The 144,179-nt window shown below is 45.3% G+C and overlaps 1 protein-coding gene, 1 non-coding gene and 1 pseudogene across 2 annotated transcripts; 2 read left to right on the forward strand and 1 right to left on the reverse strand.

Moving 5' to 3' along the window:
• The first annotated feature begins 40,363 nt into the window (after positions 1 to 40,363).
• LOC126214930 (homeotic protein proboscipedia-like) lies at positions 40,364 to 100,253 on the forward strand. Its single transcript, XM_049941569.1, has 8 exons — positions 40,364 to 40,512; positions 56,924 to 56,997; positions 72,005 to 72,223; positions 80,519 to 80,624; positions 80,828 to 80,939; positions 90,764 to 91,021; positions 91,082 to 91,134; positions 99,034 to 100,253. The coding sequence occupies exons 1-8, from the start codon at positions 40,364 to 40,366 to the stop codon at positions 100,220 to 100,222; spliced, it is 2,160 nt and encodes a 719-aa protein (XP_049797526.1). The 3' UTR covers positions 100,223 to 100,253.
• On the forward strand, positions 74,865 to 74,982 carry LOC126215395 (5S ribosomal RNA; annotated as a pseudogene).
• Positions 100,254 to 109,216: 8,963 nt separating the features above from the next.
• Positions 109,217 to 109,290, reverse strand: Trnap-ugg (transfer RNA proline (anticodon UGG)). Its single transcript has one exon. It is a non-coding gene; the product is annotated as a tRNA-Pro (tRNA).
• Positions 109,291 to 144,179: the final 34,889 nt, after the last annotated feature.

Consider the following 144,179-nt stretch of genomic DNA (forward strand, 5'->3'; position numbering starts at 1 on the left):
TGACGTACACTGTGCGACAATTCACATTAATTGACATTCTCGACAGCAAAGGAAAATCAGTTGAGACGGAGTCTAAACGGGAGCCAATTTCTGTTTCGTAGAATGCGATTGGCTGCTGACGCATCAACAACCATGCGTACTCTTGCATTTTCTTGTCTGAGTCCGATGTAAACCCACCTTTCTACAGGCTGCCAAAGACGTGAAAATTACACTATGAAAGACCCGGGCTGTATGGAGGATGTTGTAGTGTTTCCCAACCAAATCGCCGTCGTCTAATGCACATGTGGTGCTAAATCAGGATAGAGAAATGTAGTTGGACTGATAAGATAAGGCCGGCCGGTGTGGCCGTGCGGTTCTAGGCGCTTCAATCTGGAACCGCGTGATCGCTACGGTCGCAGGTTCGAATCCTGCCTCGGGCATGGATGTCCTTAGGTTAGTTAGGTTTAAGTAGTTCTAAGTTCTAGGGGACTGATGACCACAGATGTTAAGTCCCATAGTGCTCAGAGCCATTTGAACCATTTTGATAAGATAAGGAATGACAACACTCCCCGCGATACCGGCAATAAAAGGAACATACACTGACAGGGAGAAGAGGACATAGGACATGTGCTGGGACAATGGTACTAGAGGGAGCCGCAGAGGATAAAAAATGTAGAGGAAGACATTGTCTCGACTTCATATTGTAGATGTATGAGGATGCTCGTCTTTTTTTTCTTTTTAAGGTGTATAGTGTACAGACACCGGTTCCCGTGAGATCACCTACGTTAAGCGCTGTCGGGCGTGGTTGGCACTTGGATGGGTGACCATCCAGGCCGCCATGCGCTGTTGCCATTTTTCGGGGTGCACTCAGCCTCGTGATGCCAATTGAGGAGCTACTCGACCGAATAGTAGCGGCTTCAGTCAAGAATACCATCATAATGACCGGGAGAGCGGTGTGTTGACCCCACGCCCCTCCTATCCGCATCCTCCACTGAGGATGACACGGCGGTCGGATGTTCCCGGTAGGCCACTCGTGGCCTGAATACGGAGTGCTTTTATTTTTTGTGTAGTGTACAGAAGTACTACAATCCTTGTAGCAGGACTTTCTTGTAGATGGGTTGTGAAAGGGCACCTTTCTCTTTATTGGACTTGAGGAGTGTTGTGGGCTCTGTGGGTCGTTACACTTTTCTAGGGTGTTGGTTAATGCTTGGGGTTGGCCTTACCCCGCTTCAATTATTAGTCGGGGAACTTTGACACCGTTCTGCCTTGCTGGAGCGACAGTCCCTTGTGTGGTCGAGGTGCCTTGTAGCCGGTTTGAGGGCGTCGACATGGTCGAATATTTTTCTCGTTCTCTCAACAATCTGGTAGTGGATGGTTGGCATGTCGAGTTCCAGGTGAGGACCGAGGACCCATCGCGGTGGTTTCAAGATGATACTTGGAAAAGTTTGGCACTTGATATACTCGCCGTTCTCCATGTGGAACATCCGTAGAGGAGAGCCGGGACAATGGTTGCCTGGTAGAGGCGGAGATGCCATCAGCGGATCAAGCTGGTGGGTGAGGCCCAGGATGTGTAAGATCTCGTCGAGACTGTTTTTATTCGATTTTCAGCATTTGGTGAGTGAGTTTGAAAATGGCTCAAATGGCTCTGAGGACTATGGGACTTAACATCTGATCAGTCCCCTAGAAATTTGAACTACTTAAACCTGACTAACCTAAGGACATCACACACATCCATGTCCGAGGGAGGATTCGGATCTGCGACCCTACCAGTCACGTGGTTCCGGGCTGAAACGCCTAGAACCACTCGGCCACCGCCGCCGATGAATGAGTTTGAGAGTATCAAAACATGCGACATAAATGGCACTATCTTTTGATAGCGCTGAGCTTAACATTTTTTCACCGCCAAGGGACCGTACACCTTAGTATGTGACATAAATTTTAACTCGATATGTCTACTTGTTCCTGAGGAAAAGAGATTTTAACAGTCAGACAGAGAGGCAGAAAGATAAACAACAAAGTGATCTTATAAGCGATCTGTTTTTACCGATTGAGGCATGAAACCCTAAAAACAGTCAAATATGCATCGAACCAGTCATATATCGGCAATGACGCTCTGTACAGTCGTGTCTTCGTCAGCACGTAACGTCCCCTTACAAAAATTATTCATGACTGTGCTTAAACTGACACACAATATTTTAGCGCAATGCAATCTAACTTTCAATAATCCCTACAAAAGAATGGCCCTGATTAACAATAACCTATACCTTTCATCAATCACTTACCTCACAAAAATCGTTACTCAAACTACTGCAATACAGCGAGCGCCACTACTGCCAGCTAAATAAAAGATTCAAACTACTGAAGGCACTAACTACTGATAGGCATAGCAAATGAAAGATTTTGATAGAGAACAAGCCATGTATTTACCTTAATAGTGTTCAAAAGTCGTAATATATATATATGTCAGTCCATGATATCCAATATTACAAATTCAGTCTTCCTGATGGACACAAGTCCAGATAGTCCGCTCTCAAAACTCCGCCATCTCTCTCCCCACATCCACCACTGCTGCCAGCTCACCTCCAACTGCGCAACGCTACGCGCTGTTTAACAGCCAACTGCCCAACACTACAATAGCAAATTCCAACAATGCCACCCAGCCACAGACTGCACGCAGCACAGCCAGTGATTTTCATACAGAGCGCTACGTGGCGGTGGCGTTACCAATATAAAAACCTAAACAGCCTACTTACAAGCAGTCGTGTTCGTCTGTATCCACAATGTGCAAGACGCCGTGTGTGAATGGAGCAAGCTGTGCGCCTACGCGAGTGGTATTTCCTGGGATGTGGGACGAGACGGTGGGCCGACCGCGTGGGAGCTGACAGATCGGCTGTGGCGAGAGACGTCCGGCTGTCAGGACGCAACCGGAGCGCCCGAAAGTCGCCGCTAAATATTGGGCTTGGCAACTCGACCACAAACTTCCCAGGACAGAGCCGCTGGCACCTGTCACAAAGCGAGATAGTGAAGGGGAGAGAGTGACACGCCAGACAAGACACATCGCCGGCTTCGCACTCCCAACGTTGTTATCCATGAGTAACGTGGCTCCGGATTAAACCTCACGAGGAAATAGGAAGTGCGACAATAAAGTGATGTGGCTGATTTTCTTTGCAAGATGTGGGAACCCTGCAGGCTTTTGCGTAGGCACGATATATTTGACCTTGGTCTACAAGCTGCTTGTGTGATGTCCTTAGGTTAGTTAGGTTTAAGTAGTTCTAAGTTCTAGGGGCCTGATAACCTCAGCAGTTAAGTCCCATAGTGCTCAGAGCCATTTGAACCATTTATAAGCTGCTTCTAGTCTAAGCGGCACATTGATGCAACTGCTCAGTCAGGAGTTATGCTGTAATAAGTTAACACGTGTTTGTGTCTCTCGTCACGGAAATGGAACCGCATAATGTTGCGCAGCGGTATGCCATTTCTTTTTGCGTTAAATTAGCTGAAAACACGATGACAACTTACGATAAGATTCAGAAGGCTTTTGGAGAGAAGGTTATGTCAAGAGTTCAAGTATTTCGTTGGCATCAAATGAATGAATGGTTTGAATGGCTCTGAGCACTATGGGACTTATCATCTGAGGGTATCAGTCCCCTAGACTTATAACAACTTAAACCTCACTAACCTGAGGACATCACACACATCCATGCCCGAGGCAGGATTCGAACCTGCGACCGTAGCAGCAGCACGGTTCCGGACTGAAGTGCCTAGAACCGCTCGGCCACAGCTGCCGGCATCAAAGGAATATTGAAGATGAAGACCGCAGTGGATGAACAGCAACCTCATGGACGGATGTCAACTTGGCCAGGATGCGTGAACTCGTACGATCTGATCGAAGATTATCTGTGAAAATAATGTGGGATAATTATTTATTTCTAATTTCTGCTACCAGTCACTCTTTTATTTTATGTTTAATCTAACATAATACAACGCGTTTCGACCATTTTCTGTTCATCTTCAGCCGTTTATACGTACGAGGGCAGTTCAATAAGTAATGCAACACATTTTTTTTCTCGGCCAATTTTGGTTGAAAAAACCGGAAATTTCTTGTGGAATATTTTCAAACATTCCCGCTTCGTCTCGTATAGTTTCATTGACTTCCGACAGGTGGCAGCGCTGTACGGAGCTGTTAAAATGGCGCCTGTAACGGATGTGCGTTTCAAACAATGGGCAGTGATCGAGTTTCTTTTGGCGGAAAACCAGGGCATCTCAGATATTCATAGGCGCTTGCATAATGTCTACGGTGATCTGGCAGTGGACAAAAGCACGGTGAGTCGTTGGGCAAAGCGTGTGTCATCATCGCAATGGCGGAGCGTGCGAACACACTCGTTCGAGATGATCGACGGATCACCATCAAACAACTCAGTGCTCAACTTGACATCTCTGTTGGTAGTGCTGTCACAATTGTTCACCAGTTGGGATATTCAAAGGTTTGTTCCCGCTGGGTCCCTCGTTGTCTAACCGAATACCATAAAGAGCAAAGGAGAACCATCTGTGCGGAATTGCTTGCTCGTCATGTGGCTGAGGGTGACAATTTCTTGTCAAAGATTGTTACAGGCGATGAAACATGGGTTCATCACTTCGAACCTGAAACAAAACGGCAATCAATGGAGTGGCGCCACACCCACTCCCCTACCAACAAATAGTTTAAAGCCATACCCTCAGCCGGTAAAGTCATGGTTACAGTCTTCTGGGACGCTGAAGGGGTTATTCTGTTCGATGTCCTTCCCCATGGTCAAACGATCAACTCTGAAGTGTATTGTGCTACTCTTCAGAAATTGAAGCAACGACTTCAGCGTGTTTGTAGGCACAAAAATCAGAACGAACTTCTCCTTCTTCATGACAACGCAAGACCTCACACAAGTCTTCGCACCCGAGAGGAGCTCACAAAACTTCAGTGGACTGTTCTTCCTCATGCACCCTACAGCCCCGATCTCGCACCGTCGGATTTCCATATGTTTGGCCCAATGAAGAACGCAATCCGTGGGACGCACTACGCGGATGATGAAGAAGTTATTGATGCAGTACGACGTTGGCTCCGACATCGACCAGTGGAATGGTACCGTGCAGGCGTACAGGCCCTGATTTCAAGGTGGCGTAAGGCCGTAGCATTGAATGGAGATTACGTTGAAAAATAGTGTTGTGTAGCTAAAAGATTGGGGAATAACCTGGTGTATTTCAATGCTGAATAAAACAACCCCTGTTTCAGAAAAAAATGTGTTGCATTACTTATTGAACTGCCCTCGTACATACATACAGAGAAATGTTACTTAAAAATAAACAATCTTTAACTAGATTAATCTAGAACTCTTTGCCCGAGAGTCCACCGGCGCGTATCGTCGTCATGTTTAGTTAGTAGCATCTTTGGAAAGAACGCACACCAAGTTTCAGCCATATTGGTCTATTTCATTGTGTTTGGCATTCGGGTGAATCAAGGAAGTCGAGTGATTGTCAAAAAATGGACGAAGAAGAATTTCATATGGTGATTAAACATTACTTTATAAAAAGCAAAACGCCTCTGGAGACTGAAGAGAAGCTTGATATAAACATTACCGTACCTGTGCACCTAAGATTAGAACAGTTTATCAGTGGTTTCAAAATTTTCGGAGTGTCCATATGTGCACAAGTGATGCTGAACGTTCTGGACGCCCTGTGGAGGTGACGACTCCAGAAATCATTGACAATATCCATGATATGGTGATGGGTGACAGAGGAGTTAAGGTGCGTGAGATTGCTAGTGCTATGGGAATCTCGAATGAACGGGTATATAATATTTTGCATAAACATTTGGACATGAGAAAGCTATCCGCAAGATGCGTTCCACGATTGCTCACTCACGCTTGACCAGAAACAGAATCGTATGAAGTTGCAGCCGTTCAGGAAGATTCCGCAGGACTTTAAGCGTCGTTTCGTCACTGTGGATGAAACATGGATACATTACTATACTCCTGAGACCAAACAACAATCGAAACAATGGGAGAATCTGCACCAAAAAAGGGGAAGACCAGTCCTTCGGCCGGAAAGGTTATTGCGACTGTCTTTTGGGATTCGCAACGGATAATCCTCATCGACTATCTAGAACAGGGTAAAACTATTACAGATGCATATTATTCATCGTTTGAAAATCGAGCTGCCAGGAAAACGCCGGCGATTGGATCGCAAAAAAGTCCTTTTCCATCACGACAATGCACCAGCACACACCTCAGCAGTTGTGGTCGCAAAATTTGTGGAAATAGGATTTCAACTCGTTTCACATCCCCCCTATTCTCCAGACTTGGCTCCCTCGGACTACTATTTGTTCCCCAATTTGAAGAAATGGCTGGCGGGACAAAGATGTTATTCAAACGAGGAGGTGATTGCAGCAACTAATAGCTATTTTGCAGACTTAGAGAATTCCTATTATTCGGAAGGCATCAACAAATTAGAACAGCGTTGGACGAAGTGTATAAGTCTAAAAGTTGACTATGTAGAAAAATAAAAAAGGTTTACCCCAAACACGCAAGTAGCTTTTATTTTTGCACCGACGTTTCAAGAGCCCCTCGTATATGACATCCGATGCATATGCTGCCACCTTCCGTCTGTGAGTGGTCATTGCACGTTGACGTAGAACATAGGCGGTGGTCACATTAACGTGACTGGACAGTGTATAATGATTCCTGAGTGGAGCTCGTGCAAAGTGCAGTAACGCCCAAGAAGTATCGTACTATGGTTGCAGACCATGTACGCTTTTTCATGACGATCACGTTTCCCTACGTCAGTGGCATTTTTCAGCAAGATAATGCGCCGTGTCAGAAGGCCAAGAGTGTGATGGAGTTGGTCAAGGAACACAGCGGCCAGTTGCAGTTGAAGTACTGGTCCACCATCTAACAACCCTACCACAACAAAAGTAAAAATTTAATAATGATTGTGGTGTCGCTCACGCTGCTAAATACTTCATTTTCGGGCAACAACAAAGTTATTATGTGGCAGGTGTCATTAGAGCACAGTTAATAAAGTCATTTAATGTAATAATGAATAAACTAGGCACTCATCTTTTCGTGTTTCCCACGCTGGTCTCGTTGTAAAATCATGGCTCAATCGTTGAAAATCTAGGTGGTGACGATTCCAAGCTCGGATGCAAAGAGGCCTAGGTTTTATTCTGCTATATTCAAAAGTTTTGTAGATGTACTTCACAAACCATTCTTGAAGATTAAACCTTTCAAAGTTAGCACAATAGTGATGTAAAAAAAATGATCAGCACTCTGAATTTAAGTTACACTTCCTTTTAATTGCTTTTATTGCAATACCACGGAACACACAAAACATCACTTCACAATACAAAACATACTTGAAAACATCTTCCTCACTGTTAAAGTTCACATTTTATAAGCTGACTACAATATGCGTCTTTCCAACATGACGTCCAACACTTGATTTTTTCAAGGTCCGACTCTAACAACTAATAATCGCTTACGCACCCAAAAATCAGAGTTACAAGTACGTCAAAGATCATAGTGACAAAAGAAAGAATACACATCAGAATAATATTATTGCAGTATAAACATATCGATGTATCAAAGTACCTCTACATTAATCAAATCAGATCAGAATGTTGTCTCAGAAATATGTTAACTACTGTACAGAAACACAGTAGAATATTTCTGGTATCGAGAGGTTGAGTTGAGGTGCCGTAATGGTTGTGTAATTGAAGTACCATTACAACCAACTCACTAGATCTGAATCCGGTCGAACACACCTGGGATGTTGCTTTATTACAGTATTTTTTTTAAAGTAGGAAACAACATTTTGGTGCACAAGTTTCGTAAGGTTAAGTATTTGGCTCTGCTTACCGTTATGTGACTTTACTAACGCAAATGCTTCCCACGCCCGGATTTCCGGGTTCGATTCGCGGCGGGGTCAGTGATTTTCTCTGCCTCGTGATGACTGGGTGTTGTGTGATGTCCTTAGGTTAGTTAGGTTTAGTTCTAAGTTCTAGGGGACTGATGACCATAGATGTTAAGTCCCATAGTGCTCAGAGCCATTTTTGTACTAACGCAAATGTGTCATCTTACAGATCGATCTACTTGGAATGTGTACACCAGGATGTCCGATGTTCGACGTTTTCGAGCACAAGTCAACTGAAGACTTCACTTCCGCTGTGTGTTGGTTGTGTCTGTTTACTGTATACAGTGTTGCCATCCCTTGTTGTCTGTGTCTCTTGTTTGCGATGTGGTATCTGTATGTAGTTTGATCTTTGTTTGTGATGTGTGTACGTATGATATTATGTGTCCGCTTATGTATGTGTGTGTGTGTGTGTGCGTGTGTTCCTGTAGATTGTCACGCTCTGGTGGTCGTAGCAGAGCCACATCCGTGGCGGGCCTGGAGTTTTTTCGTGTTTCGACCTTCCCGGCGGACGACAAAAATCCCTCCCCCCCCCTCCCCCCACCGCCATCACCGCCAGGCGTGGGAGAAGCCAACTCGTCCGGAAGAGAGATACACACGACACACGAGGTCCCGACCGCCGGCAGTATTACGCGCAACGCAAACATGGGAAAGGGGGGGGGGGGGAGAGGGGCAAATAAAGAAATTATTTCGTATGTACTGTGACGCTGACTGATGGCCTTGAAAAACGCTAGTATTGTCGAATGTATCCACATGATGCATTTAAATAATAGTTACCAGCTGCTAGCAGTCAGTCTGAAAGTACGTGCATGGATGAAAGCTCGGAACTCCAGCGTTCCAATCTGCCATGTAGCGCGATTGCGAAAAAGACATACGGCACTGGACTGGTACGTTTCTACGAAATACTGGAATTAGATGGAGAATTAATGGAAGAAGTTACATTTCAGATACATTTCCACTAATAAGGACTGTATTTCATACTGCAATTAGGAGCGCTTCGTTAAAACACAGTCGCAATTATCTCGCAAAACAGCTCGGTTTCGAACTCATGTTTACCGGAGCGGTTTTGCTCCTGTTAGCGCATACTTTATCCGCCTCCGTAGCCCAAAGGTGAGCGTATGCAGCGGATACGCGAAGGACGCTGGTTCGATTCCCGGTACTGCCAGGAATTTTTCCTTGAGATGTGCGGACTGGAATGGGGTGATGACAGCTAAGGAGCTATTTGGGTTAGGTGTAGCAGGTCCAAGGCCAAGGTCTTACTCGTCTACGGCACCGGATCAGTTCTCGATTTCTTTTTGAGTTACTGTAAATACGAGGGCTGGAACTTTAATAGTGGCAACTATTTATTTACGGCTCGTACAAAAAATGTTCGTGTTTCAAAGTTTTACGGGCCTCCAAAGTAGTCACCAGCATTGTGTATAACCCGCTGACAGCGATGTGGAAGTCGTAGGATACTCTTAGCAGTGCCAGTTGTGTTGACTGTTCGAGCGGCGCGGTCTATTGCCCGACGCATTTGTAGCAGTTCTGAAGCGAATGGCGTGAAGTGTCTCCTTCAGTTTAGATGGTTCAAATGGTTCAAATGGCTCTGAGCACTATGGGACTTAACATCTGTGGTCATCAGTCCCCTAGAACTTAGAACTACTTAAACCTAACTAACCTAATGGCATCACAAACATCCATGCCCGAGGCAGGATTCGAACCTGCGGCCGTAGCAGTCGCGCGGTTCCGGACTGCGCGCCTAGATTCAGTTTAGAAACAGAGTTGAACTCACGAGGGCGTAAGTCAGGGGACTGCAGTAGGTGGTATAACACATAGCAGCCCCATCAGTCAAACAAATCAGTAACAACTTGCACTGTACGTGCTTGAGCATTGTCCTGCAAAATGATGGTCAGGTCCCGCAGAAAGTGTCATCACTTCTGTCTCTGTGCTGTTTATTTTTGGAACACAACCTACGACCAGCTTAGAGACAGAAATGGTGACACTTTCTGCCGGACCTGACCATCATTTTGCACCACTATGCTCAAGCACGTACAGTGCGAGCTGTTACTGATTTGTTTGCCTGATGGGGCTGCTAAGTGCTATACCACCTACTGCACTCCACTGACTTAAGCCCTCGTGAATTCAACTCGATTTCTACACTGAACTAAACACTTAACGGCATTCGCTTCAGAACTGATACAAATTCGTCGGGCAATTAGACGGCGCCGCTCTAACTGTCAACACAACTGGCGCTGCTAAGAGTATCCTATGACTTCCACATCGCTGGCTACCGGTTATACACAATGCTGGTTACTACTGTGGACGTCAGTAAATCTTTGAAACACGTACCTACAGGGTGTTTCAAAAATGACCGGTATATTTGAAACGGCAATAAAAACTAAACGAGCAGCGATAGAAATACACCGTTTGTTGCAATATGCTTGGGACAACAGTACATTTTCAGGCGGACAAACTTTCGAAATTACAGAAATTACAATTTTCAACAACAGATGGCGCTGCAAGTGATGTGAAAGATATAGAAGACAACGCAGTCTGTGGGTGCGCCATTCTGTACGTCGTCTTTCTGCTGTAAGCGTGTGCTGTTCACAACGTGCAAGTGTGCTGTAGACAACATGGTTTATTCCTTACAACAGAGGATTTTTCTGGTGTTGGAATTCCACCGCCTATAACACAGTGTTGTTGCAACAAGACAAAGTTTTCAACGGAGGTTTAATGTAACCAAAGGAGCGAAAAGCGATACAATAAAGGATCTGTTTGAAAAATTTCAACGGACTGGGAACGTGACGGATGAACGTGCTGGAAAGGTAGGGCGACCGTGTACGGCAACCACAGAGGGCAACGCGCAGCTAGTGCAGCAGGTGATCCAACAGCGGCCTCGGGTTTCCGTTCGCCGTGTTGCAGCTGCGGTCCAAATGACGCCAACGTCCACGTATCGTCTCATGCGCCAGAGTTTACACCTCTATCCATACAAAATTCAAACGCGGCAACCCCTCAGGGCCGCTACCATTGCTGCACGAGAGACATTCGCTAACGATATAGTGCACAGGATTGATGACGGCGATATGCATGTGGATTGGCCTCCCTATTCGCCAGACATGAACCCCTGTGACTTCTTTCTGTGGGGACACTTGAAAGACCAGGTGTACCGCCAGAATCCAGAAACAATTGAACAGCGGAAGCAGTACATCTCATCTGCATGTGAAGCCATTCCGCCAGACACGTTGTCAAAGGTTTCGGGTAATTTCATTCAGAGACTACGCCATATTATTGCTACGCATGGTGGATATGTGGAAAATATCGTACTATAGAGTTTCCCAGACAGCAGCGCCATCTGTTGTTGACAATTGTAACTACTGTAATTTCGAAAGTTTGTCTGCCTGAAAATGTACTGTTGTCCCAAGCATATTGAAACAAACGGTGTATTTCTATCGCTGCTCGTTTAGTTTTTATTGCCGTTTCAAATATACCGGTCATTTTTGAAACACCCTGTACTTTGTACGAGCAGTAAATAAGTAGTTGCCACTATTAAAGTTCTAACCCTCGTACAGAGGGAATGTCCATCTTCATCACGTTCCAGCAGGTTATCAGAAAAAGGAGAAAGAGCTGGATGGGACATTCTTGCAGACGGGACTGCTTGCTAAGAATGGCTTTGGAAGGGGTAGTTTGTAGGACGAAACTGAGAGAGAGAGAGAGAGAGAGAGAGAAAACGAGAGAGAAAGACATATGAAGTGATAGACGACATAAAGGGAAGCGAAAATTATGAGTATCTGAAGAGTACGGTAGGAGATAGGAGAGCATGTGGAAACCTCTCTTTTGAGCAGAGAATTAATGATAACATCAGAAGAAGACTTATCCGAATTCTTCCTCGTTCTTACTTTTAGCGGTTTCTTACCCTTATTAGTCCAAGTTCTCTCAGAATTCCTCTGAGGTGAAGAAGTCATGGGATAGCGATATGCGCGCGCGCACACACACACACACACACACACACACACACACACACATACACACGCACACACACACACACACACACACACACATATATATATATATATATATATATATATATATATATATATATATATATATATACAGGGTGAGTCACCTAACGTTACCGCTGGATATATTTCGTAAACCACATCAAATACTGACGAACCGATTCCACAGACCGAACGTGAGGAGAGGGGCTAGTGTAATTGGTTAATACAAACCATACAAAAATGCACGGAAGTATGTTTTTAACACAAACCTACGTTTTTTAAAATGGAACCACGTTAGTTTTGTTAGCACATCTGAACATATAAACAAATACGTAATCAGTGCTGTTTGTTGCATTGTAAAATGTTAATTACATCCGGAGATATTGTAACCTGAAGTTGACGCTTGAAACCTCCGACGTTCAGTTGCGTGTTGTAACAAACACGGGCCACGGTCGGCGAGCAGCATCTGCAGGGACATGTTTACGATGACGACTGTGTTTACGAGTGTGGGTGTAGTGCACTGTTGTGGTTTGGTCTAGCTGTCGCAGTGTCCGCATGTAGCGCTTGCTGCTATTGGTATTCTGCTTTCGTCTCCGCACGCAGACCAGCTGTAGTACACCGTGTTACCAGACGTCTATGATAGTGTAGTGTTGTAGGAACTGTGACCGTGGTGTATTCGAACTCTGAAAAGGCGGAGATGATACTCATCTATGGCGAGTGTCGACGAAATGCAGCTGAAGCCTGCAGGGTGTATGCAGAACGGTACCCGGACAGAGAGCATCCAACGTGCCGCAGATTGCAAAACATCTACCGCCAACTGTATGCAACAGGTATAGTCGTAGCACGCAAACGGGTCCGTAACAGGCCCGTCACAGGAGAAGCGGATGCAGTTGGTGTGTTAGCTGCTGTTGCCATGAACCCACACATGAGTACACGGGACATTGCGAGAGCCGGTGGACTGAGTCAAAGTAGTGTCATGCGCATACTGCATCGTCACCGCTTTCACCCGTTTCATGTGTCGCTACAACAGCAATTATATGGTGATGACAATTCTGTCAATGGGCATTAACAGAGAATGCGTTGCAGTTCTACCTGTTTATCGATGAAGCGGGTTTCACAAACCACGGGGCAGTGAATCCACGGAACATGCATTACTGGTCCGTGGACAATCCTCGCTGGCTCAAGACAGGTAGAGCGACAGCGACCGTGGACTGTAAATGTATGGTGCGGAATCATTGGCGACCATCTCATTGGTCCCCACTTCATTGCAGGGGCCCAAACAGCTGCAACATACATCGCGTTCCTACAGAATGATCTGCCAACGTTGCTCGAAAATGTCTCACTGGAAACGCGTCGACGTATGTGGTATCAGCATGATGGTGCACCTGCACATTCCGCAATTAACACTAGGCTGACCCTTGACAGGATGTTCGACGGGCATTTCATAGGACGTGGAGGACGCATAAATTGGCCAGCCCGTTCTCCTGATCTTACACCTCTGGACTTCTTTCTGTGGGGTACGTTAAAGGAGAATGTGTACCGTGATGTGCCTACAACCCCAGAGGATATGAAACAACGTATTGTGGCAGCCTGCGGCGACATTACACCAGATGTACTGCGGCGTGTACGACATTCATTACCCAAGAGATTGCAATTGTGTGCAGCAAATGATGGCCACCACATTGAACATCTATTGGCCTGACATGTCGGGACACACTCTATTCCACTCCGTAATTGAAAACGGAAACCACGTGTGTACGTGTACCTCACCCCTCATGGTAATGTACTTGTGCGTCAGTGAAAAAGACCAATAAAAAGGTGTTAGCATGTGGACGTGATGTGCTGTTCCAGTCTCTTCTGTACCTAAGGTCCATCACCGTTCCCTTTGGATCCCTACGTAATTCGGTGCTCTCCGATACACACGATCGAACAGCGGAGTGGTACTCAAGCGTCAACTTTAGGTTACAATATCTCCGGATGTAATTAACATTTTATAATGCAACAAACGGCACTGATTACGTATTTGTTTATATGTTCAGATGTGCTAAGAAAACTAACGGGGTTCCATTTAAAAAAACGTAGGTTTGTGTTAAAAACATACTTCCGTGCATTTTTGTTTGGTTTGTATTAACCAATTACACTAGCCCCTCTCCTCACGTTCGGTCTGTGGAATCGATTCGTCAGTATTTGATGTGGCTTACGAAATATATCCAGCGGTAATGTTACGTGACTCACTATACATATATATATATATATATATATATATATATATACGAGGTGCGGCTAGAAAAAAACCGGACTGATGCTGGAAAAAACATTTATTTACAATTATTTACAATTTCATGTTATCTTCTTCAATGTACTCTCCTCCTCGGTCTCTACACCGCTCCATACGAATTTTCCACTGTTCATAGCAATGCTGCAGATCATTTTCGGTAAGTCCATACATTACTTCTGTCGCTTTTTCTTTTACTGCTTCAACGGTCTCAAATCTAGTTCCTTTCAAAGCTGACTTGACTTTAGGGAAAAGAAAAAAGTCACAGGAGGCCAAATCAGGTGAGTAGGGTGGATGATCTAAGATGGGAATGTTGTGTTTTGCCAAAAACGTCTTCACTGACAACGCACTGTGAGCTGGGGCATTGTCTTGGTGAAGGATCCATGACTTTTTTCTCCACAAATCGTTCCGTTTTCTCCGTACTCGCTCACGTAGGGTAGCCAGGACGATAATGTAGTAATGCTGATTCACTGTTTGTCCCTCTGGTACCCAATCAATGTGCACAATCCCTTTGATGGACCTTGGACGACTGTAAAACCGTGGTCAGATGAGTCCCTATTTTAGTTGGGAAGAGCTGATTATAAGTTCTAGTGTGGCTCAGGCCCGACGAAGCTATGGAGACGTCAACAGGGCACTGTCCAAGCTGGTGGTGGCTCCACAATGGTGGGGCTGTGTCCAGCTGGACCGATCATTGACTGGTAATGGTTACGTTCCTCAACTTGGGGGGCCACTGGCAGCCATTCATACGTTTCATGCTCCCAAATATCAACCGAATTTTTATAGATGACAGTGCGCCATGTCAGCGGACCACAGTTGTTGTGCGACTGGTTTGAAGAACATTCCAGGCAGTTCGAGAGACTGATTTTCCCACCCAGATCGTTCGACATGGATCCCGTCGAAGATTTACGGGACCCAATCGAGCACAAAATCTTGCACTGGCAATGCTTTCGCATTTATGGACGGCTATAGAGGCATAATGTTTCTGCAGGGGACTTCCAACGACGTGTTGTTGAGTCCGATCCACGTCTAGTTCATGCACTGTGCCAGGCAAAGGGATGTCCGACCCGATGTTAGGAAGTATCCCGTGAATTTTTTTCATCTCGATGAAGTTCTTTCTGCTTGTGTTTCATTAATTCAAATATTTCATCCACATCCGGCGCTCAGGTCGCCCAATGTGGCGTCGAATATAATGAGAATTGCACCAAGGCGGCCGGACCTGTTCCGTAAGAGGCCCGCCGGCCAATAACGCCAAAGGCTCATTTCCATTTTCCATTACTTCAAATAACTTTTTTAGAGACTTCTGCCTTATACTCACCTGTACCTTCATTTTTTTAGATTGCTTTTCAAAATGCTGTTGTCTTAAAGTTTCCTTGACTGGCGTATCAATTATAATGGCAATGCAAAATAGTGAGAAACGTGCACCAACAGATCTGCGAGAACGTGTTCAACGTCATGTCTGAGTTAGTTTCGAAAGTACATAAATAACTTTCAGGTTTTAAAATTGTACATACAGGGTGTTTCAAAAATGGCCGCTATATTTGAAACGGCAATAAAAACTAAACGAGCAGCGATAGAAATACACCGTTTGTTGCAATATGCTTGGGACAACAGTACATTTTCAGGCGGACAAACTTTCGAAATTACAGTAGTTACAATTTTCAACAACAGATGGCGCTGCAAGTGATGTGAAAGATATAGAAGACAACGCAGTCTGTGGGTGCGCCATTCTGTACGTCGTCTTTCTGCTGTAAGCGTGTGCTGTTCACAACGTGCACGTGTGCTGCAGACAACATGGTCTATTCCTTAGAACAGAGGATTTGTCTGGTGTTGGAATTCCACCGCCTAGAACACAGTGTTGTTGCAACAAGACGAAGTTTTCAACGGAGGTTTAATGTAACCAAAGGACCGAAAAGCGATACAATAAAGGATGTTTGAAAAATTTCAACGGACTGGGAACGTGACGGATGAACGTGCTGGAAAGGTAGGGCGACCGCGTACGGCAACCACAGAGGGCAACGCGCAGCTAGTGCAGCAGGTGATCCGACAGCGGCCTCGGGTTTCCGTTCGCCGTGTTGCAGCTGCGGTCCAAATGACGCCAACGTCCACGTATCGTCTCGTGCGCCAGAGTTTACACCTCTATCCATACAAAATTCAAACGCGGCAACCCCTCAGCGCCGCTACCATTGCTGCACGAGAGACATTCGCTAACGATATAGTGCACAGGATTGATGACGGCGATATGCATGTGGGCAGCATTTGGTTTACTGACGAAGCTTATTTTTACCTGGACGGCTTCGTCAATAAACAGAACTGGCGCATATGGGGAACCGAAAAGCCCCATTTTGCAGTTCCATCGTCCCTGCATCCTCAAAAAGTACTGGTTTGAGCTGCCATGTCTTCCAAAGGAATCATTGGCCCATTTTTCAGATCCGAAACGATTACTGCATCACGCTATCTGGACATTCTTTGTGAATTTGTGGCGGTACAAACTGCCTTAGACGACACTGCGAACACCTCGTGGCTTATGCAAGATGGTGCCCGGCCACATCGCACGGCCGACGTCTTTAATTTCCTGAATGAATATTTCGATGATCGTGTGATTGCTTTGGGCTATCCGAAACATACAGGAGGCGGCGTGGATTGGCCTCCCTATTCGCCAGACATGAACCCCTGTGACTTCTTTCTGTGGGGACACTTGAAAGACCAGGTGTACCGCCAGAATCCAGAAACAATTGAACAGCTGAAGCAGTACATCTCATCTGCATGTGAAGCCATTCCGCCAGACACGTTGTCAAAGGTTTCGGGTAATTTCATTCAGAGACTACGCCATATTATTGCTACGCATGGTGGATATGTGGAAAATATCGTACTATAGAGTTTCCCAGACCGCAGCGCCATCTGTTGTTGAAAATTGTAACTACTGTAATTTCGAAAGTTTGTCTGCCTGAAAATGTACCGTTGTCCCAAGCATATTGCAACAAACGGTGTATTTCTATCGCTGCTCGTTTAGTTTTTATTGCCGTTTCAAATATACCCGTCATTTTTGAAACACCCTGTATGTTCCCTATACAGTAGATAAATCATCCGTAAACCTTTTATCTAGTCTCGACCCTAAAAGATATGCTCCCTATAGGCTTCGATATTTCAGTAAAATAATTTGCGAAAATATAAATACGTTGTGACTAGGGCGTCCCGTCGGGTAGACCGTTCGCCGGGTGTAAGTCTTTCTGTTTGACGCCACTTCGGCGACTTGCTCGTCGATGGGGAAGAAATGGTGATGATTAGAACAACACAACACCCAGTCCCAGAGCGGAGAAAATCTCCGACGCAGCCGGGAATGGAACCAGGTCTCTTAGGATTGACATTCTGTCGCGCTGACCACTCTGCTACTGGGGGCGAACAATAATTTACTCACCTTGCTCAAAAACAGAAATACATTCTTCTTGCTAAAGCTGCTGCGAAGTTTGTGAGAACTCTCAGTAGATGGCGTGACTAATCTTTCGCTGTCGGTAGCGCTATAGCAAGAATGGATCTCAAAAAATGGCTCGTGTAAATGCGCCTTGGTCTCCCCTACGAAATTCACCACTGATCCTGTAATCAGACTCATACACTATACTGATCTTCCTGTTTTTAATAGGCATTGTCTTATTGATTTTGTTAGGGTTGGAAGCTCGTGTTCAAGTGTTCTCAGTATTTACGAATTAAATTCATGCTTTTAAACTTCCCTTTCTGCAAAACGCGTTTCGATGCATGTGTATCTTTTGCTGATCTCGATTTATTTAGGCCTATGTTAAAGCAAAGTTCATAGTGTTTCTCTTTTATTTTGAGCCTGAAAACTGTAACATGTGCATTTTTATTTCGGTTGCTCACGTGGAATTACGTTGATTACGACAAAGGATTTGTACAGTTCGTCTTACATTTACGCCCATTATAGGTTTTATAGCATGCCATCAGGAAAAGAGTGTGAAGAATTTGCTTAAAGAGGTGTTAATTTTCGAAATACTTTTCCGAGAGTTGTAGTAGTGCATCTTCTGTGCTTATGGATTTTCCATTCTGTTGTGCATCGTTGATGTGTCTCTTCTCTCATTCTATTTACATACACTTTTTTTCACGTCTTTTACGCTTTACTTTCACCTGTAGCCCTCTCACAAGTTTTCATACAGAAAACTAAATCTGAGCTTAAACTCGTGTCAGCATAATCATCGAGAGACGCATGCACGCACGCACGCATACACACACACACACACACACACACACACACACACACACACACGCACACACGGATGAAGTAAGTTTCTCCCCTAGCGGACGAACCATGAAAAACAAAGAATCGAAAAATAAGTGCAGGACGCACAAAACTACTACTCTCCGAGCTGTCAAAATTAATAACCTTCTAAGCTAATTCTTTCGATTACTGGGCGGTTGAGAGGCTGCAAAATTATGAAAAAAAAACATATATATGCAAGACAATCTGTACAAATAGATTTTCACGATTAATGCAATTTCACGTGAGCAATTAAAAGAAAAGAAAATCACCTATGTTACAGTTTTTAGGAGTAAAATAGAAACGCAACCATGAATTTTGCGTAATATTTTTACAGATATGAATCGAGAGCCACAGAAGATCACTCCTAGGTGTCGTAGCACGTCTGGAGTACAGAAAACTTAAATACGTCGTGCTTTACAGAAGGCGGAGTTTAGAAACCCAAATGTAGCCCTTGCCCACATTTAAAGAGAACAATCATTAATTGTAGTATATCTGTAACTTTTTCTGATCGTGTAACGACGCTGCTTTCCTGTAGCCATCATGATCTGCTGCGAACAATGTTACAGCGCTGATGATCCTGTCTGATAAATGGTTTAGGTAGGCCATGCTTGAGTACATTAGTAACGCTTCCCTATCCCTATCAGACCTGAATTTTTTCGGGGAGAAGAAAATTTTTTCTTTGTGCTGTAATGGTCTTAGGAGATTTTTTTAATGATTTTAAACGCAAGATTTATACAAAAATATGCACCCGTTTTCAAATTTATCATTTTTACCCTTGGCTTCTTTTTACGAACCAAAATAGCTAATTTACAAACGTTCACTGTTGTAATAAATTAACTCATCATTCACTGTCACGCAAAACAACAATAATAATAATATTCAACTGTACAGTGGATGATAACTAACCAACCACTTCGATATATTCTGGCAGTCAAAAGATGCTGCGCGCTGCTACATTGACTTGTTGATATATTTGTATTGTGATTTCCCACAGTTGGCAGCACTTGTCCATGAGGAAAAGATTCAACATTTACAGATGTGTATATGAGGTTTCCATTGGGAAAAAATACTTCTGCTGCAGCTAACACACAGTAAATGTTAATGCACACAACTGTAGCCAGAGAGTCTTAAAGGGTTAAGACACACCCGGTGTTCTTTCTTTTCTGTGGAAGCTTCGCCGTCAGTTATAAAGTATGGGTGTTTATTACCGAAATATCTTCGGTCGAGTCACATACGGGGTTGGTCAAAAGTCACAAACCACCGTAATCCACTGAAAACATTGAGGTATCCTTATTTGTTTGTTACAATAATAGATGCAAAGACTAGGGCGCACTGCTACGGTTTTTTTTTTTTTCAGATGGTCGTTGATACAAACACCAGAGAGCACTGATGTAAACCAAACATCTCTGACTTGGTTCACTGTTGATTCCAGCCTATTCTGAGATTGTTTTCTAACGAAGAAAGAGTTTTTGCTTTTAAAAACGTGGTACAAAGGTGGTATAATTTAATAATTAAGAGTGGAATAATAATTTCAACTCTGTTCCACCGATAAAAAAGGGTGTTTACAATTTACGGGAACATTCTGAGAAAAGACAATCTGTGGTGAATCGCCACAAGTCAGGTAGACCGTCAGTAAGTGATGAAACTAACAAGGGAACCTCCCCGTCGCACCCCCCTCAGATTTAGTTATAAGTTGGCACAGTGGATAGACCTTGAAAAACTGAACACATATGAATTGAGAAAACAGGAAGAAGTTGTGTGGAACTATGACAAAAATTAATAAAATATACAAACTGAGTAGTCCATGCGAACATCGGCAACATCAAGCAAAAAGCGAGATCAGGGACGTCGTGGTCCCGGGGTTAGCGTGAGTAGCTGCGGAACGAGAGGTCCTTGGTTCAAGTCCTCCCATGACTGAAAATTTTACTTTCTTTATTTTTGCAAAGTTATGATCCGTCCGGTCGTTCATTGAGGTCTCTGTTCACTGTAATAAGTTTAGTATCTGTGTTTTGCGACCGCACCGCAAAACCGTGCGATTAGTAGATGAAAGGACGTTCCCCTCCAATGGGAAACGAAAACATTTGATCGCAAGGTCATAGGTCAACCGATTCCTCCACAGGAAAACACGTCTGATATATTCTATACGACACTCGTGACGGCATGTGCGTCACATGACAGGAATATGTTGTCGGCCCACCTAACTTGTACACTTAGCGAATGGGTAAAAAGATTCTTCTACCTTTCCCGATTTATGTTTTCTTGTGGATGTGATAATCACTCCCAAAAAAGTGATGAAAACAAGAGTTTGTCACATAAACTTAAAATAAAAAGTTAAACTTTTCACTCGAGGGAAGACGTGAACCTCTCGTTCCGTAGCTGATCTCGCTAACCACGGGACCACGACGCTCCTTGACTCCCAGTCTCCTTGATGTTGCCTATCTTCCACATGGACTACTCAGTTTGTATATTTTACTAATTTTTTCATAGTTCCACACAACTTCTTCCTCTTTTCTCGATTTACCTGTGTTGTTTTTCAAGGCCTATCCACTGTGCCAACTTATAACTAAATCTGAGGGGGGTGCGATGGGGAGGTTCCCTCGTAAGCATAAGGTTGCAAGATGTTATCCAGGGATCTAAAAAAGCTCCTCCTAGGCTATCGCACGAACAAGATATTTCCGGAATTTCTGTGCTGTTAAGTTTATATAAGGCCAAATTTAAAGGTTACTTACCTCGTCTAACACGTGTACTATTGCAAAACGATCCTGATTGTAGGTTCCAATATTGTCCGACAATGTTAAATGAATTACGAAAAGGTGATAATGACTTGTTTTCTAATTCGGAGTGATGAGGCACTTCCAAGTTATCAGGTCACGTCGACAGACACTAATGTACCAATTGGTGTACAAAGAACCATAGAACTGTTTTTGACTGGCAGTTAAATCAAGCTAGTGTTAGCGTTTGAGGAAGTATCTCATGATGGGCCTTCCTTGTTTGTTGAAACATAATTGGGGAGAACAACATGAAAATGTTGACAACCTCTGCCAATGCTGGACAGCAAATAACCTACGGCGACTTTCAACATATTGGAGTCCCACTCCATTACGCAACAACTGTGTGAAACTACGTTGTATAGTGCAAATTCCTTCTACTTCAATGTCCATACATCATGAAGAACAATTATTATGTTATAATAACTATCCCATAGTTTAAACAAAGTTAAAATATACAGTAAGAGCCAACGCATTATATCTGCAAATAAATAGTACTTACACTGCAAAATTATTCTCAATGTTAGGGTTGGTTCCTTTATTTCTATATAACTAAATGAAAATATTTGGTCCAGGATAGTTTAAATGACAAGTCGCTGAAACATTACGCTGCTTTTGGCAATGTTCTTCTATTATTTGCACGTTCTTGAATCCCAGTTTACCCCATTACACATTTTGTGCTTTTCAGATATACACATTGTAAAACTGCTTAAGCCATACAAAGAACACAAGCGATGAGAGAACAACATGTAACAAACTCGGTAGATGCTAAAACCAATCTCTTGCCATCTTAGTGCAGTCCGTCTGAAACTACTCTGACGTTCTTGGCTCCAAAAACGCATTATATTTTCCGAGTCCAGCTCCCAGCAGTTCCTAGAACAGCATGTAGTCCAAGTTAGTATTAATATGACTGTCTTAAATGAAATAGTTTTTCACGTTTAATTTATAGTATAATGTTCTCTGAAAGCAATTATTTATGTGAAGATTTATAAGCCTAATGGTTAATAATACAGGTTGCGAATTTTGACAATATGAAACACACTAGCTTCTTGCTATTTTATAAATTCGATTTCACTATCGATAGCAAAATCAGGAAAATTGGAAATGAAGGTAGAAAATTTGTTTAAATGAAAACTGAAGCGTAACAATATTACTTTTACAGTAAGTTTGTTTGTAGATAATTTAAGTTGACGATTGTGGTTTTTAATTTTCGATATTACGAAATGGATCAACATGAATAAAAAATATATTAACAGAAAAATAGTTTTTTTTTTCAGTCAAACGCGTTCCGAGATATCTTCAGATCAGACACGTATAATTTAAGTAAGAAAATTAACCCAGGATTGGCCACTATATACACAGAATGGAACATTTCTGTTAACATGCGCCGGCCAAGGTGGCTAAGCGGTTCTAGGCGTTTCAGCCCGGAACCGCGCGACTGCTACGGTCGCAGGTCCTAATCCTGCCTCGGGCATGGATGTGTGTGATGTCCTTAGGTTAGTTAGGTTTAAGTAGTTCTAAGTTCTAGGGGACTGATGACCTCAGATGTTAAGTCCCATAGTGCTCAGAGCCATTTTGAACCTTTTTTTTTTTTTTTTGAGAGTTTTCGCGGAAGCTGTATCACAGAAAAAAGTACGAGGAGATGTGTGATATTTGTGTTTGTTGAGTTGTTAACATGCGAAAGTTCCGAGAGACTAGGCTCATTGCAGTTGACAAGTTATTTGGTGGAAAAATTATTAGATGGCGAGGGGCAATGGAAATGCCACACAGATCTCATGATATTAATCTCATGATCTTACACCGAAGAATTTCTTATTTTGAGGCTCTGTCAAAGCTATGGCGTACGCTACAAAACCGCAAACAATTGAGGACTTGAAAGAAGGAATCTACAGCGCTTTTTTAGACAGTGGTTCTGTATGTATGCTTAAGCGTCCCAAGTCCTCTGAAGAAATTTATGGACAAAGATGGAAAACAATTCGAGAAATAATGTTGTAAATAATCCTGTAGCTTCAATAAAGTGGTCATTTAAGTCCGCAGCTCGTGGTCTTGCGGTAGCGTTCTCGCTTCCCGCGCACGGGGTCCCGGGTTCGTTTCCCGGCGGGTCAGGGATTTTCTCTACCTCGTGGTGACTGGATGAGGTGTGTATTTCATCATCATTGACTCGCAAGTCGCCGAAGTGCCGTCAACTAAAAAGGACTTGCAATACGGCGACCGAACTTCCCCGCATGGGGCCTCCCGGCTAACAATGTCATACGTTCATTTCAGTGTTCATTTAAGTCAGAATTCCGATTTTTTTTCCGATCAAGTTACCATTGGTAGTGACTTTTGACCCACCCTGTATTTGCGAAGAGACACCGTACGAGCATGGGCGACGTGTGGTGGAGTGTCGAACGCTTTTTTTTGAAATTTAGGAAGACGCATTCTACCTGTTCACCGGCATCTACTGTTTGCGAGATGTGTGTGACCAATGCGAGCTGTCTGTCACGCGAGAGACTCTTCCCGAATCTGCGACTCTCCTGCGCTAAGCACGGGCGCTGCAGGATTCCCTCGTAGCTTCGAGGCGTACGTTGTCTCGGGCACCGGTGAGTAAGCTGGCTGCCACGGTGCGTAGCGACGGCAACCTAGGTTGAGCGGCGAAGGGAAAGGAGGAGGAGGACGGAGAGAGAGAGAGAGAGAGAGAGAGAGAGAGAGACAGGACAGGATAGGGGGAGGCGGGTTCATCAGCATGCGGCGCACGTCATTGGTCGCCGCAGCTGTCAATCACCCCACTCCCCTCTACTGCGGCCGGCACACAACCACCCCTCCCTCCCCCCGTGCCAGCCTAACCGCCTGTCAGTCAACTGCGTCTCTCCTCCTACCGCCCCCCCCCCTCGCCCTTCCAAGCCAAACGAACACGCCACTAACTAGCGGCAGCTGTTCCTCGCTCCACACGCGTTTCCGTGCGTTACGGAAACACTGTGCAATTTCGCCAGCACAGAGAAAACAGTGCCCGCATAGCCACACTGATCCTCGTTGTTGTTGTTGTTGTTATGGTCTTAAGACTGGTCTGATGCGGCTCATCTCGCTATTCTATCCTGCGCAAGGCTCTTCATTCCTACCGAGCGAGGTGGCGCAGTGGTTAGCACATTGGACTCGCATTCGGGAGGACGACGGTTCAATCCCGTCTCCGGCCATCCTGATTTAGGTTTTCCGTTCAAAAATGGTTCAAATGGCTGTGAGCACTATGGGACTCAACTGCTGTGGTCATAAGTCCCCTAGAACTTAGAACTACTTAAACCTAACTAACCTAAGGACAGCACACAACACCCAGCCATCACGAGGCAGAGAAAATCCCTGACCCCGCCGGGAATCGAACCCGGGAACCCGGGCGTGGGAAGCGAGAACGCTACCGCACGACCACGAGATGCGGGCTAGGTTTTCCGTGATTTCCCTAAATCGTTTCAGGTAAATGCCGGGATGGTTCCTCTGAAAGTGCACGGCCGATGTCCTTCCACATCCTTCCCTAACCCGACCTTGTGCTCCGTCTCTAATGACCTCGTTGTCGACGGGACGTTAAACACTAATCTCCTCCTCCTCCACCTCTTCATTCCTGCAACCTACTTCCATTTCAACCTGTTCACTGTAGTAAGTCCTTGGTATACCTCCACAAACTTCCCATCTCCAACCCCTCTCTCACTCAATTCCAACAGAGAATCTACATCTACAGCTACATGGATAGTCTGCAAATCACACCGAAATGCGTGGCAGAGGGTTCATCGAACAACCCTCACAATAATTCTCCGTTGTTTCACTTTCGAACAGCGTGCGGAAAAACCGAACATGCATCTCTTTCCGTGCGAACTCTGATTTCCCTTATTTCATTACGATTATCGTTTCGCAGGTCCGCATCAACAAAATATTTCCGCATTCGGAGGAGAAATTTGATGATTGAAATTTCTTCAGAAGATCCCGCCGCAACGAGGAACACCTTTGTTTTAAAGATACCCACCCAAATCGTGTATCACGTCAGTGACACTTTCTCCCCTATTTTGCGATGGTGCAAAACGTGCTGCACTTCTTTGAACTTTCTCGATGTACTCCGGTAATCCTATTTGGTAAGGATCCCATACCGTTCAGCAGTACTCTAAAAGAGGACGGACAAACGTAGTGTAGGCAGTCTCTATAGCAGATCTGTTGCATCTTGTAAGTCTTCTGCCAAAATAGCGCAATCTTTGTGTCGCCTACGCCACAACATTTTCTCTGTGTTCGTTCCAACTTATGTTGTTCGTTATTGCAATTCCCAGGCATTAACTTGATTTTACGGCCTTTAGGCTTGATTGATTGATCATTTAATCTAACAAGGGGAGGCCGCCAATTGTGAAATTCAGATTCGATTCATACTGCGCATAGTAAAAGCTCATGGCCAGAGGTGTAATGTGGCAAAGCACCAAGATGCACTTCTCAGCCGTTGTCGAGAAAAATCGACAGTTAAAAGAAATCATTGCGGTGAAATACCCTCTACGACTTATAATTTTCGACAGCGTCGTGGCGCAGCGGTAAGCGCTGGGGTTTGTAATCCGAAGGTCGCCGGATCGAATCTCGCACCATGTAATTTTTTTTGTATTTGTTTTTTGTAATTCATATATATATATATATATATATATATATATATATATATATATACATACTTATCGCGAATGGACCCAGAAGGATCACGCAAAGCTTTCTGACGTCGTTTCTTCCATACTTCTTTCATTCGTTCTCCATGTTTTCTTTTTCTTTCTTCTGTCCGTTTTGTTCCTGGTCTCTTTAGTGCTTCCTTCTCCGACAATACATTCCACTTTTCCACCTTATTTCTAAAAGTTTTTCTATCTTTGACATCTTTAAGTTCAATATTTGCTTTTTGTAAATCTAATTTTACTTGGCTAATCCATGGTGTTGTTGATTTGACTTTTTCTATGTAAGTGAGAATTCTGTTGGTGAGTCGTGTGGGGGGAAGTCTAGTGACATGTCCATAAAATTTTAATCTTCGCCTTCTTATGTCTGCTGCCAGGTTTGATATAGTTTCTGTGGTTCTCCTTGATTGTATCCGGTATCCTTCTTCTGTTAATTTTGGACCTAAAATCTTTCTCATAATTTTTCGTTCTTCTTTTAGTATTTTTTCTAAATCACATTTTGTGTGGAGTGTGAGCGTTTCACTAGCATATAGTGCTGCTGGCTTAATTACTGCGCAGTAGTGTCTGATTTTTGTGTTCGAGGAGATGCATTTTTTATTGTATATTTCATGTGTCATACCATATGCTCCCTTCATTTTCTGTTGTCTGATCTTCTGTGCAACTTTCTCTCCTCCGGTTGGCTCCAAAATTTCACCTAGGTATTTAAAATGTTTTACTCTATTTATTTTTCCATATTTTGTGTTCAAACTGTGTATATGGAATTTTGTACAGAAAAATTCTGTCTTTTGAAACGAAATTTGTAAACCTACTTTATCCGCGCATTCCTTAAGGATCTCTATTTGTTTGGTGGCGATTTCTTCATCATCTGCAAGTATGGCCAAGTCGTCCGCGAATGCTAAACAAGATATCTCCACGTTGTCTTTGGTTCTACCAAGATGGATTGGTTTCCAGTAGGATTGATTTTTTAATTCTTTTTCCCATTCCTTAATGACTTTATCCAGGACTATATTAAACAAAAGTGGAGATAGCCCGTCACCTTGACGTACTCCATATATATATATATATATATATATATATATATATATATATATATATATATATATATATATATATATAATTCCCGGCAATCAGTTGCAACAATTATGCATATAATAAGTTGTTGAAAATCGTTTGTCGTGGAAAAACTGGCGACTTCGAACATCATTATGTTTTCCGCAAACAAAGTTGTATTTCACAAATGTTATTAATAGTCTTCATAATGTTAACCACGTATAGTTAACGGAAGACGTAGAAACGATATTCCGAAACGAATACGTATAGCGTAAGTCAAACGTTCGAATTAGAATAGAGACCCCACGAACACAAATTCGCTGTGGCAGGTATGAAATATAAACTCCGTTACTCGCTCGTTACACTTGAAGGACAGTTGAATGGGCCGAAACGAGCCGCCGCATAACAGAGTAGTTGCCTGCTAACTTCGAAAGAAGGTAGATGCGGTCGCTAGCACTACTTATAACATCGTCGAAAATCAGTGTGGACGGGAGAGCTTTGGTGCAACCTGTTAAACAAACGGAAAAATGGAGGCGGTACAATTGGAGAGCGATCCGCCATCACCAACATGCATAAGCAATTCATTAATAGTTTATATATATATATATATATATATATATATATATATATATATATATATATATATATTTGAATTACAAAAAACTAATAATAAAAAAATTGCATGGCGCGAGATTCGATCCGGCGACCTTCGGATAACGAACCCGAGCGCTTACCGCTGCGCCACGACGCTGTAGAAAACTATTAATCGTAGAGAGTATTTCACCGCAACGGTTTCTTTTAACTGTCGATTTTCTCGACAACGGCTGAGAAGTGCATCTTGGTGCTTTGCCACATTACACCTTTGGTCATGAGCTTTTATTATGCGCAGTATGAATCGAATCTGAATTTCACAATTGGCGGCCTCCCCTTGTAAGTTTAACAGATTTCTTTTAGCACTCATGTGGATGACCTCACACTTCTCATTACATAGGGCCACTTGCCAATTTTCACAACATACAGATATCTTTTCTAAATCGTTTTGCTGTTTGTTTTGATCTTCTGATGACTTTACCAGACTATAAGCGACAGTATCATCTACAAACACGAGCGGTTCTAGGCGCTACAGTCTGGAACCAAGCGACCGCTACGGTCGCAGATTCGAATCCTACCTCGGGCATGGATGTGTGTGATGTCCTTAGGTTGGTCAGGTTTAGGTAGTTCTAAGTTCTAGGGGACTGATGACCTCAGAAGTTGTCCCATAGTGCTCAGAGCCCATCTGCAAACAACCTAAGACCGCTGCTCAGATTGTCTCCTAAATCGTATGTATACATTACGAACAGCAAATGGCCTATAACACTACCGTGGGGAACGTCGGAAATCACTTCTGTTTTACTCGATGGCTTTCCGTCAGTTACTACGAACTGTGACCTCTCTGACAGTAAATCACGAATCGAGTCACATAACTGAGACGATACTCCGTAAGCACACAATTTCACTACAAGACGCTTGTGTGGCATGTGTCAAAAGCATTCTGGAATCGAAAGAGATTGTGATCGTATGTAAAGCACACCAGCGATAATACACACTCAGTACCTTCTCTGCGCGGTATCAGCGGTAATATAACCAATAACAGTTTAGTTATTAATCACATTTCCGAAATTCCTTCACCAAAGAAGACGAAGTAATACTCCGGTATTCGAATCAAGAATGGTTGCTAACATGAGGAACTTAGAAGAAGATTTCCTCAGTCTAGCGAAGCAGCTTAAGGCACTTAATAACGGTAAGTCTTGCGGTCCAGATAACACTCCAATGAGGTTCCTTTCAATGTATGCTGATACAATAGTCCCATAGTCAGCAGACATACGCACCCACCACCTGACGCAAGATCCATACCATACAACTGCAAAGTTGCACGGGTCACATCAATAATCCGCCAAATTACAGACCCATATCACCTTACGTGAATTTGCAGCAGGATATTGGATCATATACTGTGGTCGAACATTATGAATTACCTCGAAGAAAACGATTTATTGACAAGTAGCGAAACGGATTCAGAAAATATCGTTTTTGTGAAACACAAATAGCTCTTGATTCGCACGAATTAATGAATGCTGTCGATATGGGAACTCAGATTCATTCCATATTTCAAAATTCCGGAAGGCTTTGGACACCGTTCCTCAAGCTGCATGCCTTTGCAGTATCGCTCCAGCTGAACGACTGGATTCGTGATCTACTCTCAGAAAGGTCACAGTTCGTTGTAATCGACGAAAAATCATCGAGTAAAGCATATATGGTGACCGGCGTTCCCCAAGGAAGTGTTATTGGCCCTCTACTAATCGTGATAGTACATAAACGATTTAAAAGATAATGTGAGCGGTCATCTTATATTATTTGCAGATGATGCTGTCATTTACCGTCCAGCAAAAGTCATCAGAAGACAGAAACCAACTGCAAAATGATTTAGACAACGTATCTCTGTGGTGGAAAAGTGGAAATTGTCTCTCAATAAGGAACAGTACGAGGTCATCCACAAGAGTACAAAAAGAAATCCGTTAATTTTCGACTAAGTACGTATTGCAATTACGAACAAGTTGGAACCATGAGGTAGATAACGTTGTGGGGAAGCCAAACCAAAGACCACGTTTTATTGTCAGAGCACTTATAAGATGCAACAGGAATACTAAAGAGACTGCCTACACTACGCTTGTTCGCTCTCTGGTAGAATGAGCTCTGTTACTGTGCTGTATGGGATCCTTACCAGATAGCACTGACGGAGGACATGGAAAAAGTTCAAAGAAGGGCTGGTCGTTTTGTATTATCGCAAAATAATGGAGAGACTGTCACGGACATAAGAGATTCCGGATTGCAAGCGTTGAAACAAAGGTATTTTTCGTTGCGGTGAGATGTTTTTACGAAATTTCAATCACCAACTTTCTCTTCCGGATGTAAAAATATTTCATTATTATCAACCTACATAGGGATAAATGATCACCATATCCCACGTGTTTGAACGCAGAGTAATAGTCTGAAGGCGGTTCGAAGAACCCTGTTCCAGGCACGTAACTGTAAATTTCAGAGTACATGTAGACGTACATGTAATAAGATGATTATTTCTCCTTTTGTAGCTGGCAGTCAACAAAATACTTTCGCATTTTGAGGAGAAAGCTGATGATTGAATTTTCGTGAAAAGATCTCGCCTCAACGAAAAACGGCTTTGTCTTAATGGCTGCCATCCTAACTCGTGTACTATACCCATGACACTCCCTTCCCTATTCCACGATTATACAAAACTAGCTGCCCTTCTCTGAACTTTTTCGATGTCCTCCTTGAATCCCATTCAAAGTCTTTAGATTTGTGTCAGTTGACGCGTAACCTAAATTTAGCCCACGAAATACGAAGGGGGCGGTGGATGCTTTTTGCTCACCCTTTCAAAGTTTAGCCATGTACTTTATATTTTAGAATTTTGAAAAAAAATTATTGTTTTCAATGAAGTCTTCTACCAGATTCCACAAAGGTCTTAAATTTTTCTGTTAAACTTAACCCAAAAGGTCTTGAGTAGACGCGACTTCTCACAATGCATGTCATACTCAATATTTTGACTCTTAGGACCCTAGACCATATCTCTTTAAAAATTATGTTGTGAGTAAAAGTCAATAATTAACGAAATTTGCCAATTTTTAATTTCTTTAGGGTGCGCATAAAGTACCCCCTCCCCTTCCCCTTTGGCAATACAAGTAATGGAAAATGGGAATGGAGTCATTTGAGTATTCATGTGGATGAGGTCCCGTGTTTCATTACTTACTATTAACAGGGGTTTCGAGACAAATTTTCGCATTTTTTATAGTTTTAATTAACGAGATACCAGTATTGCTCATAATTTTTAAAAAATTTGGGCAATTGAGTCTGATCCTTATATATATATATATATATATATATATAGGATCAGCCTCAATTGACCAAATTTTCTGGTCTTTACCAGGTTTCGGCTAAATTAATCTAGCCCTCTTCAGAAGCATAAAATTACTATAACATGCCAAAGTAAGGCACAGTCAACATTAAAATTAAAACCTAAAGTACCCTGATACCATGTCGAATGAAAACTACTTAACTGAACTCCAGTCTCCATCTCTTCACTACGCGGTCGGTTGGCAGCGGGAACTACGTTGCTATGCTAAAAATTCTTATATTTACATTTACCCGTGATTAAAGAGAAATTTAACGAGAAACACAAAGACGTAATTAAATACGAAACGTATAGGTTAGAATGTAGTGTTCACTTGCTACCTGTTATCACTAAGGCCATCATAAAATCTATCTTCGTTTTGAGATTTTAATTGTACTCCGTACTTCATGTAAGCACGTTAGGCAGTAGTAGCAATAGGTATATCACAATTGAAGGCGTCAGTAATAAATATGTTTGTCGTTTCAGAAAGTATATATTTTTACGTCGGGCAGAGAGAATTGACTAACGCAATGGTCGCGTTTATCATCTCTGACAATGATGTACAAAAATTAAACAGTTAATAAGTACTTTAAAAAATAAAGTGTTGTTTGTCATCAGATAATACGAGAAGATAGCTTCAAAAAATATAGGTATCAAGCTTGGCATTCATGATGCGCTTTCACGTATCTCAGTTAAAGGTCTCTTTTAAGTTAACATTTTCCACAAATAGTAACTTCTAGTCTTCTAGTCCAACATAGGAATGCAGTGTAAGATGCCTCATCCATCGCTGTAGGAGTAACATGTGAAAAATTGTCAGAATAGATGAAAGTGATCGTACGCAGATAATCAAATAGAAAATTATAAAAATTTTACAAGCATACTCTAAGATTTTTTTAAATGTTCAAAAATTTTCTATGTATTGTCACAAACGCATTTAACATTAGATATTTTTACAAAGTGATCATCAGTTTCGGTAGCTTAAGTACCATCCTCAGATAACATGTAGTGTTATAAATGTCCTCATAGTGTACAGTACGGTACCATTGCATCGTCCATAACATCCATATTTTAAATCCTCAGATAAAACCTGCTTTAAAATAAGAATGTGTTGCATTTTACCTGAAGATTTAAAATAAGAACGTTTTGGACGATGCAAAGATGTTGCACACCGCAAGTACATTCATAATACTACATCTCATCTGGAAATGATAGCTAAGCTACCTAAACTGGTCATCACTTTGCAAAAGAAATTTTTTATGTTAAATGCGAATGAGGCAATATAAAGAAAATTTTTGAACGTTTTGAAAACTGTTACAGAAAGATTTATAAATTATTTATAATTTTAAATCCTATTAGTATGTGTCGAGAGAAAGTGCTGTTGACTTGAGGAATAATTTACGTGATTGTCACTGTCTGCATCAGACAGATATCTCGTCCAAATCGTTTTTCAGTTGTTTTTCCAGTGTCTTTCTAGACGGTAAACGACGGCATCTGCTACCAGAGAGGTGCTCCGATTTTTTTCCCAAATCGTGTATATACACTCCTGGAAATGGAAAAAAGAACACATTGATACCGGTGTGTCAGACCCACCATACTTGCTCCGAACACTGCGAGAGGGCTGTACAAGCAATGATCACACGCACGGCACAGCGGACACACCAGGAACCGCGGTGTTGGCCGTCGAATGGCGCTAGCTGCGCAGCATTTGTGCACCGCCGCCGTCAGTGTCAGCCAGTTTGCCGTGGCATACGGAGCTCCATCGCAGTCTTTAACACTGGTAGCATGCCGCGACAGCGTGGACGTGAACCGTATGTGCAGTTGACGGACTTTGAGCGAGGGCGTATAGTGGGCATGCGGGAGGCCGGGTGGACGTACCGCCGAATTGCTCAACACGTGGGGCGTGAGGTCTCGACAGTACATCGATGTTGTCGCCAGTGGTCGGCGGAAGGTGCACGTGCCCGTCGACCTGGGACCGGACCGCAGCGACGCACGGATGCACGCCAAGACCGTAGGATCCTACGCAGTGCCGTAGGGGACCGCACCGCCACTTCCCAGCAAATTAGGGACACTGTACTCCCGGGGTATCGGCGAGGACCATTCGCAACCGTCTCCATGAAGCTGGGCTACGGTCACGCACACCGTTAGGCCGTCTTCCGCTCACGCCCCAACATCGTGCAGCCCGCCTCCAGTGGTGTCGCGACAGGCGTGAATGGAGGGACGAATGGAGACGTGTCGTCTTCAGCGATGAGAGTCGCTTCTGCCTTGGTGCCAATGATGGTCGTATGCGTGTTTGGCGCCGTGCAGGTGAGCGCCACAATCAGGACTGCATACGACCGAGGCACACAGGGCCAACACCCGGCATCATGGTGTGGGGAGCGATCTCCTACACTGGCCGTACACCACTGGTGATCGTCGAGGGGACACTGAATAGTGCACGGTACATCCAAACCGTCATCGAACCCATCGTTCTACCATTCCTAGACCGGCAAGGGAACTTGCTGTTCCAACAGGACAATGCACGTCCGCATGTATCCCGTGCCACCCAACGTGCTCTAGAAGGTGTAAGTCAACTACCCTGGCCAGCAAGATCTCCGGATCTGTCCCCCATTGAGCATGTTTGGGACTGGATGAAGCGTCGTCTCACGCGGTCTTCACGTCCAGCACGAACGCTGGTCCAACTGAGGCGCCAGGAGGAAATGGCATGGCACGCCGTTCCACAGGACTATATCCAGCATCTCTACGATCGTCTCCATGGGAGAATAGCAGCCTGCATTGCTGCGAAAGGTGGATATACACTGTATTAGTGCCGACATTGTGCATGCTCTGTTGCCTGTGTCTATGTGCCTGTGGTTCTGTCAGTGTGATCATGTGATGTATCTGACCCCAGGAATGTGTCAATAAAGTTTCCCCTTCCTGGGACAATGAATTCACGGTGTTCTTATTTCAATTTCCAGGAGTGTATAATGACTTTTGAACACTATTAGGGTAAATACTAGTGTCACTATCCTACGGCACGGGCGCTGGGGTGATCCTCAGTCCGCTTAATACTTTTGTTACCGCATCAGGAAAATATTTGTATGGAGTGTAGCCATGTATGGATGTGAAACATGGACGATAAATAGTTTGGACATGAAGAGAATAGCAGCTTTCGAAGAATGCTGAAGAATGCTGAAGATTTGATGGGTATAGATCACGTAACTAATGAGGAGGCACTGAATAGAATCGGGGAGAAGAGGAATTTGTGGCATAACTTGACTAGAAGAAGGGATCGGTTGGTAGGACATGTTCTGCAGCATCAAGGCATCACCAGTTTAGTGATGGAGGGAAGCATGGAGGATAAGAATCGTAGAGGGAGACCAAGAGATGAATACACTAAGCAGATTCAGAAGGATGTAGGCTGCAGTAGGTACTGGGAGATGAACAAACTTGCACAGGATAGAGTAGCATGGAGAGCTGCAACAAACCAGTCTCTGGACTGAAGACCACAACAACAACAACAACAGCAACACGAGCCCACAACGCTACCAGGCAGCACCTAACATCGCTTTGGACAGTGGTCATAATGTTTTGGCTGATCAGGACATATTTCTGGTGGCAGTCACTGCAGGGAGTCTCACAGAATCCGAATTCCCGCTTATCACGAGCGGCCACCTTGATGGCGGGGCGACAGCTCCCGATAAGCGGGATATCCGGGTTCGATTCCCAGTCCGACACCAGTTGTCACTGTCGTCAATCCATTACACAGCTGACGGTAGTACATATTCGCAACTGCGAATACATTCCGTGTATTATGAAATACCTCGAAGAAATGGTGTATTGATAGGTAATAACCACATATTCAGAAAATATCGATCTTGTGGAACACAACTAGCTCTCTATTCACAGAAATAAGTGTTGTCGACAGAGTATGTCATATTGACCCCATATTTCTAAATGTCTACAAGACTTTCGGCGCATCGTCACAAGCGGCTTCTAATTACATTGCGTGCCTATTCAGTTTTGTCGTAGTTGTGCGACTGGATTCGTGATTTCCTGTCAGAAACGTCACAGTTCGCGAAGTCATCGAGTAAAACAGAAGTGATACCTGGCGTTCCACAAGGTGGTGTTGCAAGCCCTCTGCTGTTCGTAATGTACACTCCTGGAAATTGAAATAAGAACACCGCGAATTCATTGTCGTAGGAAGGGGAAACTTTATTGACACATTCCTGGGGTCAGATACATCACATGATTACACTGACAGAACCACAGGCACATAGACACAGGCAACAGAGCATGCACAATGTCGGCACTAATACAGTGTATATCCACCTTTCGCAGCAATGCAGGCTGCTATTCTCCCATGGAGACGATCGTAGAGATGCTGGATGTAGTCCTGTGGAACGGCTTGCCATGCCATTTCCACCTGGCGCCTCAGTTGGACCAGCGTTCGTGCTGGACGTGAAGACCGCGTGAGACGACGCTTCATCCAGTCCCAAACATGCTCAATGGGGGACAGATCCGGAGATCTTACTGGCCAGGGTAGTTGACTTACACCTTCTAGAGCACGTTGGGTGGCACGGGATACATGCGGACGTGCATTGTCCTGTTGGAACAGCAAGTTCCCTTGCCGGTCTAGGAATGGTAGAACGATGGGTTCGATGACGGTTTGGAAGTACCGTGCACTATTCAGTGTCCCCTCGACGATCACCAGTGGTGTACGGCCAGTGTAGGAGATCGCTCCCCACACCATGATGCCGGGTGTTGGCCCTGTGTGCCTCGGTCGTATGCAGTCCTGATTGTGGCGCTCACCTGCACGGCGCCAAACACGCATACGACCATCATTGGCACCAAGGCAGAAGCGACTCTCATCGCTGAAGACGACACGTCTCCATTCGTCCCTCCATTCACGCCTGTCGCGACACCACTGGAGGCGGGCTGCACGATGTTGGGGCGTGAGCGGAAGACGGCCTAACGGTGTGCGGGACCGTAGCCCAGCTTCATGGAGACGGTTGCGAATGGTCCTCGCCGATACCCCAGGAGCAACAGTGTCCCTAATTTGCTGGGAAGTGGCGGTGCGGTCCCCTACGGCACTGCGTAGGATCCTACGGTCTTGGCGTGCATCCGTGCGTCGCTGCGGTCCGGTCCCAGGTCGACGGGCACGTGCACCTTCCGCCGACCACTGGCGACAACATCGATGTACTGTGGAGACCTCACGCCCCACGTGTTGAGCAATTCGGCGGTACGTCCACCCGGCCTCCCGCATGCCCACTATACGCCCTCGCTCAAAGTCCGTCAACTGCACATACGGTTCACGTCCACGCTGTCGCGGCATGCTACCAGTGTTAAAGACTGCGATGGAGCTCCGTATGCCACGGCAAACTGGCTGACACTGACGGCGGCGGTGCACAAATGCTGCGCAGCTAGCGCCATTCGACGGCCAACACCGCGGTTCCTGGTGTGTCCGCTGTGCCGTGCGTGTGATCATTGCTTGTACAGCCCTCTCGCAGTGTCCGGAGCTAGTATGGTGGGTCTGACACACCGGTGTCAATGTGTTCTTTTTTCCATTTCCAGGAGTGTATAATGCAGTCATATATATATATGATATTACAAATTTTCTCTTTCGGATGGACACACCTCCACATCGTCCTCTCTAAAAATCCCGCCATCTCTCTCCCCACATCCACCACTGCTGGCGGCTCACCTACAACGGCGCAACGCTACGCGCTGTTAACAGCCATTGCCCAACACAACAATAGCATATACTCCAACAATGCGAACCAACCACAGCCTTCACATAGCACAGTCAGTGATTTACATATAGAGCGCTACTTGGCGTTACCAACATAAAAACCCAGCTATTTACAACTATCCTTCAGTTTGCTTTACAAATGGTCCCTATCACAAGGGATAAGGACCCTGCCTTCTTCACACCAATAGAACCCGTGTTACGAGAACCGGGAAATCCCATTTTTATGCGCAGCCTTTTGGAACATATTAGGTACCCATGCTGTCGCGTGCACACCGACAAAGTACGTAACACCTGGCTCGCTAGCCGGCGGTGTGGCCGAGCGGTTCTAGGCGCTTCAGTCTGGAACCGCGCGACCGCTACTGTCGCAGGTTCGAAACCTGCCTCGGGCATGGATGTGTGTGATAGGTTAGTTAGGTTTAAGTAGTTCTAAGTTCTAGGGGACTGATGACCTCATTTGTTAAGTCCCATAGTGCTCAGAGCCATTTGAACCATTTTTTGTCCTGCTGTAATTGCTTACATCCGTCGGAATGCACAATGGACACGAATGGATGCAGGTGATCAGACAGGATGCTTACATACGTGTCACAAGTCACAGTCGTATCTAGACGTAAAAGGGGTCCCATATCACTCCAACTGCCAACGCCCCACACCATTACAGAGCCTCCACTAGATTTAACAATCCCCTGCTGACATGCAGGATCCAAGGTATCATGAGGTTATCTCCATGCCCGTACACGTCCATCCTCTCAACACTGTTTGAAACGAAACTCGTCCGACCAGGCACTATGTTTTCAGCCATCAACAGTGCCCATGCGAGGCGTAAAGCTTTGTGTCGTGCAATCATCAAGGGTACACGAGTGGGCCTTCGGCTCCGAAAGCCCCTATCGATGATGTTTCGTTGAATGGTTCGCACGCTGACACTTGTTGATGGCCCAGTACTGAAATGTGCAGCAATTTGCGGAAGGGTTGCATTTCTGTCACGCTGAACGATGCTCTACAGTCGCCGTTGCTCCCGTTCTTGCAAGATCTTGCTCCGGCCGTAGAGACATCTCAGATTTGATGTTTTACCGAATACCTGATATCCACGATACACTCGTGAAATGGTCGTACGGGAAAATTCTCAGTCCATTGCTGCCTCTAGGATGCCGTGTCCGATCGCTCGTACGCCTACTGTGATACCGCATTGAAACTCACTTAAATCTTCATAATTTGCCATTGTAGCAGCACCAGCCGATGTAACAACTGCGCCAGACACTTTTTGTCTTATATAGGCTTCCAGAACGTAGCGCCTTATTCTGTCTGTCTACATATCTCTGTATTTGAATGTGCATACCTATACCATTTTCTTTGGCGCTTCAGTGTATATACAGGGTGTCCAGAAAAGGACTCCCTGATTTCAAAATTAAATATCTCGAAAACAAAGATCGATAGAGGAATGCAGTAAACGGTATGTTTATTGTGAAAGCTGTAAGAAGTTTATACAGCAGTTTGAAATAATAGTTACAAAAAGACACTTGTTGTCTTATATAGGCTTCCCGAACGTAGCGCCTTATTCTGTCTGTCTACATATCTCTGTATTTGAATGTGCATACCTATACCATTTTCTTTGGCGCTTCAGTGTATATACAGGGTGTCCAGAAAAGGACTGCCTGATTTCAAAATTAAATATCTCGAAAACAAAGATCGATAGAGGAATGCAGTAAACGGTATGTTTATTGTGAAAGCTGTAAGAAGTTTATACAGCAGTTTGAAATAATAGTTACAAAAGCTGCTAACAGATGGCGCTGTACGCTGTACAGATCATATCAGCATACGTAAGTGGAATAATCGTATGAAAACAATCTTTGCAAACAATCACATCACAATGTTTTCAAAATGTTCACCATTGGCACGACAGAGGTGGCGCAAACGGAGAATGAAATTCGCCATCACATTTCGTAGTGTCTCAACCGAAATGTTTTTAAATACATTATGGGCACAGCAGTGATCAATGTCTTATAGATAATTACTATTAAAAACAGTCTTGATCACGATTTATTTAACAAGGTGACCGGTTTCAACCACTACTGTGGTCATCTTCAGACCATTGAGTAGGAACCTCTTTCTGTTGAAGAATCTTCAACAGAAAGAGGTTCCTACTCAATGGTCTGAAGATGACTACAGTAGTGGTTGAAACCGGTCACCTTGTTAAATAAATCGTGATCAAGACTGTTTTTAATAGTAATCAACCGAAATGGATTCACATGCCACAGAGATCGCCGATTCAAGCTCGTCCAGCGTGGCGGGATGCTTCGGGTAGACCATGTCTTTCACTGTGCCCCACAAAAAAAAGGCACAGGAATTCAAATCCGGGGAATATGGAGGCCAATCCATGCCTGCACCAGTAAATTTGGGATATTCCAAAGCAATGACTCGGTTCCCGAAGTATTCCTCAAGAAAGCGAAACACTTGTTCGGTCCGATGTGGTCGGGCTCCAGCTTGCACAACCCTTTCAGTACCTGGTCGATCCTCTAACGCTTGCTGTGTGGCGACAAATTGTTCCAAAATTGCAACGTAACGTGCACCAGTGACCGTTTCTCGAATGAAAAAAGGCCCAATAATGCCTCTGCTGCATACTGCAGCCCACACAGTAGCTTTAGGAGAATACAGGGGTTTCGCTTCACACCAATATGGCTTTTCGGAACCCCAAAATTGCCAGTTCTGCTTATTCACGTATCCATTCAGGTGGAAGTGTGTTTCATCTGTAAACCAGATGCAGCCAACATCAAATCCTTCACTATCAATCATTGGGAGCATCTGATTAGCAAAGGCAACCCTTTGTTGCACACCTTGTACGGGAATGGCCTGGTGCGTTTGAATTTTGAATGGAAACATGTGTAGGCTCTTTCTCAGTATTTTCTGAGTGCTGGAACGCTTCAAACCAGTCTCAGATGCAATTCTACGGACGGATGACATTGGATTTCGCTGAATAATTCCAGAAACTGTGGCGATATTATCAGGCGTAACTGCGGTTTGCTTGCGGCCAAGCCCCACTAGATCATCAGTTACGCTGCCTGTTCGTTGAAATTTTGAGAAGAGCCTACGAATGGTTTTCGCATCGGGCCCTTTTGGAACATTAAATCGTGCTTGAAAACTTCGCCTTGCTGCCGTAGGACTCTGTTCTAACCTGTGGTACTCTAGCACCAGAAAAACGCGTTGTTCAATGGAGTACGTGGTTTTAATCTCTTCCTTCGGTACGCTAACCTACTTTCACGTTTCAATAGTGGTACTGATCGCTCTGGGCTTCGGAACACTATTTATACTAGGCATTACGTATGGCGATTATAGCGCCATCTGTTAGCAGCTTTTGTAACTATTATTTCAAACTGCTGTATAAAGTTCTTACAGCTTTCACAATAAACATACCGTTTACTGCATTCCTCTATCGATCTTTGATTCTGAGATATTTAATTTTGAAATCAGGGAGTCCTTTTCAGGACACCCTGAAGCTAGTTCTTCTTAAGACATCAACATAGTGCTCGGGAGCAGCTATCTTGAAATGCCTCAGGCTTTTCCCTCGATACGCGCTGTTTCCTACAGTGAATCGACCTCGCGCGATCGATGTATGCATCGTTAATCGTCCTCGCACGCGGCGCTATCGAACTTCACGCCGACTGGCGCAGATGTCAGATAGCGTCATTGCTGTGCGCGCGCGCACATGAAAACAGCGCCAGTAAACACTGCGCGGAGAGTAAGCACAGAGGGCGTTACGGCTGACAGCCAGGTAAGTAAACACGGCGGGTGTCGATGTGCTGCCCAGATACGCCGGACGCGTGGTCAGCGCAGCTCCGTGTAATGTACTACGGCCCGCAGATACGCATCGCCAGCTTGTACGTCACACCTCACACCGGCTCGACGTGTGGAAAAGTAGCTAAGGCAAGCAGCAGCAGTGACCAGTGCGTAGTGCCTTGCAACTAAATGATTTCCGGGAAGGGACCCAAATGGAAGGACTGGAGCCAGGTGTTTGCAGCAAAGTTTACCGTTCAATAAAAATACGAATATGTCTGTACGAGGTGCGGCTAGAAAAAAACCGGACTGATGCTGGAAAAAACATTTATTTACAATTATTTACAATTTCATGTTATCTCCATCAATGTCCTCCTCGGTCTCTACACCGCTCCATACGAATTTTCCACTGTTCATAGCAATGCTGCAGATCATTTTCGGTAAGTCCATACATTACTTCCGTCGCTTTTTCTTTTACTGCTTCAACAGTCTCAAATGTAGTTCCTTTCAAAGCTGACTTGACTTTAGGGAAAAGAAAAAAGTCACAGGGGGCCAAATCAGGTGAGTAGGGTGGATGATCTAAGATGGGAATGTTGTGTTTTGCCAAAAACGTCTTCACTGACAACGCACTGTGAGCTGGGGCATTGTCTTGGTGAAGGATCCATGACTTTTTTCTCCACAAATCGTTCCGTTTTCTCCGTACTCGCTCACGTAGGGTAGCCAGGACGCTAATGTAGTAATGCTGATTCACTGTTTGTCCCTCTGGTACCCAATCAATGTGCATAATCCCTTTGATGTCAAAAAAACAATCATCATTGCCTTGAATTTCGATTTTGACATTCGTGCTTTTTTTTGTCGTGGAGAACCAGGAGTTTTCCAATGCATCGATTGGCGTTTAGTTTCGGGATCGTAAGTAAAAAACCACGATTCATCGCAAGTAATAACATTTTGTAAGAAGGTGGGATCACTTTCAATGTTTTCCAGGATGTCAGAACAAATCATTCTTCGGCGTTCCTTCTGTTCAATTGTGAGACACTTTGGAACCATTTTTGAACACACTTTGTTCATGTTGAAACTTTCATGAAGAATCTGCCTAACACTTTCCTTGTCGACTCCTGTTAACTCAGACACTGCTCTGATTGTTAAACGGCGATCTTGTCGAACAAGTTTACCGATTTTTTCAATGTTTGCATCAGTTTTTGCTGACAATGGTCTGCCAGTGCGAGTGTCATCACTGGTGTCTTCGCGGCCATCTTTAAATCGTTTAAACCACTCAAACACTTGTGTTCGCGATAAACAATCATCGCCGTACACTTGTTGTAACATTACAAACGTTTCACTTGCAGATTTTCCTAGTTTGAAACAAAATTTGATGTTAACACGCTGTTCTTTCTGTACACTCAACATTTTCCGACGCACAGGTTGGCGCCGGTGGTGACACCTACAACGTGCTGACATCAGGAAAGTTTCCAACATATTTCTCATACAGAAACAGCAGTCGACCGGCGTTGCCTGGTGAAACGTTGTTGTGATGCCTCGTGTAAGGAGGAGAAATGCGTACCATCACGTTTCCGACTTTGATAAAGGTCGGATTGTAGCCTATCGCGATTGCGGTTTATCGTATCGCGACATTGCTGCTCGCGTTGGTCGAGATCCAATGACTGTTAGCAGAATATGGAATCGGTGGGTTCAGGAGGGTAATGAGGAACGCCGTGCTGCATCCCAACGGCCTCGTTTCACTAGCAGTCGAGATGACAGGCATCTTACCCCGCACGGCTGTAACGGATCGTGCAGCCACGTCTCGATCCCTGAGTCAAAAGATGGGGACGTTTGCAAGACAACAACCATCTGCACGGACAGTTCGACGACGTTTGCAGTAGCATGGACTATCAGCTCGGAGACCATGACTGCGGTTACCCTTGACGCTGCTTCACAGACAGGAGCGTCTGCGATGGTGTACTCAATGAAGAACCTGGGTGCACGAATAGAAAAACGCCATTTTTTTCTGATGAATCCAGGATCTGCTTACAGGATCATGATGGTGGCATCCGTGTTTGGCGACATCGCGGTGAACGGACATTGGAAGCGTGTATTCGTCATCGCCATACTGGCGTATCACCCACCGTGATGGTATGGGGTGCCATTGGTTACACGTCTCGGTCACCTCTTGTTCGCATTGAGGGCACTTTGAACAGTGGACGCAACACTTTCTGATGTGTTACCACCCGTAGCTCTACCGTTCATTCGATCTCTGCGAAACCCTACATTTCAGCAGGACAATGCACGACCGCATGCTGCATGTCCTGTACGGGCCTTTCCGGATACAGAAAATGTTCGACTGTTGCCCTGGCCAGCAGATTCTCCAGATCTCTCACCAGCTGAAAACATCTGGTCAATGGTGGCCGAGCAACCGGCTCGTCACAATACGCAAGTCACTACCCTTGATGAAGTGTGGTATGTTGTTGAAGCTGCATGGGCAGCTGTACTTGTACACGCCATCCAAGCTCTGTTTGACTCAATGCCCAGGCGTATCATGGCCGTTATTACGGCCAGAGGTTGTTGTTCTGGGTACTGATTTCTCAGGATCTATGCACCCAAATTGCGTGAAAATGTAATCACATGTCAGTGCTAGTAAAATATATTTGTCCAATGAATACTTGCCCGCATCTCGTGGTCGTGCGGTAGCGTTCTCGCCTCCCACGCCCGGGTTCCCGGGTTCGATTCCCGGCGGGGTCAAGGATTTTCTCTGCCTCGTGATGGCTGGGTGTTGTGTGCTGTCCTTAGGTTAGTTAGGTTTAAGTAGTTCTAAGTTCTAGGGGACTTATGACCAGAGCAGTTGAGTCCCATAGTGCTCAGAGCCATTTGAACCATTTTTGAACCAATGAATACTTGTTTATCATTTGCATTTCTTCTTGGTGTAGCAACATTAATGGCCAGTAGTGTACCGCCAACCGATTTCAACCCGACGTAGGGGTCATCTTCCATTGGTCGACTGCTGTTCGTGTCACTCCTGTCTACATAACGGCCGTTATGTAGACAGGAGTGACACCACCAGCAGTCGACCAATGGTGTAAACGCCCAGAAGATGACCCCTACGTCGGGTTGAATCCGGTTGGCGGTATAATAATAATAAATGCGATTAAGACTGTTTTTGAATAATTGATTAATCATACTAATCGCTGCTTCATCTCCACAACCGTGTTGTCCATAAATCGCGCACTCTTAGTTTCCACTTTTGTATCGGGCTACGACGCTCGATAAGCTGACGCTGTCAGGAGCAGACAGAGTGTGTTGTGTGGTCAGGTGCGGCCTTTCGGTCTGCTGTGACCAGCGTGTGTCTAACGGATGGGGGACTCAGCTGGACTCCTCCGTTTCTTCCCTTCGGCCGTCGCGAGCTCGCCCCCTGCTCGATACACAGCGCTGCGTGGGAGAGATGGAGTGGAAGGCAATTAACGTCACCCTGCCCTGCCCTACACTGTACTCCACCCCCTCTTCCCCCCCCCCCACCCGCCCAGTCTCCGCGGAAACAAATCTCCCCTCGTTTCTTACGGCGGCGCGGTTGCTGGAGGAATCCAGCGATATCTCTGAAACGACAGCGGCCTGCGAGACGAAACCAACTGTCTGTACTGTACTTGCCGATCTAGAGTAGTCTCACATTGCAGGGACCAGCCACGTGAGGCATAAGAAAGTAAACATTCAGTGCAAATTCAACTGGTTCAAAAGACTCTGAGCACTATGAGACTTAACATCTGAGGTCGTCAGTCGCCTAGAACTTAAAACTACTTAACCCTAACTAATATATACGAGGGCCGTTCAGAAAGTAACCTCCGGTTGATTTAAAAAAAATACACCAAGTTAAATAAAAATATTTTAATATATACATCTTACAGCTACATCTTTGCACTATTTTTCTACATAGTCTCCATAGCGATTGAGGCACTTATCGTATCTCTTCACAAGCTTTGAAATTCCTTCTGCATAAAAATCACCCGCTTGTGCCTGGAGCCAGCCTGTGACCGCATCTTTGAGCTCTTCGTCGTCATCAAACCGCTGTGACCCGAGCCATAGACAACTCCGACATTGAGAAACGTCGATTTTCACGAACTTTTGTATCAACTGTCTGAACGAGTTCGTCAGTCACCAATGATGGTCTACCACTCCTCTCTTCATCATGAACGTTTTCTCGTCCACTTTTAAATAAACGTACCCATTCACGGACAACTCCTTCACTCATAACTCTTGGTCCGTACACGGCACAAAGCTCACGATGAATAGCTGCTGCAGAATATCCTTTGGCTGTAAAAAACCTTATGACAGCACGCACTTCACATTTGGCGGGGTTTTCTATTGCAGCACACATTTCAAACTGCCACAAAAACTAAACTAGCGCAGGTACGACGTTCACTCGACCACGGCTTGATGCCGACTGACCTGTTGAGTGCGTGAACGCACAGATGGCGTCGCTACTCCCCCCACAACCCGCACTGTGACCAATCGGAGGTTACTTTCTGTACCACCCTCGTATATGGTGTTACAAAAAGGTACGACCAAATTTTCAGGAAACATTCCTCACACACAAAGAAAGAAAATATGTTATGTGGACATGTGTCCGGAAACGCTTACTTTCTATGTTAGAGCTCGTTTTGTTACTTCTCTTCAAATCACATTAATCATGGAATGCAAACACACAGCAGCAGATCGTACCAGCGTGACTTCAAACACTTTGTTACATGAAATGTCCTCCGTTAGCGAGGATACATGCATCCACCCTCCGTCGCATGGAATCGCTGATGCGCTGATGCAGCCTTGGAGAATGGCGTATTGTATCACAGCCGTCCACAATACGAGCACGAATAGTCTCTACATTTGGTACCGGGGTTGCGTAGACAAGAGCTTTCAAATGCCCCCATAAATGAAAGTCAAGAGGGTTGAGGTCAGGAGAGCGTGGAGGCCATGGAATTGGTCCGCCTCTACCAATCCATCGGTCACCGAATCTGTTGTTGAGAAGCGTACGAACACTTCGACTGAAATGAGCAGGAGCTCCATCGTGCATGAACCTCATGTTGTGTCGTACTTGTAAAGGCACATGTTCTAGCAGCACAGGTAGAGTATCCCGTATGAAATCATGATAAAGTACTCTGTTGAGCGTAGGTGGAAGAACATGGGGCCCAATCAAGACATCACCAACAATGCCTGCCCAGTGTTGATGACGTGATTGCACAATTCTACATCTACATCTACACCCATACTCCGCAAGCCACCTGACGGTGTGTGGCGGAGGGTACCTTGAGTACCTCTATCGGTTCTCCCTTCTATTCCAGTCTCGTATTGTTCGTGGAAAGAAGGATTGTCGGTAAGCCTCTGTGTGGGCTCTAATCTCTCTGATTTTATCCTCTCTTTTCGCGAGATATACGTAGGAGGGAGCAATATACTGCTTGACTCCTCGGTGAAGGTATGTTCTCGAAACTTTAACAAAAGCCCGTTCCGAGCTACTGAGCGTCTCTCCTGCAGAGTTCTCCATTGGAGTTTATCTATCATCTCCGTAACGCTTTCGCGATTACTAAATGATCCTGTAACGAAGCGCGCTGCTCTCCGTTGGATCTTCTCTATCTCTTCTATCAACCCTATCTGGTACGGATCCCACACTGCTGAGCACTATTCAAGCAGTGGGCGAACAAGCGTACTGTAACCTACTTCCTTTGTTTTCGGATTGCATTTGCTTAGGATTCTTCCAATTAATCTCAGTCTTGCATCTGCTTTACCGACGATCAACTTCATATGATTATTCCATTTTAAATCACTCCTAATGCGTACTCCCAGATAATTTATGGAATTAACTGCTTCCAGTTGCTGACCTGCTATTTTGTAGCTAAATGATAAGGGATCTATCTTTCTATGTGCGGATTCTCTTCAACCCACACATGTTGATTGTGAAAATTTACAACTTGATCACGTTTGAATGAAGCCTCATCCGTAAAGAGAACATTTGCACTGAAATGAGGATTGACACATTTTTTGGATGAACCATTCGCAGAAGTGTACCCGTGGAGGCCAATCAGCTGCTGATAGTGCCTGCACACGCTGTACATGGTACGGAAACAACTGGTTCTCCCGTAGCACTCTCCATACAGTGACGTGGTCAACGTTACCTTGTACAGCAGCAACTTCTCTGACGCTGACATTAGGGTTATCGTCAACTGCACGAAGAATTGCCTCGTCCATTGCAGGTTTCCTCGTCGTTCTAGGTCTTCCCCAGTCGCGAGTCATAGGCTGGAATTTCCGTGCTCCCTATGACGCCGATCAATTGCTTCGAACGTCTTCCTGTCAGGACACCTTCGTTCTGGAAATCTGTCTCGATACAAAAGTACCGCGCCACGGCTATTGCCCCGTGCTAATCCATACATCAATGGGCATCTGCCAACTCCGCATTTGTAAACATTGCACTGACTGCAAAACCACGTTCGTGATGAACACTAACCTGTTGATGCTACGTACTGATGTGCTTGATCCTAGTACTGTAGAGCAATGAGTCGCATGACAACACAAGCACCGAAGTCTACATTACCGTCCTTCAATTGGGCCAACTGGCGGTGAATCGAGGAGGTACAGTACATACTGACGACACTGAAATGAGCTCTAACATGGAAATTAAGCGTTTCCGGACACATGTCCACATAATATCTTTTCTTTATTTGTGTGTGAGGAGTGTTTCCTAAAAGTTTGGCCGTACCTTTTTGTAACACCCTGTATATATATTTTTTACACTTACGGTTTCGACGTCCCAAAGCTTCGTCTGCGTTATTGGTGCAAGGACGGAGCTATTCTTCAACATTTCACTATTGTAATACTTGATTTAAAACTGTTTTTGACGTTCAGGGTGACCCAAAAAAATAGTAAATGCATTAATTCAAGGAATAATATAGATAGACACACATACTAGAAATGACAGGAGTTTTATAGAAACTCAAATAGAGCGCAAAAACTGGCCAACAGACCTCAGTGCCGCCTTTAAATGAAAATTCGTTCTCATAATAAAGGAATAGCCCAGAAGAAATGTATTTATGTTACATTTAAAATTTTCTATCTTGCCTGTCAGAAATACTATTCTTCTGAGCAAATAATCAAAACTTTTGGTGACGCATACTGAACTCCTTTATGAGCGCCTGACAGCTTTCAGAAGAAGTAATAAGGTTCAAAAATGGCTCTGAGCACTATGGGACTTAACATCTGAGGTCATCAGTCCCCTAGAACTTAGAACTACTTAAACATAACTAACCTAAGGACATCACACACATCCATGCCCGAGGCACGATTCGAACCTGCGACCGTAGCGGTCGCGCGGTTGCAGATTGTAGCGCCTAGAACCTTCGGCCACACCGGCCGGCGTATAAGGACTGAGGAGGTTATTCCATGGCTGAAAGATTTTTTTTTTTTTTTTTTTTGAGCAACCCAACGTTACGTCACTATCAGCAGAGGACATCTTCAAATGAAGGACTGTAATTAACGAGCTATTTGTTAAAAAAACGGACTTTCATATACAATTAACACCTGCTACTCCAAACTATCCTATGAAGACGTCCTTCGCATATGGGGGTGAGCTCGTGTGAACAGCTTTGGACTTCTCTGGTGGGAGAAATGTAGAAAGTTTCCACTGTTGGCTTTCACGTTGTCCTTTGGCTCGAAATGGTGGCACCACGTAAGGTCATGATGACCTTCGACTACAGTGACCCTCTGCTCATCGTGTTATCAATCTCCAGTGCTATGAAGACACATTACGGAAAGTGCAACACGCCGTAAAGTCACAGCACCCAAGAATGCTTTCCGTCGAAGTCATGCTGTTGCACTGCGACTCTAGCCACCACACTGCCAATTAGACGAAGGCTACGCTTCATCGTTTTGGTTGGTAAACACCGCAACGTCCTCCGTACAGCCCGAATTTTTCACCGTGTGATTTTCACATCTTTGGCGACAGGTAGAAATACATGCGTGCACGTCGGTTTCAGTCGGAGGAGGAAGTGCCAGAGTGGGTGCGGTTATGGATCTGTCAGTGGCTGACCACTTTCTACAAAAGAGGCATTGACCCTCTCGTCTCCCTGTGGGATACACGTCTTAATGCGTGTTGTTATTACTTTTGAATGGAACTATTCCATCGTTCCGTTATGGTTGGTGTTCAGGTTTCATTTGACTGCGCCTCATGTTACACTACTGGCCATCAAAATTGTTACCCCAAGAAGAAATGCAGATGATAATCGGCTACTCATTGGACAAATATATTATACTAGAACTGACTTGTGATTACATTTTCACGCAGTTTGGGTGCATAGATCCTAAGAATTCAGTACCCAGAACAACAACTTCTGGCCGTAATAACGGCTTTGATACGCCTGGGCACTGAGTCAAAAAGAGCTTAGATGGGGTGTACAGGTAAAGCTGCCCATGCATCTTCAACACGATACCACAGTTCATCAAGAGTAAAGACTGGCGTATTGTGACGAGCCAGTTGCTCGGCCACCATTGACCAGACGTTTTCAATTGGTGAGAGATCTGGAGAATGTGGTGGCCAGGGCAGCGGTCGAACATTTTCTGCATCCAGAAAGTCCCGTACACGACCTGCAACGTGCGGTCGTGCATTATCGTGCTGAAATGCAGGGTTTCGCAGGGATCGAATGAAGGGTAAAGCCACGGGTCGTGACACATCTGAAATGTAACGTCCACTGTTCAGTGCCGTCAATGCGAACAAGAGGTGACCGAGACGTGTAATCAATGGCACTCCATACCATCACGCCGGATGATACACCAATATGGCGATGACGAATACACGCTTCCAATGTGCGTTCTCCGCGATGGCGCAAAACGCGGATCCGACCATCGTGATCCTGTAAACAGAACCTGGATTCATCTGAAAAAATGACGTTTTGCCATTCGTGCTCCCAGGTTCGTCGTTGAGTACACCATAGCAGGCGCTCCTACCTGTGATGCAGCGTCAAGGGCAACCGCAGCCACGGTCTCCGAACTGATAGTCCATGCTGCTGCAAACGTCGTCGAACTGTTCGTGCAGATGGTTGTCGTTTTGCAAACGTCTCCATCTGTTGACTCAGGGATCGTGACGTGGCTGCACGATCCGTTACAGCCATGCGGATAAGATGCCTGTCATCTCGACTGCTAGTGATACGAGGCCGTTGGTATCCAGCACGGCGTTCCGTATTACCCTCCTGAACCCACCGATTCCATATTCTGCTAACAGTCATTGGATCCCGACCAACGCGAGCAGCAGTGTCGCGATATGATAAACCGCAATAGTAATAGGCTACAATGCGACCTTTCCTCCTTACACGTGGCATCACAACAACGTTTCACCAGGCAACGCCGGTCGACTGCTGTTTCTGTATGAGAAATCGGTTGGAAACTTTCCTCGTGTCAGCACGTTGTAGGTGTCGCCACCGGCGCCAACCTTGTGTGAATGCTCTGGAAAGCTAATGATTTGCACATCACAGCATCTTCTTCCTGTCGGTTAAATTTCGCGTCTGTAGCACGTCATGTTCGTGGTGTAGCAATTTTAATGGCCAGTAGTGTACAAAACACATATTTAATTCTTCGTATTGCTGCTTGCCGTTTGATGTGTACTCTTTTTTAAGACACCGAAAGAAGTTACAGTCTCTCTGGGAATGGGCATAGGGGAGAAGATGCAAGAATGCTGTATCGCCATCCTAGGTAACGTCCCTGTAGAAGTGCTTCGCCGTTGCCTTCCTCAAACGTGTTGTGAAGTGTCAAGTGTGCATCAGTGTCGTGTGAATGAGATGAGAGCTTGCACAGTGTGATGTTGGGTTTGTGTCATTTTGGATGAAGGGAAGGGAAAGGGCGCTTCAGATAATTTACTCCTTTCATGTAACACCGAAGGGACCATCCAGCTTACCCCTTCTTCTCCCCCTCCCACATTCGACGGATGGATCTTCATCTTCGACAGTGTTGCTTAAAACTATTCACAAGACACTGTGGACACGTTTAAAATGTAATCCAGGTAACTGATGCGAAAACTGATGATCAGGAACGTTACACCACCATCTCTTCTCCCCTTGGCACCCAAATACTGGTTGTGATAATTTTCCTCCAGCAGGATTCGAACTGGCTTACCTCCGAGTCGAGTGCCACAGGCGTGCATTGGCAACCTCGGCTACGGCGGACGTGTTTGTGTGGAACTGATAATGTGTGGGACTGATTCCATCAGACAGAGCCTAGAACAGGGCTTCACAACATACGTGCTCGCGGAGCAAGCTGTGAGCAGCAAGGCGCGAGCACGGAGCAGCGCGAGCACGCTACCCCCACTACCGGACCAGAGCGGAGAGTGGGGAGAGTCACGTGGGGCACACAACAGCTGCCGCCAGTCGATGTAAATCCGCGGCCACCTGCAGGGATATCACTCACGAATTATTACTGCGACAAACGAAACAAATAAAGGAGAATGTACACGTGCCACATAATTTTATTAGCTTAGTGTATGCCTCTACCATCTGTAGACACTGAAACTAAAGAATTCCACGACAATCCTATATTTTCAACACTTTCTACAACACTACTTAAGATATCACCTCCGGTTGTAGTGTTCTTCATGGCTACTACATCGAGGAGCTCCTCCCTCACCTGAAGATCTCTGTTAACACCTCCAATAAATATGGCAAGCTGCGCTGTTCCAGTGATAACAACACTTTCGTCCAGAGCTAGAGCATACGCCATAAATTCTTAACAGATATTTGCATGCTGGCTCTGGACGTCGTCTGCCATGTCCTGTATGCAACGCATAATGGTCATATTAGATAATGGCACAATCCGAAACTGTTCAACTTGAGATGGACACAAATGTTCCGCTGCAACTACCAAACATTCTTTTATTAAATCGCCATCAGTTAAGGGGTGCAGGGATTTTGCTAAAAGCAAAGCAATTTTGTAACCCACTCTGAGAGATGCCTCAGTTGTTTTCTCTTCGTCGTCCAGATCTTCTTCGGATAGCTTCCTTTTATGTTTAATAACTTCCTGTGCACGATCTCGTCAATCACATTTTCCACGTCCGTAGTCTTTCGCGTGGTACGACATATAATGTCGCTGCAAATTAAATTTCGTAAAAGAATTCAGCGTTTCGTGACATACTAAACATTTTGCAACACCATCTTTTTCAGTAAACAGATACAATTCCTCCCAATGGGGGTTGAACTGCGAAAGCATGGTTGGGGTTACACAACGGCGACTTCACATGATTCTTAACCAGCGAAGTGACTGTTAAGAGCTGATCGTAGTACTTTAAACGTTACACAGTCGGCGCGAATGCAATAGGCACGCTGCGGCCCTATTCAAACGTGCGCGCGCCTTTCCCCTCCCTCCCCTCCCTCCGTACTCCGCGACCTTGCAGCTGCTCGCGAGCACGTGCCTGAGCAGACGCGAGTACTCGCGCTCAAAACCGGCCAGTTGTTAAGCCCTGGCCTAGAACCTCTGTGACGGATAAGGTCGTTGTTCAGCTGCAACTGCCACAGTTAATCACACAAAACGGCGTGATGTCTGCCCGTCAAAACAGCAGATAGCGGCCCTAACTAGCTTGCCTATTAGTTGGGAACAGGCCTCGTGCTGTTCTCACGGTAGCTTCACGGGCTTGCACTGTAGAAGGCCAGACCCATAAAACAAACTGTCCTCAAGGCACAGAGTAGTCGTCAAATGCTAAGAGACCACATTTTTTTTGTCAGATAAAGGCATTAGATTCCACACCTAGGAGCTGCAAAAAGACGATGTTTCTCAGGGAGATGAAATAAGCGTTTGGCGTCATTGGCCGCGAGGCCCCTTACGGGGCAGGTCCGGCCGCCCTGGTGCAGGTCTCTCATTACATTCGACGCCACATTGGGCGACCTGCGCGCCGGATGGGGATGAAATGATGATAACACAACACCCAGCCCCTGAGACGAGAAAAATCCCCGACGCAGACGGGAATCGAACCCGCGCCCGTGGGACGGCAATCCGTCACGCTGACCACTCAGCTGTCTTTTTTTTTTTCTTTTTGTTCGATATAGTTCGTTGCGTTTGGTCTGGTCGGACGTCACAAGACATCCATTCAAGTTGATCGTTAATTCCAGAATAAGATTTTAACTCCACAGTGGAGTGTGCGCTGATATGAAACTTCCTGGCAGATTAAAACTGTGTGCCGGACTGAGACTCGAACTCGGGACCTTTGCCTTTCGCGGGCAAGTGCTCTACCATCTGAGCCACCCAAGCACGACTCTCGCCCCGTAATCACAGCTTTACTTCTGCTCAACAATGTTCGTGTCTGGGGAGTCTGGTCGCAAGCGGAAGTGTTTATACTCAGAAGAGTGTTCCTGGAGGCTCTCTCTAGCGATTCTGGGCTTGTAGGGTGTCGCATTGTCCTGCTGGAGTTGCCCGTCGGAACGCACAATGGGCACGAATGGATGCAGGTGATCAGACAGGATGCTTACGCACCTGTCTCAGTCGTATCTGGACTTATCAGGGGTCCCATATCGCTCCAACTGGACACGCCGCACACAATGCAGCGCCTCCACTAGTTTCAACAGTCCCCAGTCGACACGCAGGGTCCATGGACTCATGAGGTTGTCTCCATACCCTTACACGCCCACCCGCTCGATACAATTTGAAACGAGACCCGTCCGCCCAAGTGACATGTTTCCAGTCATCAACAGTCCAACGTCGGTGTTGACGGGCCCAGGCGAGGCGTAAAACTTTGTGTCGTGCTGTCATCAGTGGTATACTAGTGGGCCTTCGGCTCCGAAAGCGCATATCGATTATGTTTCTTTGAATGATTCGTAGGCTGACACTTGTCGATAGCCCAGCATCGAAATGGTTGGTTGGTTGGTTGTTTGGGGAAGGAGACCAAACAGCGTGGTCATCGGTCTCATCGGATTAGGGAAGGACGGGGAAGGAAGTCGGCCGTGCCCTTTCAGAGGAACCATCCCGGCATTTGCCTGGAGTGATTTAGGGAATTCACGGAAAACCCAAATCAGGATGGCCGGACGCGGGATTGAACCGTCGTCCTCCCGAATGAGAGTCCAGTGTCTAACCACTGCGCCACCTCGCTCGGTCATCGAAATCTGGAGCAATTTGCGGAAGTGTTGCACTGCTGTTACGTTGAACGATTCTCTTCAGTCGTCGTTGGTCTCGTTCTTGCAGATCTTTTTCTGGGCGCAGCGATGTCTGAGATTCGACGTTTTACCGGATTCCTGATATCCACAGTACACTCGGGAAATATTCTTACGGGAAAATCCCCACTTTATCACTACCTCGGAGATGCTGTGTCCCTTAGCTCGTGCGCCGACTATAGCTCCACGTTCAAACTCGCTTAAATGTTGATAACCTGCCGTTGTAGCGGCAGTAACCGATCTAACAACTGCGTAAGACAGTTGTGTTATACAGGCGACGTATTCTGTCTGTCTACATATCTCCGTACTTGAATACGCATGCCTATACCAGTTTCTTTGGCGCTACAGTATATTTGTAAAGGCAATAATTATACTGACGTCGCCGCGATATATGATGGTCCCCTGAACATTATAAAATGTTCGGAACATGGATCTTAACAGTCTGAGTGGTCACATGGATTGCCGTGCATATTCTGCAACGTGCTCCCAGGCTGGGTACGAGGTTGGTAAGGAGTCCTCGTCGTAGGGAGGATGGACATTGGGTGTGCGGACGTGCTGCAGTATGTTAAAATGGTTCAAATGGCTCTAAGCAGTATGGGACTTAACATCTGACGTCATCAGTCCCCTAGACTTGGAACTACTTAGACCTAACTAACTTAAGGACATCACACACATCCATGCCCGAGGCAGGATTCGAACCTGCGACCGTAGCAGCAGCTCGGGTCCGGACTGAGGAGCCTAGAACCGCTCGGCCACAGCGGTCGGCTCCATGGGACTTCATAATAATTATTGTCTTTGAATATAAGCGTAATTTATTTTCATAGCATTGCATGTTTCTTTGAGTTATCTTCTGTACTATAGTGTAGCAGAAGCTTCAAATATAACATACTGTGTATAAAATTACATTAAGGCTTTCAGAGAAGGAACTGAGATAATATTGACCTGTCCAAAATTCGAAAAATAATACCGATTTCGACAACTAGTGTTGAGGAAAAGTAATACTAGAGAAGTATGTCCCGTTACAGGACGTAACACATCATTGTTCTCGACGACGAAGTTTATTTCATCCTCGACAATAACCAGAATTTACTTCAAAGTAACGAGTTTATTGCAATGTTTCAAAAAATCATGCAAGACCAGGAATCGAAACAAAATTTTTCCTTACCTTCTTGGGATCATAGCTCTCGATGAAAGTTGATAGTAATCACTCCGTTAGAGGCCCGGACATTTCTTTCCTTTTGTATGCCGCATGTGCAACTGGTGATTTTATGAAGTAATTTGAAGTTCTATTTTTGATCGATGTGTTAGTTCAGTTTCAATTTCTTACTTTCCAGCACAGAACATCGAACACAAATATCACACATCTCCTCGTGCTTTTTGCCGTGATAGCACTTCCGCGAAAACCGTCGACACCGTCCAATTTAAACATATAGGAAAACAGACAATGACAGAAACATAGTGCTGGGTAAATCAGTATATTACAGCACATTCTAAATACACTCCTGGAAATGGAAAAAAGAACACATTGACACCGGTGTGTCAGACCCACCATACTTGCTCCGGACACTGCGAGAGGGCTGTACAAGCAATGATCACACGCACGGCACAGCGGACACACCAGGAACCGCGGTGTTGGCCGTCGAATGGCGCTAGCTGCGCAGCGTTTGTGCACCGCCGCCGTCAGTGTCAGCCAGTTTGCCGTGGCATACGGAGCTCCATCGCAGTCTTTAACACTGGTAGCATGCCGCGACAGCGTGGACGTGAACAGTATGTGCAGTTGACGGACTTCGAGCGAGGGCGTATAGTGGGCATGCGGGAGGCCTGGTGGACGTACCGCCGAATTGCTCAACACGTGGGGCGTGAGGTCTCCACAGTACATCGATGTTGTCGCCAGTGGTCGGCGGAAGGTGCACGTGCCCGTCGACCTGGGATCGGACCGCAGCGACGCACGGATGCACGCCAAGACCGTAGGATCCTACGCAGTGCCGTAGGGGACCGCACCGCCACTTCCCAGCAAATTAGGGACACTGTTGCTCCTGGGGTATCGGCGAGGACCATTCGCAACCGTCTCCATGAAGCTGGGCTACGGTCCCGCACACCGTTAGGCCGTCTTCCGCTCACGCCCCAACATCGTGCAGCCCGCCTCCAGTGGTGTCGCGACAGGCGTGAATGGAGGGACGAATGGAGACGTGTCGTCTTCAGCGATGAGAGTCGCTTCTGCCTCGGTGCCAATGATGGTCGTATGCGTGTTTGGCGCCGTGCAGGTGAGCGCCACAATCAGGACTGCATACGACCGAGGCACACAGGGCCAACACCCGGCATCATGGTGTGGGGAGCGATCTCCTACACTGGCCGTACACCACTGGTGTCGTCGAGGGGACACTGAATAGTGCACGGTACATCCAAACCGTCATCGAACCCATCGTTCTACCATTCCTAGACCGGCAAGGGAACTTGCTGTTCCAACAGGACAATGCACGTCCGCATGTATCCCGTGCCACCCAACGTGCTCTAGAAGGTGTAAGTCAACTACCCTGGCCAGCAAGATCTCCGGAACATTCCCCCATTGAGCATGTTTGGGACTGGATGAAGCGTCGTCTCACGCGGTCTGCACGTCCAGCACGACCGCTGGTCCAACTGAGGCGCCAGGTGGAAATGGCATGGCAAGCCGTTCCACAGAAGTACATCCAGCATCTCTACGATCGTCTCCATGGGAGAATAGCAGCCTGCATTGCTGCGAAAGGTGGATATACACTGTACTAGTGCCGACATTGTGCATGCTCTGTTGCCTGTGTCTATGTGCCTGTGGTTCTGTCAGTGTGATCATGTGATGTATCTGACCCCAGGAATGTGTCAATAAAGTTTCCACTTCCTGGGACAATGAATTCACGGTGTTCTTATTTCAATTTCCAGGAGTGTATGATTTCAAAAATCTTTCGCCCGGGTTCCCGGGTTCGATTCCCGGCGGGGTCAGGGATTTCTCTGCCTCGTGATGGCTGGGTGTTGTGTGATGTCCTTAGGTTAGTTAGGTTTAAGTAGTTCTGAGTTCTAGGGGACTGATGACCATAGCTGTTAAGTCCCATAGTGCTCAGAGCCATTTGAACTATTTTCAAAAATCTTTTCCTGATTTCAAGGCTGATGCTCTTAGATGTTAATATGTTTTTCTGCTTGTTAAAAGCAGCCTTTGCTTGAGCTATTCTACTTCTCACTTCTGCCTTGCTCCTTCCATCCCTGGTAATATTACTGCCCAGATAAGTAAATTTATCAACTTGTTCAAGCAGTTCATTGCCTACATGAACTTGGACTTTCACTTGATCTTTTTTGTCGCATGCCATTACTTTTGTTTTTACTTTATTTATTTTCATATTATATTCTTCCTCTATAACTTTATCCATTCTATTCAGTAGGACTACAAGATCTTCTTCACTTTCAGCCAGGACTGCTATATCATCGGCATCTGGGCTGTAAAACCTGTTTACACAAATATTACTGTGAAAGTAAATCTAAGTAATTTACTGGAATTTCACGCCCGAAAATGATAAATTGGACTAATCGATACCGCACCCTGACACAAAATGAAGGGACTGATACTCGATGAAACGACCTCCTGCACCTTAAGAAACGTTGCACATGGCGCTTATTCAGAAGAATTCCGTATATGTCGCTGAAAACAGCTGTTTGTAACCTTGCCGGCGGATGAATACCAGGTTTCACAAGATCCAGCTGCGCTGCAGAGTGGGGACGCAGAGCTGTTAGCCTGCGCTTAACTCCGTTAGCAGAGCGGCGGAATTTAAGAAGGGCGCAATATCGCCCGCCAGCAGATAAGCAGTGTTTACCGCTCCGTGTTCGCTCCGGGCTGAGGCGGTCCGGAGCAGCTGTTTACGCCAAGTTGCTGCCTCTCTCTGCTCTCGCTCTTATTTTTTCCTCCCCCTCTCCCCTCTCCCACCCTCCTCGTTTCCATGCCTGGCTGCTCTCCGCCTCTCTCTCTCTCTCTCTTCCACTTTTATGTTATTTTTTTTTTAGCCAGTCGCCAGTTATACGCGGCTGGCCTCTGATGCTGCGCTGTGTTCCGCAGCTCCACGCTTAGGCTGCCCCTCCCCGTCCGAGGGAAGCAAGAACGCACCGTGCTCCGGCGAGCGGACTTAATTGAAAAGTTCTTGTGCGGAGACGGCGGCGGAGTTGGGAGAAAGAGAGAGCAAGAGAGAGAGAGAGAGAGAGAGAGAGTGGGGGGGGGGGGAGGGAAGGAGGTCTTGTAAACAACGCGTGACGTTAGCCCACGGAGAGCTGCGCACCTGCCGAAAGCTTCCGATCTGACGACGTTGGCTGTCGAAGAACAACTAGTCGCTCGGTGCGTTGAGTGGATATACGTGTCATGGGGCAACGCACAGGCGAAACACTCCAGAGGCAGTCGTCTTAGGTACCACAGAAACACTGGGAAGAATATATATCAAAAAAAGTTTTGCATCACCTCGGTTCCGAGAGTTCCAGAACCTGTACATAAAATTGAAATAGAGAATAAATATCATTTCCGCCCTTTTTATTGCTCATGACAACCACACATTGCATGTTGTACCACCATACAGCGAGACCTTCAAAGGTCCTGCTCCAGGTTGCTGTGCCCACCGGTACTTCTAATAACCATTAGTAAGTCCTCTTGCATTGATGCATGCGTGTATTCATCGTGGCATACGAGGTGTGGCTAGAAAAAAACCGGACTAGTACTGGTGAAACAATAAAACGAATGCAATAAGGCTGAAAGTCGCGTGGCCTGTCACGTGACTCTCGCTCCGCCTACTGCTCGAGTTTCATCTGCCTCCTGCACTCAGTCTGCCCGTGGCGTCTGTTTTAAGTAGTTGACGTTTTGTCTGTGCGTCGGAAAATGTTGAGTGTACAGAAAGAACAGCGTGTTAACATCAAATTTTGTTTCAAACTAGGAAAATCTGCAAGTGAAACATTTGTAATGTTACAACGAGTGTACGGCGATGATTGTTTATCGCGAACACAAGTGTTTGAGTGGTTTAAACGATTTAAAGATGGCCGCGAAGACACCAGTGATGACACTCGCACTGGCAGACCATTGTCAGCAAAAACTGACATCAAAGGGATTGTGCACATTGATTGGGTACCAGAGGGACAAACAGTGAATCAGCATTACTACATTAGCGTCCTGGCTACCCTACGTGAGCGAGTACGGAGAAAACGGAAGGATTTGTGGAGAAAAAAGTCATGGATCCTTCACCAAGACAATGCCCCAGCTCACAGTGCGTTGTCAGTGAAGACGTTTTTGGCAAAACACAACATCTTAGATCATCCACCCTACTCACCTGATTTGTCCCCCTGTGACTTTTTTCTTTTCCCTAAAGTCAAGTCAGCTTTGAAAGGAACTAGATTTGAGACTGTTGAAGCAGTAAAAGAAAAAGCGACGGAAGTAATGTATGGACTTACCGAAAATGATCTGCAGCATTGCTCTGAACAGTGGAAAATTCGTATGGAGCGGTGTAGAGACCGAGGAGGAGAGTACACTGAAGGAGATAACATGAAATTGTAAATAATTGTAAATAAATGTTTTTTCCAGCATCAGTCCGTTTTTTTTCTAGCCGCACCTCGTACTACCCATAAGTTCATCAAGGCACTGTTAGTCCAGATTGTTCCACTCCTCAACGGCGAATCGGAGTAGATCCCTCAGAGTGGTTGGTGGGTCACGTCGTCCATCAACAGCCCTTTTCAATATATCCCAGGCATGCTCGATAGGGCTCACGTCTGGAGAACATGCTGGAGAACATGCTGGCAACTCTAGTCGAGCGATGTCGTTATCCTGTAGGAAGACGTTCACAAGTTGTGCACGATGGGGGCGCGAATTGTCATCCATGGAGACGAATTCCTCGCCAGTATGCTGCCGATATGGTTGCACTATCGGTCGGATGATGGCATTCACGTATCGTACAGCCGTTACGGCGCCTTCCATGACCACCATCAGCGTACGTCGGCCTCACATAATGCCACCTCAAAACAGCAGGGAACCTCCACTTTGCTCCACTCAGCGGAAAGTGTGTCTTAGACGTTCAGCCTGACCGGGTTGCGTCGAAACATTATCGACGATTGTCCGCAGCTCGTGGTCGTGCGGTAGCGTTCTCGCTTCCCACGCGCGGGTTCCCGGGTTCGATTCCCGGCGGGGTCAGGAATTTTCTCTGCCTCGTGATGACTGGGTGTTGTGTGATGTCCTTAGGTTAGTTAGGTTTAAGTAGTTCTAAGTTCTAGGGGACTGATGACCATGGATGTTATGTCCCATAGTGCTCAGAGCCATTTGAGCCATTATCGACGATTGTCTGCTTGAAGGCATATGCGACACTCATCGGTGAAGAGAACATGATGCCAATGCTGAGCGGTCCATTCGGCATGTTGTTGGGCCTTTGTGTATCACGCTGCATGGTGTCGTGGTTGCGAAGATGGACCTCGCCATGGATATCGGGAGTGAAGTTCCGCATCATGCAGCGTACTGCACACAGTTTGAGTCGAAACACGACGTCTTGAGGCTGCACGAAAATCATTATTCAACATGGTGGCATTGCTGTCAAGTTCCTCCGAGCCATAATCCGTAGGTAGTTGTTAGATCTGTTGCTGCACGAGATAAAACTTTACGCCTCGCCTGGGCCCTTCAACCTCGACATCAGGCTGTTGATGACTGGAAACATTTTGACTGGTTGGACAAGACTCGTTTGAAATTGTATCGAGCGGATGCACGTGGACGGGTATGGAGGGAAGCTCATGAATCCATAGACCCTACATGTCAGCAGGGGATTGTTCAAGCTCGTGGAGGCTCTGTAATGGTATGCGGCGTGTACATTTGGAGTGATGTAGGACACCTGATAGGTCTAGATACCACTCTGACAGGTGACACGTACGTAAGCATCCTGTTTGATCACCTCCATCCATTCCTGTCCATTGTGCATTCCGAGGGACTCAGGCAGTTCCAGCAGGACAATGCGACACCCGACACGACCAGAATTGCTACAGAGTCGCTCCCGGAATACTTTTCTGAGTTTAAACACATCCGCTGGCCACCAAGCTCCCCAGACATGAAGATTATTGAGCATATCTACATCTACATCCACATCCATACTCCGCAAGGCACCTGACGGTGTGTGGCGGAGGGTACCTTGAGTATATATTTTCTCCCTTCTATTGCAGTCTCGTATAGTTCGTGGAAAGAAAGTTTGTCGGTATACCTTTGTGTGGCCTCTCTGATTTTATGCTGACGGTTTGTTCGTGAGATATACGTAGGAGGGAGCAATATACTGCTTGACTCCTCGGTGAAGGTATGTTCTCGAAACTTCAACAAAAGCCCGTACCGAGCTACTGAGCGTCTCTATTGCAGAGTCTTCCACTGGAGTTTATCTATCATCTCCGTAACGCTTTTGCGATTAGTAAATGATCCTGTAAAGAAGCGCGCTGCTCTCCGTTGGATCTTCTCTATCTCTTCTATCAACCCCATCTGGTACGGATACCACACCGGTGAGCAGTATTCAAGCAGTGGGCGAACAAGTGTGCTGTAACCTACTTCCTTTGTTTTCGGACTGCATTTCCTTAGGATTATTCCAATGAATCTCAGTCTGGCATCTGCTTTACCGACGATTAGTTTTATTTGGTCATTCCATTTTAAACCACTCCTAATGTCTACTCCCAGATAATTTATGGAATTAACTGCTTCCAGTTGCTGACCTGCTATATTGTAGCTAAATGATAAAGGGTCTTTCTTTCTATGTATTCGCAGCACATTACACTTGTCTACACTGAGATTCAGTTGCCACTCCCTGCAACATGCGTCAATTCATTGCAGATCCTCCTGCATTTCAGTACAATTTTCTATTTTTACCTCTCAATATCTGGGATACCTTTTCATGTGCTGATCCGAAGAGGTCTCCGTCCCCTCGTACTCTTGCGGATTAATGGACACTACTTCAGACAGTAGTCTAGTCCACGCCACGTCGTGTTGCGGCACTTCTGCGTGCTCGCGAGGCCCTACACGATATTAGACAGGTGTACCACTTTCTTTGGCTCTTCATTGTAGGTACGCATGGTGTGGCATGCCTACCGATTTGCTTAAATTTTATTGCGGTGATTTACGTAGAGAACTGCTTTTCGTACGCTAGTGGAATATGAACGGGTGCAGCCATCTGCGGTTACAGGCAGCGTGTTGCTAAGACTGTGCAATGGCTGGCCGAGTATTTACGTAGCTGCACGATGGCGGGAGGTTGATTCTCACGCCGCTGTTCGCGGAACCGGAAGAGTGGATGCGGCGCCCGGTCCCACGTCGGAGTGATGGAGCGCCTGACCCCGGGGTCAGCCAGTCAGCGGACCGCAGCTCAACAGGTCAGCCGCTGACCTCACGTCTCCTCGCAGGGGCTGCGGGGCGGCGGGGGCGGTGACCACATTCCCCACGCTTACCTTCCACTGTGCGTCGTAGCAAATTATTACGAGTTGTCATCTTGCACTGAAAGCGGAGCCCGGAGGTGAGCAGATTTTAGGTTCTCACGCTCTCACAGATGACGCTGCCTACTGTGCCGGACGAGCTGTGTACTCGAGTAACGCTGCGTGCATTACGTATTACGAGGGTTGAAACTTTAATAGTGGCAACTATTTATTTACAGCTCGTACAAAATAGACACGTGTTTCAAAGTTTTACTGACCTTCAAAGTAGTCACCAGCATTGTGTATAACCCGTTGCTAGCGATGTGGAAGTCGTAGGATACTCTTAGCAGTGCCAGTTGTGTTCACAGTTCGAGCGGCGCGGTCTATTGCCCGACGAATCTGTAGCAGTTCTGAAGCGAATGCCGTGAAGTGTATCCTTCAGTTTAGAAACCGAGTTGAGGGTCAGGGGAGTGCAGTAGGTGGTACAGCACTTAGCAGCCCCATCAGTCAAACAATTAAGTAACTGCTTGAGCATTGTCCTGAAAAATGATGGTCAGGTACTGCAGGAAGTGTCATCACTTCTGTCTTTAAGCTAGTCGTAGGTTGTGTTCCAAAAATGAACAGCATAGAGACAGAAGTGATGACACTTTCTGCAGGACCTGACCATCATTTTGCACCACAATGCTCAAGCACGTACAGTGCAAGCTGTTACTGATTTGTTTGACTGATGTGGCTGCTAAGTGCTATACCTCCTACTGCACTCCCCTGACTTAAACCCTCGTGAGTACAACTCGATTTCTAAACTGAAGGAAACACTTCACGCCATTCGCTTCAGAACTGCTACAAATTCTCGGGCAAATAGACCGCGCCACTCGAACTGTCAACACGATTTCCACATCGCTGGCAACTGGTTACACACAATACTGGTGACTACACTGAAGGTCAGTAAAACTTTGAAACACGTGTCTATTTTGTACGAGCTGTAAATAAATAGTTGCCACTATTAAAGTTCCAACCCTGTTATATACACTCTCTATGAATCTGAACAAGTACTGTTAAATGGGTAACACAACCGCACTGTTAAAATTTGAAATCAATAGCATCAATACCTTCCGAGTTATAAATTTTTACCTGAAACACATAAATACCGTGCTGGCATTGCGAAACCGAGTTAGCGACTGTAAGGTATTCATCTATAGCATCAACTGAAACTACGACAAGATGATAGCTTCATATAGTCCAATTTTCTGGGATTTTCTTTAGTTTCGTTACCAAAGGTTTCCGACGTCATTAGTAGTACTTTGCATAATAGTTATTTAATATTGTTTTGGTTGTGTGAGTGTTGTGGAGTGACTGAGAGAGTGAATGGTGGACATACGTAAAGTGAGAATATGGTATTTTATTAAAACCATGTAAATGTATATGTGAGAAAGTTGTTGTGCAGTAGGGGAATTGTGCCGTATGTTCGAGTGAGCTTGATTTCGCAAAAGGTAGCCAGAAGGAGCGTTGAGTATTAAATTTATTAGTAATTTGTTTTGTGGAGAGGAGTAGTATTTTGTTTTCATTAAATTTTATTTAATTTCCAGATTACGAGTTTTCTAGTCTAATTTCCTTGTGGTAATCTGATTGACTGACATCAGAAATACAGCAATGTAGAGGTGCTCGAGCTGATCTGATTGGTGCTTAACAAGCCAGCCAATAGGAATTCATCACTTCCTGCGCGTTTGAGCAGGGAATTGTGCCTCAGACCTATGAATGGATATAGTAATTCGGTAGCTGTCTTCTGGTAAACACCTGTGTTAAATCGCGCTGATCGAATTTGTACCAAAGTGAGGAAATTCGCGTGTTTCATCGGTTTTCATGTCGCTGACGAAAAACGACTACAGTGTAGTATTTTATGAGAGTTTGAGCGTTGTGAGTGGTACATTTTAGGAGATATTAGCGTCTGAACATTTCATCTCGTACATAAACTCCGCGTGGCGTGTTTCGTGCATCTAGCGAGACATTATGGCGATCCCTTCTTTACAAGAAGCCTACTGAACGACTCATTGTGTTAACTCGCAGTTGGTCGTGAGTCAGTGACTGTTTAGGACGTTCAGACGTTTTGGTCTCACCGCGGGCTTGTACACTCCTGGAAAAGGAAAAGAGAACACGTTGACACCGGTGTGTCAGACCCACCATACTTGCTCCGGACACTGCGAGAGGGCTGTACAAGCAATGATCACACGCACGGCACAGCGGACACACCAGGAACCGCGGTGTTGGCCGTCGAATGGCGCTAGCTGCGCACCATTTGTGCACCGCCGCCGTCAGTGTCAGCCAGTTTGCCGTGGCATAAGGAGCTCCATCGCAGTCTTTAACACTGGTAGCATGCCGCGACAGCGTGGACGTGAACCGTATGTGCAGTTGACGGACTTTGAGCGAGGGCGTATAGTGGGCATGCGGGAGGCCGGGTGGACGTACCGCCGAATTGCTCAACACGTGGGGCGTGAGGTCTCCACAGTACATCGATGTTGTCGCCAGTGGTCGGCGGAAGGTGCACGTGCCCGTCGACCTGGGACCGGACCGCAGCGACGCACGGATGCACGCCAAGACCGTAGGATCCTACGCAGTGCCGTAGGGGACCGCACCGCCACTTCCCAGCAAATTAGGGACACTGTTGCTCCTGGGGTATCGGCGAGGACCATTCGCAACCGTCTCCATGAAGCTGGGCTACGGTCCCGCACACCGTTAGGCCGTCTTCCGCTCACGCCCCAACATCGTGCAGCCCGCCTCCCGTGGTGTCGCGACAGGCGTGAATGGAGGGACGAATGGAGACGTGTCGTCTTCAGCGATGAGAGTCGCTTCTGCCTTGGTGCCAATATAGTCGTATGCGTGTTTGGCGCCGTGCAGGTGAGCGCCACAATCAGGACTGCATACGACCGAGGCACACAGGGCCAACACCCGGCATCATGGTGTGGGGAGCGATCTCCTACACTGGCCGTACACCACTGGTGATCGTCGAGGGGACACTGAATAGTGCACGGTACATCCAAACCGTCATCGAACCCATCGTTCTACCATTCCTAGACCGGCAAGGGAACTTGCTGTTCCAACAGGACAATGCACGTCCGCATGTATCCCGTGCCACCCAACGTGCTCTAGAAGATGTAAGTCAACTACCCTGGCCAGCAAGATCTCCGGATCTATCCCCCATTGAGCATGTTTGGGACTGGATGAAGCGTCGTCTCACGCGGCCTGCACGTCCAGCGCGAACGCTGGTCCAACTGAGGCGCCAGGTGGAAATGGCATGGCAAGCCGTTCCACAGGACTACATCCAGCATCTCTACGATCGTCTTCATGGGAGAATAGCAGCCTGCATTGCTGCGAAAGGTGGATATACACTGTACTAGTGCCGACATTGTGCATGCTCTGTTGCCTGTGTCTATGTGCCTGTGGTTCTGTCAGTGTGATCATGTGATGTATCTGACCCCAGGAATGTGTCAATAAAGTTTCCCCTTCCTGGGACAATGAATTCACGGTGTTCTTATTTCAATTTCCAGGAGTGTATTTTATGAGAGTTTGAGCGTTGTGAGTGGTACATTTTAGGAGATATTAGCGTGTGAACATTTCATCTCGTACATAAACTCCGCGTGGCGTCTTTCGTGCATCTAGCGAGACATTATGGCGATCGCTTCTTTACAAGAAGCCTACTGAACGACTCAGTCTGTTAAGTCGCAGTTGGTCGTGAGTCAGTGACTGTTTAGGACGTTCAGACGTTTTGGTCTCACCGCGGGCTTGTAGAGCGAGCCACACACAACCGATTTCATCAAAGTGTACGGCCGCGCGGGATAAGCCGAGTATTCTGGGACGCTGTATGTTAGGTTAGGTTAGGTTAGTGTTGTAACGTCCCATCGACAACGAGGTCATTAGAGACGGAGCGCAAGCTCGGGTTAGGGAAGGATTGGGAAGGAAATCGCCCGTGCTCTTTCAAAGGAACCATCCCGGCATTTGCCTGAAACGATTTAGGGAAATCACGGAAATCCTAAATCAGGATGGCTGGAGACGGGATTGAACCGTCGTCCTCCCGAATGCGAGTCCAGTGTGCTAACCACTGCGCCACCTCGCTCGGTGGGGGCGCTGCAGTCATGGACTGTGGGCTGGTCACGGCGGAGGTTCGAGTCCTCCCTCGGACATGGGTGTGTGTGTGTTTGTCCTTAGGTTAATTTAGGTTAAGTAGTGTGTAAGCTTAGGGACTGATGATCTTAGTAGTTAAGTCCCATAAGATTTCACACACAATTGAACAAAGTGTATGGGCCTGAAGATGGCGTTGACGCAATGTCGAAAACTAGTAGCGAAGTAAATATAAAATCTTAAGTACAAAAATGGTTCAAATGGCTCTGAGCACTATGGGACTTAACTGCTGAGGTCATCAGTCCCCTAAGAACTACTTAAACCTAACTAACCAAAGGACATCACACACATCCATGCCCGAGGCAGGATCCGAACCTGCGATCGTAGCGGTCGCGCGGTTCCAGTCTGTAGCGCCTAGAACCGCTCGGCCACTCCGGCCGGCTCTTAAGTACAGCTGGAGGGATTTCATTTTTAATAAAAACCATACCGGCTGTGTCCCATCTTCATGCAGTTTAAATAAGGATGTACGAAGATGAAAAAGTTCAGAATATGGGGTCGGACTAAATATCTTCTAGCTAGTTTTGGGTGTGAACTTGCTACAGAGACAGCCAGTAACATTGCATAACTCGTGTCGGGATATTAAAAACGGACTTGATACGCATTTCCCGTGTTTTGAAGACAGTAAACCAACTTACAGGAAATTTTAACATTTTTCCAAACTACCCGTGCAAGGATCCCGAACGCTCCATTGTTTGACTATCTTTCAGCAACTACTCATGGACGAGTTGTGTTGCTTTTGCGTGGTAGGTATTTTGTCGAACTGTCGTAAATACTGCTTTTGTTGGCTATGCCCGTATCTACTATCGCAGAGTGTGATGTGTTGGTGAATGTGCCAACACCTTGTAGATAGAGGAGGCCGAAATGCACGCTATCTAACGCAGACGGGCGTGAATTCTGGAACAGGATAAGTAGTGAATTCTAATAAGAAAAGTATGCAGCTCCTCAAATACTTAACTTTTATTTATCCTTGTTGTGAATACAGCATTGGTTCAAATGGCTCTGAGCACTATGGGACTCAACTGCTGTGGTCATAAGTCCCCTAGAACTTAGAACTACTTAAACCTAACTAACCTAAGGACAGCACACAACACCCAGCCATCACAAGGCAGAGAAAATCCCTGACCCCGCCGGGAATCGAACCCGGGAACCCGGGCGTGGGAAGCGAGAACGCTACCGCACGACCACGAGATGCGGGCAATACAGCATTCTTGATGAGACATTTCATACGATAACTATCAAACTATGTAAGGCTAATGGCGCCTTGCTAAGTCGTAGCCATTAACTTAGCTGAAGGCTATTCTGTCTCTCGGCAAATGAGAGCAAAGGCTTCGTCCGTATAGGCGCTAGCAACGTCGTCGTACAACTGGGCCGAGTTCTCGTACGTCTCTCGAGACCTGCCGTGTGGTGGCGCTAGGTCTACGATCACACAGTGGCGACACGCGGGTCCGACATGTACTAATGGACCGCGGCCGATTTAAGCTACCACCTAGCAAGTGTGGTGTCTGGCAGTGACACCACAGAGTGAAGGGGCAGACATCCTGAAGCCTGATTGTTGTGAGAGAGCAACCCACCCAGCCGCAACTGCGATGCTCTATCAAAATAACCACACAAATGCTCATTGGGGATCATGGCAGTGCATTCCGAAGAGTATGACACTCTGCTCTGTTAGTAAAATCATCCGCCTGATTATGTGTCCGTTGGCCTTTGTACGCAATAGCTGGCACCTAACGAAAGAGAGAGAGGCCTTAAAACACCGCGAGAATTGCGTGCTTGAACATAAATGCAGTTGCTAGCCTAGCCAGCTGGTTGCTCCGTTGGATTTCACCACGGACGGCGTCTGTGAAACGACCTCAGTGCGTTGCAACTGTCAGCCGCGGTCGGAAAAAAACATCTGTGCTGATGGGAGTGCATTATGAGCGAGCAAAGTGATTTCGAAAGTGAGGAGCTTGTTGGAACGAGTATGGCGGATGCTTCAGTAACTAAGGTGCCCAAAGTGTTTGGTAGTTCAAGAGGCACCATATCAAAGGTTTCTACCGCGTACAGCGAAAGCGTAGACACATCTGCAGTTGATATCCGTTTAACCTATGGCAGCGCCATCTAGCGGGCCAACCATAAACCCTCATTGGGGATCATGGCAGTGCATTCCGAAGAGTATGACACTCTGCTCTGTTAGTAAAATCATCCGCCTGATTATGTGTCCGTTGGCCTTTGTACGCAATAGCTGGCACGCAACGAGAGAGAGAGAGAGAGGGGGGGGGGGGGGGGGCTAAAAACACCGCGAGATTTGCGTGCTTGAACATAAATGCTGTTGCTAGCCAAGCCTGCGGGTTGCTCCGTTGGATTTGACCACGGACGGCGTCTGTGAAACTACCTCAGTGCGTCGCAACTGTCAGCTGCGGTCAGAAAAAAACATCTGTGCATATGGGAGTGCATTATGAGCGAGCAAAGTGACTTCGAAAGTAAGCAGATTGTTGGAACGAGTATGGCGGATGCTTCAGTGACTAAGGTGGCCAAAGTGTTTGGTAGTTGAAGAGCCACCATATCAAAGGTTTCTACCGCATACAGCGAAAGCGTAGACACACCATCTGCAGTTGATATCCGTTTCACCTATGGCAGCGCCATCTAGCGGGCCAACCATAGCGCCATTTGGTTTCCCCCTTCAAGCTAGACAAGTTTCGTTCTTTGTAGTTGTTTCGTTTGACGCTTATTTCGTGAGATATTTGGACCGGTCACGATCGATTTTGTGTGTGTGTGTGTGTGTGTGTGTGTGTGTGTGTGTGTGTGTGTGTGAAGATCGAATAGTATTTACTATCAATTATGTCTAATGGGAATGAGGCTTGAACTTTTAATGTGAAACAGTTACAAGAATAGCTGTTGCTTAACTATCAATGGAGAGATCCATTATACCGATTACTACGAAAGGTGGAAAAACGAGCAGACGAATCACGAAACACACTGGAGAGAGGTGTACTGTGAGGACTGTAATAAGAAAGAAGACAGAGGTGGATGAATATGTAGCCAGGAAAATGGCTCACGGGTAGAATAAAGTTCTTAATATAGATTGTAGAAAATAAGAAATTCGCAGATGCTAGCCTGATGGAGGATGGGTAAAAGACGTCGCAAAAACATAGAGTAACATGTAGGCATGTGTGTTAAGAATGTACTCCATAGTGAACGATGCAAGAGAGCTTCATTGCCGGTCGTTGTGGCCGAGCGGTTCTAGGCGCTACAGTCTGGAACCGCGATGCTGCTACTGTCGCAGGTTCGAATCCTGCCTTGGGCATGGATGTGTGTGCTGTCCATAGGTTAGTTATGTTTAAGTAGTTCTAAGTGAGGGAACTGATGACCTCAGATGTCAAGTCCCATAGTGCTTAGAGCCATTTGAACCATTTGAAGAGCTTCGTTGAGCTGTGGACATCAAACGGCTGGACATGATGGATGATAGTGCAGCAGTGAATAGGTAGGTGCGGACAGACACCGAAACAGAATTGTGTAGCGGAACCGTCGTTCATGTAATAGGGCTGTCGACGGAGTATTAGAGATATGTCGTATGTAATCCATCTGCACACTTAGTCCAGAGATTTCATACGCAGATCCCAACGAACACTTGCTAACAATATCTGTCCAGATGTCCATCGGATTGATCAAATACTTGCAAATTATGCTACATGGGAAGCACTGTGTCGTGATTCATGTCTGTGGATTGGCAGAGAGCCGGCCGCGGTGGTCTCGCGGTTAAGGCGCTCAGTCCGGAACCGCGCGACTGCTACGGTCGCAGGTTCGTATCCTGCCTCGGGCATGGATGTGTGTGATGTCCTTAGGTTAGTTAGGTTTAAGTAGTTCTAAGTTCTAGGGGACTGATGACCACAGATGTTAAGTCCCATAGTGCTCAGAGCCATTTGAACCACTTTTTTTTTTTTTTTTTTTTTTGATTGGCAGAGAACATAGAAACAGTTGTCATCCAAATTTTTATTAGGTCGATGTAGGGTTCACACCTAACTTTTTCTGGTCTCGCTGTGTCGCAGATGGGATGTGCGAAGTCTTGGTTGGACTGGTGCTGGAACTCTCACAGACAACTCAGTCTCACAACGAGATACCACAAAAAATCACGTCTCTTATATTGTGTCTCGATGCGTATCAGATGAGAGTTACGTTGTTGTGAATGGAGCTGCTGTACTTGCAGAGAAATAGGGGTAGAACAAGCAGTCACCAAGAATGCCTATCCATATACCCATTTGATCAGTGTACAGTCCACATCGGAATTTTTTTGTAATTGTATATCCCAAATGGGAAGTACGAAGTCGTGACTGGAATGGTGCTGATATATTACCAGAAAACAAAGCGTAACTGAGGAATGAGTAGCAATTTCTACCCAAAGGTCTGTTGGGTTGATGTAGGGTTCCATCTCTTATTTCACGTACCGATGCATCCCAGATGAGAAGTACAATGCTATGACTGGATCAATTGCAAATCGGGGTACAATAAACAGTCGCTAAGAATGCCTACCCGTGTATCTATTAGATCAATGCACGATCCGCTTCGGTAATCTTCCCCGAAGGAAACTACCAAATCCTAACTCGAATGTTCCTGATATACAGGGTGTAAATTTTAAGTTGACAAACCAGAATAACTCGAAAAACAAGAATCACACGAAAAAATGTGTAGAATCAAGAGCTGATTATTTTCGAGGGGTACATCTGCTGGTGCTAAAATTAGCCATCCACCCCAACCCCCCCCCTGGGGGGGGGGCGACGGGAGGCAACTTTAAAATTTCAAATGGGAACCCCAATTTTTTATTCCAGCATCAGATTCTACTTAAAAAAAACTACGTACGTTTTGTCTTAAACATTTCTTTTGATTCTTGGTAGTTGGCGCTGTAATTCAAGAAAATCCGTGTTCTCATTTTTGTGTGGAAAATGGCTACAGATGAATAAAAAATACTTATTTGCTTCGTAAATTTTGATTCGCTAAAACTAACACTCTCCCCCTCTCCCCATGGGGGAGGGGGGTTGAGAGAGAGGAATTAGTTTTACAAATGTTTACCCAAATACTGTATGCATTAATTTTTTCCGCGGATTCGGACACGTTTTGTTTGTTTCGTGGTCATGAGGCCACACAACTTTTAATTATCAAACAAATCATCTGTCTAGCTAGTTAACTAACCAAGCATCCTACTTACAATCGAGTGAACTCATTTTTTATTTAACCATTTTCCGCGCAGAAATGAGAACATGGATTTTCTTGAATTACAGCGCCAAATAACAAGAATCAAAACAAATGTTTAAAACAAAATGTAATTTTTTTTATGTACAATCTGATTCTGGAATAAAAAATTGGGGATCCCTTTTTAAAATTTAAAGTTGCCCCCCGCCCCACTCCCAGGGGGCTGGGATGGCGGCCTATTAGCATCAGCAGATGTCCCCCTCGAAAATAATCAACTTTGGATTCTACACATTTTTTCGTGTGAAGCTTGTTTTTCGAGTTATTCTGGTTCGTCAACTTAAAATTTACACCCTGTATATCTGCAGGAAACCTAGGGTAACAGCGTGGAATCAGTAACTGTTCCCGTCCACATATACGTTCGATTGAGGCAGGATACACATCTGGTGTTTCTTGTCTCCACATATCCCAAATCGACAATGTGTTGACTTGACACGATTGGTGCTGATTATGAGCAGTTAGTGGTAATACTTGCCAAAATGTTCATTGGTTATTTGTAAGGTTCATATCTTGCATTTCTTGTTTCGATTGACCCCATATGGGGGACTACAGACAGAAAGTATGGATTCCTCTGAAGGAGGAATCAGCAACATTTTCAATTAAAGTGTCGTTTGGATCGATGTTGGGTCCACATGTAGTTTTCTTTGTCTCGCTGTAGCCCAGATGGGAAGTACGGATTCCTGACCGGGGTGGTGCCGGCTTATGCTTGCAGAGAACGGGCTGCCGCGGCGACTCCGCACCGCCTACACCAACACGCAGCTGCTGGAGCTGGAGAAGGAGTTCCACTTCAACAAGTACCTGTGCCGGCCGCGGCGCATCGAGATAGCCGCCTCGCTGGACCTCACGGAGCGGCAGGTGAAGGTGTGGTTCCAGAACCGCCGCATGAAACACAAGCGGCAGACGCTCAGCAAGGCGGGGGGCGGCGCCGGAGGCGACAGCGATGCCGACAGCAAGGACTCCGCCTCCGGGGGCGGCGGTGGGGGCGGCGGGGGCAGCGGCAGGGGCGACAAGAAGGCCGAGAAGGCGCTGGCTGCCGCGCTGCTCGAAGACGCCGGGGGCAAAGGTCAGTGGGAGCGGCGCAAAGCTGAAGTCGACCTGGCTCTGATACTTCCATATGGGGGTCCTCAGTATTAATAGTCACAAATGTACACCAGATTACAATATGACAGGCCCCCTGTTCACAAATCTCGCATCGTCCAGGACTGGTTTTGTGAGCACGCTGACGAATCGTCGCATGTACCGTGGCCACTGCAGTTATCAGGTCTAAATATCATTCAGCCTTTGTGGTCTGTTTTGGACAGAAGGGGCCGCGCGGAGTGGCTGCGCGGTTTGAGGCGCCATGTCACAGATTGCGTGGCCGCTCCCGCCGGATGTTCGAATCATCCCTCGGGCATGTGTGTGTGTGTGTGTGTGTGTGTGTGTGTGTGTGTGTGTGTGTGTGTGTGTGTGCGTGCGTGTGTGCCGGCCGGTGTGGCCGAGCGGTTCTAGGCGCTTCAGTCTGGAACCGCGCGACCGCTACGGTCGCAGGTTCGAATCCTGCCTCGGGCATGGATGTATGTCATGTCCTTAGGTTAGTCAGGTTTTCTTTTAACATTTTAGATGTGCATCACGGTTTTACCGTCATTTACACTGGTGGCTCCAAACAAGAGAATTTCCTTGGCTGTTCTGTAGTGTTCCCCGATCATGTTACCCGGATTCTTTTTTTTTCCTTTATTGTTATTTTAAACACCTGTACATCAGGCGGGCTTCCAGCAGCATCCCTGTTTCTTCTAGTGTCGATTCTACATAGGACCTCCTCATTTCTTATCAGCAGGGTAAGTCCAGAAGAGCTGGACCACTTTTCTTCAGTATAAAATTCGTGTTTTAAAAACAAAATAAAAACAGTCTCTATTTCGTTTACAGATTTATTTATTTATTAGCAACAGGTTTCTCAGACCATCTTCAGGTTTCGGCCGTCATTATGAAGTAAGGTTGTCGCTACTACTTCTAAGGATCTCGCTCCGTCTGGCGCCACCAGCATTCACAATTGCGGTCAAAAGCCTGAAGATGGTCTGAGAAAAGAACCGAAACCTGTCGCTAACAAATAAAAAATCTGAAAACGCGATCGAGACTGTTTTCATTTTTAGAATTTTATACCGATCGCTGTGCTCCAGAATGCTGTCTAGAATTTAAAAATTTGTGTGTTCTTCAACCTCTTTTGACTTCCAGCAGCATGATCGTATAGAGTGTATTACTGAGGTATCTCCGCTTAACACACAATAGATATAATAAAATTAAAATAACCATGAGTGGTCCATCTTGTGCACAGGTGTATGGGAGAGATGGATTAGTGAACTGGGAGAGATAGACCATAAAAAATGGCTACACATAAAGAAAAGAGTCAATTAAAATTACGTATTTTTATATGAAATATGTTTTAATGAATACAGAATTATACTGTTAAATATTTCATCATTTTATTATAAATCTTGATTGAATTCTCTAATGAGTTGTTGGTTTTGTTCAAGCATTAGCCTGTGTGTATTTTCGTGATCTTCTACTGAGTCCGCATCTGATGAAAACAGTGAGCTACTTGCAGGATTCTTATTTTTTACCTTCTTTATTCTATTTTTCTCTTTACTAGTATTTCGCTTTGGTAATCTTTTTGTGTCTTTTTCAGTTTCCTTTCTTTTGTTATTCCTCTACTTTCTTACAGCTTCACTATCTTCTACAGTGCTGAGCCTTTTCGATACAGTCGCTGCTCTCCTCGTAAAATTCATGGTGTTATCAAAGGAAGTAATGGGCGATATTTCTTCCATAAGTTTTATCTGAGTTAGGAGCAGTCAGTTTTAAAGTGGTAATTTTGGTAGTCTCTACTTTAGTAGGAGTGGAGTCCGATGTTGTATCCGTGAATACCAGATATGGCTGCTCTTTTGATGTCTTTGGTATCATTGTCTTTTTTGATGAGCTCTGAAATGGTTGGTTGACATGTGTGTGAGATTCCGTTATTTTTTGGTAGAGACGTATCTTCCAACAAATCAGCATAGTCTGGAACTGGGACCTTCTTCAATCGGATTATACCACGTGCTTTGAAACTAAATTTAAATATGCTTTTCTCTTCCCGATTAAAACAAGTGGTCTGTATATACCGAATGATATTGGTCCATCTCTCCCAATCGGGAGATGGACCCTGATTTCTGTCTGCAGGTTGGTAAGACGGTGGTCATTTCATGTTGGTTCCATCCCTACGCCTTTGCCAACATCATTATTGTGGAAAATAAGCCTTAATACAAAAATTATTCAACTGTACGAGAAAATTTTTCAGCTTGTCAGGCTAGAGAATGTGATTTATCTCCAGAACTAACACGAAAACGACAGCAACACGTCTGTTGACAATCTTCCTCGCAAGGAGATGGACCTGCTCTCTAGTGGAGAGTTTCTGAAATACGTCACAGGGACCGTCTCACTCAGTGATGCAGCTCTCCCGGACTTATACTATCCTTAATTTTTCCGTATCCTCCTGCAATACCACATCTCAGCCGTTTCGATTGCCTTGCTTTCTAGTTTTCTCACACCCCATCATTGACTACCATTCCAACAGCCTTGCCACAGCGGTAACACCGGTTCCCGTCAGATCACCGAAGTTAAGCGCTGTCGGGCTGGGCTACCAGTTGGATGGGTGACCATCCGGTCTGCCGAGCGCTGTTAGCAAGTGGGGTGCACTCAGCCCTGAGGAGCTACGTGATTGAGAAGTAGCGGCTCCGGTCCTGGAAACTGACATACAGCCGGGAGAGTGGTATGCCGACCACATGCCCCTCCATATCCGCATCTAGTGACGCCTGTGGGATGAGGATGACAAGGCGGCCGGTCGGTACCTTTGGTCCTTCATAGCCTGTTCGGGAGGAATTTAGTTTAGTTTTTTATCATTGACTACTGTACTGTGCTGCGCTATAGACGTACGTTAGCAGATATTAGGCCTATACTAGATACTAGTATTCCTTGGCAAGGAACTCTTCAGCTCCGCTATTGTACTTCTTGTCTCCTTCTTCGTCCTTCCAACATGCATTATTTTGCTTGCAAGGTAGCAGAATTACCTCATTCCATCGGCTCTGCGGTTAATTCCGATGTTACGTTTCCTTCTAACCTCATATCTGATGCTCCCCAGTTTTCCAGTTTACTCTCAGTCCAGCTTATTATGCTTTTTATTCAGTTAACAATGACCTTCAATTATTCCTTACTTTCACAGAGCACAGTAAGCTCATAAGCGAACTTATCACTGACATGCTCTTACTCTGAGCTTTAACCTTACTTCTAAACATTTCTTGTATTTCATCCATTACTTCTTGAATATACGGCTTGAATAGTAGCGGAATACATCAAAGCCACAGGCGCTTCGAGTTCATTTCACCTAGTCTTCTATTTTTATTGTTGCTTTTGCTTGTCATTATTCTTCTTTCCCTCTAGAGTACGCCTATTTTCTGTGGATTCCAAATAAATAGCAACTTTGAAGCCCTACATCCATCTTTTCCCTTGTCTGCCTCGTATCTTTACCTTCACAGGGATCAACTTCAGGGTCATTTATGACAGCCAGTAACTACTTCATGTGATCATATTGTACTGTTATAATTGCAATGCGTTTATGGCCCCACATATGCAACTGGTACCTGGGTTTCATAGGATCTATTCCCAAATCAGGTAACTCATGTATAGTAATTTATACTTATAATGTACTGATCACATCCATCTGGGCTACAATTCTTTGAGCAAGATTTGGTCAAATTATCATGCTGCGTCATTTATTCCCAAAAACTATTCAGTATGTCTGGGTGTTGGCCAGTGAGACAACGTCCACACATCAGCGACATGATCACCAAATATCTGGTTTATCAAACACAGTCCTCCACCCCTGAACATGAAAAGCAGTACCACCAGACATCAGGTCTGTCGCAGACGATATTCCAGTTGCATCACAGTGATAGAATAAGACATCACACTCTTTGTATGTAGTCCCCAAGCCATTACGATAATTACCAAACAACTGACTTGCCACAAGCAGACCTCTACACACACTTCAGTGGCAGACTCACTACACATCGTGTTTCTCTCACATACGCCTCCACTACAGCAGCAGAATCACCAGAAATTGAGTTTGTCACATTCAGTCCTGCAACCGTATTACAGTGACAGAATCACCAACAATGAACTTGTGAAAATCAATCCTCATCCACACTTCAGCAAGATATTCACAAGCTGTTGGTTCTTTTGTATACAGTTCGCTACTTGGATTCCAGTGGTAAGAGTACTAGATATTGGATTTGTTGCACACAGTCCTCCATTGGCACTACAGTAGCTGAATCACCAGACATTGAGTATGCTGCATGCAGTCCTGAAATCATATTTCAGTGGTGGAATCGCCAGACATTGAATTTGTGAAATGCAGTCCTACATCCGCACCTAAGCAAGACAACAGGACACAGCATGTTGTTATCAATGGAGAGACGTCTACAGACGTTAAAGTAACCTCTGGCGTGCCACAGGGGAGTGTTATGGGACCATTGCTTTTCACAATATATATAAATGACCTAGTAGATAGTGTCGGAAGTTCCATGCGGCTTTTCGCGGATGATGCTGTAGTATACAGAGAAGTTGCAGCGTTAGAAAATTGTAGCGAAATGCAGGAAGATCTGCAGCGGATAGGCACTTGGTGCAGGGAGTGGCAACTGTCCCTTAACATAGACAACTGTAATGTATTGCGAATACATAGAAAGAAGGATCCTTTATTGTATGATTATATGATAGCGGAACAAACACTGGTAGCAGTTACTTCTGTAAAATATCTGGGAGTATGCGTGCGGAACGATTTGGAATGATCATATAAAATTAATTGTTGGTAAGGCGGGTACCAGGTTGAGATTCATTGGGAGAGTGCTTAGAAAATGTAGTCCATCAAGAAAGGAGGTGGCTTACAAAACACTCGTTCGACCTATACTTGAGTATTGCTCATCAGTGTGGGATCCGTACCAGATCGGGTTGACGGAGGAGATAGAGAAGATCCAAAGAAGAGCGGCGCGTTTCGTCACAGGGTTATTTGGTAACCGTGATAGCGTTACGGAGATGTTTAATACACTCAAGTGGCAGACTCTGCAAGAGAGGCGCTCTGCATCGCGGTGTAGCTTGCTCGCCAGGTTTCGAGAGGGTGCGTTTCTGGATGAGGTATCGAATATATTGCTTCCCCCTACTTATACCTCCCGAGGAGATCACGAATGTAAAATTAGAGAGATTAGAGCGCGCACGGAGGCTTTCAGACAGTCGTTCTTCCCGCGAACCATACGCGACTGGAACAGGAAAGGGCGGTAATGACAGTGGCACGTAAAGTGCCCTCCGCCACACACCGTTGGGTGGCTTGCGGAGTATAAATGTAGATGTAGACAATCACATGATACTGTTTCCGTTGTATATAGTTCTCCACGTGGACTGAAGTAGTAAGATCACTACGTATTGGGTTTGTTCCATGCAGTCCACCACCCACACTTAAGTGACACAATCACCAAATGCTGAGTTTATTGCACGCAGTTCCGCTCACATTACAGCGACAGAATCACAAGAAACTGAGTTTGTCACACACAGTCGAACGACCATATTTCACTGGCAGAATCACCAAACATTTGGATTTGTGAAATGCCATGCTCCACCCACTTTCATCTAGAGAATCACAAGTTAGTGGTTGAGTTGCATGCAGATTTCCACTTCTTCAGTGGTAAGATCACTAGATACTGGACTTGTTGAACACTGTCCTTACCCCACACTTCAGTGGCTGAATCACCAGATATTAGATTTGTTGCACACAGTCCTCTACCTGCACTTCAGTGGCAATATCACCAGATATTGGGTTTGTCGCCTGCAGTCCTGCAGCCGTATTTCAGGGGAAAAATCACCAGACATTGTATCCGTGAAATGTAGTCCAGCATTTACATTTCAGCAGGAGAATCACAAGATATGGTCTCTGCTGTATGCAGTTCTCTACTCTGGTTTCATTAGTAACATCACTAGGTATTGGGTTTGTTGCACGCAGCCTCTGTCTGCACTTCAGTGACAGAATCACCAGATACTGGGTTTGTTGCATGCAGTCTTTCACACGCACTACCCGATCAGGATCACCAAATATTGAGTTTGTCACACGCAGTCTTGCAACCGTGTTTCAGAGACAGAATCACCAGACTTAGGATTTGTGAAATGCAGTCCTCCATCCACACTTCAGTAGAGAATCACAAGATACTAGTTCTATATGAAGATGGTATCTGTTCTTTCAGACATGTCCGAAAGAACAGATCCCATCGGTAACCATACAGCTCTCTTAGAATGAAATGATAATTATGACGAAATAAATCTCGGGTGAACAGCCTGGTATCAGTGTGCATAGGACACAATATTTCGGCAATCGACCGCGCTGCCATCATCAGGTGAGCCGGTGTACTGTACATCAGCGCACCTGATGATGGCAACGCGGTCGATTGCCGAAATATTGTGTCCTATGCACACTCATACCAGGCTGTTCACCCGAGATTTATTTCGTCGTAAAATACGCCTGGAGAAATTGAAGAATCACATCAAATGATAATTAAATTAAGACCCTAAGCGGTCGACAGACGTTGATATATATCGACGGCGACAGTTGAAAATGTGTGCTCCGACTGGGACTCGAACCTGGGATCTCCTGCTTACATGGCAAACGCTCTGTGGACATTAAGTTGGGAATGTGGGTCTCACAGGGAGTGTTCAAGGGATAAATCCCTGCAGTCGCACTATCCTCTCCTAGGTGGCTCAGATGGATGGAGCATCTGCATTGTAAGCAGGAGATCCCGGGTTCGAGTCCCATTCGGGGCACACATTTTCAACTGTCCCCGTTGATGTATACCAACACCTGTCGACAGCTTGGGGTCTTGATTTAATTATCGTTTCAGATATTAGCTCTGTTGTCTACAGCTCTCCACTTGGACTTCAGTGTAAGATCACTGTTGCTGTTGTGGCCTTCAGTCCTGAGACTGGTTTGATGCAGCTCTCCATGCTACTCTATCCTGTGCAAGCTTCTTCATCTCCCAGTACTTACTGCAACCTACATGCTTCTGAATCTGCTTAGTGTATTCATCTCTTGGTCTCCCTCTACGATTTTTACCCTCCACATTGCCCTTGATGCCTCAGAACATGTCCTACCAACCTATCCCTTCTTCTAGTCAAGCTGCGCCACAAACTCCTCTTCTCCCCAGTTCTATTCAATACCTTCTCATTAGTTATGTGATCTACCCATCTAACCTTCAGCATTCTTCTGTAGCACCACAATTCGAAAGATTCTATTCTCTTCTTGTCCAAACTATTTATCGTCCATGTTTCACTTCCATACATGGCTACGCTCCATACAAATACTTTCAGAAACGACTTCCTGACACTTAAATCCATACTCGATGTTAACAAATTTCTCTTCTTCACAAACGCTTTCCTTGCCATTGCCAGTCTACATTTTATATCCTCACTACTTCGACCATCATCAGTTATTTTGCTTCCCAAATAGCAAAACTCCTTTACTACTTTAAGTGTCTCATTTCCTAATCTAATTCCCTGAGCATTACCCGACTTAATTCGACTACATTCCATTATCATCGTTTTGCTTTTGTTCATGTTCATCTTATATCCTCCTTTCAAGACACTGTCCAGTCCGTTCAACTGCTCTTCCAGGTCCTTTGCTGTCTCTGACAGAATTACAATGTCATCGGCGAACCTCAAAGTTTTTATTTCTTCTCCATGGATTTTCTTTTGTTTCCTTCACTCCTTGCTCAATATACAGATTGAATAACATAGGGGAGAGGCTACAACCCTGTCTCACTCCTTTCCCAACCACTGCTTCCCTTTCATGCCTCTCTTCAATTATAACTGACATCTGGTTTCTGTACAAATTATAAATAGCCTTTCGCTCCCTGTATTTTACCCCTGCCACCTTTAGAGTTTGAAAGAGAGTATTCCAGTCAACATTGTCAAAAGCTTTCTCTAAGTCTACAAATACTAGAAACGTAGGTTTCCCTTTCCTTAATGTTCCTTCTAAGATAAGTCGTAGGGTCAGTATTGCCTCAAGTGTTCCAATATTTCTACGGAATCCAAACTGATCTTCCCCAGGTCGGCTTCTACCAGTTTTTCCATTCGGGTAAGATCACTAGGTGCTGAGTTTGTTGCATGTTGTCCTCCATCCCCACTTAAGTGGCAGAATCACCAGATGATGGGTTTGTAGCACGCAGTTCTCCAGTCCTCGAGCAGAACCAGCATACATCGAGTTGCATTCCAGCGGCAGGGTCACCAGACATGAGGTTTGTGGCGTGCGCTGCGGCAGTCGCTTTGCGTGGTCTGAGGACTCGTCCTCCGCTTCTGCAGGCGGTGCCGGCAGCTGCCAGAACTGTGACATCGCGGCGCCCGGCGCGCAGCCGCCGCCCCCGACGTCCGCCTCCGCCCCGGGCGCGGCGCCGCCGCCCCCCGTGACCGCCGCCTCCGGGGGCGGCACGGGCACGGCCAGCTCGGGGGCGAGCAGCGTGTCCAGCTCCATCAGCAGCGCCTTCGACAAGATGGCCACCGAGGACGACTCGCGCTCCACCGGGTCGCCACCTGGCGGGCCGCACCAGCAGCACGTACGTACCAGTCTGGTCAGTCTTCTCAGCTAGCAAGAGTACTCCAAGATTGGGCATCCACATACACTCCTGGAAATTGAAATAAGAACACCGTGAATTCATTGTCCCAGGACGGGGAAACTTTTTGACACATTCCTGGGGTCAGATACATCACATGATCACACTGACAGAACCACAGGCACATAGACACAGGCAACAGAGCATGCACAATGTCGGCACTAGTACAGTGTATATCCACCTTTCGCAGCAATGCAGGCTGCTATTCTCCCATGGAGACGATCGTAGAGATGCTGGATGTAGTCCTGTGGAACGGCTTGCCATGCCATTTCCACCTGGCGCCTCAGTTGGGCCAGCGTTCGTGCTGGACGTGCAGACCGCGTGAGACGACGCTTCATCCAGTCCCAAACATGCTCAATGGGGGACAGATCCGGAGATCTTGCTGGCCAGGGTAGTTGACTTACACCTTCTAGAGCACGTTGGGTGGCACGGGATACATGCGGACGTGCATTGTCCTGTTGGAACAGCAAGTTCCCTTGCCGGTCTAGGAATGGTAGAACGATGGGTTCGATGACGGTTTGGATGTACCGTGCACTATTCAGTGTCCCCTCGACGGTCACCAGTGGTGTACGGCCAGTGTAGGAGATCGCTCCCCACACCATGATGCCGGGTGTTGGCCCTGTGTGCCTCGGTCGTATGCAGTCCTGATTGTGGCGCTCACCTGCACGGCGCCAAACACGCATACGACCATCATTGGCACCAAGGCAGAAGCGACTCTCATCGCTGAAGACGACACGTCTCCATTCGTCCCTCCATTCACGCCTGTCGCGACACCACTGGAGGCGGGCTGCACGATGTTGGGGCGTGAGCGGAAGACGGCCTAACGGTGTGCGGGACCGTAGCCCAGCTTCATGGAGACGGTTGCGAATGGTCCTCGCCGATACCCCAGGAGCAACAGTGTCCCTAATTTGCTGGGAAGTGGCGGTGCGGTCCCCTACGGCACTGCGTAGGATCCTACGGTCTTGGCGTGCACCCGTGCGTCGCTGCGGTCCGGTCCCAGGTCGACGGGCACGTGCACCTTCCGCCGACCACTGGCGACAACATCGATGTACTGTGGAGACCTCACGCCCCACGTGTTGAGCAATTCGGCGGTACGTGCACCCGGCCTCCCGCATGCCCACTATACGCCCTCGCTCAAAGTCCGTCAACTGCACATACGGTTCACGTCCACGCTGTCGCGGCATGCTACCAGTGTTAAAGACTGCGATGGAGCTCCGAATGCCACGGCAAACTGGCTGACACTGACGGCGGCGGTGCACAAATGCTGCGCAGCTAGCGCCATTCGACGGCCAACACCGCGGTTCCTGGTGTGTCCGCTGTGCCGTGCGTGTGATCATTGCTTGTACAGCCCTCTCGCAGTGTCCGGAGCAAGTATGGTGGGTCTGACACACCGGTGTCAATGTGTTCTTTTTTCCATTTCCAGGAGTGTAGAAGGTGAAGAGGAGACACTTCTTCGCCCCACTCCTCTCCCCTTCAGTCTACCCTATGGAATCTGGAGTACAGTGGTTCATTCATCGCATAAATGCCAGACACGTCTCATAGATTACAGTTCCCTAGGGTTTACACTTTAAGACAAAAATAGAAGACGCGCACGAAGGAATTGTCCGAATGGACAGTGCCAGAATCACCAGATGTTGGGTTACAAACCGGACACGATAGGAAGGACCAGGCTCCTTTGCTTTTTTCTTTTATTACTCGTTTATTACAGCAGAGAAATGCAGATTTTAAGACAAAATTTAACTACATTAAATATTGCTCCTAGTAAAGGTTAACATAAGAAGTGACTAAACTTAGTTCTCGTAATGGTTTCTGCTGTCAACAAACTTTAAGGAGGCAATGTAGGGTTTATATCAATTCAGCTCAAACACGTAGCTAGTGATTGAATCACGACACAGACACTTTAACAATTTCGGCAACAAATAAATAGCGTGAATTTGTACTCACACTAACCAACTACTCAACAGCCTTGCCACTGAATAAGTAGTAGGCCATTTGGAACGAATTAGCAACACTCAGCAACTAGCGGAGTTAATACCAACAGTCTTTAAATGTCTTGCTCCCCATTAAATATGCCCGCATCTCGTGGTCGTGCGGTAGCGTTCTCGCTTCCCACGCCCGGGTTCCCGGGTTCGATTCCCGGCGGGGTCAGGGATTTTCTCTGCCTCGTGATGGCTGGGTGTTGTGTGCTGTCCTTAGGTTAGTTAGGTTTAAGTAGTTCTACGTTCTAGGGGACTTATGACCACAGCAGTTGAGTCCCATAGTGCTCAGAGCCATTTGAACCATTTGAACCCATTAAATAAACAAACCTACAGTAATTAAATGAATAACAAGTCAAACATACTACGCTCCACTCAAACTCTTCAGTGGAAGCCAAGCCAAAATGAAGATTCCATTAACTGACTAGCACTGAAGTCACACCAAAGCTCATCTCTGTGTTCCCAGACACACATGGGGCAAACTTACACAAGACAAGATTTTGAAGGGAGCACATCAGTAAAACCGCTAGTGGAGCTAAGGCGTGCCACTGAAAATTAAGGTACTAGACCAGGGCAAGAGGTGGTATACAATGAGGTTGCCTTAGTGCTATACTGCGCTCCAAAATATTAATTCAAATGGCCAATTCAAAATTAAGTACACATAAACCAGCATTAATTAACGAGGAGTGACACCAGGTCGCTCGAAGGGATGACAACACTTAATTGAAAAGACGAATGCCGGAGGCGGCAGTAACATCAACCTTCTCCGAGTTTTAACCAGGAGTCACTTCCCGCTATACAAGTAAACATTTAACCAAGCACAAGGTAGGAACCTCAAAGAGAAAATTCAAATAAAACCCCGCAAAAGATTATAAAGGGCAGGGAACCCCAACTATTTAAATTTAAAAGAATTAGCTCTCCCCAAAGGCAGTGTAAACGCTAAGGCCACACTTAAGAGGCCACCAAAATTGGTTACAAAAGGTCTTATACATTTGCTCCTTTTCTTTAAAAGAAACACAAGGCTGCTTATCTTCTGCTTGACGTCCGGTATGCCTCGTGTAAGATACACCAGGCAGCAACCCAAGCCAGGCGGTCGCAAGGCACGGCGAACAAAATCAGGAGAGCAGACAGGCAGGCAGCCAACACATATCCTCCATGCTGAAACAGCAGACCGCGTACAACCAACTCCACATATACGTGGTTGCTTCCCACCTCGTACCTCGCGGCGTCTCAGCAGGTAGCCCGAGCAAACATCAACTGCCACTCGCCCCGCGAATGCGAAAACAACAAGGCAAGCACAGATAAGAAACATCGAAGGATCGATAGTGGACATCCAAGAGACTAGCGCGCCAGTAACGAGCGCCACGGCCCAAGGCGGAAATACGTGCACTTGATGTACATGTACGAGCAAACAAATGATTATACACTGAAGAGCCAAAGAAACTGGTACGCCTTCCTGATATCGTGTAGGGCCCCCGTGAGCATGAAGAATTGCCACAACGCGACGTGGCATGGGCTGGACTAATGTCTGAAGTAGTGCTGGAGTGAACTGACACCATGAATCCTGCAGGGCTGTCCATAAATCCGTAAGAGTACGAGGGGTTGGAGATCTCTTCCAAACAGTACTTTCCAAGGCATCCCAGATATGCTCAATAATGTTCATGTCTGGGGAGTTTGGTGGCCAATGGAAGTGTCTAACTCAGAAGAGTGTTGCTGGAAAACCCTGGACGTGTGGAGTGTCGTATTGTCCAGCTGGAATTGCCCAAGTCCGTTGGAATGCACAAGGGGCGTGAATGGATGCAGGTGATCATACAGGATGCTTACATACGTCACCTGTCAGAGTCGTATCTAGACTTATCAGATGTCCTATATCACTCCAACTGCACACGAGCCACACCATACATCGTGCATCCTACACGGCTGTCCATAAATCCGTAACAGTGCGAGAGGGTGGAGATCTCTTCTCAAAAGCATGTTGGAAGGCATCCCAGATATGCTCAATAATGTTCATGTCTGTGGAGTTCAGTGGCCAGCGGAAGTGTTTAAACAGGAGAGAGTTCCTAGAGCCACTCTGTAGGAATCATGAACGTGTGTGGTGTCGCATGGTCCTGCTGGAATTTCCAAGTCTGTCGGAACGCAGAATGGATGCAGGTGATGATAATAACACGTTCATTCCATACAAATGGCCACACGAGTTCAAATTACTATTGTAATAATACTCGAAAATAGACATTTTACGTATTGCGGTTTTTGCATAGTCACTTATTGACCTTGTCCTTTTGGTACAGAACCCTATATGATATGGTCTCCGTATTCGGTGACACAGGTTACACATTGCGTTTGGTTCATGATAGGACGTGTTGCAGATACAGGGTGTTTCAAAAATGACCGGTATATTTGAAACGGCAATAAAAACTAAACGAGCAGCGATAGAAATACACCGTTTGTTGCAATATGCTTGGGACAACAGTACATTTTCAGGCGGACAAACTTTCGAAATTACAGTAGTTACAATTTTCATCAACAGATGGCGCTGCAAGTGATGTGAAAGATATAGAAGACAACGCAGTCTGTGGGTGCGCCATTCTGTAGGTCGTCTATCTGCTGTAAGCGTGTGCTGTTCACAACGTGCAAGTGTGCTGTGGACAACATGGTTTATTCCTTAGAACAGAGGATTTTTCTGGTGTTGGAATTCCACCGCCTAGAACACAGTGTTGTTGCAACAAGACGAAGTTTTCAACGGAGGTTTAATGTAACCAAAGGACCGAAAAGCGATACAATAAAGGATCTGTTTGAAAAATTTCATCGGACTGGGAACGTGACGGATGAACGTGCTGGAAAGGTAGGGCGACCACGTACGACAACCACAGAGGGCAACGCGCAGCTAGTGCAGCAGGTGATCCGACAGCGGCCTCGGGTTTCCGTTCGCCGTGTTGCAGCTGCGGTCCAAATGACGCCAACGTCCACGTATCGTCTCATGCGCCAGAGTTTACACCTCTATCCATACAAAATTCAAACGCGGCAACCCCTCAGCGCCGCTACCATTGCTGCACGAGAGACATTCGCTAACGATATAGTGCACAGGATTGATGACGGCGATATGCATGTGGGCAGCATTTGGTTTACTGACGAAGCTTATTTTTACCTGGACGGCTTCGTCAATAAACAGAACTGGCGCATATGGGGAACCGAAAAGCCCCATTTTGCAGTTCCATCGTCCCTGCATCCTCAAAAAGTACTGGTTTGAGCTGCCATGTCTTCCAAAGGAATCATTGGCCCATTTTTCAGATCCGAAACGATTACTGCATCACGCTATCTGGACATTCTTCGTGAATTTGTGGCGGTACAAACTGCCTTAGACGACACTGCGAACACCTCGTGGTTTATGCAAGATGGTGCCCGGCCACATCGCACGGCCGACGTCTTTAATTTCCTGAATGAATATTTCGATGATCGTGTGATTGCTTTGGGCTATCCGAAACATACAGGAGGCGGCGTGGATTGGCCTCCCTATTCGCCAGACATGAACACCTGTGACTTCTTTCTGTGGGGACACTTGAAAGACCAGGTGTACCGCCAGAATCCAGAAACAATTGAACAGCTGAAGCAGTACATCTCATCTCCATGTGAAGCCATTCCGCCAGACACGTTGTCAAAGGTATCGGGTAATTTCATTCAGAGACTACGCCATATTATTGCTACGCATGGTGGATATGTGGAAAATATCGTACTATAGAGTTTCCCAGACCGCAGCGCCATCTGTTGTTGACAATTGTAACTACTGTAATTTCGAAAGTTTGTCTGCCTGAAAATTTACTGTTGTCCCAAGCATATTGCAACAAACGGTGTATTTATATCGCTGCTCGTTTAGTTTTTATTACCGTTTCAAATATACCGGTCATTTTTGAAACACCCTGTAAGTGGTGGAAACCATGGACTGCGATTTTGGTGATGACGAGTCGCATCTCGAAGTTTTCCTTCGTCCATGTCCGGTCAATCGTGATGCCTTTGCTGTAAAACTCTGTAGGTGAGTCTTCCCTTTTTTCTTTAAATGTTTTCAGCACACTTTCCGAAGTGATGGTGTTGGGTAAGATCAGGTATATCCGCAGGTTCCCTTACCAGCAGGTATACGAGCCTGGATCGTGTTGTTTTGCACACTCTGATACCTTTGATTATACAGTCGCCTTTACTCTTTCTAATGTCGTTAGGTTCTTCACTCCGAGTGAGATCCGGTGATTTCTGTGCAGTTCGTCAGTATTGACGAGAGTTTGGCTCTGAATAGTGCCGTTGCTGTCTCTAGGCTAGGAATCTAGTGTGTTCTACACTCCTGGAAATTGAAATAAGAACACCGTGAATTCATTGTCCCAGGAAGGGGAAACTTTATTGACACATTCCTGGGGTCAGATACATCACATGATCACACTGACAGAACCACAGGCACATAGACACAGGCAACAGAGCATGCACAATGTCGGCACTAGTACAGTGTATATCCACCTTTCGCAGCAATGCAGGCTGCTATTCTCCCATGGAGACGATCGTAGAGATGCTGGATGTAGTCCTGTGGAACGGCTTGCCATGCCATTTCCACCTGGCGCCTCAGTTGGACCAGCGTTCGTGCTGGACGTGCAGACCGCGTGAGACGACGCTTCATCCAGTCCCAAACATGCTCAATGGGGGACAGATCCGGAGATCTTGCTGGCCAGGGTAGTTGACTTACACCTTCTAGAGCACGTTGGGTGGCACGGGATACATGCGGACGTGCATTGTCCTGTTGGAACAGCAAGTCCCCTTGCCGGTCTAGGAATGGTAGAACGATGGGTTCGATGACGGTTTGGATGTACCGTGCACTATTCAGTGTCCCCTCGACGATCACCAGTGGTGTACGGCCAGTGTAGGAGATCGCTCCCCACACCATGATGCCGGGTGTTGGCCCTGTGTGCCTCGGTCGTATGCAGTCCTGATTGTGGCGCTCACCTGCACGGCGCCAAACACGCATACGACCATCATTGGCACCAAGGCAGAAGCGACTCTCATCGCTGAAGACGACACGTCTCCATTCGTCCCTCCATTCACGCCTGTCGCGACACCACTGGAGGCGGGCTGCACGATGTTGGGGCGTGAGCGGAAGACGGCCTAACGGTGTGCGGGACCGTAGCCCAGCTTCATGGAGACGGTTGCGAATGGTCCTCGCCGATACCCCAGGAGCAACAGTGTCCCTAATTTGCTGGGAAGTGGCGGTGCGGTCCCCTACGGCACTGCGTAGGATCCTACGGTCTTGGCGTGCATCCGTGCGTCGCTGCGGTCCGGTCCCAGGTCGACGGGCACGTGCACCTTCCGCCGACCACTGGCGACAACATCGATGTACTGTGGAGACCTCACGCCCCACGTGTTGAGCAATTCGGCGGTACGTCCACCCGGCCTCCCACATGCCCACTATACGCCCTCGCTCAAAGTCCGTCAACTGCACATACGGTTCACGTCCACGCTGTCGCGGCATGCTACCAGTGTTAAAGACTGCGATGGAGCTCCGTATGCCACGGCAAACTGGCTGACACTGACGGCGGCGGTGCACAAATGCTGCGCAGCTAGCGCCATTCGACGGCCAACACCGCGGTTCCTGGTGTGTCCGCTGTGCCGTGCGTGTGATCATTGCTTGTACAGCCCTCTCGCAGTGTCCGGAGCAAGTATGGTGGGTCTGACACACCGGTGTCAATGTGTTCTTTTTTCCATTTCCAGGAGTGTAGTTTTGCAACGTCATTCAGTCTGAATAAGCGTATGAGATTACAGGCTCTCATTGTGGTATTATTACGATTTCTTCCTCTGCTAGGATAAATAACAGAGCACGCAGAGGGTGCCTCTGAAGTAATCCTTTTGACTGGGATATCGCCTCTGATGGGTAGGTTTCATGAGACCTTTATTTCATTCTGTTGCAGTACTGCGCATAAGATACGTTTCCAAACATTGTATCCACTTGGGGCTTCGTCTAATTTGCTTCCACTAGCTTCCCGTTTTTAAAGCCAAAGGCCTTAGCGCAGTCTACAACTACTACATAAAACTTTTCTCTTTTTTTAAGGACTTTCCGTACGCACTTTAGGGCTCTCCGTACGCACTTCAGTACGAGTTATGTTGCGCTCAGAGCTGATCTTTCTTTCCTGAATCCCATCTGGTTTACGGGGAGGTGTTCATCCATTGTTTGATTCATTATTTCCGTTAATATTTTTGTGAATATTTTGAAACGTAAGTTTCCTGGTGCTATGCCTCTCTGTTTGCTAGGGTCCTTGGGACCCCCCTGATACAGCACTTTTGCTATTCACTGTCTCCACTCTTCTGGAATGGAAGCTGTTTCTGTGGGATTCTTGTAGAGTTTTCTCCTCAGTGGCGTTAGTATATGGTCTGCGTCTTTTTAAATATTCCCTATACAATCTGTCAGCACGTGCAGCTTTTCTGTTGTTGTTGTTGTTAACGGCAACTTTGACCTCTTCTATAGCCAACGGAACCCATTCCGTAGTTGTTTGTGGCAATGTCTCCTGTTTGGCCTCCGATATGCTATTTAGTCCTTCCTTGATGCCTTGATGAATATGAAGTGCGACTCACATTATGTCATACTGATCTGTTTCTTTTTTTCTTCCTTTTTAAAAAGGAAATACCGCGCTTTGACTGTTTTATTGTTTATTTGAGTACAACGCAAGTTTCGGGTTTTTATGCCATATTCAAATATATGATTTTATATCTTCAACATACACACACTTAACATGGTGTCAGGCTCAAAGCTGACCATAAATTAAGAAAAATATTGCCTCGCCACGAAATGCCAGATGTAAAATCACCAAGGTGATTTCGGGGGGGGGGGGGGGGGGAGGGGGGCAACATCTTTCTTAATTTATGGCAAGCTTTGAGCCTGACAGGATGATAAGTATCCTGTAATGTATATTAAAGATGTAAAATAAAAATATTTGAATATGACATAAATGTGCAAAACCAAGGTTGTACTTAAACAAACAATAAAACAGTCAAATGGCGGTGTGTTCGTTTAAAAAGATACTGTGAGACTGTTGTTTAGCAACATTAAAATCTATATGTTTCGGCTTATTTTCTGGGGTTTAGTGCAATTTGTGGCTCTCTTGTGGCTTTTTCCACCAGTTTCTTCCCTCCTCCTTCCCAGACTGTTCTCGTCTTTTCTTTCAGAGGTTTCGCATGGATATATCGTTCTTTGGCAAAATCCTGAGGAGTTTGAAATATAAAGAGCAGGCAACATTGTGAACCTGAGAGCATTAAATTTGCTTGCCTTGCTCGGAAAGATAAATTCACAGTTTGTGATAACCGCCCGCATCTCGTGGTCGTGCGGTAGCGTTCTCGCTTCCCACGCTCGGGTTCCCGGGTTCGATTCCCGGCGGGGTCAGGGATTTTCTCTGCCTCGTGATGGCTGGGTGTTGTGTGCTGTCCTTAGGTTAGTTAGGTTTAAGTAGTTCTAAGTTCTAGGGGACTTATGACCACAGCAGTTGAGTCCCATAGTGCTCAGAGCCATTTGAACCATTTTGTGATAACCTATTCATCAATACATTCGTAAAACTTGCACCGTCATTGATAACTGCTAATCACTGTACGACTTTTTGTACCCTTCGTGCTGTGCATTTTAGTGAATTGACGTGCAGATAGGGTGCTGGTCTTACTTGATGTGATGTAGGGGCTCAAAAGCAGACGTGCTGCGTCGCAGTACAACTTTTTTAATATTGGTATTTTTATTAAGAAATGGCTCGATGTTTTGACGTTCGCGTCCGCACTGCGCAGGCGGCGGTGAAGCAGGAGTCGGCGGCCGCCGCGGGCAAGACGCCCCCGCCGCCCACGTCCCTGCTGGTGTCCACCAAGCGGGAGACGGTCTCCGTGCTGGACTCCGCGGCGCTCACGCCCGCCTCCACGCCCAGCCCCGGGGGCGGCGGGGGCGGAGCCGGGGGAGGGGTGCCCGGGGGTGGAGCCTACGGCCGGCCGCAGACCGGGGTGCCGCCCCCCGGCGTGCTGAGGGGCGCCGTGGCCGCCGCCGCCGCTGCCGTCGCCGCCCCCGCCTCCGCCGCTGGGGGCAGACGCGGCGCCGCCCCCGTCGCCGTGCAGCAGCCGTGCTTCAGCCCCCAGAGGCTCTACCAGGACAACAACCCCTTCCTCAGGTACGAAAAAATACCTAGGTAAAGTACACTGAGGTGACAGAAGTCATGGGATAGCGCTTTGTACATACTCATATGGTCTACAGAACGTACAAGAGGGTTGTGCATTACTGGAGCTGTCATTTGTAGTCAAGTGATGCATGTGAAAGGGTTATAGCCGCACGACGTGAATTAACAGACTGAACGCGAAATGGTACACTATTGGCCATTAAAATTGCTACACCACGAAGATGACGTGCTACAGACGGGAAATTTAACCTACAGGAAGAAGATGCTGTCATATACAAATGATTAGCTTTTCACAGCATTCACACAAGTTTGGCGCCGGTGGCGACACCTAGAACGTGCTGACATGAGGAAAGTTTCTCATACACAAACAGCAGTTGACCGCCGTTGCTTGGTGAAACGTCGTTGCGATGCCTCGTCTAAGGAGGATAAATGCGTACCATCACGTTTCCGACTTTGAGAAAGGTCGGATTGTAGCCTATCGCGATTGCGGATAATCGTATCGCGACATTGCTCCTCGTATTGGTCGATATCCAATGACTGTTAGCAGAATATGGAATCGGTGGGGTCAGGAGGGTAATACGGAACGCGGTACTGGATACCAACGGCATCGTATCACTAGCAGTCGAGATGACAGGCATCTTATCCGCACGGCTTTAACGGATCGTGCAGCCACGTTTCTATCCCTGAGTCAACAGATGGGGACGTTTGCAAGACAACAACCATCTGCACGAACAGACGACGTTTGCAGCAGCATGGACTATCAGCTCGGAGACCGTGGCTGCGGTTATCCTCGACGCTGCACCACAGACAAGAGCGCCTGCGATGGTGTACTCAACGACGAACCTGGGTGCACAAATGGCAAAACGTCATTTTCTCGGATGAATGCAGGTTCTGTTTACACTATCATGATGGTCGCATCCGTGTTTGGCGACATCGCGGTGAACGCACATTGGAAGCGTGTACTCGTCATCGCCTTACTGGCGTTTCACTCGGCCTCATGGTATGGGCTGCCGTTGGTTACACGTCTCGGTCACCTCTTGTTCGCATTGACGGCACTTTGAACAGTGGACGTTACATTTCAGATGTGTTACGACCCGTGGCTCTATCCTTCATTCGATCCCTGCGAAATCCTGCATTTCAGCAGGATAATGCACGACCGCATGTTGCAGGTCCTGTACGGACCTTTCTGGGTACAGAAAATATTCGGCTGCTGCCCTGGCCAGCACATTCTCCAGATCTCTCACCAATTGAGAATGTCTGGTCAATGGTGGCCGAGCAACTGGCTCGTCACAATACGCCAGTCACTACTCTTGATGAACTGTGGTATCGTGTTGAAGCTGCATGGGCAGCTGTACCTGTACACGGCATCCAAGCCGTGTTTGACTCAATGTCCAGGCGTATCAAGGGCGTTATTACGGCCAGAGGTGGTTGTTTGGGGTACTGATGTCTCAGGATCTATGCACCCAAATTGCGTGAAAATGTAACGACATGTCAATTCTAGTATATTTGTCCAATGAATACCCGTTTATCAACTGCATTTCTTCTTGGTGTAGCAATTTTAATGGCCTGTAGTGTAGTTACAGTTAGCTGCATAGGACATTTCATTTCGTAAATCGTTAGGTAAGTCAATATTCCGCTATCCAAAGTGTCAAGAGTGTGCAAAGAATACCAAAATTTCCGACACAGTCTCTCACCACGGACAGTAGAGTGGACGACGGCTTTCACTTAACGACCGAGAGCATCGGCGTTTGCTAGAGTTGTCAGTACCAACAGACAAGCAACAATGCGTAAAGCAAAGCGACTGCCTTTGCTATCAGTACGACTTTGCCTGTAGCGCCTCTTCTGGACTTGTGATCATATGGGCTGGACCTTAGAGGACTGGTATTCTTGGCCTGGACAGATGAGTCCCGATTTCAGTCGGTAAGAGCTGATGATAGGGTTTGAGCGTGGCGCAGACCCCACGAAGCCATGGATCCAAGTTGTCAACAAGGCACTGTGGGAGCTGGTGGTGGCTCCGATGGGATGTAGGCTGTGTTCACATGAAATGCCCTGGATCCTCTGGTCCAACTAAAGCGATCATTGTTTGGAAATATTTATGTTCGGCCACTTGGAGCTCATTTGTAGTCACTCATGGGATTCATATTACCGAACAACCATAGAATTTTGATGGAAGACAATGTACAATGTCACCCGGCCACAATCACTCGCGACTGGCTTGGAGAATGATCTGCACAGTTAAAGCGAATGATTTGACCACCGAGGTCGCCCAACATTAATACCCTCCAACATTTATGGGAGATAATCGAGAGGTCAGTTCGCGCACAAAGTCCTGCACCAGCGACACTTTCGCGATTGTGGACGGCTATAGAGGTAGCATATCTCAGTTTTTCCGCAGGAGACTTCCAACGAGTTGTTGAGTCCATGTTCCGTCGATTGCTGCACTACGCCGGGCAAAAGGCACGATATTCGAACATATCTTATGACGTTTGTCACCTCAATGTAAATAAGAATCGGAATTTTTATTGCATGGTAAGAATTTAATTTATTCGGCTAATAAGTTTCTTTTTTCACTCGTAACTTGGCCAGCTTTATTTTTTATTTTATGTTATTTTATTTGTTTATTTTTTTTTCATTTTTCAGTGATAAGTCTTCTGAACGATTTGATGTGACTTACCACGAATTCTTCATCTATGCCAACCTCTTCACCTCACAGTAACTCAATTGTTTGTTGGACGTATTCCAGTCTCTCTCTTCCTCTACAGTTTTTGCCCACTACAGCTCCCTCTAGCACCATGGAAGTCATTCCCTCATGTCTTAACAGATATCCTATCATCCTGTCCCTTCTGCTTGTCAGTTGTCCGATTCTGCGGAGATCTTCTTCACTCCTTACCTTATCAGTCCACCTAATTTTCAAAACTCCTCTGTAACACCACATCTGAGATGCCTCGATTCTCTCCTTTTCCGGTTTTCCCACAGTACATGTTTCACTACCACGCAAAGCTATGCTCGCAAGTTACATTTTAAGAAATTTCTTCCTCAGAATAAAGCCTATGTTTGATACTTGTATACTTCTCCTGCCCAGGAATACTTGTTCTGCCAGTGCTAATCTGCTTTTGATGTCCTCCTTGCTCCGTCCGTCATTGGTATTTTGCTGCCTAGCTGGTAAAATTCCTTAACTTATCAATCGTGATGTTCAATTCCTCGCTGTTCTCATCCTCTACTTCTCATTACTTTCATCTTTCTTCGATTTACCCTCGGTCCATATTCCGTACTTATTAGACAGTTCACTACGTTCAGCAGGTCCTATAATTCTTCTTCACTTTCACACAGGATAGCGATGTCATCAGCGAATCTTATCACTGATATCCTTGAATATTAATCAAACTCTCAAACCTTCCTTACATTTCCGTCATTACTTCTTCGACGTAGAGACTGAACGGTAGGAGCGAAAGATTACATTCCTGTCTTACACGGTTTTTAATTCGAGCATTTGGCTCTTGGTCTTCCACTCTTAATATTCCTTCTTGGCTTTTGTGCATATTGTGTATTAGCCGTCTCTCCCTATAGCTTATCCCTATCTTCCTCAGAACTTCCAACATCTTGCACCATTTTACGTTGCCGAACGTACTGCTCATTGTCACTGTTTTCGCTGTCACTGTGGGTGTCGCTGTCCACCCTCTGGAGATTGTTGTTACGTTGCACATAGGCATGTCTGTTATGTCGTGTCCCTATGTACTCTTAATGTGTCGTTTCTGTCAGTACATTAATTGTGCCCATTGTTCTTCGTCTCTTATTGCTGTGTCTGTGTAGTCTAAGCGTAGTGTATGTCTATTGTTCGCGTACTGCCCGCGGAAAAAGACAGTGTGTTCTGAGGAACCTTCTTCCCCGCATGTGCAAGTAGGTGTCTGCCTCAGACTCACGCGGTTTAAGTGCGTGGGATAAGGTCCGTGTCCGTGTCATTTCTTATTATGCTGCAGAATGGTGTATGCCCAAAGACCTTTGCATCCTGGTCTGTAACGTCTTTTGGCAGTTTTTCCGACGTTGTGGTCCAGTGCGGTCAGTGCTCTACATTCACAGGTTTATGTGGCCTGTAGGAGTATTTTTAGTAAATAACTGGGATATGAACATTTAGTGCATTGTTCCCTCGGTCGGCGAGAAATATAACATTCTCGATATTTCTTCAGGAACTTTGTCAGTGTAGACACTCCACGTATACTCTTCCGATGTTTAGGAAATGTGTTCACAGCTGCGAATATCAACAACCGTCAGACGCGTGATGGAATAACGACAGTGAAAATTTGTGCCTGACGGGACTCGAACACGGATTTACCGTTTATCGCTAGCGGCTGTCTTACTATTAGGCTGTCCGAAAACAACTCACGTCCAAACTTCCATATGTGTCTACAACCTGCACTCCTATATCCATTACGTATATTCCCATACGGGGGAGCCATTGTAATTGAAAACCATTTTCCCGATATCGGCAGATAAATATGAAACAGCAGTACCTGTGTTATTCAGTACCACGATGCAATCTAGGTACATGACTGACGTCATACGGAGTTTTGGGCCTGCCTGTGAGACGTGCTGGGGTATCCTAATGGTTAGGCGACTCTTCGTAATAAACGGGAAATTCAGGTTCGAATCCCAGCCCAGTAGATGTTTTCATTGGCGTCATTTCATTAAACAGCTGATGGTTACCCATACTCGCAACTGCACATGTATTTCATAACGCCTGTAGTGTCCTTTGGACATGAATGCATTCTACTTCTGAACAACACAGTCAGTGCAATATCATATCTTTTGATGTTGTTCCACCTTCTGTGTGTTTATCTGTATTGCTGAGTTGCACAAGTCACCTTACCACATCAAGGTTTGTGATACGTGGGGGAAGCTGGACAATGTTTATACAGCTACATCTACGTGATTACTATGCTATTCACAATAAACTGCGTGCCAAAGGGTTCAATGAACCACCTTCAAGCTGTCTACCGTTCCACTCTCGGACGACAAGCGGGAAAAACGAGCTCTTACATTTAAATGTGCGAGCCCTGATTTCTCTTATTTTATCGTGATGATCATTTCTATCTATGTAGGTGGGTGCCAACAGAATGTTTTCGCAATCGGAGTAGAAAACTGGTGATTGAAATTTCATGAGAAGATCCCGTCGCAACGAAAAATGCCTTTGTTTTAATGATTGCCACTCCAATTCACGTATCATGTCTGTGACACTATCTCCCCTATTTCGCGATAATACAAAACGAGCTGCCCTTCTCTGTACTTTTTCGATGTCACCCGTCAGTCCCACCTGATGCGGATCCCACACCGCACAACAATACTCCAGAATAGGGCGGACAAGCGTGGTGTAAGCAGTGTTCTGCCAATGAATCGCAGCTTTGGTTTGTTCTACCCGCAATATTATCTATGTGATCGTTCCAATTTATGTTATTTGTAATTGAAATCCCTAAGTATTTAGTTGATTTTACAGCATTCAGATTTGTGTGACTTATCGCGTAATCGAAATTTAGCTGATTTCTTTCTGTACTCATGTGAATAACTTCACACTTTTCCTTATTCAGGGTCAATTGCCACTTTTCGCACCATACAGATGTCTTATGTAAATCATTTTTCAAGTCGTTTTCATCATCTGATGACTTTACAAGACGGTAAATGAGAGCATCATCTGCAAACAATCTAAGACGGCTACTCAGATTGTCTCCTAAGTCGTTTATACATATCAGGAACAATAGAGGACCTATAACACTTCCTTGGAGAACGCCAGGTATTACTTCTGTTTTACTCGATGACTTTCCGTCTATTACTACGAACTGTGACCTTTCTGACAGCAAATCACGAATACAGTCGCACGACTGAGGCGATACTCCGTAGGCACGCAGTTTAGTGAGAAGACGCTTGTGAGGAACGGTGTCGAAAGCCTTCTGGAAATCTAAAAATACGGAATCAATTTCACATCCCCTGTCGATAGCACTTATTCCTTCATGAGTATAAAGAGCTATTTGTGTTTCACAAGAACGATATTTTCTGAAACCGTGCTGACTATGTGTCAATAAATCGTTTTCTTCGAGGTACTTCATAATGTTCGAATACAGTATATGGTCCAAAACCCTACTGCAAATTAACGTTAGTGATATAGGCCTGAAATTCAGCGGATTACTCCTACTTCCCTTTTTGGGTATTGGTGTGACTTGAGCAATTTTCCAGTCTTTAATACCGATCTTTCTGTGACCGAGTGGTTGTATATGATTGCTAAATATGGAGCTTTTTTATCACCATACTCTGAGAGGAACCTGACTGGTGTACAATCTGGACCGGAAGATTTGCCTTTATTAAGTGATTTAAGTTGCTTCGTTACTCCGAGGATATCTACTTCTATGGTTCTCATCTTGGCAGTTGTTCTTGATTGGAGTTCAGGAATATTTACTTCGTCTTCTTTGGTGAAGGAGTTTCGGAAAACCGTGTTTAATAACTCTGCTTTAGTGGCACTGTCATCAGTGACTTCACCGTTATTATCGCGCAGTGAAGGTACTGATTGCGTCTTGCCACTGGTGTGCTTCACGTGTGACCAGAATCTCTTTGGGTTTTCTGCCAGATTTCTAGACAGAATTTCGTTGTGTAAATTATTAAGGGGGGTAGGAAATCAAACGGGCCGACTTGGAGCAGGAGAGGCACCACAGGACATTTTATTTTGCGGTCGGTGTGGCCGAGCGGTTCTAGGCGCTTCGGTCTGGAACCGCGCGACCGCTACGGTTGCAGGTTCGAATCCTGCCTCGGGCATGGATGTGTGTGATGTCCTTAGGTTAGTTAGGTTCAAGTATTTCTAAGTTCTAGGGGACCGATGACCTCAGATGTTAAGTCCCATAGTGCTCAGAGCCATTTGAACCATTTTATTTTCTACTGTCTATACTTCTACAAATAAATTCGTACAACTTTGTCAGCATGACCAGGAAGGATTCAGGATTCACACTCATAGCAGCGGAAGTTGAAAAACATAACAAAATAATTTATTTTAGATGTGAAATTTCATTTTTTCACTTACTGTTGGCTGCATTTGTTGCTATAGGTACACTTTTCTTCATAAGTAAGAGAGACTGTTCGATGAATTTTGCACAGCATGCAAACCATACTTACAGGTATATGAAACTCTGGAATTTTCCAAATCTATTAAAAACTGTGGTAAAAATTGAGATAATTAACTACAAAATTTGATTTTTTTCTAAACGTAAAGTGTAAAAGGTAACAGCTCATTCACTTTTTTCATAAATTAAATAGATTCTAGATTTTCAGACAGCTGTAAGTATGGTTTGTGTGCTGTGCAAAATTCATCGAACAGTCTCTCTTACTTATGAAGAAAAGTGTACCTATAGCAACAAATGCAGCCAATAGTAAGTGAAAAATTATGAAATTTCAGATGTAAAAAGAATTACTTGGTTATGTTTTGGACCTTCCGCTGCTACGAGTGTGACTCCTGAATCCTTCCTGGTCATGCTGACTATGTTTTATGAATTTACTTGTAAAAGTATAGACACTGGAGGCCGTGCGATTCTAGGCGCTGCAGTCTGGAACCGCGAGACCGCTACGGTCGCAGGTTCGAATCCTGCCTCTGGCATGGATGTGTGTGATGTCCTTAGGTTAGTTATGTTTAACTAGTTCTAAGTTCTAGGGGACTATGAAGTTGAGTCCCATAGTGCTCAGAGCCATTTGAACCATTTGTTTTGTTCAGGGCCATTTTCATAGTGGAAATTAAAATGTCATGTGGTGCCTCTCCAGCTCCAAGTCCTACCCCCCTTAAAAGCATCTCGCATGGATACAGATATGACCACAATAAAGTGCACAGTTGATCAGTTATCATTAACCTTGTACGTCTTTCTGCAGGCAATACCCTCGACCGAACGGCATGCATCCGTCGCCACGGGGATCCACGTCTGGGGGCGTGAGGGCGGTAGGCAGTGGCGGGGGCGTGGTGGTGAACCCAGCCTACCAGGCCCCCCAACCGCCCCCCCAGCCGCCCCCACAGCAGCAGGCTCCCCCGCCGATGCAGCCGCAGCAGGGCCTGCCTCACCACCAGTACCACGCTCTGCCCGCGCACCAGTCCGGGGGCGGCTACACCAGCTACAACGGCTACCAGCCTGAGGCCGCTGCTGGCTACGGGGGCTACCGGCAGCACCAGCACCAGCACCAACACCAACAGCACCAGCAGCCACCTGCGCACCACCAGCAGCACCAGCCGCAGCAGATGGTGGCCGCCGGCTACCAGCAGCACCACCACAACTACCCCCACCACGACCAGTACACGGCGGCCGCGTACGCCGCCGGGGTCTACGCTGACGGGGCCGGGGCCTACAACCCGGAGAGCGTTCACCACCAGCACCTGGTGCACCACCAGACTGGGCCGGAGTACTACCACGACGGCATGCACCACCACCATCACCACCACCACGCCCACCCGCACCAGCACCACCAGCCGCAGCAACAGCAACAGCAGCACCAGGCCGGCCCCATCGTGGCGCAGCACCAATCCTTTGTGCAGCATCCCCACCACCAGCACCACCAGCTGAACCACGGGCAGCAGCAGCTCGAGTACGCCAAGCACCAGCAGCAGCACCACCACTACTACGAGCACCACCAGCACCAAGGGCACCACCTCGTGCACCAGGGGGGCGACGCTTCCACCATCCCGTCCAATTTCGTCTCGTCGCCCGACCCCTTCCCCTTGACCAACGCCAACTCCAACGGCACTGCCAACGGTGCCAACAACAACAATAACAACCCCGGCACGCCCAACAATAACAGCAACAACGGCGGCAGCAACCAGACGACGCCCAACGGCGCGCCCCCGACGCCGGCGTCGGCGTCTTCCGCGACGATCATGACGCCGCCCACCAGCGTCCACCCCTCGGAGGGCTCCGGAGAGAGCGGCGGCTTCGGCACTGGGGGCGGCGGGGGCGGCTTCCACCATTTCTACAGCGAACCACCTCCGGAGAGCAGCAACAGCTCGGCCGATTTCAACTTCCTGAGCAACCTCGCCAATGACTTTGCGCCCGAATACTACCAACTGAGCTGAAGCCTACGCTCTGTGGACTGAAGACACCGTGTGCCGAATATTTCTCCAGCTGCCGTACGGCGGACAGCTTCAATAATTGGATAACGACAGCTTCCCCAACTTCGCTCCAGAGTATTTCCAGCAAAGCTGAAAGTTACGCTCTACTGACTGAAGTTACGAGGCTGGGTTGCCTCAACTGCCCAGTGACGAATAGCTTTAATAACGCATTGATGATGCGACTACAGTCGTTAATCACTCAGAAATTGCTACGCTTTGTAGATGAAGACTACCAAACTTTGAACTCTCACGTGGAGTTGTTTTCCCATTGCCTTAACGAACTAGAGGGCTCCTCGCGTTTCTCAAAATTTTACATGTGATCTAAATGAAGTTGAATTATTAACGTGTGTGAAGCATGCTTTTAAAATCAGTGCGAAGGTGTCAAAAAGTTCAACAGTCCCAAATGTTCTTTACCTGACCTCAAATTGACCAGCGCTTTAGAACTGAAGGTCGAGATTCCGATGCACACGCACACACACACACACACACACACACACCTCCGGACTGCCATTCCACTTCAGTGTTTCAAAATGAACGTTTGATACACAGGGTTTTAATCACTGAGCTAGAATGTCCCTAGTCAATCGGTTTCCTTCCTCCTGGTCTTGCTGTCAAATTACTTTGCTATATTTTATCGTAGGACGCTGTTTATTTGCTGGCATAGATGGCAAACGTATGAGAAGAACCAAAGAGCTATTTTACTTCCGCTTCACATGGCAAGCTCTGTCTCTCTCTTTTCTTAATTTTTTTTGGAATATCTCGAAATTTTGGTCGAGCGAGAGTATATCTGAAATGTTGTTCACTTGAAGAACACCATCTATTGGTTTAAGTTATTCTATGTCTCGTTCGTGAATGAAATTACTTTTATCTTCTGTGTCTGCCTTCCGTCAAACAGATTGCTTGATCGTCACAAACTACATTCCTAAATGAAGGAATATAGGAGTCACACTTGCTACGAATATTTTTCATTTGTATGGCAAAGAGGGCGTATCTCAAGGTGACAGTCTGTTCCAAGTAATTATTTGGTCTCGACTCCACTTTTTAATGGTATAAACACATCCGTTGTATGTGCTGCATTTCGTCTCAAACTTAGCCAGATTTTCTTGCAACAGCTCACTTTTTCCCTCGAGTTTATGCAGATACGGCCGTGCATTCCATTCTCACAAATTGCTTCGTTGGCGTGCCAGAGTTAATAATCGACGCTGTATTAAAGTGGACATATTATCTTCATATAGTGCGCTATCTCTGCGGTTTTCCACACCTCGTGCTTCCGTATAATTAAAATTGCTCGCTTCCGGTAGGTAATTAAACATTACACCGAGGCGCTACTCCGTGACCAGATAGAACACCGTAATCAGGATCTCTCTTTTTTTCCGTCGTTTCTGTCAGAAAGCAACTGGCGGCATGACGGAAGCGCGTTTTCCTCAAAATGTTACGCAGTGTGGAACTTACAGCACTGGTCCTTTAGTCCTAATTCGTCATTTGTACAGGACTGTGAGAACCGCGGCAAGGTACTCTAGAACGTGCCGGGAAGGAAATATTCATGACCTCAAACGTATTGATAAGCTACTTCGCAAGTCTCTTAAACTCGTCCGCAGATTTCGTCTACATAGAGCAAGTAATTAGTGTATACTAGGAGCTACCATTCATTTAACCGAATATACGTCACCGTATTAATCTTTTGAGCACTGATAGCTGCGGGTCTACTTGGATTTCTTGTGCCATCGTAGTTTTGATCGCGGAGACAGTTTACTTCCAGAAAATCGTCTCATGCATTCTGTAACGGCCTATTCCCTGCGTTGACAAAGCAAGGTTTTGCAATATGCTAACCAGTGACCAGTGACCAATTACACGGATATTGTAGATGCGGATTTGATCACATTTCCTAAACCTCGCCTGTACCAAAGCTGTCCAACGAAAATGATCAATATTTTTTTTTGGAACATACCTTTAGTCATCCACGTCATCCACGTCATCCACGTAATCAATGTAGTGCCTATTTCACATGTTGCGATTAAACCAGTTGCTTCGAGTCCTCCATGAACGTTCTCTACTTAACACGCTTTCCAGAAAACTGTTTCTTTTAACAATATTACATAGAAGTTGGCGTCGAATCCAGACAGAATTAGAAACACATTTTACAATTATTTACTCAAAGGAGACATACTTACTATTTACAATGTGCCAACGTGCGTTACCATTTATTAACGAGAATCTTCCATCAGTATATTGCTTAGCGTATTTAGAATTACATTAAACGTTTTTTAATTCTGCAAAATATCACCAGAGCCAGAATCTATCAAATTATTTCCAGTCTACGACTGCTTCAGTAATTACCATGGAGCGCAACTTCTCGATACTGTTGCAGATGGCGTTTTCAGAATTATTACAATTCTGAATAAGGCTACGCAATACATATTACCATCAATTACACACTTAGAATACGTTTACTGATATCTTGAGCATCAATAAACTAGACATTCACTGTATTTATAGCGGAAACCACCACTTATATTCTTTCCCTAGATATTAATGACGTCAGGGAGCTAAGAACGCACCTTCAGGATTAACCAAATGTAGCCAAGTCTCATTTCCAATAAATTATTGCCTCTCACGGAAGACTATCATCTCGCTGCAAGATTAAAGTCGAGCTTCGCTTGTAGCGTCCCTTATTACCCGTTACGTCACTCGGCGGGAGAAATTACCTCCGTGGCGTGTGTAATTTTCCCGTCAACGCTCCGCATGCCGAACCTATAAAATTACTGCTCTACGCTATTCGTGATGTTGTTCGATAATCTCTCACTTTCAATTTCTCGCACAAAAGCAATGAAAACCAATCTTTTCATTTAATTGTGAACCAACCCTCAACACTTAAGTACTCAGTGAAATTCTGATCCATGACTTTTTTTTACTGAACTTTCGTTTCTTCGTATAGATCTAAGCCGGTCACTTTGCTCATAAGTGAACATTCTAAAGCAACTGATCCGAACTTCGCTCCGTACTTCGACCGTCTCATCGTTTCCCAACTTGCTCATCTGTCACGAGGCCACAGTTAAATCAATAAAAATATTTTTTAAGAAAATGCTGTGAACACTACTGACAAATCTAAATTGTGTCCTGAGGCAAAACGCGAACCTGGATTTCCAGCCTTGTTATCAACCGCAAAATGTCTCAGGAACCGACGTAAAAGGCTTCCTCCCATCACAACTTTGTACGGAAAGCTATATCCCACGAAATGCGGAGGACCACGTTTGATGCCCGCCAAGACATGCAGGTTTCACACCCGTAATCTGCATCTTTAACCCACAAAATAATATGAAAATTATCTTGTACTAAAATTAGAGGGGTCTACGTTCTGGGAAATACTTCTCCATTTTATTCGGCACCATACTTCTTTTTTCCTTAGACGTTTCTCTCACACGTCCTCTGGTACACAGTCAATCTACCTTGTTCTTGCTATTACTTCTCCTGGGTCATCTTCCACTAACATTTCCCCAATTCTCTTGTCAATGTAGGTGTTGTCCCTCCTCCGCAACATGTCAATCTTCTCTCCTGAACTTTCTTCGAAATTTTCGTCACTTTAACACTGCCTCTTACTTTCGCGCTTCTGATCCTACTGTCTCCGGTGCCTCTACAAATTTTTCTTCACTTTCATTTCATCCACATCCACTGCCTTACCCTGTGCGTAATTTGATGCTCATGTCTCGGATCTACACAGCATAGCACATCTCACTACTGACCTATACACCATTCCTTTAGTCTCCAGATTTGTTCATCTATCGCACAATACACCCGACGACCATTTCCTGTTCGTCCAACTTACCTGCACCCTACGGTCTATTGTGAAATCTGAGTTATCATAGAATACCGTTGATCGTAAGTAGTCAAAGCTGTCGACTTTCTTCAATTTTTTTTCTATGTATTAAGGATTTGATATCATCAAACTCTAGAGCTCAAACAAATTTCATTGTGATTACTAGTTGCAGCTATACATGAGCTACGTTCAGACCATAAATATAATCTTGATTAGTGAAATTGCCATAACAGCTTAACACATCGTCATAAATATTTGTGCAATAACATTCATACACACTGTGTAGGTGGAATAATGTGACAAATAGGTCATATACAATCAGGAGGGCAGGTCTTAAAACTAATCCATCACATCGTTAAAGCTTACTGACTGACACATTTAACCAGTATTTATGCTACAGACGACACAAATATTGATTAAATGTGTCAGTCAGTTAGCTTTATGCCTTAGTTTTATGACCTTAGTTATAGCTGGTTGTATACGAGCCATGTCTCACGTCATCCCACCTACACATTCTGTATCAACACAGTCACTCAAAACTTTTATGACGATATGTTAAGCTGTTATGGCAGTTACAGTAATCAAGGCTGTGTTTATGATCTGAAGATGTCTCTTTTGTAGCTGAAACTAATAATCACAATAAAATTTATTTGAAATCTTGACTTCGAGGATATATACATATTGTGATCTTGACTTCGAGGATATATTACGAAGGATAGATCGTCCGCCCCCTTCCAATGTTGAAAATGTCAACAAACAGAACTTTCTTTACGTTTTGTCCACCCAACTGGATTGTTTGTTCCCCTTGCTCTTTGTCTTTCAAAGATTTTCTTCAACTCTTTAACTTTCCCATCTAATTTCCAGCTCATCTTCGCTGGTGCCACATAGCGTTGCACCATTTTCCAACGTCAAACCAACGGGCTTGCTCTTTAGCAGCTTCTGATACTGTTTCAATGAACAGATCGAAAATATATGGGGTTTCCTTAATAAACAAAGAAAAATGATTTTTTGTTAACACATTCCCTAAAAATAAAGGTAAATAAAAAATTAATACTTGTTTTGTAAATAAAACTGCCTTTTCCTGCTGCTAGTTACTTTATTTATCCCATACGCGTTTCGCCTTCTCCTGTTCTAAGGCATCATCCGTGAGTTGTATAACGATACAGTTTTGTTAGTTTTAGATTATTAAACCAATTCGCGATTTTTTTTGTAAAAAAAGTAATTAAAAGTAATTACTTACGATTTGCTGATCTGCGTTTCCTCAGATTTGATCTGGAGGTCGCACTACCACATTTATCACTGCCATATAATCACATCTTTGTGTTCTCGTCTTCCGCACGCTGTTCACCATGTTTCTCACTCTTTTTTGTGGTAGACTATTGTTCTTTTCCCACTCGATACAATTATTTCGTCATACACTGTTTTTCACAACGTAGATATTGCGACTCCATTACGTGTTTGATCATCTTTGGTATGTTTACCTATTTGTTGCCAACCTAACGTAGTATGTGTTCGAGACTAACTTCTATTTATGATGTTTATACCGTCGTCAGCTCTATCCCCCCCTCTCTCACTCATTCACACACACGGTATAAACATGATAAATAGAAGTTAGTTTCGAACATATACTACGTTAGGTCGCAACAAATACGTAAACATACCAAAGAAAGTGAAACACGTAATGGAGTCGCAATATTTACGTTGTACGACGAAATAATTGTATCGAGTGACAAAAGAACAATAGTTCACCACAAAAAAGAGTGAGAAACATGGTGAACAGTGTGTGGAAGGTGAGAACACAAAGATGTGATTATATGTCGGTGATAAAAGTGGTAATGCGACCTCCAGACCAGATGTGAGGAAACGCAGATCAGCAAATCGTAAGTAATTACTTTTTTTACAAAACAAAGTGAAGTGAACTGTTTGATAATCTAAAACTAACAAAACTGTATCGTTATAGATTCCACTGACGATGCCTTAGAACAGGAGAAGGCGAAACGAGAATGGGATAAATAAAGTAACTAGCAGCAGGAAAAGGCAGTTTTATTTACAAAACAAGTATTTATATGCTTTCCGCAGAGGATGGCCACACAACCAAACTTGTTAAAAAAATTAATGGTCATTTTCGTTCGACAGCTTTCACATGCATTACCTGACATGTAAAATTACAATTTTTTCTAAATTCATCTAGAGTTACTGCTTTTCTGTTTCTAAGTTAAATTAGGTTCGCTGATAGTTGGACGCCTAATCTGAACAGGTTGACTGCAATTGTATATTCCGCCTACAGTGCTCTTAAGCTTACACCAACTTCCTATTTGTACGAAGGCAGAAAATTCACCGATGGACGTCTATTGTTATCGAGAGCAGATTTTAATGAAGGTTCGACCAGGTATGGTTTAGATGCGGAGGCCCCATGAATCACGTGGGTGAAAGGCCCTCAAATTCCCCTGTCGCCGCGTCCGCACTCATAGCGTACGGTATTCAAGTGTCCATCTCGGCGAGAGAGTCTTTTGTTTCCTCTCCCCAGCCAAATTGCCGTCCTTTCTGTCGCCCACACAGTGGCAAGATTCATCGCCGCCAACGCAGCGGACACATTGTCGCTAGTTCATAATGAAGGTAACAGCTTGTAATGCGGTCCTCCGGGGAGGGAAAAGACTTTGGTAAAATAATGGACACCATCCCGTCATGCACCGCGGAAGAAATTCCCTGGTGCTGATAAACTACAAAACGTAAACGGAGTCATTTCAAAAGTTTATAAGCGAGGAGCCTGAAATCTCGTGTGTATCTGATGTGTAAAACAAAATATGGGTTTCTGTGACGCCGTGTGATAAGCGAACGCAGATTTGGGCCGTCGTTTGCAGCAATAAAATGAAAAACGCAACGAAATAAAATGTGGGAATCAAAGAACGAAAAATGTTATTAAGTGGAACTATCCTGCGATCGACAGTTTGCAATAAAAGGGCTTGAGAACTTTTGTAAAATTCCTGCCCAAATGATTATTGTGTAATTTATTGCTACAACAAAACTGACTACAACTTTTCCTCGTACTATCGTTTTAGATGTATAGTGCTTTTTTCAGTCCATTGTGGTGAAAGTAGGAGAGAATCGTCTAAAAGAAACAAGTGAAAACTTTGTAAGAGTTAATCAAAACTTTGTTAAAGGAGATTGAAATAAAAAAAGAAAGAAGGGGCAATATTTGAACAAATCTGTTCTTTAATATTACACGATAGCTTATTACTAGCTGATATTAATGTTGTTGTTCCTTTGTTGTTTAATGTAAATAGCACAATAATGAACTTTATTATTACTAATCAATAATTACTATTCCTTTATGATTATTATGTACAGCTCTATAAATGAAAAATACGCCACTCGTTCTGTGGCGTAACAGAAATAAAATTACACAAAGTTTTAGCTTACGGTCTTCACTCATTGTTTCATCTTTGATCCTTTCTCAAAACATTTTTTAAATTTAATTTCCTGCATTGCTTGTTCTAAGGATAATAAGAAAGCCATTTCGTTATGAGGTGCAACGTGATAAGGATTACAGTGTAAGTATATCAGGTTACAATGCTAATACACAAGATGATCGAGAAATCAGGAAACATATTTCGTTCATATTGTCACACAGTGAGCTGTTGTTAGAGTTCTGTAGTTTTAGTACACTACATAAATGGTGTAGTAAACGGTGGGATTACCGGAGTATTGGTAGAACTGGAAGGGAAATCGTTTTGTAAGACATGAAAACTGGCTGATCATATAATTCCACCGCTTTTATGTAACCAGAGCAATTAGTTTTGATGCTAGTACAGTTTACATGCAGAAACGTAAAAAATGTATGTAATTATTATTGTTATTTTCTACTCAACAGAAAGCTCTTCATCATTATCAAAGGCAAGAGTTTCCCGTTATTTTTGATGAATACGAAAGTTGGTTGGTGAATAACAGAAAGATGTTTTAATAAGTCCGACGAAGTGCTGCAGCTATGTTTGGTATCATTTTGTTTATCAGTTTTTTGATTTTACGTTTTGTTGAGGAAATTGAGTTTCCCAGGGCTACATTATAAATCTGTATCGTTTTCTTTATTTTTATTAGGACACACCTATGTTTCACATTATATACTAATCATTTGCGAATAAAACCTGAACAGTGACAGTATCAATTTCGCTATAAATACTGTTTATTATTAAATAAGAGACAGGAGGGTAATAATGTAGAAAAAAATGTTCCATAGGCACTTTATACAGTATATTCTCACTCACCATTTTCGGTTTTTAGGGGAACCTAGGAAGAGACGGACCGCATGTGTAAAGAAAATGATCGTTATGAAGTAACGCCGGATAGGTATGCAACACATCCAACACATAGGTAATGCAGTATGACCTAAGTCACGAAAGCTAGTATCGCAATCTACACGCCTACTTATGGTAGACTAGGTAGTCTACGCAAGGTTTACAGCTGTTGTTGTTGTTGTTGTTGTGGTCTTCAGTCTGAAGAGCGGTCTGATGCACCTCTCTGTGTTAGTCTATCCTGTTCATGCATCTTCCTCTTCTACTGCAAACTATATCCATATTAACCTGATTACTGTATTCAAGCCTAGGTCTTCCTATATATTTTTTAGCCCCCCTACCAATATCACTCCACTATCGAGTCGAAGATTCCTTGCTGCCTCAGGATGCTGTAAACTGATCCCTTCTTTAAGTCAAGTTGTGCCACAAAAATACCTTTTTCCTTCCAATGGTGTTCAGTGCCAATACATTAGTTATTCGCTCTACCCATCTAATCTTCAGCCCTCACCTGCAGCCCACATTTCAAAAGCTTCTTCTGTCTTCTTGCGTGTAATTCTTATCGTCCAAGTTCAGTATAGCGCTTCACTGAATACAAATTCTCTCATAAATTACTTCCTGACACTTAAATGTATCACAGAGTGTAAATATCTTTGGAGTGAGCATTCGGATGCGCAGACCGAGAATTCCGTCCTCTCCTGCAGCTCAAGCCACGTGTATGAAGATAGTACCTGCTCTCGAAAGAACAGATACCATTGATGATCGTGTAGCTTCTCTACAATACATGATTATTAATTGAAACCCTCAGCTTCCGACAGGTGGTGTTGATATACCTCGATGGGGACAGCTGAAAATGCGTGCCCCGACCGGGACTCGAACCCGGGATCTCCTGCTTCCATGGCAGACGCTCTATCCGTCTGAGCCACCGAGGACAGAGATGAATAGCGCTACTGCTGGGACTTACCCCTTGCACGCTTGCCGTGAGACCCACATCCCCAACTGTCCACAATCTACATACGTAATGTACCTAATAGATATTTGCCCATCCACTCAGTACTCGCGCACACTAAGAGTTCGGGCAACCTGTGTGCATTCGCGTAGCCTTTAACTACAGGGTGTTTCAAAAATGACCGGTATATTTGAAACGGCAATAAAACCTAAACGAGCAGCGATAGAAATACACCGTTTGTTGCAATATGCTTGGGACAACAATACATTTTCAGGCGGACAAACTTTCGAAATTACAGTAGTTACAATTTTCAACAACAGATGGCGCTGCAAGTGATGTGAAAGATATAGAAGACAACGTAGTCTGTGGGTGCGCCATTCTGTACGTCGTCTTTCTGCTGTAAGCGTGTGCTGTTCACAACGTGCAAGTGTGCTGTAGACAACATGGTTTATTCCTTAGAACAGAGGATTTTTCTGGTGTTGGAATTCCACCGCCTAGAACACAGTGTTGTTGCAACAAGACGAAGTTTTCAACGGAGGTTTAATGTAACCAAAGGACCGAAAAGCGATACAATAAAGGATCTGTTTGAAAAATTTCAACGGACTGGGAACGTGACGGATGAACGTGCTGGATAGGTAGGGCGACCGCGTACGGCAACCACAGAGGGCAACGCGCAGCTGGTGCAGCAGGTGATCCAACAGCGGCCTCGGGTTTCCGTTCGCCGTGTTGCAGCTGTGGTCCAAATGACGCCAACGTCCACGTATCGTCTCATGCGCCAGAGTTTACACCTCTATCCATACAAAATTCAAACGCGGCAACCCCTCAGCGCCGCTACCATTGCTGCACGACAGACATTCGCTAACGATATAGTGCACAGGATTGATGACGGCGATATGCATGTGGGTAGCATTTGGTTTACTGACGAAGCTTATTTTTACCTGGACGGCTTTGTCAATAAACAGAACTGGCGCATATGGGGAACCGAAAAGCCCCATGTTGCAGTCCCATCGTCCCTGCATCCTCAAAAAGTACTGGTCTGGGCCGCCATGTCTTCCAAAGGAATCATTGGCCCATTCTTCAGATCCGAAACGATTACGGCATCACGTTATCTGGACATTCTTCGTGAATTTGTGGCGGTACAAACTGCCTTAGACGACACTGCGAACACCTCGTGGTTTATGCAAGATGGTGCCCGGCCACATCGCACGGCCGACGTCTTTAATTTCCCGAATGAATATTTCGATGATCGTGTGATTGCTTTGGGCTATCCGAAACATACAGGAGGCGGCGTGGATTGGCCTCCCTATTCGCCAGACATGAACCCCTGTGACTTCTTTCTGTGGGGACACTTGAAAGACCAGGTGTACCGCCAGGCTCCAGAAACAATTGAACAGCTGAAGCAGTACATCTCATCTGCATGTGAAGCCATTCCGCCACACACGTTGTCAAAGGTTTCGGGTAATTTCATTCAGAGACTACGCTATATTATTGCTACGAATGGTGGATATGTGGAAAATATCGTACTATAGAGTTTCTCAGACCGCAGCGCCATCTGTTGTTGAAAATTGTAACTACTGTATTTTCGAAAGTTTGTCTGCCTGAAAATGTACTGTTGTCCCAAGCATATTGCAACAAACGGTGTATTTCTATCGCTGCTCGTTTAGTTTTTATTGCCGTTTCAAATATACCGGTCATTTTTGAAACACCCTGTATATATGAAGACAGTAACTGTTCTCGAAAGAAAAGATACCATTGATGACCGTGCAGCTTCTCTAGAATAAATGATAATTAATTGAAACGATGTAGATGATATCCTCGTAGTGAGTGCAGAATTGTTGAATCACTGTAAGATTCTGAATGAAGTATTGAGAGCTATGTATAGAGGAGGTATGAAACTAAACTCAGTAAATCTGAATTTGTAAATAAGGAAATTTCATTTGTGGGTCACAATATTAGCAAGGAACGCATACCGCCTGATGCAGAAAGGCTTGCGGCTATTACAGGTTTCCCACCACCCAAGCTGGAGAACAGCTGTCGCCAGCTGAGGGTTTCAATTAATTATCATTTAAGTCACGTGATTTTGGTACGTCGCATTTAACCCGTATAGCACTTGGCGTATTTGAGTGTTATTACTTCGCTCCACAGGTATGTCACCTTCAGAAGCACCGTGAAACAGTATATACACGATTTACATACTTAACAGTTAGATATCAGGAACTGAAGTTGGCTTAAAGATATTAGGAGCAATGGTATCGTGCTTTTTCGCCACAATATCACAGCTAAGATTCTACTTCAGTTAGGTTTTTCGTTAAAGGGGTAAGAAGTACAGACAATATTTTTTATGCTTCCTATTGTACTTATTCATATTATCTAACCTCTGCTCTAATTAATAACAGTGTAGACGACGCTGAAGTGTCACGAAAAAAGAACGAATTTGGAAACATGAAATTGTTACAGCAAATATGGTAAGTGTATTAACTGCGTATCCACTACTATTTTCCATTTTTCTTTATTTACCCTTCTGTTTTTATAGACAAGTAAAATGCCTATAACATTTTTTCACTATCTCATCAGAAAAGTAAAACCATACACGACGCATAAAGAAATTAAAAAACCGCGATCGGTGTCCGAATTTAGACTAGCGTAATAGAATAAGCGGTGAGTCGTCCACATCTCATACCCGCCCACATACGATCGTCCCTTGTGGTATGTGGTGGTGAATGGCAAATTAGCCACACGCCGTCTCACTGACGACCCATTATGTCCGCAATATGCAGTCGTCGATTCGGACGCGCACCGCCTGACACGTGCTGTGACAGGCAGATGCTGGGATCTTGTACAACGTGTGCTGGCGCTCCTGTTGCGACGACAGCCGGACGAACTCCTACACCCAGGTACCGTTTACTTTCCCACTATCAGAACGAATACCGTCAACTGGCTGAAGGGTATGGTGCTGTATTACAGTTTGCAAGCCGCGCCCGAAAACGCTCTGGTCTTTGGGTCCGCCTGCCGACGGCTCATCAGGCGTTCCGTCAGCGTACAGTGTACCGCACACGCTAACGAATTATTTAGGCACATTACTCGAGGATCCCACTGCCCATTCCGAGAACTAGAAGGCACACTTGAAAATGAATCACGGTACACGGCTAATCCTCAGAGAAAACAATTTAGAGGGAATGAGACTTTCACTCTGCAGCGGAGTTTGCGCTGATATGAAATTTCCTGGCAGATAAAAACTGTGTGCCGGACCGAGATTCGAACTCGGGACCTTTGCCTTTCGCGGAAGAGCTTCTGTAAAGTTTGGAAGATAGGAGACGAGATACTGGCAGAAGTAAAGCTGCGAGTACCGGGCGTGAGTCGTGCTTCGGTAGCTCAGATGGTAGAGCACTTGCCCGCGAGAGGCAAAGGTCCCGAGTTCGAGTCTCGGTCGGGCACACAGTTTTAATCTGCCAGGAAGTTTCAATTTAGAGGGAGTCCCCCTTACATTCATCCCACGAACACGACTCAGAAGCTTCTGGTGGCGGTTGTAGGATCCAGCTAAATATAACAAAAGCAATATATATATATATATACACTCCTGGAAATGGAAAAAAGAACACATTGACACCGGTGTGTCAGACCCACCATACTTGCTCCGGACACTGCGAGAGGGCCGTACAAGCAATGATCACACGCACGGCACAGCGGACACACCAGGAACCGCGGTGTTGGCCGTCGAATGGCGCTAGCTGCGCAGCATTTGTGCACCGCCGCCGTCAGTGTCAGCCAGTTTGCCGTCGCATACGGAGCTCCATCGCAGTCTTTAACACTGCTAGCATGCCGCGACAGCGTGGACGTGAACCGTATGTACAGTTGACGGACTTTGAGCGAGGGCGTATAGTGGGCATGCGGGAGGCCGGGTGGACGTACCGCCGAATTGCTCAACACGTGGGGCGTGAGGTCTCCACAGTACATCGATGTTGTCGCCAGTGGTCGGCGGAAGGTGCACGTGCCCGTCGACCTGGGACCGGACCGCAGCGACGCACGGATGCACGCCAAGACCGTAGGATCCTACGCAGTGCCGTAGGGGACCGCACCGCCACTTCCCAGCAAATTAGGGACACTGTTGCTCCTGGGGTATCGGCGAGGACCATTCGCAACCGTCTCCATGAAGCTGGGCTACGGTCCCGCACACCGTTAGGCCGTCTTCCGCTCACGCCCCAACATCGTGCAGCCCGCCTCCAGTGGTGTCGCGACAGGCGTGAATGGAGGGACGAATGGAGACGTGTCGTCTTCAGCGATGAGAGTCGCTTCTGCCTTGGTGCCAATGATGGTCGTATGCGTGTTTGGCGCCGTGCAGGTGAGCGCCACAATCAGGACTGCATACGACCGAGGCACATAGGGCCAACACCCGGCATCATGGTGTGGGGAGCGATCTCCTACACTGGCCGTACACCACTGGTGATCGTCGAGGGGACACTGAATAGTGCACGGTACATCCAAACCGTCATCGAACCCATCGTTCTACCATTCCTAGACCGGCAAGGGAACTTGCTGTTCCAACAGGACAATGCACGTCCGCATGTATCCCGTGCCACCCAACGTGCTCTAGAAGGTGTAAGTCAACTACCCTGGCCAGCAAGATCTCCGGATCTGTCCCCCATTGAGCATGTTTGGGACTGGATGAAGCGTCGTCTCACGCGGTCTGCACGTCCAGCACGAACGCTGGTCCAACTGAGGCGCCAGGTGGAAATGGCATGGCAAGCCGTTCCACAGGACTACATCCAGCATCTGTACGATCGTCTCCATGGGAGAATAGCAGCCTGCATTGCTGCGAAAGGTGGATATACACTGTACTAGTGCCGACATTGTGCATGCTCTGTTGCCTGTGTCTATGTGCCTGTGGTTCTGTCAGTGTGATCATGTGATGTATCTGACCCCAGGAATGTGTCAATAAAGTTTCCCCTTCCTGGGACAATGAATTCACGGTGTTCTTATTTCAATTTCCAGGAGTATATATATATATATATATATATATATATGTGTGTGTGTGTGTGTGTGTGTGTGTGTGTGTGTGTGTGTGTTTGTGTGTATACTCATAAATAAATGCATTTGATCCAATAAAGATAAAGTTCTCTTGATCCTGTCGAATCCCTATCCTTCCTTGGCTCTAGAAGGGCGGGAAAGGGACATTGAGGCTAGGCCTCGGAAGACGAACCCTGCCCTTTTTGCCCCCGACCCAAAAAAAGAAAAGATCATATTGTCGAATCTGTTCTAATTAATTACGTTAAATGACACTGCATAGAAATACTTAGGTAGACACAAGGGTTTGAGAACCTGCATAGGATGGAAGAAGCTAATCAGACTGCCATGTATAAAAATTATAAGCTTATGAACAAAGCATCAGTACGTACACAATGCTGCCAGTTTACTCAGACATACTGGCAACTTTATCTAGCACTTGTCTCGTAAAACCGAGCGAGGTGGCGCAGTGGTTAGCACACTGGACTCGCATTCGGGAGGACGATGGTTCAATGCCGCGTCCGGTAATTCTGATTTAGGTTTTCCGTGATTTCCCTAAATCGCTCCATGCAAATGCCGGGATGGTTCCTTTGAAAGGGCACGGACGACTTCCTTTCCCGTCCTTCCCTAATCTGATGAGACCGATGACCTCGCTGTCTGGTCTCCTCCGTGAAAACAACCACCCAACTTGTCTCGTAAACACATGGCCACACAATTGCAGAAATTATGTCTATAATAACAGACTTCATAATACCGTGTTTCGAGATTTTTCAACCCATAAGTGTCTCGCATCAATATGACATTTAGAATGATGCATTTGTTGTACAGCCGGCCGAGGTGGCCGAGCGGTTCTAGGCGCTACAGTCTGGAACTGCGCGACCGCTACGGTCGCAGGTTCGAATCCTGCCTCGGGTATGGATGTGTGTGATGTCCTTAGGTTAGTTAGGTTTAAGTAGTTCTAAGTCTACGGGACTGATGACCTCAGATGTTAAGTCCCATAGTGCTCAGAGCCATTTGAACCATTTGTTGTACATACCTATGTGAAGTAACTGTTCCTCCTTTAACAGACTTCTGTTTACTTCTGTAGCAAAGATAATACTGCACCGTAGCTGTTATTAAAACTCAAAACGTGCAGAAACGTACATAAAACAAGGCAAATTCGTGTGATATTCAAGTTTCGCTATTACCACACAGAAGCAACATCGCCCCAAAATGACGTGACTAGAGCATGCACAGTAGAATATAATCACTACGTACATACATACGCTATGAAATTTATGTTCTATGTTAGCAACTTCCTCTTTTTCAGAAACGCTTTTGTTCCTGCTGCCAGTGTACGTTTGTTACCCTCACGTATTCTTCCATCGTCAGCAATTTTGCGGGCGAAATGGCGAAATTCATCCACTACTACCAGTGACTCATTTCGTCACCGAATTCTATTAACATCATCTGATTCATTTCGAATATGTACAATCAAATTTTTGTTGTTTTACTTTTATTTATATTCATCTTACAAAGTCTTGCAATACTTAACTCTATACGACATTATAATGAAGCATATGAGAAAATTCGAATTATGGTTATAGCATTTTCAGTCTTTAATATATATTTCTCAGTTTTTTTAATTTTTATTTTTTACTATAGAATTTACCAAAATTTATTTCAATACTTTGACTGGTTACTCATAATAAAATATTATAGGAAACACCATACCATCCTTCACAACACTAGCAGCCTGAATAGTTCCACTCTCTTAACAGGCGCCCAATAACTAATGTCGTAACGCGTTGTCATATGTTCCTGTATCAGTTTGAAAAGATCATGTAGCATGTTGCATATTGAAATGCACAGAGATGAATAATGCTAAACCAGCACACAGTGATAGAAAGTAACGCATTAAAATGGGATGTATGAAGGACTGTAATTGCGTATGGTGTCTAGTGAGCTGTAATATAGACCGTTGCGAGTCCGAGAATTAGACAGAAGCGTAAATTTTGTGCACTTCTTCTTCTTCTTTTTTTTTTTTTTAACAGCTTAGTGACCTGAAATACGATATGAACTGGGCAAGACGCCTTGAAAATTGATTGAAATGCATATGATCGTATGGCATTGTTGGCCGGGAGACCCCATGCGGGAAGTTCGGCCGCCGTATTGCAAGTCATCTTTAGTTGACGCCACTTCGGCGACTTGCGACTCAATGATGATGAAAGACACACAACGCCCAGTCATCAGGAGGCAGAGAAACCCCTGACCCCGCCGGGAATCGAGCCCGGGACCCCGCGCGCTGGAAGCGAGAACGCTACCGCAAGACCACAAATTGATTATATGTTTATTACAGCATTAACGTCCAGTAGCAATGAAAGTTAAGAAAGTTAATTTTGACTTTTACGGAAAAATTTTGCTAGTTACTGAAGAGATCAGTCATCGACAGATAAGATTGGATCACATTGAAGTCTACTTTATTACACAATGTACTTAAGAGTATTCAGAACAACGCCTGTGTTTATCATACTACGAAGGTTACCATATTAGTGATTCTCACTCTCAAGTGTTGTGATAATGAAATTATACTGTTGACAACCACTGAACTGAAACTGAGTGCTTCAGCTAATTTTCCGATACAATATTGGTTCGAATTTTGGAGCACGCGTAGGCTTCTTTTAAACGTACAGTGATTCTTTTGAACAGTACATAGTACACTATCAGCAAGTATAATGACACAGTTAATAGTTTCACTGACCCATATCCTAAAACGCATCTACCTGAAGCATATCGTCCAAGCCAGGCACCTGCCTTAGCTGACCTACTATAACCCCCAGTGACCTTTACCTATTCAGCTTACATGGTTGCTATTTTCTCTAATCAATGAACAGTGAACATACTACTCTTGTGTACAGGCCGATCCAGGGCGCACATAATAATTCTAATAACACATTACATATATGATGCTTCAGATTTTTATTGTTTACAGAGAGACAGCTTCCTAAGGAGATAAATTTTCATTTCACGTGTTTGCACTCCAGTTGCCATAGGCTTATTTATCGATTTTCAGTTTTGTATAGTTGTACTTGCTTTTCTCACATTTTCCATGCAGCCATTGCGCCTTTTCTTCTTTGCACTTCCTATTTATCCCGTTCCTAATTGACTTGTAGTTCTGTATTCCTGGATTTCCTGCACATTTTTGAGCTTCATACTTTCGTCGATCAACTGAAGTACGAGGTGCGGCTAGAAAAAAAACCGGACTGATGCTGGAAAAAACATTTATTTACAATTATTTACAATTTCATGTTATCTCCTTCAATGTACTCTCCTCCTCGGTCTCTACACCGCTCCATACGAATTTTCCACTGTTCATAGCAATGCTGCAGATCATTTTCGGTAAGTCCATACATTACTTCCGTCGCTTTTTCTTTTACTGCTTCAACAGTCTCAAATCTAGTTCCTTTCAAAGCTGACTTGAGTTTAGGGAAAAGAAAAAAGTCACAGGGGGCCAAATCAGGTGAGTAGGGTGGATGATCTAAGACGGGAATGTTGTGTTTTGCCAAAAACGTCTTCACTGACAACGCACTGTGAGCTGGAGCATTGTCTTGGTGAAGGATCCATGACTTTTTTCTCCACAAATCGTTCCGTTTTCTCCGTACTCGCTCACGTAGGGTAGCCAGGACGCTAATGTAGTAATGCTGATTCACTGTTTGTCCCTCTGGTACCCAATCAATGTGCACAATCCCTTTGATGTCAAAAAAAAAAAAAACAATCATCATTGCCTTGAATTTCGATTTTGACATTCGTGCTTTTTTTTTGTCGTGGAGAACCAGGAGTTTTCCAATGCATCGATTGGCGTTTAGTTTCGGGATCGTAAGTAAAAAACCACGATTCATCGTAAGTAATAACATTTTGTAAGAAGGTGGGATCTCTTTCAATGTTTTCCAGGTTGTCAGAACAAATCATTCTTCGGCGTTCCTTCTGCTCAATTGTGAGACACTTTGGAACAATTTTTGAACACACTTTGTTCATGTTGAAACTTTCATGAAGAATCTGCCTAACACTTTCCTTGTCAACTCCAGTTGACTCAGACACTGCTCTGATTGTTAAACGGCGATCTTGTCGAACAAGTTTACCGATTTTTTCAATGTTTGCATCAGTTTTTGCTGACAATGGTCTGCCAGTGCGAGTGTCATCACTGGTGTCTTCGCGGCCATCTTTAAATCGTTTAAACCACTCAAACACTTGTGTTCGCGATAAACAATCATCGCCGTACACTTGTTGTAACATTACAAACGTTTCACTTGCAGATTTTCCTAGTTTGAAACAAAATTTGATGTTAACACGCTGTTCTTTCTGTACACTCAACATTTTCCGACGCACAGACAAAACGTCAACTACTTAAAACAGACGCCACGGGCAGACTGAGTGCAGGAGGCAGATGAAACTCGAGCAGTAGGCGGAGCGAGAGTCACGTGACAGGCCACGCGACTTTCAGCCTTATTGCATTCGTTTTATTGTTTCACCAGTACTAGTCCGGTTTTTTTCTAGCCACACCTCGTATTTCTTTTGTTTGCCACGGTTTCTTCGAAGTTACCTGCTAATACTTACGCTTTACTTGCCAGCTTCTGTAATTGTCCGTTTCAGCCATATCCACTCGTCTTCTACTGAACTACCTACTGAGCTATTCACTATATCAGTATTTATAGCCTCAGAGAATTTCAAGCGAACCTCTTCATGCCTTAGAATTTCGGTATCTCACTTCTGCGGATACTGATTCTTCCTGACTAGTCCTAAATTGTGATCTGAGTCTATATCTGCTCCTGGGTACGCCTTACAATCCAATAACTGATTTCGGAATCTCTGCCTAATCATGATGTAATGTAAGTGGACTCTTTCCGTATCTCCCAGAATTTACCAAGTTTACCTTCTTCTCTCGTCATTCTTCAACAATTCGCTATTACTAGATGAAATTTGTTGCATAACAATTAGTCTCCCACCTCTCTCAATTTTACTACCAAGCCCATATTATCCCACAATCCTTTCTTCTACTCCTTCCCTTACAACCACATTTCACTGTGAAGAAATCTAAAAAGAAATGAACGCCAGAAGTAAAAACAAGGGCGGTAGCATTAAGAGTGCGATGGGTATTCCACCGTTAAATGCAGAGGAGAGAGCGGATGGATGTAGAGAGTACAGTAACGGCCTCTGTGAGAAGGAGGACTTGCCTGATAATGTGATAGAAGAAGAAAAAGGAGGAATGAAATGATGGTGTGGCTCTGATGGCTGGGTACAAGTCTTACTTCAGGTAAGACCATACTGGGCGACTTGCGGGTCGATGATGGCGAGACGATGGTGAGGACACCACCACACCCAAATTTCACTACCATGTCTTTCGTTAACAGTAGTCGAGTCACATTGCTTTGTTCATTCATGGATCAAATTTTATGAAAAGGGGAATAACTTCAGGGTATTAATACCAGAGTCGTAATTCATATGTACTCTTTCAAGGAAACTGTCCTACCCGACATCTCGCCTGAAATTGTTTATGCAGGAGGACAACACCGATAAAAACATATTATCAGAATTTTAGCTGCTAAGACGAAATGATCTGCTGAACGGAATGAACAGTCTAATGAGTACACAGTATGGTTTGAGAGTAAATCGGAGAAAGACGAAGGTAATGAGAAGTAGTAGAAATGAGAACAGCGAGAAACTTAAGATAAGGATTGATGGTCACGAAGTCAATGAAGTTAAGTAATTCTGCTACCTAGGCAGTAAAATAACCAATGACGGACGGAGCAAGGAGGACATCAAAAGCAGACTCGCTATGGCAAAAAAGGCATTTCTGGCCAAGAGAAGTCTACTAATATCAAATACCGGCCTTAATTTGAGGTAGAAATTTCTGAGGATGTACGTCTGGAGTACAGCATTGTATGGTAGTGAAACATGGACTGTGGGAAAACCGGAACAGAAGAGAATCGAAGCATTTGAGATGTGGTGCTATAGACGAATGTTGAAAATTAGGTGGACTGATAAGGTAAGGAATGAGTAGGTTCTACGCAGAATCGGAGAGGAAAGGAATATGTGGAAAACACTGATAAGGAGAAGGGACAGGATGATAGGACATATGCTAAGACATGAGGGAATGACTTCCACGGTACTAGAGGGAGCTGTAGAGGGCAAAAACTGTAGAGGAAGACAGAAATTGGAACACGTCAAGCAAATAATTGAGGACGTAGGTTGCAAGTGAGATGAAGAGGTTAGCACAGGAAAGGAATTCGCGGCGGGCCGCATCAAACCAGTCAGTACACTGATGGAAAAAAAAAAAAAAAAAAAAAAAAAAAAAAAAAAAAAAAAACCGAACTGCTTATTTCTTTTTTTAATTTTGAAATTTGCCAGATTCGGAGCTCGCCAAGAGGCTGGAGAATTGTATACCCTCGCTGTAGCAGTAGCAGACAGTGCAATCGTAACGTGGTGATCGCATATCCTTGACTGATGTCTCCTCGGCAAACAGATAACGCTGCACTTCGCGATCGTAATTTGTAAAGCGAATTTCAGTTTCCGTTGATAGTTTCTGTGACACCCGCCCGATTTTGCAGCTCATTCTATATCCACAACAATTGGCATTTGCCTTTGTGGTATCTCTAAATCTTATAAATGGAGATAACACTGAATTAATTTTCTTTGCGATGTCTTGTATGTGCTTGTTAGTAGGATCTGCCTTTATGCTGGTTGCAGAGTTTCACAGGAATGTGTAATCCAGTCAGTGTTTTCATTTGCGTAAACTCAAGCGTGAGGGGGGCTGAGGGGGGGGGGAAGGGGGGGGGGGAAGAATTGGAAAGGGAAGGAAGAAATGCTACCAGCTGCACGGGGACTGTGTGGAATAAGCGACCATGAGTGAAAATCCGTGCCTCACCGGGAATCGAACCCGGAACCTCCCGCTCAGTAGACAGGTGTGTTAACCACTGCGCCACACGGAAAGCCTGCGCTATCTCGGTATGCTCCTTGGGTGACTTACATTTCCACTACCACCACCTACCCATTTTCTCCACGCTAGCTAATTTTGGATTCCTGCTGGAGGTCCAATGCTGACGTATCCGAAAGAACAGACACCATGTATTCATACGTAACTGATTCGTCTCAATGAGCAATGAATCCACAACCTCCAGTGTGTATACACATTTACGTTCGACGTGCAGCGGGAATCTAAAATTAGCGAGGATGGAGGACTTTTACGGGGTGGTGCTCTGTGAAAATGTGAGTCGGCCAGGGAGTGTGCCGACATACTCTGCGCATTTGCAACAAACACTGTGTCGGGATGAGGCAGTTCTGCTTCGAGCGCCGAGCGGGCAGGTTTTTGTTTATTTCACTTGCCTCAGCGTCGCTCGTGTAAGGTTTTCCTCGTTAGTGTTGTTCTGTCTGCCGAGTGAGTTGTAGCGCCTCCACTGTCTGTGTTCCGTCTACTTGCAGCCGCGTCAGCAGCTCCGCTATTGCTACCACGGTTTCCACAAAAAGGTACTGTGAGCTTCACTTTCGATATCAAACGCGGCATGTGCAGCCCGGGTCTGTAGAAGTCCACCATTGGTGGCTTGTCTGTACAATTCGTGTGAACTCTGATCAGGTGCACACCGCTTATTTTGATGCAGACGAGTGCATGTTTTACACGACTACGGATCTCCTTCACGTTGAAACATTGTCGCGACATGGTTCTCAACTCCCGTTCAAGCATCGAGATAATCCCGTTAGTATGGTGTCACTCGCAGATGCTGAAATTGACTATACCAATGTTTCCAAATGACATATTGACTCCTTATAGTAACGTGAAAAGCGCCCGTCGCGATTGTTGGTCTGCTCTCCACAGATTACTGTGGTATAGTGTGAAACGGTACAGTAGTTTCTGCTCTATAAGTAGCTGGTTTCGCTGCTCGCTCGCATCCCCCCCCCCCTTCGCTTTTCCTTTCCTTCCCCCCTTTTTATCTTCCCCTCATCTGTCTAGTTTCCCCCCCACGTGCTCTCGGCTGTGGTATGTCATATTTTAGTGCAGTGTTCCAGGGCATGTTCAGTGTTGTTTCATTTTTTCCCGTGTTGCGAACAGAAACCATGATGTCGCTGCGTGTGAATTTCATGTCCTTTGCGAACAGAAACCAGACTGTCGCGTGTTTTTTTTTAATTGTCTTGAGAGGCACCCACATGCCTTGCTCATACGAAGCGTGGCTAGAAAAAAACCGGACTAGTACTGGTGAAACAATAAAACGAATGCAATAAGGCTGAAAGTCGCGTGGCCTGTCACGTGACTCTCGCTCCGCCTACTGCTCGAGTTTCATCTGCCTCCTGCACTCAGTCTGCCCGTGGCGTCTGTTTTAAGTAGTTGACGTTTCGTCTGTGCGTCGGAAAATGTTGAGTGTACAGAAAGAACAGCGTGTTAACATCAAATTTTGTTTCAAACTAGGAAAATCTGCAAGTGAAACGTTTGTAATGTTACAACAAGTGTACGGCGATGATTGTTTATCGTGAACACAAGTGTTTGAGTGTTTTAAACGATTTAAAGATGGCCGCGAAGACACCAGTGATGACACTCGCACTGGCAGACCATTGTCAGCAAAAACTGATGCAAACATTGAAAAAATCGGTAAACTTGTTCGACACTTTCCTTGTCAACTCCTGTTAACTCAGACACTGCTCTGATTGCTAAACGGCGATCTTGTCGAACAAGTTTACCGATTTTTTCAATGTTTGCATCAGTTTTTGCTGACAATGGTCTGCCAGTGCGAGTGTCATCACTGGTGTCTTCGCGGCCATCTTTAAATCGTTTAAACCACTCAAACACTTGTGTTCGCGATAAACAATCATCGCCGTACACTTGTTCTAACATTACAAACGTTTCACTTGCAGATTTTCCTAGTTTGAAACAAAATTTGATGTTAACACGCTGTTCTTTCTGTACACTCAATATTTTCCGACGCACAGACAAAACGTCAACTACTTAAAACAGACGCCACGGGCAGACTGAGTGCAGGAGGCACATGAAACTCGAGCAGTAGGCGGAGCGAGAGTCACGTGACAGGCCACGCGACTTTCAGCCTTATTCGATTCGTTTTATTGTTTCACCAGTACTAGTCCGGTTTTTTTCTAGCCACACCTCGTACTGTGGCATCAAGCAGTCAGGCCTGCAAGATGAGTGGTCTGCCAAGCGAGTGGATTCATTCTTATTTATCGAGTAACATGAACTCTAGTACTCACACTTAAGTTACAAGTTATCCTCCTATATGATTAATACGCAACGGAAACACGCATCTGACTGTCAGTAATTTACAGAACTCTGACTGTACACTGCGCACTGGCAATACCACATTTTCTTTCTTTTTTTTATTTAACGGCTTTTGTCAACACGTGGCCACCGCACTGAATATGAATGGCGTACACATAATAAATTCGGGACATTATGCCAACATACAATTCGAAGGAAAAGCCCACCAATCTTTTTCTTTTCACTATCTTATTTATTCCGATAAATTCTCTAACCTAAACACACAAATTCTATAACCTACAACAATAACATATGAGAAATTCCGCCCAGTGGGCATGGCTTTACATTGGTGAATCTCTATATTATGGTCTCGTAATTATTTAACGCTACAGTGCACTTTCTGGATAGGATGGTGGATCTTTTATTATTTCTCACACTTCGACTCTCACAATCGTCATCACGAAACTATCCTCCAGACCGAGCAGTACAGAAGGAACTAGCATAACCCACTAATCTTTTGAAACTACCTCGCTACTCTGCCATGCCAACCACACATACCCAAATTACATGACATACATCACACTACAATATGAAATACAAAACACTAAATAGTAACAACACTATCACTTTCAGCTTTCCCACTTCAATTAATATTTATCCCAGTTTCACACGACACTGCCCCACTTCGTAATTCTACTTTCCTACTATGAACTCTGAAGATATATGCACGTCTTCCTGTGCAATGCAATCCAAGTGGCGTTGCTGGATAGACGGCCGACTCACCTTGCTTCTCTCTCAGAGTTTGAATCTAGCGTCACACGGAATCATATCACGCAAAGTAATATTAAGAACATATTCATCACACACACGAGTCCTCAACTGATACCATGGACGAGTACTTCTCTTTATCTTTTGTCTCATACACAGATTGAGACTCACACAGTACTCACCACGTGGAAGTACTCGTCTCTAATTTCAAGTCCTGCACACGCCATTTCTTAAATATTTCAACTTATGGTACACACGCTATTTCTTAAATATTTCAACTTATTGTACACACGCTAGTAATTCAGTTTAACTTAAGCACACGGAAGTATTTCAACTTATTGCTACACGTGGTTTCATTGTGACTGTTGGTCACTTCCGAAGATTACTACAATCCCATTAATATTACCTGCCTGACATTTAATTCTCCCCACAAAAGTTCCTGAAATAGAGAAATTATTATTTCAAACTACTCTTAAATATTCCACATGCATACCATGTCTCCACTCTTTTGTCATTACGGAGCACAAATAAAACAGGTCTTAACAGCACAAGATCCAGCGGCAGAGTGCTGAAACATGGCCGTTCTCTAGGTCATCTCGCACCTCTGTCGAGGTGGGGGAAGACCATGCTACCGTATTGGTCAGCCACATTTCAGGCGCTCAAAGCTCAGGTAAATTTCATATCTTTGGTCCCACCAAAGGTGGCCAAAGGATCGTCTCAAAGATGATCATACGTATATTCACATTCACTATCTGCGGTTGGCAGACGACCATACATTCATTCATTTCACAGATCTCACCAAACTGGATGTAGGGATTTACTTTGTGGGAGTGCACATGTGATCAATTAAATAAATAAATTGTCATTCTTTCCCACACTGGTATCCAGCTTCGCTGTATTAATTGAAATTGAGTTATTTTACAAAAAAAATGTGTTGTTTTGACAAAAATAATGAAGTATGTTGTACCTATTTTCAATGTCGGGCGGTACTGTACCCTTTCAGTCTGTCTATTATTTTACCTGTCTGCTTCGTATGTATTTTTCTTAACATCATAATCCCTCTGTTCTGTTTTAAGTTCCACGATTTTTTTTCGCCATGTTACCCTTTAAGTCTTCAATTTTATCGCCTGTTTTTTATTATGTATTATCTATACCTTTTTAAAACAAAATCTGTAGGCTGAAGGACAGCATACTACGCTGCTGCCAGCCCACTCCCCTTCGGTGGGGGGGGGGAGGGAATCGAAATTCAATAAAGGAAAAGAAAAAAAAAAAAAACTCGCTCGCACCGGGAAACACAAGTAGAGGCGGCTCCGCCGCCAATTTTATTGCACGCCGCGGCCGGCCGCGGGTGCAACAGAACCCATGTGGACGGGTGGAATGAAATGTGTCAGGCTTCATAATACGTATTTATATGTGTCGTGTATTATGCATTTCTTGTACGAGAATGTGAATCTGCATATGAACTTTCCTAATCCTCCTCACACCTTTCCGTAAAGCGTGGGAAGTAGTTCTGTAGTATAGTAGTGCCAACCTTACTCCTGGGTAGGGGATCAGAGAGACAGCACAGTCAGAGACGTTCAAGTGTCACAAGATTTGCAGGCGGAGTGGTTCGACCATCCCCTCCACCGGGGTCCAGGAAGACGTCCGGGTACCCGGAATATTCTGGGAGTGTTACAGAAGACGGGAAAGTGAGCAGACGTGCACTCAGTGCGTCTGTCCCGATGTTCACGCGTGGAAGAGAGCTATTTGAGTATTTGCACTAATTCTTTTTTTTCCAGCTCCGGATTGTGTAATGAAATGAATGTTGTCGTTTAATTTCGGAAATTTGACCCCCTATGTTAATGTATCTGGTCCCTAGTTTGCCCGTTATCCTCCTCACATAGTGGATGTCCCTCGTAAAATATTGGGAGACTTTGGTGGTATACATTTGGCCAACGCAATTCCGTCTTGCCCGTAGAAATGTGCTTGCAGATTAGTATATAATATACACGAGCTATATGTTGTAAAACTGTAATATCTGTAAACTGGAACAATTGCTCCAATCGCTATAAAGTCGAGTGACAATGTTTAAAATAAATAGGTAATCAACTGTCATCAATCTTTAATAACATACCCCAAAAATCACATAGGAGTCAAGTTAAACGACATTTAAAATAAAAGCTATAGAATGCAGGGACCCACACATCAGCGTGTGAGCCCTCCAACCCCTTGCCCGGTGTCGCACAGAAAGGGCACGCGCTCTAGGTAGCGCTCTCAGGCTCCCATCCCCAGTAATCCGTTGCGCAATTTTCATTCAGGGCTTGACGACATCAAGTTTCATCTGGCGTCCCTAGGCAAAGAGGTTTGACATTAATCTTTCAAGTGGAATTCGTTCCGCGGAAATTCATGTCAAGCGCAATATTCCATCACATTACTTGTGTGTGGTTATCGCGTTCGTGTCATGTATACTGCTCAAGAGCGAACCTGCTTCCTATGTAATGAAAGTGGACGCGTTCTAATTGCCCGTGGAGGGTACTTGCATTAAAGCCATCATTAAGGCAGCGTCTCAAATTGACGGGTACTGGTCTTGTTCCTTCCTCTCCCGACGTCCGACCTACTTGTGCGTCAAATCATAATGAACAAAAAGTCTCATCTGATAGTCGTGTAACTGAATTTCCGCCTTTACCTCCGCGACAGGTTCAGAATCCTATTGACCCCAGGAAAGAACCCGTAACAGTGACAAACAAGCGACGCCGCAGTCAAGATGGTGATGGTGAGCATTTGGCTGTGCCTTCTGCCCCAACCTCCTCCGCATTGATTGTGTCACCTGCTCCTCTCGATGCTACGGTACCTCCCATCCGTCGTACGGTGAGTGGCGAAGAAGTCATCCCCGGCGTCCCTCCTGCTCCGGAAGTGGCTCCTCCTCAACTACCTGTTTGTGGAGAGGGAGCGGAGTCCCCCCCCCCCCCCTTCGTCTTTGTGTCCTCCGTTACTGCCTGAGATGATGCAATGTCCTCCTGCTCCTTCGTCTGCAGACGCAGACGGTTTCCTGAATTTGCCGCCTACAACAACTCCTGAGGAAAATAAAATTAGCGACCATGTACCACCTGTTGTTTTGGTAGTTGCACAGAATGCTTCCGCCTTAGTGACCTTTTTTTTATCTCATTTTGTTCGTTATACGCGTTCAGAGCGGACGTTCCTTGATTCTTATTCGAGTTCATCGTTCATCCATGAACTCAGTTTTTTTATTGCAGAGGGCAGCTAACCCTCTGACCGAACACGCTGAGCTACCTTGCCGCCAATGACTGGACCTGCAGTACATGAACCTTGTTCTGAGGGGCAGGAGGCTGTGCCTATCACCCCTCCCACACCTCCGTCTGCAGAGGCCGCCAAGCCAAGTAGCCGGCAGAAACACCCATACAACCTGACCGTGCGGTGGCACGTAAGAAATCTAAGAAAAAAGCGTTTCGACGATGGGGGTTCTGGTCTCCCGATGTCTAATTCATTTGTGGACTCCGCAATGGACCTTGACGCTCAGCTGTCTACCTGTTGTTGTTGTTGTTGTTGTTGTTGTGGTCTTCAGTCCTGAGACTGGTTTGATGCAGCTCTCCATGCTACTCTATCGTGTGCAAGCTTCTTCATCTCCCAGTACTTACTGCAACCAACATCCTTCTGAATGTGCTTAGTGTATTCATCTCTTGGTCTCCCTCTACGGTTTTTACCCTCCACGCTGCCCTCCAATGCTAAATTTGTGATCCCTTGATGCCTCAGAACATGTCCTACCAACCGGTCCATTCTTCTTGTCAAGTTGTGCCACAAACTCCTCCCCAATTTTATTCAATGCCTCCTCATTAGTTATGTCATCTACCCATCTAATCTTCAGCATTCTTCTGTAGCACTATACTTCGAAAGCTTCTATTCTCTTCTTGTCCAAACTATTTATCGTCCACGTTTCACTTCCATACATGGCTACACTCCATACAAATACATTCAGAAACAACTTCCTGACAGTTAAATCTATACTCGATGTTAGCAAATTTCTCTTCTTCAGAAACGATTTCCTTTCCATTCCCAGTCTACATTTTTATCCTCTCTACTTCGAACATCATCAGTTATTTTTCTCCCCAAATAGCAAAACTCCTTTACTACTTTAAGTGCCTCATTTCCTAATCTAATTCCCTCAGCATCACCCGACTTAATTCGACTACATTCCATTATCCTCGTTTTGCTTTTGTTGATGTTAATCTTACATCCTCCTTTCAAGACACTGTCCATTCCGTTCAACTGCTCTTCCAAGTCCTTTGCTGTCTCTGACAGAATTACAATATCATCGGCCAACCTCAAAGTTTTTATTTCTTCTCCATGGATTTTAATACCTACTCCGACCTTTTCTTTTGTTTCCTTTATCGCTTGCTCAATATACAGATTGAATAACATCGGGGATAGGCTACAACCCTGTCTCACTCCCTTCCCAACCACTGCTTCCCTTTCATACCCCTCGACTCTTATAACTGCCACCTGGTTTCTGTACAAATTTTAAATAGCCTTTCGCTCCCTGTATTTTACCCCTGCCACCTTTAGAATTTGAAAGAGAGTATTCCAGTCAACATTGTCAAAAGCTTTTTCTATGTCTACAAATGCTAGAGACGTAGGTTTGCCTTTCCTTAATCTTTCCTCTAAGATAAGTCGTAAGGTCAGCCTTGCCTCACGTCTTCCAACATTTCTATGGAATCCAAACTGATCTTCCCCGAGGTCGGCTTCTACCAGTTTTTCTATTCTTTCTGCTCAATATTTTCTGTACATCCCTGTAAAACTGTGACAAATGACTGAAGCCTACACGTTCCTTTCCTTAAATATTAATCGTGTGGAATCGGAACTGCAGTTGGCTTCGTTGTGTCAATTCATTTATGATTCATGTGAGGACATATTCTTCTTACAGGAGGACTTATTTAGTAATTTCTCCTTACCTGGTTTTCGTATGACCTTTACGATGTGCATTCAAGTTCTAAGGCCTCCGATTTTTTTTCTAATTAACTACTCACCCGAAATCGATGAAACTGGCGTTACTTCTCGACGTAATCGCCCTGCAGACGTACACATTTTTCACAACGCTGACGCCATGATTCCATGGCAGCGGCGAAGGCTTCTTTAGGAGTCTATTTTGACCACTGTAAAATCGCTAAGGCAATAGCAGCACGGCTGGTGAATGTGCGGCCACGGAGAGTGTCTTTCGTTGTTGGAAAAAGCCAAAAGTCACTAGGAGCCAGGTCAGGTGAGTAGGGAGCATGAGGAATCACTTCAAAGTTGTTATCACGAAGAAACTGTTGCGTAACGTTAGCTCGATGTGCGGGTGCGTTGGCTTGGTGAAACAGCACATGCGCAGCCCTTCCCGGACGTTTTTGTTGCAGTGGAGGAAGGAATTTGTTCTTCAAAACATTTTTGTAGGATGCACCTGTTACCGTAGTGCCCTTTGGAACGCAATGGCTAAGGATTACGCCCTCGCTGTCCCAGAACATGGACACCATAATTTTTTCAGCACTGGCAGTTACCCGAAATATTTTTGGTGGCGGTGAATCTGTGTGCTTCCATTGAGCTGACTGGCGCTTTGTTTCTGGATTGAAAAATGGCATCCACGTCTCATCCATTGTCACAACCGATGAAAAGAATGTCCCATTCATGCTGTCGTTGCGCGTCAACATTGCTCGGCAACATGCCACACGGGCAGCCGTGTGGTCATCCGTCAGCATTCGTGGCACCCACCTGGATGACACTTTTCGCATTTTCAGGTCGTCATGCAGGATTGCGTGCACAGAACCCACAGAAATGCCAACTCTGGAGGCGATCTGTTCAACAGTCATTCGGCGATCTCCCAAAACAATTCTCTCCACTTTCTCGATCATGTCGTCAGACCGGCTTGTGCGAGCCCGAGGTTGTTTCGGTTTGTTGTCACACGATGTTCTGCCTTCATTAAACTGTCGCACCCACGAACGCACTTTCGCCACATCCATAACTCCATCACCACATGTCTCGTTCAACTGTCGTTGAATTTCAATTGGTTTCACACCACGCAAATTCAGAAAACAAATGATTGCACGCTGTTCAAGTAAGGAAAACGTCGCCATTTTAAGTATTTAAAACAGTTCTCATTCTCGCCGCTGGCAGTAAAATTCCATCTGCCGTACGGTGCTGCCATCTCTGGGACGTATTGACAATGAACGCGGCCTCATTTTAAAACAATGCGCATGTTTCTATCTCTTTCCAGTCCGGAGGAAAAAAATCGGAGGCCTTAGAACTTGAATGCACCTCGTAATGTAGCACTTGAATATTCTACGGGGACCGCCTTATTCTTTCGCGAAGGCGTTCCTATTGCTGAGGTGGAAGTGTTGGAATTTGACAGGGGCACAGGTTGCACCAACTTTTTAATCATACCTTGGTTCTTTTATCTGCCCCTTCTGGCGCTGGTCGCGCAGTGGATGGTTCGCTTTTTGTATAAAGATGATATTGTTTTTCTGTTGCGTACGAGTCCTCCGGGTATTCTCTTGGGTGGTGATTTTAACTGTGTATTGCGTCCTGCGGATCAATCTCCAAATTTTAATTTCACTCGTCAATGACATGAATTGGTCCGCTCCTTACGCCTAAAAGACGTCTGGGTTTGTAAATACCCGACGTTCGTCAAATTTACCCACTTTACTGAGACTTCTAGTAGCAGGTTGGATAGGTTTTACTTATCAGACTGCCTTACTGCTGAAGTCATCCCAGCTTCCTTCGCGGATTACTGTGCTGTGGCCACAATTCTCAGCCTTGAACGGCAACCAGTCAAATTGTTTCGCCCTCCGTGGATGCCAAACGTCGCTCACCTAGCTGAGCCCTCTCTCGATGACGTGATGCGAGTCATGTGGGAGAGTACTCTACAGTCCACTGGGAAATAATCTTCCACCCTCGACTGGTGGACACAGCTAGCAAAACTGAGGCGCAGACAAACTTTGATATGAATTTTATCCGTAGGGGATGCCGTCGAGCTCCGTGACTGTTCCTTTATAGGGTGTAGAAAAATATCCGCTGCCAGTCACAATAAAAGGTTATTTATTTGTCACTCGACTGGTTTCGGGCTTGCGCCCACCCTCAGGTGTTTATACCTTGATGAACACGTCTGTACTGCTGGAGATCACTGTATAAACGCAAAAAAATTATTTGCTGGTGACTAAGCAAATACAAGTGGGACAATTATAAGTGGTAAGGCAGCATTTGACGAAATATATCTGTACTTACATAAAAGATGAAACATCATTATTATAGTCACAGTGACAGTGACGCTGTCATTAACAACTCCTCATGTTGAAACGTCCCCTTAGAAAAATTTTTGAATGACTGTGCTGATAAACCTCTTCCAATATTTGATTTTCAAACAGCTGAGCAAAACTGAACGTGCTCAGACATTTCTCTCTTTACTTATTCTGATCATCAATAAACTGACACACAATATATTTAGCGCAACGCAGTCTGACTTTTAAAAATCCCTACAAAAGAATGGCCCTGACTAACAATAACCTATACCTTTCACGAATCACTTATCTCTCAAAAATCTTCATTACTGGAACTACTGCAATACAGCGAACGCCAATACTGCCAGCTAAATAAAAGATTCTAACTACTGAAGGCACTAATTACTGATAGGCATAGTTAGCAAATGGAAGATTTTGATAGAGAACAAACAATATATTTACCTTAATAGAGTTCAAAAGTCATTATATATATATATATATATATATATATATATATATATATATATATATATATATATATATATATATATATATATCAGTTCATGACATCCAGTCTTACAAATTTACTCTCTATGATGGACACACGTCCAGATCGTCCGCTCTCAAAACTCTGCCATCTCTCTCCCCACATCCACCACTGCTGGCGGCTCACCTCCAACTGCGCAACGCTATGCGCTGTTCACATCCAACTGCCCAACACTACAATGGCAAATGTTCCAACAATGCCAGCCAGCCACAGACTGCACACAGCACAGTCAGTGATTTTCATACAGAGCGCTACGTGGCGTTACCAACATAAAAACCTTAACAGCCTACTTACAATGTCATCCAGTACAACACAAAATGGCATTCTTCAGATCGACACTTAATCGTATACATAAAATCCCACTCAGCCCCCATGATGAATAAAAAGAAATTAACATTATCAAAGAAATTGCAAATAGAAATGAATACAACCCAGATATTGTAAACACAAGCTGTACCTGTCATTATATAATTTGTAATAGCTTTCAAACTTTCATGTATGTAACATCATTGCGCTTTCAGATCTAAGTTCTCTGACAAAAATGTGGATCAAAAAACTTCGCAGTCTAAATAACTTTTCAAGTTTCTATATGTGCAGCACCCTTGCCGTTCCCGTGGCTAAGTTCTTTGACCATAACCTACATGTTTCTGTATGAGCAACATCTTTACATCTGCTACGTCTAAGTTCTTTGACCACAGCCCCCATGTTTGTATGTAAACATAGTGCATTTCACGAGTGTACATCATAATAGTGAAACATGCAGCTAAACTTGGTAAAACTGAAATAAGGACGTGAAAATGATAATAAGTGTGTAACTAAGTGGCAAAACTATAACTACAGCGTAACTATAATAATGTTGGTTCATCTTTATCTAAGTACAGATATATTTTCGTTAAATGCTGCCTTGCCACTTACATTTGTCCCACTTGTATCTGTTTAGTCACCAGTAAATAATTTTTTTTTTGTATTTATACAGTGATCTCCAACAGTATAAACATTTTCATGAAAGTATAAACATTTGAGTATGGGTGCAAGCCCGAAACCGGTCGTATGACAAATACTCTTTTATTGTGACTGGTAGCGGATGTTTTTCTACACCCTACAAACTTTGATACCTTTATGTGCTGCGAAAGCGCGGGACTTTCGGAGAACTTATGAATATTACTATACCATCCTGCGTGAACTTTATGCTGCTTCGGATCACGCCCCTCTGCGATTTGTGGGCGTTAGTCGTGTAAAGGCAAAATTGTTGACCTTGAAGAGAATATAAATGGAAGATTTGAAAATCCGATCGAAGCCGCATTGGTGATGTAAGAACTGACTTCCTTATATCATTTGCTTCGGCATCAGAACCGTCGCCGACGCGCTTGTATTCATTCTCTCACGACAAATGATGGACGTATCGTATCAGAGCAAGCTGATACAGTGCGTAACGTACACCAGTACTATGTAGACATCTACGACATCAGTGAGTCCAATGAAACCTTTTACGACCCACTTGTCAGTGTCTTGGATACGACAATTACACCTGAACATAATGAAACGCTCTTAGCTGTCTTTCAGCCTGAGGAAGTTTACAAACTTACTGTGGGATCGCCTTGTCAAAAGTCCCTGGATCTAGATGGCCTCCCAAAGGAATTTAACGTGCGCTTTTGGCCGTTGTTGGGTGCTACCTTTGCCTCCCTTTTGAATGAAGTGTCTTAGCCAAAGAGAAGAAACATCTGACGACCCCTAAGGGCTCGATGGCACAGCTACAGCCGTGGACCGTTTATGGCTTTCAGTGTTAGAAGAACTTTGTGAGAATACTCTCAAATCTAATTCTCTTGAATGATTATCTTGTCAGTCTCCACTTGATAAAGAATACAATCAAACTGCAGTCACTAGTACATAATCAATTCTCTTCGCCAAGACTTACCAATATACTGAAATATATCTGATACAAATCAAGATGTTAGAGGGTTACCCGTGACGATTTGAAATCCTGCTGAATTTTGTTTTATGTTGTCATCTCCATCGTGTATATTCCGTGAAGAAATGTCGATAATTTTATGTGCATGATGTAAAAATAAAACACATTACCATTACTGTAATTCTATCATAATAATGAGTTACTTATTATTTTCAGTTAACAAAATATACATGTGTGAAACCAAAAACTGAATGTAAAGCGCAAACACAATTTAGAACATAAAACAGATAGAACTAAAACAAACAACTAGAATAGTAATGAATATTTATGTATTTTAATTAGGTATGTTGAAAATAATCTGACAGCACATTGTGCACAGTTTATTTTCCAAATATGGTTACTCAGGATGCAGTTTTATTACATGGGGATGCATGTGGTTGGAAAGCTCCTTTAATTTATGCTGTAACAAAAGTTTTAATTTTTCAAAATTAATTAATGATGGTGGGATAATTTGTAAAAATTCAGTTTTGAAACTGATTATGCAGTTTTCAGGAATATTAAACACATAGACATTTATATGAAAACATTTTTTTGTATATCATCATTTCAAAGATATTACCTCTCAACTTAAAATTCCAAATCACCTTTCGGGTTGTGTTTTAACACTTAAAAGTGCAATTGGGCATACACAAAAAAATATGTAGCACACTATTTTGATGTCTACACACCTTCCAGGTTTCATAAAGCTCGTTAACTAACACTTGAGAATGTTCCCTTGTACAGGGTGTTTCAAAAATGACCGGTATATTTGAAACGGCAATAAAAACTAAACGAGCAGCGATAGAAATACACCGTTTGTTGCAATATGCTTGGGACAACAGTACATTTTCAGGCGGACAAACTTTCGAAATTACAGTAGTTACAATTTTCAACAACAGATGGCGCTGCGGTCTGGGAAACTCTATAGTACGATATTTTCCACATATCCACCATGCGTAGCAATAATGTGGCGTAGTCTCTGAATGACATTACCCGAAACCTTTGACAACGTGTCTGGCGGAATGGCTTCACATGCAGATGAGATGTACCGCTTCAGCTGTTCAATTGTTTCTGGATTCTGGCGGTACATCTGGTCTTTCAAGTGTCCCCACAGAAAGAAGTCACAGGGGTTCATGTCTGGTGAATAGGGAGGCCAATCCACGCCGCCTCCTGTATGTTTCGGATACCCCAAAGCAATCACACGATCATCGAAATATTCATTCGGGAAATTAAAGACGTCGGCCGTGCGATGTGGCTGGGCACCATCTTGCATAAACCACGAGGTGTTCGCAGTGTCGTCTAAGGCAGTTTGTACCGCCACAAATTCACGAAGAATGTCCAGATAGCGTGATGCAGTAATCGTTTCGGATCTGAAAAATGGGCCAATGATTCCTTTGGAAGAAATGGCGGCCCAGACCAGTACTTTTTGAGGATGCAGGGACGATGGGACTGCAACATGGGGCTTTTCGGTTCCCCATATGCGCCAGTTCTGTTTATTGACGAAGCCGTCCAGGTAAAAATAGGCTTCGTCAGAAAAACCAAATGCTGCCCACATGCATATCGCCGTCATCAATCCTGTGCACTATATCGTTAGCGAATGTCTCTCGTGCAGCAATGGTAGCGGCGCTGAGGGGTTGCCGCGTTTGAATTTTGTATGGATAGAGGTGTAAACTCTGGCGCATGAGACGATACGTGGACGTTGGCGTCATTTGGACCGCAGCTGCAACACGGCGAACGGAAACCCGAGGCCGCAGTTGGATCACCTGCTGCACTAGCTGCGCGTTGCCCTCTGTGGTTGCCGTACGCGGTCGCCCTACCTTTCCAGCACGTTCATCCGTCACGTTCCCAGTCCGTTGAAATTTGTCAAACAGATCCTTTATTGTATCGCTTTTCGGTCCTTTGGTTACATTAAACCTCCGTTGAAAACTTCGTCTTGTTGCAACAACACTGTGTTCTAGGCGGTGGAATTCCAACACCAGAAAAATCCTCTGTTCTAGGGAATAAACCATGTTGTCTACAGCACACTTGCACGTTGTGAACAGCACACGCTTACAGCAGAAAGACGACGTACAGAATGGCGCACCCACAGACTGCGTTGTCTTCTATATCTTTCACATCACTTGCAGCGCCATCTGTTGTTGAAAATTGTAACTACTGTAATTTCGAAAGTTTGTCCGCCTGAAAATGTACTGTTGTCCCAAGCATATTGCAACAAACGGTGTATTTCTATCGCTGCTCGTTTAGTTTTTATTGCCGTTTCAAATATACCGGTCATTTTTGAAACACCCTGTAAGTATGTGTGGCAAGAGAATGCTATTAATGCTTATTTACCCTTGGGCATAAGGCCAGTAATGCCGACCTCGTTCAAAGAGGGAAAAATTAATTCAGAAACGCACTGGACCGGCCGCCCCTGACAGCTTTCGCCCACTTACTTTGTTGAACTCTGATTGTTAAAACTGTGGCGAGGGCGGTTAATAGTAGGATGGCAACTCTGCTGTAGACGATTGTTGCAAAACATCAAAGTTGCGTACCTGGTCGTACAATTCTTACTCCTATAGTGGAGTGACGTGACGTGGTTTCGGTTGCTGCTGTCACGTCCGTCTCTTGTGACCTTGATTGTCTAGACATCGATAAAGCATTTTATCGTGTTAGACTCTCTGCTTCGGATTCTGGAAGCAGTTGGTATCACTGTTGACACACGGCGAGTGCTCTCAAATCTACACTCCTGGAAATTGAAATAAGAACACCGTGAATTCATTGTCCCAGGAAGGGGAAACTTTATTGACACATTCCTGGGGTCAGATACATCACATGATCACACTGACAGAACCACAGGCACATAGACACAGGCAACAGAGCATGCACAATGTCGGCACTAGTACAGTGTATATCCACCTTTCGCAGCAATGCAGGCTGCTATTCTCCCATGGAGACGATCGTAGAGATGCTGGATGTAGTCCTGTGGAACGGCTTGCCACGCCATTTCCACCTGGCGCCTCAGTTGGACCAGCGTTCGTGCTGGACGTGCAGACCGCGTGAGACGACGCTTCATCCAGTCCCAAACATGCTCAATGGGGGACAGATCCGGAGATCTTGCTGGCCAGGGTAGTTGACTTACACCTTCTTGAGCACGTTGGGTGGCACGGGATACATGCGGACGTGCATTGTCCTGTTCAACAGCAAGTTCCCTTGCCGGTCTAGGAATGGTAGAACGATGGGTTCGATGACGGTTTGGATGTACCGTGTCCCCTCGACGATCACCAGTGATGTACGGCCAGTGTAGGAGATCGCTCCCCACACCATGATGCCGGGTGTTGGCCCTGTGTGCCTCGGTCGTATGCAGTCCTGATTGTGGCGCTCACCTGCACGGCGCCAAACACGCATACGACCATCATTGGCACCAAGGCAGAAGCGACTCTCATCGCTGAAGACGACACGTCTCCATTCGTCCCTCCATTCACGCCTGTCGCGACACCACTGCAGGCGGGCTGCACGATGTTGGGGCGTGAGCGGAAGACGGCCTAACGGTGTGCGGGACCGTAGCCCAGCTTCATGGAGACGGTTGCGAATGGTCCTCGCCGATACCCCAGGAGCAACAGTGTCCCTAATTTGCTGGGAAGTGGCGGTGCGGTCCCCTACGGCACTGCGTAGGATCCTACGGTCTTGGCGTGCATCCGTGCGTCGCTGCGGTCCGGTCCCAGGTCGACGGGCACGTGCACCTTCCGCCGACCACTGGCGACAACATCGATGTACTGTGGAGACCTCACGCCCCACGTGTTGAACAATTCGGCGGTACGTCCACCCGGCCTCCCGCATGCCCACTATACGCCTTCGCTCAAAGTCCGTCAACTGCACATACGGTTCACGTCCACGCTGTCGCGGCATGCTACCAGTGTTAAAGACTGCGATGGAGCTCCGTATGCCACGGCAAACTGGCTGACACTGACGGCGGCGGTGCACAAATGCTGCGCAGCTAGCGCCATTCGACGGCCAACACCGCGGTTCCTGGTGTGTCCGCTGTGCCGTGCGTGTGATCATTGCTTGTACAGCCCTCTCGCAGTGTCCGGAGCAAGTATGGTGGGTCTGACACACCGGTGTCAATGTGTTCTTTTTTCCATTTCCAGGAGTGTATTTCGCTTACGGTATGAGGTGATCAAGAGGCTGGACCTGAATGATATACGAAGGATGACGCAGTTGCTACGTGAGCGTCGCACTGTTTCGACGATAACTCAAAAAACTCTCACATTCACATCTCATTTATTTCTCTGTGTCCGTCCTGCTAGTCTTGAACCATCTATTGATGTTGGTCGCATGAATTATGAGTTAAAACACATTCGTGACTTCTATCTTGCGGTGAGCTATTTGGGGGCTGACATCTTATGGAAACCTGTCCTCACCACGAAATTCCTAAAGATTCGTTGGGAAGCAGTCCCTAGCCCGAACCTTGTTAAAATAGAATCGCCGAAAACAACCTGGACGACAGTTTGGCGCAATATGAATCTTCCGATTTTGCCGATGCGCGAAGCGTCCTCGTCGTATAAAAAAAAGCACTCCGTCCTCAGGCCACGAGTGGCTTACCGGGACCATCCGACCGTCGTGTCATCCTCCGTGGAGGATGCGGATAGGAGGGGCGTGGGGTCAGCACACCGCTCTCCCGGTCGTAAGATGGTTTCTTGACCGAAGCCGCTACTATTCGGTCGAGTAGCTCCTCAATTGGCATCACGAGGCTGAGTGCACCCCGAAAAATGGCAACAGCGCATAGCGGCCTGGATGGTCACCCATCCAAGTGCCGACCACGCCCGACCGCGCTTATCTTCGGTGATCTCACGAGAACCGGTGTAACCGCTGCGGCAAGGCCGTTGCCCCTCGTGTTATGAGGTAGTAAATAATTCGATTCCAACGACCGAGCAACTTTTCCTTATTTGGCTTAGTGACGCGAATTTATGTAGTCGTTGTACCTCTCCCGATACGATAGGACATGGCTCATGGCTTTGCTTGTGGAGGTCATATGGCAAACTGGTCTTGGATCAGGACACAATTTGCCTTTCTTACTCGATCTTCTGAGACTGCATACACTATGGACATCATATTACGCCCTGATTGTTGTTTCTTTCCACGGTCGAAAACCCATACCGTCATGTGATTGCTGCGACTCTTCGTTCATTATGTTGTAGAAGGCGAGGGGGAAGATCCCATGAACTTCATGCAATACATCACTATCTATTGGAAATGCTTACGAATGCCACGATATCGAGACGTGTTCGCCAATATGTTGTATCTTGTTTTCCGTGGCAAGGTCTTGCTTAATTTAATTTTTGTGATAAGTGTTTTTCTTTGTTATGTCTGTTTCCATCTCATATGCTTCGGCTTGTCGTCTCCTGGTTTCCCTGTCCGTTTTGGTGTGTATTTTTACTCAGCATCGCTCCAGTTCTATTGTAAATGTGTACAGGTGAAGTATAGGTACACATGAGCGCACATAATCCTTGCAATCAACGTCGGATTTTTCTTTGTTTGCTATTTCGAATGTAATCTTGTTTCGTTTTCCTTCTACTTTTAGATTCTAGTACAAACAATGAAAATATATAAAAAAACAAAATATTAAAAAATTTAAAAATTACAAAAAAAGCATATAAAAATAATTGTTGATGCATATCATATGACCTACGGCTACGTTCTCGGATTTTTTCCTTGCTCCTTTTATTTATTATTCTGTTATGATACTTAATTTTTCCTCCTATTTGCACCTTATATTGCATGACGATTTGACGATGGTCTACTGAAGTGTCATGATAGTACCAAGTCATTCTGATAAAAAAAGATGGCTCAGTCGGGTAGAGCCGTGTAAGCAGGAGATGCCGGGTTCGAGTCCCGGTCGGGGCACATATTTTGTCAAATGTCTCCGTTGACATTTATCAACCTCTATAAGCAGCTAATACTCTGGATTTCATTGTAATTTCATTCTTACAGAGGTGCAGGATCACCAAAGGTATCTGAAAGAATGGATACCATTTTCATATGGACAATCAGTGGTTAAAAATGTGCAAATTAACATATGTCATAGATACATAGTAAGAGGCAGTACGTTCACGTAACTTATCACTGTCAGATAGCTTTCCTAAGAGGTGGATCACGCGGGATTAGCCGAGCGGTCTAGGGCGCTGCAGTCGGGGGCTGTGCGGCTGGTCCCGGCGGTGGTTCGAGTCCTCCCTCGGGCATGGGTGTTTGTGTTTGACCTTAGGATAATTTAGGTTAAGTAGTGTGTAAGATTAGGGGCTGATAAACTTAGCAGTTAAGTCCCATAAGATTTCACACACATTTGAACTTTTTTTTTTTCCGAAGAGGTGGCTCCGTTAGTTGATAGTTGTTGATCAATCGCAATTTTTAAAATGCAATTCTCAGCTATTTTCTGAACGCGTGAAATCGGCTGAACACATGCTTTCACAGATGTAGTTGTAGAAACATGAGGGTGCCCGTTCATGTCTTAAATTAAATAGCAAATGAACTTCATCGTGAAAGCTCACGAGACTGTAGAAGAGCTCTTATCCGTAAACGTTAACACATTTGAGTACCAGTCCGTGCACGACAGTACTGTTGATTACAGAGGTCAAGTGCTTGGATAACCCTTTTCCTAGCGACCATTTGCATACCTACCGAAGAACGGTGATTCTGCAGCTATTCAGCAGTACAGGGTCAAAATTTGAACACTACATACTTCGTCCAGCCCTGGTAAATTGAGGAAATTGGTTCGCTATTTTAAGAAAATGGTGCGGGGGTTAACGCAGCCGCTTAGTAAACAGGAGATCCTTGAGTGGCACACATTTTCACTAATCGCTGCTGATTTTGGAGTTTTGGGTATGGGAAGTTACTGATGTTGAAGAAGAGACTGAAAATTAGGGAGAAAATATGAGTGCATGGGGTGATGGGGTGCCATTCCCAGCCATAGAATCATTGGGTCAGTCTTTGTCGATGGTATAGTTAACAGCCGGCCGGTGTGCACGGGCGCTTCTAGGCGATTCTGTCTGGAACCGCGCGCCGCTACGGTCGCAGGTTCGAATCCTGCCTCGGGCTTGGATGTCTGTATGTCCTTAGGTTAGTTAGGTGTAAGTAGTTCTAAGTCTAGGGGACTGGTGACCTCAGATGTTAAGTCCCATAGTGCTCAGAGCCATTTGAACCATTTTTGAAATTTGGTGGAGGCAGTCTACCGCAACAATCCTCTTAACGTGTCACAATTGGGAGGCGCTGTCACAACAACTTCCCAGGGACCCACAGAAGACTTGTGTTCAATGCTCGGAATAATGTCAGTCCGTCTGAGAGAGGGGGTGCGTCAACTAAGTGTACATATTGATCATCTACAGCACACTCCCTGAGCACAAACCTCTGATGATTAGTGTCAAAAAGAATAAACGCACATGTTTTGTTTATTAAAGCTACATAAAAAATTTAGAATGTTTGACTTGTCGTCCACCACCTTGTATGATTGGCCAATATCGGATGTATAGTAAATTTGTAAATGGTCGTTTCGGTAAACTTACACTAATGTTCCACAATACTGAAAACATCTGCTTGATACCGTGTTGATCCGACTTCGGAAAGTACACTACTGGCCATTAAAATTGCTACACCGCGAAGATGACGTGCTACAGACACGAAATTTAACCGACAGGAAGAAGATGCTGTGATATGCAAATGATTAGCTCTCCAGAGCATTCACACAAGGCTGGCGCCGATGGCGACACCTACAACGTGCTGACATGAGGAAATTTTCCAACCGATTTCTCATACACAAACAGCAGTTGACCGGCGTTGCCTGGTGAAATGTTGTTGTGATGCCTCGTGTAAGGACGAGAAATGCGTACCATCACGTTTCCGACATTGATAAAGGTCGGATTGTAGCCTATCGCGATTGCGATTTATCGTATCGCTACATTGCTGCTCGCGTTGATCGAGATCCAATTACTGTTAACAGAATATGGAACCGGTGCGTTCAGGAAAGTAATACGGAACGCCGTGCTGGATCCCAACGGCCTCGTATCACTAGCAGTCGAGATGACAGGCATCTTATCCGCATGGCTGTAACTGATCGTGCAGCAACGTCTCGATCCCTGAGTCAACAGATGGGGACATTTGCAAGACAACAACCATATGCACGAACAGTTCGACGACGTTTGCAGCATGCATGGACTATCAGCTCGGAGACCATGGCTACGGTTACCCTTGACGCTGCGTCACAGACAGGAGCGCCTGCGACGATGTACTCAACGACGAACCTGTGTGCACGAATGGTAAAACGTCATTTTCTCAGATGAATCCAGGTTCTGTTTACAGCATCATGCTGGTCGCATCCCTGTATTCCGTGTATTCGTCATCTCCATACTGGCGTATCACCCGGCGAGATGGTATGGGGTGCCATTGGTTACACGTCTCTGTCACCTCTTGTTCGCATTGACGGCACCTTGAACAGTGGACGTTACATTTCAACTGTGTTTCGACCCGTCGCTCTACCCTTCATTCGATCTCTATGAAAACCTACATTTCTGCAGGATAATGTACGACCGCATGTTGCAGGTCCTGTACGGGACTCTCTGGATACAGAAAATGTTGGACTGCTGCCCTGGCCAGCACTTTCTCCAGATGTCGCCAATCACGGATGCGACCATCGTGATGCTGTAAACAGAACCTGGCTTCATCCGAGAAAACGACGTTTTGCCTTTCGTCCACCCAGGTTCGTCGTTGAGTACACCATCGCAGGCGATCCTGTCTGTGATGCAGCGTCAAGGGTAATCGCAGCCATGGCGTCCGAGCGAATAGTCCATGCTGCTGCAAACGTCGTCGAACTGTTCGTGCAGATGGTTGTTGTCTTACAAACGTCCCCATCTGTTGACTCAGGGATCAGTTACAGCCATGCGGATAAGATGCCTGTCACCTCGACTGCTAGTAATACGAGGCTGTTGGGATCCAGCACGACGTTCCGTATTACCCTCCTGAACCCACCGATTCCATATTCTGCCAACAGTCATTGGATCTCGACCAACGTGAGCAGCAATGTAGCGATACGATAAACCGCAATCGCGATAGTCTACAATCCGACCTTTATCAAAGCCGGAAACGTGACTTTACGCCTTTCACCTCCTTACACGAGGCATCACAACAACGTTTCACCAGTCAACGCCGGTGAAATGTTGTTTGTGTATGTGAAATCGGTTGGAGACTTTCCTCTTGTCAGCACGTTGTAGGTGTCGCCACCGGCGCCAGCCTTTTGTGAATGCTGTGAAAAGCTAATCATTTGCATATCACAGCATCTTCTTCCTGTCTGTTAAATTTCGCGTCTGTAGCACGTCATCTTCCTGGTGTAGCAATTTTAATGGCCGGTAGTGTATGTACAAGGCGGTATCCCTTGACTTCTGTCACTTCAGTGTACTTTACCTAGGTATTTTTACGTAACAATGCAATTAGACAATCACTCATAGCCTTTCACCTTGTATTTTAATTCCACACTTCAACCTTTCTTTTATTGCGGTGACTGCTTCATTGATGTACAGATTGAACACTAAGGACGAACGCTGGCCGGAGTGACCGAGTGGTTTTAGGCGCTACAGTCTGGAACCGCGCGACCGCTACGGTCGCAGGTTCGAATCCTGCCTCGGGCATTGATGTGTGTGATGTCCTTAGGTTAGTTAGGTTTCTAAGTTCTAGGGGACTGATGACCTCAGATGTTAAGTCCCATTGTGCTCAGAGCCTTTTAGTAAGGACGAACGACTACATCTCTGTATTACACCTTTTTTAATCGGAGTACTTCGTTCTTGATCCACTCTTACTGTTAGATCTTTGCTCTTGTACATACCAAATACTACCCGTCTTTCCCTACAACTTACAACTATTTTTCTCAGAATTTCGAACATCTTGTTCAATTTTACATTTTCGAACGCTTTTTCCAGGCCGTAAAGTCATGTGAACGTGTCTTGATTTTTCTTGAGTCTTGCTCCCATTATCAACTGCAAAGTCAGAACTGTCTCTCAGGTGCGTTTACATTTCCTAAAGCCAAACTGATTGTCATGCAACACATCCTCAATTTTCTTTTCCATTCGTCCTGTCAGCAACGTGGATACATGAGGTGTTAAACGGATTTCTGGATAAT

Source organism: Schistocerca nitens, chromosome 12 (assembly GCF_023898315.1).
Source record: "Schistocerca nitens isolate TAMUIC-IGC-003100 chromosome 12, iqSchNite1.1, whole genome shotgun sequence".
NCBI lineage: Eukaryota > Metazoa > Arthropoda > Insecta > Orthoptera > Acrididae > Schistocerca > Schistocerca nitens.

Coding starts and splice junctions, on each gene's coding strand:
- LOC126214930 (XM_049941569.1), top strand. CDS start 40,364: ATGTGCTGCCCAGATACGCCGGACGCGTGGTCAGCGCAGCTCCGTGTA. Junction 91,022..91,081: donor TGGCCGCCGCCGCCGCTGCC/GTCGCCGCCCCC, acceptor GTCGCCGTGCAG/CAGCCGTGCTTCAGCCCCCA. Junction 91,135..99,033: donor GACAACAACCCCTTCCTCAG/GTACGAAAAAAT, acceptor GTCTTTCTGCAG/GCAATACCCTCGACCGAACG.